Below are 144,179 nucleotides of genomic sequence, written 5' to 3'. Positions count from 1 at the left end.
GTATTCTTTAGAACGTAGAAGATTGCGAGGAGATTTGGTAGAGTTATACAAAACTATGAGGGTATAGATAGGGTAAATGCAAGCAGGCTTTTTCCATTAAAGTTGAGTGGGAGTACTGCCAGAGGTCATGGTTTAAAGGTGAAAGCTGAAAGGTGAGAAGTTTAATGGGGACATGAGAGGAAAGTTCTTAACTCAGAGGCTTGTGAACTGCCAGCACACGTGGTGCATACAAACTCAATTCAACATTTCAGAGAAAATTGGATAGGTTCATGGGTAGTAGGAATATGGATAATAGGAATTTCCAGCATCTCCAGAATTCCTCGTGTTTGCTTGAATAGGAATAGGGATATGGATTGTAGGGATGTCGGGTTGTTCCAGTTAAAGAAACCTCAATTGGAGTGAATGCTGTGTAATGCTGCCCATACTCAATTTGTCGGTGGACAAGAAATAACAGATCATACATCGTATAAAATTATAAAGAGAGTATCTTTACAAATTTCAGCTTTATCAAACAGTAGGAAAGAGAAAAGAAAACAATGAAAGGGCCCATTACAGTTAGGTGAGTCCAATATGCACATAAAGTTGGAGCTCATCCTGGAGTTGGCTTCACCTACCTGCTGGACCCATGGTCAGCGTGAAAGCACACGCCACATTCAGAATTTCACTCCAAGTCCATTTTGAGCAAACTGGCTCTCTCTCGGGAGTAGTGGCCCTTCCTCTTTGGAGCCATTCATCTGTACAGAGCACATTGTGGAATGGAGATTCTCCCTTACATGGCATTCTCCGGCATCTTCCCTCCTGTCCTCTCCGCAGTTCCTGCCAGAAAGACACTGAACCAGATTGCTGTCTGTCACAAATCTCTGTCCGCCCCTCTCTCTCTTGAACTTTCCCCCAATTCCACCATCCGGATTGGCTGGCACAATATTCCTAAGTTGAAGAGCAGGGCTTCTTATCTCTAGCTGAAAGCAAAACATTCTGCCAGCAGGACACACTGCTTTTGCAGAAACTGCTAAAATGAAATATCTACAGCATAACGGTCCCTTTCCATGACTAATAGAGCTATTGTATGGCCGCTGGTCTGGAAGTGCTTCCCCACTGTCATCTCAATCACTTGTCTTGCCAATTGCCCAAGAGAGGTTAAGCTTTGTCCTTTCTACAGTAAGTACTCTACATGTTACTCAAAGAAATATTCCTGAACACACATAACAAATTCCACATCAAAAATACTTACATTTATGTGGCAGCTTCTCTTTAGAATGCTGCAAAGCCAAGGAGGTTATTTAAAATCTCATTAAAACCTACCAAATATTGAAAGGCCTAGATAGAGTGTATGTGAGGAGGATGCTTCATATAGTGGGTGAGTCTAGGGCCAGAGGGCACCACCTCAGAATAGAGGGATGTCCGTTTAGGTCAGAGATGAGGAGGAATTTCTCTAGCTAGAAGATGGCAAATCTGCAGAATTCATTGCCACAAATGGCTGTGGAGGCCAAGTCAATGAGTATATTTAAAGTGGAGGTTGATCGGTTCTTGACTGGTCAGGGTGTCCAAGGAAGTGGGGAGAAGGCAGGAGAATAATAGGGTTGAGAGGGATGATTAATCGGCCATGATGGAATGGCAGAGCAGACTTGATGGGTTGAATGGCCTAATTCTGCTCCTATGTCTTATGATCTTGTGGAACATAACCATGCAGGAATTGCTATAACTTAGATAAGGGAGTAGGGAGAGAGAGAGAGAGAGAGAGAGAGAGATGAAAATCGTAATATCACTGGATTCCAAATGAGTGAAATTAGACTAATAAGCATATTTGCATGTAGAAGTCATAAAAAATAATTTACAAACTGGGTCCAGAGGGAAATGACTCTCAGAGACACGAAAGGGGAACAGTTCAATATCCTACATAAATGCAGAAGCAGAAGAAATAAAACACTGGAACACAAAAGCCTTGAAGACAACAGGAAATTATAAACACAGGAGATTCTGCAGATGCTGGAAATCCTGGAGGAGCTCATCAGGCCAGGCAGCATCTATGGAAATGAATGAACAGTTGACACTCTGGGCAGAGACCCTTCCTGGGGAAATGATAATGTCCAGGCAATAGAAGAAACAAATCAAAATCTTAAATGTGGAAATTAATTTTCCTCAATGCAAAGCGTTCAGTTGGATCTTGTTGCAGCCCCAGTTAACATTGTTCATGCCACAAGCTTTATGGGGGTTTGCTCTCTGATTGTTCTACACTTCCATTGGTGGTGACCCAGTGACACGCCTGGGGGAGTTGCTGCCTCACTATTCCAGCAGCTCGGGTTCAGCTCTAACCTCTGCTGATGTCTGAGTGGAGAACATGTTAAACGGCCTCAATGACTATTATCCAGTCACCCTCACATCCACTGTGATGAAGTTCCTTGAGAGGTTGGTGATGAAACATATCAACTCTTGCCAGAAGAGTGACTTGGATCCGCTCCAATGTGTATAAGCTGTCTTACGTATTTATTCTGTTTTTTTCTTTATTATTGTGTTCTTTATCTTATTGTGCTCCATTGGATCCGGCGTAATAATTATTTCATTTTCTTTACACTTGTGTACTGGAAATGACATTCAACAACCTTGAATCTTGAACAGCAACTTGGTACATAAGTTGGTTTGATGATAGTTAATAGCTGCACGTATACTTTGTCTTGCTGTATTCTATCCAGCAATATTCAGTTACATTTAAGCAACTGATAGTTCACCTGAATGCAGTGTCCCTATTGTAACTCAGTCTTCACAAAATTGGTATCACCAGCAATCTGTTCTGTAACATACGTTGCATCCCATAAATAACAGAAAATAGTAACAAGTACAGAACAAGGCTGTAAAACTAAATATCCTCTGTCCCGAAGAAGGGCCTCAGCATGAAATGTCGACTGTTTACTCTTTTCCATAGATGCTGCCTGACCTGCTGAGTTCCTCCAGCATTTTGTGTGTGTTGCACTGGTCCCTCAACACCAGCTCCATAGCAAAGAAAGCCCAGCAGCGTCTCTACTTTCTGTGAAGGCTGAGAAAAGTCCATCTCCCACCCCCCCATCCTCACCACATTCTACAGAGGTTGTATTGAGAGCATCCTGAGCAGCTGCGTCACTGCCTGGTTCGGAAATTGCACCATCTCAGATCGCAAGACCCTGCAGCGGATAGTGAGGTCAGCTGAGAAGTCTCTCTTCCCGCCATTACAGACATTTACAACACACGCTGCATCTGCGAAGCAAACAGCATTATGAAGGACCCCACGCACCCCTCATACAAACACTTCTCCCTCCTGCCAAAGGCACCGAAGCACTCGGGCTCTCATGACCAGACTATGTAACAGTTTCTTCCCCCAAGCCATCAGTCTCCTCAATACCCAGTGTCTGGACTGACACCACCCTACTGCCCTCTACAGTCCCTATTGTCTTGTTTATTACTTATTGTAATGTCTGCACTGTTTTGTGCACATTATGCAGTCCTGGGTAGGTCTGTAGTCTAGTGTAGTTTTTGTGTTGTTTTACGTAGTTCAGTGTAGTTTTTTTATTGTTTCATGTAGCACCATGGTCCTGAATAACGTTGTCTCCTTTTTACTGTTCTCTGTACCAGCAGTTATGGTCAAAATGACAATAAAAAGTGACTGACTGGACTTGACTTTGATTTCCAGCATCTGCAGATTTTCTCATCAGAATCTGAATTAGGTTTAATATCACTGGAATGTGTTGAGAAATTTATTCTTCTGTGACAGTACATTGAAATTCGTAATAAGAATAACTATAAATTACAGTAAGAAATATACTGTATATGAAAATTAAATTAAACAAGTCATGCAAAATGAGGGCAAAAAAATAGCAAGGTAGTGTACATGGGTCTGATATCCACTCAGAATCTGATGATGGTGGAGAAGAAGCTGTTCCTGAAACACTGAGTGTGTGTCTTTAGGCTCCCGTACCTCCTTGATGGTAGCAATGAGAAGAGAGCATGCACTGGGTGATGGGGGTCTTTAATGTGAGTCCTTAATGATGGATGCTCCCTTTCTGAGGGATCGCCATTTGAAGGTGTCCTCAGTGCTGGGGAGGCTGGCGCCCATAGTGGAGATAGCTGAGTTCACAACTTTCTGCAGTTTTTCTGATTCTGTGCAGTAGCCCTTCCATACCAGATGGCGACTCAACCAGTTATAATCATCTCCATTTTATCCAGTTATTTGATTGTTCCCATTTTTTCTGCGGGTCTGTGCTTTCACATATGTGTGTGTGTATATATATATATATATAGTCTCTGCTAAGCATAAAAAAATTCAATGCATCTATTATATTCTTTAGTCCTGTGAAATGCCATGTTTGCTTAATGACCTTTCCAGTACACAAGTGTAAAGAACACAATAATTGTTACATCCGGATCTGATGAAGCATTTTAAAAAATCTCAATAAGATAAAGCTTTTTTTGCACCAGAAGATGCTGTCCTCCCAAAAACTGTCCAAATATTAAAGATAGAAATGGAGCTGTTTCCAAAGATGCAAGCAAAGCAGTCGCTGTTTGGAGATGTCATCATCCTAAGCTCCACCCTCTGTTGAAAAAATTCAAAATTCAGGATTGTTTAATCACAAACAAGAGAAAATCTGCAGATGCTGGAAATCCAAGCGGTGAACACAAAATGCTGGAGGAACTCAGCAGGCCAGGCAGCATCTATGGAAAAGAGTACAGTCAATGTTTTGGGCCGAGATCCTTCAGCAGGAAGGATTTCGGCTCGAACTGTCAACTGTATTCTTTTCCATAGATGTTGCCTTGCTTGCTGAGTTCCTCCAGCATTTTGTATATGTTATCAGGATTGTTTAATGTAACTTCCAGTACACAAGCGTAAAGGAGAACAAAGTAATAGTTATTCCAGATCCAGTGCAGCACAAGATGAAGTACACAATCATTTACATATGTCCAGAAAGTGACACGAGGCACAGGAATTCTGTACATAAGGTGATTCCGACAGGAAATGATGGTTACATAAGAACATAAGAAATAGGAGCAGGAGTCGGCCATCTGGCCCATTGAGCTTGCTCCACCATTCAATAAGATCATGGTGAACAGTTGTGGGCCCAGCACCAACCCCTGTGGCACACTGCTCACCACTGATTGCCAACCAGAGTAACACCAATGTATTCCAACTCTCTGCTTTCTATTAGTTAACCAATCCTCTATCCATGCTAATACATCACCCCCAACTCTATGCATCCTTACCTTATGGATAAGTCTTTTATGTGGCACTTATCGAACGCCTTCTGGAAATCCAAGTAAGTAACATCCGTCTGTTCCCCTCTACCCACTGCGCTCATTATCTCCTCAAAGAACTCCAGTACGTTTGTCAAACAGGACCTGCCTTTGCTGAATCCATGCCACATCTGCCTGATGGATCCATTCCTTTCTAGGTGCCTCTCTATTTCTTCTTTAATAATAGCTTCAAACATTTTACCAGATAGAGATGTTAAACTAACTGGCCTATAGCTACCTGCCTTTTGCCTACATCCTTTTTTGAACAGTGGTGTGATATTCGCTGCCTTCTAATCTGCCGGGACCTGTCCAGAGACCAGAGAATTTTGGTAAGTTATCACCAAAGCCTCACCTAAAACTTCTGCCATTTCTTTCAGTACCCTGGGGTGTATTCCATCAGGACCAGGGGACTTAGCTATCTTCAGGCCCACAAGTTTGCTCAGCACTACCTCTTCAGTGATAGCTCATCTCCCATCGCATCCATAACATCTCTCTTTGGCTGTTAGATGTGTCCTCCACTGTGAAGATCAACACAAAATAGTCATTCAAAGTCTCTACCATTTCCTCATTACCCAATATCAACTCTCCTGTCTCGTCCTCTGAGGGACCTACATTCACTTTGGTCATCCTTTTCTGCTTTACATAATTATTGACACTTTCACTATCTGTTTTTGTATTTTGTGCTACCTTATTTTCATAATCTCCTTTCCCTTTCCTTATTGCTCGCCTAGTGGTTCTTTTTTGCTTTTTAAAGTGCTCTCAGTCTTCCAGTTTCCCACTACTCTTGGTGACTTTGTATGCATGAGCTTTTAGTTTGATGCCTTCTTTTATGTCACAAATCGATTGGACCACTGTAATGTGAAACAATCCTTTTTTAATCTCTTTTACCTGACCTGTGTGAAGCTATCTCTCTGTTTGAATCGATTTGTCCCCTGCTAATGCACCGAGCCCTGCAAACGCTCCTTTTTAAAACTCCTTTCCCAGACCTGTGCGAAGCTATCTCTCTCTTCGAATCGATTGAGCTGGCACTGACGCGCTGATCCCCGCAAAATGCTCCTTTTTAAACTCTTCTCCCTGACAAGTGCAAAGCTCTCCCTCTCTCTCTTTGAATCAATTTGTCTGCCACTAATGCCAGATTGGGGGTGTGGGAGGGGTGGGTTAGTGGGTAGAGGTTTTAATCAGCCTTATTGCTTGGGGAAAGTAACTGTTTTTAAGTCTGGTGGTCCTGGCATGGATGCTACATAGCCTCCTCCCTGATGAGAGAGGGACAAATAGACCATGAGTATGCTGGGTGGAATCCTTACTGGCCCTTTTCCAGCACCTTTCTGCAGAAGTACCCTTGATGGTGGCTAGGATAGTGCCGGTCATGCACTGGACAGTTTTGGCTTCCTCTCTGTTGCAATACAGTTTCTGCATCATGCAGTCATGCAGCATGTTAGTATGGTCTCTACTGCGTATCTGTAGAAATCTTTCGTTAATGTACAAGGCACCAAAGTATTTAGAAGCGTCTATAATAAATGCTAGGAGCCACCATAAGTGGCAATAGTCAATTGACAAATCTGTGGGTGTCCATTAATTTGTTCTTTAAACCCAACATGCTCTTTCCTTTCACCCTTTCCTGCCAGCCCCTCTACCTCTTTGGCACCTCAAATCATCTTTAAAGAACACAGAAACAAACGACCAAAGAAACAATTCTTATTACAAAATAAATCCAAGAACTCTTTACATGTAACTTTAAGATAATTGGGCCAACACAGACGGAACAAAATGTCAGTTTCATCATGTTTCATTGGTACATATTAGAAGCACAAAAGAACTCATGCATCAAATAATGTAGGAAATTTGCACTGGTGTCTCTGTGACGTGGGTGTCAGTACAATGATAGTTTCCATAACCTAACTTCTTTGAGTAAACATCTGGAGGAGCCTCAAAGTGGCAGTGTAAAACGCTGAGGTTTGATAATAACCATCTAATTGGAATCTTATTCTTATAAGAAGTGCTTATTTACATTAGACCATAAGACACGGGAGCAGAATTAGGCCATTCAGCCCATTGTGCCTACTCTGCCATTTCAACATGGCTGATCCGGCATCTCACTCAACCCCATACACCCTACCTTCTCACCACATCCCTTGCTCCCTGACACTGATGGTTCTCTTGCACACCACTAGAGTCTTCCACAGTAAAGAATGAAACAAACTCCTTATTATATTGATCTCTTATTTCTTAGTCCCCAATTACCTCCTCACCAGCATCATTTCCCAGTGGTCCAATATCAACTCACATCTCCCTTTTATTCATTATATACCTGAAAAAACTTCTAGTATCCTGCTTTACCTTATTGGTGTTTGCCTTTATATTTCATTTTTTTCCTTCATAATTTTTTTATTTGCCTTTTGTTGGATTTTAAAAGCTTCCCGTTCACTTTTGCTACCTTATGTGCCCTTTCCTCGGTTTTTATGCAGTCCTCAACTTCCCTTGTTAGCCACGGTTGCCAACCCCTGCCATGGGAGAACTTCTTCCTCTTTGGAGCATATCTATTCTGCGCCTTATGAACTATTCCCAGAAACTTCAGCCACCTCTGCTCTGCCGTCATTCCTGCCAGCATTCCCCTCCAATCCACCTGGCAATCTCTTCTCTCATGCCTCTGTAATTCCCTTTATTCCATTGAGGTACAGATGCATGTGAGTTAAGCTTCTCCCTCTCAAACTGCAGTGTGAATTCAATCATATTATGATCACTGCCTCTGAAGAGTTCCTTTACGTTAAGCTGACTAATAAAATCTGGGTTAATACACAACACTCAATCTAAGATAAACTTTCCCCTAGTAGGTTTGAGCACAAGCTATTCTATAAAGCCACCTCGTAGGCATTCAACAAACTCACTCTCTCGTGATCTGACACCAACCTGATTTTCCCAATCCCTCTGCACATCTTCATGAAAGGCCTCCAAGTCACGAATAAACTTACTTTATGAAAAGGCTCAGGATGGTGCATTTGGGACAAATATAGATGACCATAATTGCCGTGTCTGTACAATTACTTTCAATTAAATTGACACACACGCATGGAGATCTCATCTCACTAAGAACTCCGGAAACATCGGATTACCATGAGCTGGCCATCCTTGCATGGTGATGTCATAGATTTTTGACAAAAAATGTTTCCAATTTTATTACCAGCAGCTGGTCCACCAATGCTGTGTGGAACACCTCTGCTGGGTCACAGTGTGAAGAATTTTCTTCTTCAGTTGTCAACAGTGGAAGATGTGACAAGCCATCAGCATTGCTGTGTTGTTTGATACCCTGGAACTCTATGTAGCAAGAGTGGGCTCCTAGGAAAAGTGCCCAAAGTTGCAACCAGGTAGCAGACGTCACTGGGATTCCCTTCCTGGGGTTGAAAGTAGACACAAAGGACTGGTGGTCTGTCACTAGAGTACACTTATGTCCATCCCAGTACTGGTGGAAGTTCTTTATTCCCCATACTTGACTAAGGGCCTCTCTAGTTGTCTTCTGTGCCCATCAGTGACCTTGAAGCAAATGCAATCAAACATTCAGATCTATCTTTCATAGTGTGACAAAATTTCACCAATGCCAGAAGGACACTCAATGCATGCCAGTCTGATGGACAGAGATGGGTCATAATGGGTGAGCAGTTTATCTGAAGTTTGTTTTTTGTTTACTTGAATGCACTTTCACATCTTTCTGACCATTCCCACTTTGCTCCTGTCTGCAATGGTGCACTCAATGGGTGCAGGACTGTAGCAATGTTTAGGAGAAATCGGTGGTACTAGTTTACAAGGCCCAAGTATGACCTGAGTTGTGACACATTTTCCAGTTTGGGTGCCTGCAGCACTGCTTCAATCTTCTCTGACTTATGTAAGTCATGTTTGTCAATGACATGTCCGCAATATGAGATTTCATTCTTGTAAAATTCACATTTCTCTCTCTTTGCACACAGACCATACTCATTCAGCCTGGTAAGCACTTTACCAAGGCTCTGGAGGTGCTCTTCACCATTCTTCCCAGTCACGATGATGTCATTAGGGTAACACTGTGTTCCTGGGATATCCTGGAGCACTTGGTCCATTGCTCTTTGCCAAATTGCTCGAGCTGATGCGACACCAAAGACGAGACGGTGATACTGGAACAGACCCTTGTGAGTGTTGATTCTGAGGAACTTCCTGCTTGACTCCTCGATCTCCATTTGCCGATAGGCTTGTGACAAGTCAATCTTTGGAAACCTCTCTCCACCTGCCAAAGATGCAAAAATGTCTGCTATTCATGGCAAGGGATACTGCACAGTAGGCAGCACCGGGCTGACACTCACTTTGAAATCCCCACATATGTGAATGATACCGGCCTTTCCTTTCTTGATCATTGGGACAATGGGCGTGGCCCTATCGCTCCACTCAGTCTTGGAGAGAATGCCAGATGCCTCCAAGGTCTGTAGTTCAGCATCCACTGTAGGATGTATTGTGTAAGACACTGGAGGTGCTTTAAGGAATGCTGGTGTTACCACTTCATCCTGTCCAGTTCTGGCCTTCATACCTTTGAGTTTACCAATACCCTTCTCGGACACTTTCCCATTAGCATTGAGCAGCTGTGACAGTCTCTGGTTAGTGCTTCCATTTGGGCTGCATTTGCCTGTTGATGCCACAGAACTTTGAGTGAGTGGCAGTCTGGCAGGATTTTTCTCAACCATTCACCCCCAGACAGTGCTGGCCCTCTATTTTTCAATGCATAAAGCTCTAACTGCTGTGTTTTGCCTCCATACATCACATTCACTTGCAGGTTGCATTTGGGAGACATTTTTATTGCCGGCATAGGTCTTTAGCATCACCAAGGTCGTTTCTAAGGGTAGCTGAGATAACAGTCTGTTGTAGTCAGCCTCTGGAATTGTAGACAAAGCTGGCCCTGTATCCAGCTCCATTTTCAGTTTTACACCAGACTCATCTCTTGTGATCCATATGATTTAGCAATTTACTTTGGTAATGCTATGCATTTCTTGGCATGACAGCTCAACGTTGTCAGACTCAGTGTTGTCTGATTCCTTTTCACATTTGGTCACTATATGCATTGGCTTTGTTTTGTGTTTGAAACATTGCGCTCTGTGTGTCTTTTCTCTTTGGCAAGGCTTTTTGTCTGACTTACACACCTTTTGTGTGACCCTGTCTGTGACACTTCCTGAACACTTTTTCATTGAACTAACAGTCAGTTACATCAGGGAAGAATGGGCAAAATAGTGGCAGATGGATTACAGTGTTGGGAAATGTATGGTAATGCATTTCGGTGAAAGGAAAAATAGTGCGGACTATTATCTAAATGGGGAGAAGGTCCAAACATCCAAGGTACAGAGAAACTTAGGAGTCCTTGTGCAAGACTCCCAGAAGGTTAATTTACAGGTTGAGTCTGTGGTGAAGAAGGCAAATACAATGTTGACATTTATTTCAAGGGAAATAGAATATAAAAGCCAAGGGATAATGCTGTGCCTTTATAAGACACTAGTCAGGCCGTACTTAGAGTATTGTCAACAGTTTTGGGCCCCATATCTCAGAAAGGATGGGTTGTAAGACCATAAGATATAGGAGCAGAAGTAGGCCAATCGGCCCCTTAAGTCTGCTCCACCATTCAATCATGGGCTGATCCAATTCTTCCAGTCATCCCCACTCCCCTGCCTTCTCCCCATACCCTTTGATGCCCTGGCTAATCAAGAACCTATTTATTTCTGCCTTAAATACACCCAATGACTTGACATCCACAGTTGCTTGTGGCAACAAATTCCACAGATTTACCACCCTCTGACTAGAGTAATTCCTCTGGATCTCTGTTCTAAATGGATGTCCTTCAATCCTGAAGTTGAGCCCTCTAGTCCTAGACTCCTGTACCATGGGAAATAACTTCGCCATATCAAATCTGTTCAGGCCTTTTAACATTTAGAATGTTTCCATGAGATTCCCCCTCATTCTCCTGAACTCCAGGGAATACAGCCCAACAGCTGCCAGACATTCCTCATACGGTAACCCTTTCATTCCTGGAATCATTCTCATGAATCTTCTCTGAACCCTCTTCAATGTCAGTATATCCTTTCTAAAATCATCATCATCATCAGGTGCTATGCCCAGTTCGAGCTTTGACTGCCATGGCCCTTTCTCGGGTCAAGTGGATCAATTCATTGGTATTCACTTCCAGTTCTCTGGCTGCTGTCTCCATTATCATTTCTCTTTGTCTTCTTCTTGCTTTCTTTCCTTCAATCTTTCCCATAATTACCATGCATTCTAACCTCCTCTTTCCTAATCACATGTCCAATGAAGTTACGTTGCCTTTTCATGATCTCATACATTATTTCTCTTTTTGTGTTTGCTTTGTTCATGACATCCTCATTAGATATTTGTTTCGTCCATGATATTCTGTGCATCCTCCTCAAAAACCACATCTCTGCTGCTTCAATTCGATTGCTCATTTAACTAAATATTGTCCAACATTCTGAGCCATATAACATAACTGGATAAACGTAACATTTCAGTACTCTGAGGTGGGTTGTCATGCCTAGTTTAGTATTGGTCAGTACACTCTTCATTCTCGTAAAGGTGTCTTTTACCATCCCTATTCTTCTTTTGATGTCCAAGTCGCACCTGCCATCTGATGTCACCCAGCTCCCTATGTAGCAAAAGTTCTGTACTTGTTTTATGTCTTCCCCGTTTATTCTCAGCCTGTAGATAGGATTCTCCTTCTTTTTGGATACCACCATACATTCTGTCTTTTTGCAGTTGATAGATAGACCCATTTTTGCACTTTCTTAAACAATTATATCAATTCAGTTTTGTAGTTCTTCCTCCGTACTTGCAATTAACACAGTGTCAGCTGCATATCTGAAATTATTGATGTTTTCACCACCAACTTTGATTCCCAAGATGTCTCTTATTTTTTGTAATATTGCTTCACTGTACACATTAAATAAATCAGGGGAGAAAACACACCCTTGTCTAACGGCTCTCTTGATTCTCGTAAACTGACTCACTTCTCCATCTATTCTTACAGCGGCAGTTTGGTCCCAGTACAGATTTCTGATTAGGTGGAGGTCTTTCGAATCTAGATCTAGAGTTTTCTGTAATATTTCAAATAACTTATTGTGCTTCACTTTAGCAAATGCTTTTGTGTAGTTGATAAAACAAACAAACAGATCTTTTTGCACTTGAATAGCTTGTTCTGATAGTATCCTTACCATCAATAATGCATTTCTTGTACCTTTGTCTTTCACAAAACCATATTGTTCTTTACCTATTTCAGCTTGTATCTTACTTTTAGCTCTTGTCATCAAAATTCTTAGAAGTATCTTGGTGATATGACTCATTAAACTTATGGTCCCATGTAATTCACATTTTATTGATCCAGGTTTCTTAGGAAGAGTGATAAATACTTTTTTTTCATCTCTTCTGGTATTATTCCAGTCTCATATATGTCATTGATTAAATCAGTAAGTTTTTCAATTCCATAATCTTCAAGGGTGATAATTTGTTCTATTACTAATTCATCAGGACCTGCTTCCTTTCCTTTCTTCATCTTACTTATTGCATTATGAACTTCAGATTTTAAAATATTTTGACCTTCAATGCTTTTCTTAATTTCTGGTTTTTTGCCTCGATCGTCTTCAAACAATTCCTGAATATACTCAGTCCATCTGTTCATAATCTCATCTTTTTCCATGATAATGGTACCATCCTTTGCTTTCAAACATCCTCCTGAAGAACAGAGGAGCTTTTTACCAGTGATATTCCTGATTTGTTGATGTAACCTTTTTGGATCAGTAATAGGGATTCTTTCTGTTTGCTCACATTCCTGTTTAACCATTCTTCTTTGGCTTTTTGACATAAGCTTTTAACTTTTTTATCTAAGGACTTATATTCTATAGCATTTGCTTTCTTCTGTCTCCTTTCTTCCATTAGATTTTGGATTTCATCTGTCATCCATTTATTCTTTGTGCTTTTTTCTCTTTTAGGAATCACTGACTTTGCTGATTCTACCAAGGCATCCTTTAGAGTGTTAAATTTCATTTCTACATGATTGCTATCATCTTCAACAGATTCTATTTCTAGAATTTGAAATCTATTCCTTACTTCAATTGTAAATTTTTGTCTTAAGTTTTCTTCTTTAAGAGATTGTTCAGGTTTTTGCTTCTTTAGTTTTTTAAGTTTTGCTTTTACATGACATACTACTGGGTTATGGTCACTATTACTGTCTGCACCTGGATATGTTTTGCGTTGAATCACCGAGTTTCTAAATCTTTGGTTTATAGTAATAAAGTCAATTTGACTTCCAGTATTTCTAAAACAAGGAGCCCAAAACTGCACACAATACTCCAAGTATGGTCTCACGAGTGCCTTATAGAGCCTCAACATCACATCCCTGCTCTTATATTCTATACCTCTAGAAATGAATGCCAACATTGCATTCACCTTCTTCACCACTGAATTGACCGGGAGGTTAACCTTTAGGGTTTCCTGCACAAGGACTCCCAAGTCCCTTTGCATCTCTGCATTTCGAATTCTCTCCCCATCTAAGTAATAGTCTACCTGTTTATTTCTTACACCAAAGTGTATGACCATACACTTTCCAACATTGTATTTCATTTGCCATTTCTTTGCCCATTCCCCTAAACTATCTAAGTCTCTCTGCAGGCTGTCTATTTCCTCAACACTACCCACTCCTCCACCTATCTTTGTATCATTGGCAAATTTAGCCAGAAATGCATTAATCCCATAGTCCAAATCATTGACATACATCGTAAAAAGCAGCGGTCCCAACACTGACCCCTGTGGACTTCCACTGGTAATCGACAGCCAGCCAGAATAGAATCCTTTTATTCCCACTCTGTTTTCTGCTGATCAGCCAATGCTCCATCCATGCTAGTAACTCTCCTGTAATTCCATGGGCTCTTTTCTCGCTAAGCAGCCTCATATACAGCATCTTGTCAAAGGCCTTCTAAAGATCATTGGAGGAAGTCCAGAGGAGGTTCACGAGGACGTCTTGCTTGCTGGCTTTTCAGGGGTCACTAAGCTGTGTAAGAGACTGTACATATTAGCACTCGTTAAGCCAAGAAACGTTGATATTTCTTTTCCTCATCCACATCGTTCGCGTTACAACCCTCTTAATGTACAATTCCCAGTCCTCATTAGCACTATCAGATTTGTCAGCTTTCTCGACTAAAGTTGATTTTACTTTAGCCTTGCTGGTTGTGTGTACTGTGCATTATTACTCATGCATTGCCTTTGTTTGTGTCTGTGTTGGCTTTCTCTGTACAGATTCACTCTTTCCTCTCGTTGTCTCTCTTCACTCCTCCGAATTCTGTCGTCTCATAAATGTCGGCGCAGTTGATGATATCACTGACATTCAGGTTTGTACTCGTCACCAATTTGTTGTGCCTGTACAACTACATATCAATTAAATAAAGGCATGCCATGGAGATAGCTTTAACCATATGACCATAAGATAAAGGAGCAGAATTAACCAATTGGCCCATTGAGTTTGCTCCACCATTTCATCTTGGCTGTCCCAATTTCAGCCACAATTTCCTAATTTCTCCCCAGATCTGTTCATGCCCTGACCAATCAAGAACCAATCAACCTCTGCCTTAAATATGCATAAATTTTTGGCCTCTATAGCTGCCTGAGGCAAACAACTAGATTCCCCACTCTCTGGCTAAAGAAATACCTCCTTGTCTCCGTTCTAAAAGGACACCCCTCTATTCTGAGGCTGTGTCCTCTCATCTTAGACTCTTCCACCACAGGAAGCATCCTCTCCACATCCACTCTATCAAGGCTTTTCACCATTCAACAGGTTTCAATGGGGGCACCCCTCATTCTTCTGAATTCTAGTGAAATCAGGCCCAGAGCCTGACATCCTATTCAATCCTGGAAGCATTCCTTTAAACCCTCTCTGGTTGCAATACATTCTTTTTAAGATAAGGGGCCCAAAACTGCTCATAATACTCCAAGTGAGGCCTCACCAGCGCTTTATAAAGTCTCAACAATACATCCTTGTTTTTATATTCTCTTTCTTGGAGGTGACATACACTTTGGAAAGTTGTTGCCAGGTGCAGTTAGTGCTATGCTGTTACAGCACGGGTTGTGCTGGGTTTTGGAGTTCATTTCCAGTGCAGTCTGAATTTCCTCCCAGCACTGCAGTTTCATCCAAAGATATATTTGTTCAAAACTTCCAAGGTACATTTATTATCCAGGTGTGTATATTCTATACAACCCCGAGACTCGTCTTCCCCACAGACAGCTACGAAACAAAGAAAACCGTGGAACCCGTTCAAAGAATAAACATCAACTTCCCCATGTGCAAAAAAAACCAAATCACAAATGGTCACAAAAGAAAAACAAGTGAGCGAGAAACAGCATATAAAACACAAAATCAAATAAGTGTAGACATATTCAGTTCAGTCTGTCTTGTTATCTGCTGGTCTCCCCAACTCAAAATTGTTCCAAAATAGCAACAAAACAGGAGCAACCAGGAACTAGAAACATATCATAACGTGAACTACAGAGTCTAAACCACAAACCGAGTTTTAAGTAAATCTTGGCCAAGACCCAGGTCTCTGTTAGGTCATCCTCTGACAGCATCAAGAGAGGGAGGTACCATTTGAATGCAGAGAACTTCCTCCGAGAGCAGCAAGCAAGAGGGAGAGAGAGACCATCATATGCAGACACCTTCCTCTGGTAGCAGAGGGCAAGAGGCTGGTAGATGGCACTGAACACACGCTCACCATCTGCACTTGCTGCGATGATTCCAATCTTCATCGGCACTTTAATTGGTGAGAAATGGAGTCGATCATGGGTCATGCCCCATCTTCAGGATTCTTGGCCTCAAGGCTTCACGCTTGGAGACAGAAATGCTCCAGATCATTCAATCAGCCGGAAAAACACATCACCAAAATGTTGATCACAGGCTCCAACAGCATCAGAACCACTTCTGAAAGAAAAAGAAAATGTAAAAGAGGTGAAGGTGGTAGTTTCATGAACTGTCTGAAGGATGTCGCTCATGGTCGCGTTGTTCTCTGGCGCCATCTTCTTCCTATCATAATAGGTCATTTTAAATTGCCTGATGATTAGTTAGTTACTGCCTGTTATGTTGCTGGAGTTTTGGGCAGCAACCTAAGTCTTCCATCCCTGTTTGTCCTTGGCCATCTTGCCTTTTGTGTCCCTGGTGTGGTTCAGGGTCCTTGTTTCTCCCTCTACAGTATGGCGCCAAGTTGTCTTTGGTCTTCTGTGTTTCTGTCACCCTTCAGTGGCCCTGTGAAGTGCTGTCTCGATCATAGTTGGCTTCTCTTCTCATTACGTGCCCAATCCATCTCCAACATTTCCTTGTGAGATTGTGGCCAAGTCCTTGATGACACTGAAGGAGAGGGGCACTTTTGGAGATCTTTCTTGGCCAGAAAATACAGAGGATCTTCCGAAGGCTCATGGTGTGGAATAAAAACAGATTGGCAAGGTTGCTTTCTGTCACGTGCCAGCATTCTGACCCATACAAGACTGTGGACAGAACACAGTTCTGATACAACTTCACCTTGGTGTGGATGCTGTACTTGGTTGATCCCCATATACTGCTCACTGAGCTGAAGACATTCCTAACTTTGCTGAGTCTGCATTGGATGCCCTCCTTGGTCCCACCATCCGGCCAAATTATGCTGCTCAGGTAGGTGAATCTGCCGGTGCTGGGTAAGTTGACGTCATAAGCCTTGATGGGAAGAGGAGACTCTACATCGAGGGTCATGGTCCCAGTCTTTCTCCGGCTGGCTGTGAGTCCAACCTGTCCACCAAAGGTACGCAGGTGCTGGAACGTATGTGATAGTAAACTGAGGTCATCTGCAAAGTCAGGGTCCTCTGAAGTAGAGAATACAGTCCACCTAATGCCTCTCTGCTACCTTTTATTGTTTGCCTCATAACCCAGTCAATCAGCAGGTTAAATATGGTTAGGCTTATGATTAAGCTAGCGTTAAGTAGGTGGGTTGCTGGGTGGCGCTGTTAATTGGGCCGGTAGTGCCTGTTCCTTGCTGTATCTCTAGAAAAATAAAATTAAAAAAATAAATGAATAAAAATGAAAAGACAAAGACTGGAAGGATCTAGCACTATAAATAAACAGATCATCAAAGGAACAAGCAGGTTCAATGAGGCCATCAAAAATGTTAAAAATAATACCGAGGTTAATTTGAAGGGGTGCGAGGCTGGAAATTAATTTAAACTAGCAGTCAACCTTAGTTCCATCATAATTGGAGCTTCCACCCCTACAACAATAACTAGAAAAATGGTTCTGAAATAAAACGTAAAATTCAGGACATACTCAGAAGATCAGGCACTACATGTAGAGAGAGAAGGAAACAAAGCCAGTGTCTGATGATTTTCCATAAGAATTGGAACAAGGTTGGGATGCCTCAGTAGTGTGGTGGTTAGTGTGAGACTGTTACTGCTTGGGTTGTTGGAGCTTGGAGTTCAGTTCTGGTGTCCTTTCTGTGAAGTTTGTATGTTCTTCCTGTGAGTATTATTGTTTTGTTGTGTGCTCAGCTTTCCTCCCATAGGCCACAGACTTGCCAGTTAGTAAGTTAAAAAATAGATAAAGTATAAAGAATTATCTTTTTCAGATAATTGGAACCTCAAGGCCGTTTTAGATTGTGGGATAAATCACCACCTTATGAACTCATTACAGATACAATGATAAAATAGAGAGTAGGAAACTTTTTCCCTTGGTGGTAGGGCATTAGTTTAGAGTATGAGATGGGAGCTCAGAGGGGATCTAAAAAAGAACTTTTTCACCCAGGGAGTTGTTAGATTCTGGAACATGTTGCCAGAGGAGATCATGGAGGCAGATTCTCTCACAACACTTGTGAAGTCCTTACAGGCACGTATGAATCACCAAAACATAGAAAGCTAAAGTCCCAGAGCTGGTAAAGTGAATTAGGATAGATAGGCACTTGATGAGTGGTGTGGGCACGATGGGTTTAAGAGTCTGATCGTATGCTGTAGGACCTTAGGACCTTCATGGAAGAACGTTTTTAAACAAATCACCATCCCAGATATAGCAGAGAACTGAGTGGACAATTTACTTGCATCAAAAACTAACATCCAAGGAGAAAAGTTCTGCTTCATCTCTCCTTTCAGCAGCCAAGAACTGTCAGGAAGTACTTACCTACTTCCCCCAGATTATCCTCTGCAAAGCTATGTGCCATGCATCCTGAATACATATATATCTCAAGACATATTTTCACCTACTAACTTGGAGAAATGACCTTGAAAATTTAATCCATTCAAGTTACAACTTGTTTATACAGAAGCGAATGATCTGACTGTTTGAGTAGACTTTGTGGAAGAATAGAGGCCATTCCAACAAAGGTATTTGACAAGATAAGTTCATCAAAAGATTTGTGTTGCTCCAGAAAATAAGCAGTTTCATTCTTATAGTCGCTCCCCAAATACTTCTAAATATTTACTATCAGAATATTTTTCAGATCCTCTAGCTATCTTACATTGGAATGAAATGAGAGAGATCTTGTCAATCTCGATTTTATCTTTGAGGTTATTTAAATCACTTATGCTACAGTGGTGCTAGAAATTTTGTGAACTCTGTAGAACTTTCTTTATTTCTGCATTAATACAGTCTAAAACGTGATCAGATCTTCATGTAAGTCCTAAAACTAGATTAATAGAACACAATTAAATAAATAACACAAAAAAACATTATACTTGTTCATTTATTTATTGAGAAAAATGATTCAATAATACATGGATTTTTTGGAAAAAGTAAGTGAACCTTTGATTTCAGTAACTGGTGTAACTTCAGCCATACGTTTCCGGTAACCATTGATCAGTCCTGCACATCAGTTTGGTGGAAATTTAGGCCATTCCTCCTTAAAAAACTGCTTCAACTGTGGGATGTTGGTGGACCTTCTTGTACGAACTGCTTACTTCAGGCCCTTCTACAACATTTCTATAGGATTAAGACCAGGACTTTGACTCAGCCATTCCAAAACATGAATTTTCTTCTTTTTATACCATTCTATTGTTGATTTACTCTTGTCTTTCAGATCATTGTCTTGTTGCATTATCCAACTTCTATTAAACTTCAGTTGATGGACTACTACCCTGATATTCATCTGTAAAATGTCCTGATACAATTTTGAATTCATTGTTCCCTCTAATTGCAAACTATCCAGGCCCTGATGCAGCAAAGCAGCCCCAAACCACAATGTTCCTTCCACCATGCTCCAGAGTTGGGATGAGGTTTTGTGTTGATGTGCAGTGCCCTTTTTCCTCCAAACATAGCAATATGCATTTCTGCAAAACGTTCAACTTTTGTCTCATCTGTCCACAGAGCATTGTGCCAGAAGTGTTGTAGAACATCTAGCTGGTCTTTTACAAACTTGAAAAATGCAGCAATGTTTCTTTTGGAGAGCAGTGGTTTCCTCCGTGGTGTCCTTCCATGAACACCATTCTTGTTCAGTGTTTTTTTTATATAATGGATACATGAACAGAGACTTCAACAAGGTCTAGAGAATTCTGCAGGTCTTCTGCTGTTACCCTTGGGTTATTTTTCACCGCCTTCAGCATTGTACATTGTGCTTTTGTTGTAATCTTTGCAGGATGCCCACATATGCCCACACATAGGGAGAGTGGCAACAGTACTGAGTTTCCTCCATTTGTAGACAATTTATCTTACTGTGGACTGATGAACACTCAGGTCTTTGGAGATGCTTTAGTTGCCTTTTCCAGCTTCATGTATCTCGACAATTTTTCAAAGGTTCTCCGGAAGTTGTTTTGGTTGAGGCATGGTGCACATAAACAGATCTTTCTTGAGGAGAGCAGGCTCTGTCAGTAACCTGGCTTTGTGTGTCTTTTTTAATATAGGGCAGGGAACCTCTACAACCCACACCTCCAATCTCAACTCATTGATTGAAACACCTGACTCCAAATAGCTTTTGTAGAAGGTATTACCCCAGAGGTTCACATACTTTTTGCAACAAATACATGTAATGTTGGATCATTTTTCTCAATAAATAAAAGAATAGGTACATTGTTTTGTGTTATTTAATTGGGTTCTCGTGTGGGCACGTGGCCAAGTGGTTAAGGCATTGGACTAGCGACCTGAAGGTCGTGAGTTACAGCCCCAGCCGAGGGAACATGTTGTGTCCTTGAGCAAGGCACTTAATCACACATTGCTCTGTAACGACGCTGGTGCCAAGTTGTATGGGTCCTAATGCTCTTCCCTTGGACAACATCGGTGTCATGAAGAGGGGACACTTGCAGCATGGGCAATAGCTGGTCTTCCATACAACCTTGCCTGCACCCAGGAGAGTGAAGACTTTCCAGGCACAGATCCATGGTCTCACAAGACTAACGGATGCCTTTATATTTGGGTTCTCTTTATCTAGTTTTAGCACTTATATGAATATCTGATTATACTTTAGGTCATATTTATGCAGAAATAGAGAAAATTCTACAGGGTTCACAAAATTTCTAGCACCACTATGTCCCGAATACACAGATAATGAAATGCATTCATTATCGATAATAACTTATTTATGGAGCACTTTTCATACAGATGATGTTGTTCAAAGTGCTTTCAATAGGATAAAGTGCAAATGTAGCAATAAACCTTCAAGAGCGCCACAATTTTGTCATAGGGTTCAGAGCGTTGTGTGTCTCAATGACCCGGAGAGCTATGTTGACTGGAGTCAGGGCTTTATGCTAAGGGTAGAGGCCAGAATAAGAATGGTCCACCAGTCCTCTAGTTTTGGGGGTTCAGCTCAGGGCTAACAACCCTGACTGTGAAAATAAAATTGTTACAGAAACAGCACCGAAGAATCCTTATACATGTGTGTGTGACAGTATGGACAGACAGAGATAGAGGACTTCATTGCTGCCCTAAGCACCAGCGGTGGAGTAACAGGTAGTAAGTAAATATGGAAATAAAAGAAAAAAAGATTTTATTTAAAGATTTTGTTTTTTCTTCAACAAGCTGTGTTTATTTTTGTAGTTCAAATGCACAAGCATTTTAGGTTCGTAATAGCTTGTTGACCTATTTTGTTGTTAATTTGTCGTAGATGATGACAAATTGCACACAGGTTAATTTTCCTGCAAATTACACAATGCATACAGGTTGACTGTATTGAAATAGAGAGGATTTTTAATTTGCTAACTGACTATTTTCGATTGAGCAACTGGTTCAATTAATTCAGAACTTCCAGTGACTGGACAAAATGCTTACTTCACAAACCATTGCAAAGTCGATAAATACAATCAAATATTAACCAAAAACAACTGTACAACCGTCCAGAAGCAAATGTTCTGAGGAGGACGTTGTGTGAGGATTCAGGGAAGGAAATGCAGTACTGAGAATGATAGGACCAGGAACAAACTCAAGAAGTGTATATTGTTGCACAGAAGGGACAGGACTCAGCAAAACAGAAATCAGGTAGATTTTGAAGAAGATTAAATTTTGAAGACCTCTGAAGAGTAAAGCTAATGAACTTTGAGCATTTATGCTTTGAGGTCTATAGAGGTTAGTAAATTTCACCGTTGCAGGAGAAGAAATGAAATGCAAACAACAGTGATTACAAAAGCATACAACTTGAAAAGTCAACACTGAACAGGTCAGCTTCATCAAGCCGAGAGGTCGTGTTGGCACAAGTAAAAGTCTTGCAGTCAGGAGGGGAGAGACGACAGTCTGGCGAGCAGGCACCGGTGGGAAGCCAGCTAACTTGCAAGGGTTCTTACTCACCCTGCATTAACCTTAATTAGCAATTAGATGGCTGATTGGCGGTTCTGCATTTAGAAATGGAAGCAAGATGGGCGGATCAGAGAAAGAAACAAATCGAAATCTGCAAGCTTGCTTAAAGTGATTATTGTGTTTTAAATGAAGCTAATTTATGCACAATACTGTGCAAGTTTAGGCACATGTAAATCGCTGGGGTGCCTAAGACTTCTGCACAGTACTGTATATTATGTCTTTCCAGTTACCAAATAACACCTAGTTCTACTGAGCTAATACGTAGTTGAGTATTCCAATGGGGTGCCGCTTTGTTGAGCACCTCCACATCATCCATTAGAAGAGGAACTTCTGGTGGCCAAGCATATTAATTCCACTTCCCATTCCCTTTCTGATGTGTTGATCCATGGCCTCCTCGTACCAAGATGAGGCCACCCTCAGGGTGGAGGAGCAACACCTTATATTCCGTCCGATTGCCCACCAACCTGATGGCATGAATATTGATTTCTCCTTCCCGTGGAGATTATTCCCCACCTCCCACCATTTCCGCTATTCATCACTCTGACTTTTCACTTCTTCTCACCTGCCTAACACCTCCCCCTGAGTCACCTCCTCCTGTTGTCCACTCGCCTCCCCTATCAGATTACTTCTTCTCCAGCCCTTGACCTTTCCACACCCATCTGGCATCACCTTTCACCATCCAGCTAGCCTCTTTCTCCTCCCTCCACCTTTTGTATTCTGGTATCTCCCCTCTTCCTTCTCAGTCCTGAAGAAAGGTCTCGGCCCAAAACTGTAGGAAACATCCCTTCCACATCTACTTTACCTCGGCCTTACAACATTCAATAGGCTTCGTTGTGGCTGGTAGTTGGACTACATTGTGTAGAAGCAATGATCCTTATTGACACGACAGCTGGTCAGATTTGAACATTAGGCTAGTAAATCTTTACTAGCCGTGCCACCCAGTCGCACAGTACAGTTCTAACCACTCCAATGCATTGTAATTATGTCACAGATCTTTCAACAATGTTTCTGAACCACTCCCACTCCCACTAGCTCTCAGAACTCCTGACCTTAGGATCCCCGATGCCGTAGCCTGATCCCTGCCACGGAGATTTCTGACTCAGGGATAAATCTGATGCAAACTCTGTCAGCTGATGCGTCTATTCCCATGTCTATTCTCTAGATGGCAGTAGAGAGCATCTGAACAAGCTGCATCACTGCTTGGTACAGAAACTGCACTTGTCATGGTCCGGTCCGTGAACACCGCATTCCAGTCCATCAATCCTTATTCCAGGTTTTCCGGTTTTCCCCGCTTCTGTTGAGGCACCTGATTTTCGTTTCAGGCTGGCTCAAAATTATCTCTGCAAACCAGGGATTGAGCGCTGGACTGTTCCCTGTCTGATTCCCCATCTGATCCCCTGTCTGAAACCCCTTGCCTGCAACCTTCGTCAGTATCCCCGTCAACTTCAACCGCTGGAGTGAGACCGGCGCCTTGCCACACCAAGATAAGGAACTTCCTATCGTTGAGTTTGGAACTGTCTCTTTGTGTCCCCATGTTTAGTGTCCGTGTCAAAGAAGAGTCCCGGCCCTACGTCCTGTTCCCAAGGAGGGGTCCCGGCTCTGTGTTCTGTGTTCCTCTGCTCAAGTCCCAGGCTCTGTGTTCCTGTGCTCAGGACCCAGGCTCCATGTTCCTGTGTTCCACGTCCGGGTCCCATGTTTCTAGTCCAAGTCCTAGCCCAGGCCCAGAATCCTAGTCTCGTCCAGGGCCTGTGTCAATGTCCAGCGTCATTTCTTCCAGATTCCCTTGCTATCTCGATAAACCTAGCCCTGTGCCTAGTACTTCAGTGTCTGTGTCTTGCATTTGGGTCCGCCTTCAACGCCCCCTTATGACAGAACAGTCCAGTCAAATATGGACCCAGCAACACAGACACTGTCGTTTAACTCTCGCCATCCTGGGTTCCCTCCTGTTGAATGCACCCTCACCCGCCCGTGTCGTCCAGAGTCTGGGAAAGCCTTTTGTTCTTTCTTTTTCCAATATTTTTATTAAATTTCATATACACAAATACAGAATTCATAAGGATACTTATTATAAATCAAAATAAGGTAGAACATAATGCACTATATATAAATCACACTGATACAATCACGGTATTCCATATTCATGATCAATCAAATAAAATAAATTGAATTATGAAATACAATAATATGGTTAATTATATTATTAAAAAAATCTACACCCACTACCAAGACAAAGCTGGTTGGTAAAAAAAAACAAAAGGAAAAAAAGAGTACTTTACCATATAGTGTTTTATAATAATAGCCGAGATCTATATTTTAATATCAATAACAATTCAAAGATTTTCAAAATAGTTCAGAAAGGGTCCCCATACCGTTTAAAAATCTTGATTAGAATCACAAATTGAACAACGAATCTTCTCTAAATTTAAACATGACATAACATCGCATAACTATTGAGCATATGTAGCGGGGGGGCAACCTCCTTCCATTTAAGCAAGATCGCCCTCCTAGCCATAAGAGAAATAAAAGCCAGTACCCGCAAATAAGAAGGCTCCAAAATTAAAGCTCTTTCCTCAGCAATACCACATAAGGCAGTCAAAGGATTGGGCTTAAAATTATGTTTAAAAAGTACAGAATACAACTTTCCAGTATTTTTCAAGGCTCGAACATGACCAAAATATATGAATTAATGAAGCCTCTCCATTATTACATCTGTCACAATAAGGAGATATATCTGCAAAAAAATGAGAGAGCTTGTCTTTAGACATATAAGCCCTATGAGCCGCTTTAAATTGTAGGAGGGAATGACGAGCACATAATGATGAAGAATTAACCATTTTGAAAGTAGCCCTCCAGGTCTCATCAGATAATGAAGTCTGTAAATCCTTTTCCCAATCTTTTTTAATTTTGTCTAAAGGAGCCATTCTCAGTCCCAACAACAGACCATAAATATAAGATATTGAGCCATTATCAAAAGGTTTCAAATTAAAAATTACATCTATTGTGTTCTCATCTGGGCTGGTAGGAAATATATGTAGTTTAGATCTTAAAAAATCTCTAATCTGTAGATATTGAAAAAGGTGGGTATTTGATAAGTTATATTTCACTGAGAGCTGCTCAAAAGAAGAAAGATACCCTCTAACAAACAGATCCTGAAATTGTTTAATGCTTAATCTATCCCATTCTCTAAAAAACAGATTGGTTGTAGATAGTTTAAAAAAAAATTAGAAAAAATAGGACTAGAAAGAGAAAATCTCAATAAACGGAAATGTTCTCTAAACTGTAGCCAGATCCTCAAAGTGTGTTTAGCCAGCAAACTTGTCAGTTAATTTATTTAAAGATAAAGGAAGAGAAGATCCGAGAAGAGAAATAATAGAAAATTTCGTAACAGAGTTGGCTCCAAAAAGATCCATATTGGACAATCCTCATGATTAATATAATATAACCAGAACGTAAGATTTCATATGTTAATTGCCCAATAATATAACCTAAAATTGGGTAGAGCAAAGCCTCCATTCCTGACGAAGGGTCTCGGCCTGAAACGTCGACTGCACCTCTTCCTAGAGATGCTGCCTGGCCTGCTGCGTTCACCAGCAACTTTGATGTGTGTTGCTTGAATTTCCAGCATCTGCAGAATTCCTGTTGTTTGCCTCCATTCCTTTTAATTTTTTGAAGGTGGGCTTTATTTAATCAGGGTTTTCTGTTCTTCCATATATAGGAAGAAAGAATCGAATCTAAAGAATCAAAAAAAGACTTCGGAATAAAAACAGGTACGGCTTGAAAAAGGTATATAAATTTAGGTAAAATATTCATTTTAATAGAAATAATTCGACCAATCAATGATAAAGAGAGGGGCGACCAATTAGAAGGTGTCTTTTTCACATAATTCATTAAGGTTAGAAAATTTTCTTTGAATAGATCTTTATAATTCTTAGTGAGTATTACACCCAAATATGTAAATTGTTTTCTTACAATTTTAAAAGGAAGGTTAATATCGGTTGGTATCAAATTATTTAAGGGAAACAATTCACTCTTATGTAAATTCAATTTATATCCTGAAAACTGACTAAAATTAGTGAGTAAAAGAAACATAGAGGATAAAAAAGTTCTAACATTAGATATAAAAAGCAATAGGCCATCAGCATAAAGCGAAACTTTATGAATAGTACCTTTCCTTAAGATACCGGTGATATCTTTAGACTCTCGAAAGGCAATTGCTAAAGGTTCTGATACCAAATCAAAAAGCAAAGGGCTCAGTGGACATCCTTGTCTGGTTCCACGTTGGAGTTTAATTGGTTTAGAATTCTGAAAGTTAGTAAGGACCCGAGCGGAGGGAGATAAGTAAAATAATTTAATCCAAAGAATAAAATTGGGCCCAAAATTATGTTTTTCTAAGGTTTTAAATAGGCAATTCCATTCAGCTCAGTCAAAAGCCTTCTCCGCATCCAGAGAAATCACACATTCTGATATTTCCTTAGATGGAGAATGCATAACATTTAACAATCGCCGTATATTAAAATGGGAATATCGATTTTTAATAAATTCTGTCTGATCATCAGATATTATAGAAGGTATAATATTCTTGAGACTACGGACCAAAATTTTAGATAAGATTTTAGCATCAACATTGAGTAAAGAGATTGGTCTATATGACGAACATTCAGTGGGATTCTTATTCTTTTTAAGAGTAAACAAAATTGAAGCTTCATAAAAAGGCTGTGGCAACCTACCCACCTTGAAGGAATCAGCAAAGGTAGAACATAAATGAGGTATAAACAGTGAAGAAAAAGCCTTATAGAATTCTCCAGAGAATCCATCAGGTCATGGATATTTCCCAGAATGCAATGAACGTATAGCCTCAGTGATTTCTCCCTGAGAAATAAGTTGATCCAACTGCTTTCGATATCAACTGAAGGTCCAGAAATATTAAATTGGTCTAAAATATTTTTCATTGCAGTATTATCTTTAACAAAATCAGAACTATACAGTTTAGAATAAAATTCTCTAAAAGTGTCATTTATTTCAAAATGGTCAGTTGTCAAATCACCATTGGCTTTGCAAATTTCTTTAATTTGCCGTTTAGTTATAAAGATCTTCAATTGATTACCCAATAGTTTACCAGCTTTTTCCTCCATGTATATAGAATTGGCTTCTATCTTTTAAAAGTTGGCTTTCAATTGGATACGTTATAAGAAGATCATATTTAGTTTTAATTTCAATACTTCTTTTGTATAGTTCAGGGTCTGGTGCCAAAGCATATTTCTGGTTTAATTGAATAACTAAGTCAGTTCTCTCTTTATTAGCTTTTTTCTTAATATATGCAGTATAGGAGATAATTCGTCCTCTAACATATGCCTAAAAAGCATCCCAAATGATAAGATTAGAAGTCTCTTCCAACGCATTTTCTTCAAAAAAATGAGTAATTTGATTCTCCAGAAATTTTAGAAAGTCCTTATCAGATAACAAAGTTAAATTAAAATGCCAGGATCTGTTCATATGAGTGAAACCAGGAAGATTTAAAGATAGAAATGCAGTAGAATGGTTGGATACAGCTATTTCTTTATATTCAATGGATCAAACTAATGGAATCATTTGACTATCAATAAAAAAAATTCAATCCTGGTATAGGGATGATGGACATGAGAGAAGAATGAACACTTGGTTTCTGCCAGGTGAAAAAAAATGCCAGACATCAACAATATCAGATTTCATTAGAAAGGATTGAATAAATAAAGCTGATTTATTAGGTGTGGCTGATTTAGGAGAAGAATGATCTAATACTGGGTCTAGACAACAATTAAAATTTCCTCCTATCACTAAAGAATAAAGACTCAAAGCTGGCAGGAATGAAAAGAAACGCTCAAAAAATCCTGGGTCATCCACATGACAAATACACATTAGTAAATACAATTAATTTATTATCTAGTTTCCCTGACACTATACAAATCACCCGTTAGGGTCAGAGACAACTTTATGTTGAACAAAAGAAATTGTATTGTCTATAAAAATTGAGACCCCTTGAGATTTTGCTCTGAATAAAGAATGAAATTGTAAACCCCTCCACCAACTAAAAAGGTGTGCGTTGTCACAACTACGTACATGCGTTTCTTGTAGAAAAATAATGGGAGCCCTTAACTTTTTAATATAAGCAAAAATCTTATTCCGTTTCACAGGATGATTTAACCCTTTCACATTAAAACTAAGTAAATTAATATTTCGATCCATTTTAAATACTAGTTAATAGAAGAGTTAAAAGATCTGACCATAAATTATTAGAACCAGAGAAGGAAGCATAAAATAAGGTACTCAAACAGAAAATCTGGATGGTAATCCAACCCGGCTTCCAGAGAAAAAAGAAACCCCACCTCCCTCTCCCTCCCAAAGCCAAAAAACCCAGCCAAAGGACAGATGGCATGCTAAACCATAAAGACAACACTCTGAAAGAAATCCTGCTGCCCAAACTCCAATTATACAAGGTTATTATGTTCCAATAAGGAGAAAACAAACAAAATAAACTTAGATCAGAAATCCAAAACATAAGAGGATTCATTTTAACAATTTCAAAAAATATATATATAGAAAAACCTCAGAAAAAAGAGTAAAGCAATAAAAAATATCAAAGAGAATATCAAAAAGCAAGATATATAAATGGTCAAAACGTAAGTTGATTAAAACCTTATTCTATCCAACATTAAAACGATAATTGCTCTTGTAAGAGATATAACACAATTAATCTTTCTGGACTGCCAGGAGGTGCCCTTGGTTGGGGTGGGGGGGGGGTACTGTCATGGTCTGGTCCATGAAGTCCGCGTTCCGGTTCACAGTCCGGTCCATTGATCCTTATTCCAGGTTTTTCGGTTTTCCCTGGTTCTGTTGAGGCACCTGATTCTCATTTTGGCCTGGCTCATAAATACCTGTGCAAACCAGGGATTGGGCACTGGACTATTCTCTGTCTGATTCACCACCTGATCCCCTGTCTGAACCCCCATCTGAACCACCCCCCCTTGCCTGCAACCTTCGTCAGTACGGCAGATGCCATCTCTCTGGCCCTAAATTCCTCCTTAGAGCACCTGGAGAACAAAGATGCATACATAAGGCTCCTTTTCATTGACTACAGCTCTGCCTTTAACACCATCATTCCAAATAAACTGATTCCTAAGCTCCAGAATCTGGGCCTTAGAACTCAGATCTGCAGCTGGATCTTCAACTTCCTCACAGACAGGACCCAGGCTGTAAAAATAGGGGACAAGCTCTCCTCTACAATCACTCTGAGCACCGGTGCCCCACAAGGCTGTGTACTCAGCCCCCTGCTGTGCTCACTGTACACCCGTGATTGTGTAGTCAAGTTTCCATCAAACTCAATATATAAGTTTGCTGATGACACAAAAATTGTAGGCTGTATCTCGGGTACTGATGAGTTTGAGTACAGAGAGGAAATTAAGAACCTGGTGGTATGGTGAAAAGACAATAACCTATCCCTCAACGTCAGCAAAAACGAAGGAATTGATTGTTGACTTCAGAAGGAGTAGCGGACCACACGACCCAATTTTACATCGGTGGTGCGCAAGTGGAACAGGTCAAAGGCTTTAATTTCCTTGGGGTCAATATCACAAATGACCTGACTTGGTCCAACCAAGCAGAGTCCACAGCCAAGAAGGCCCACCAATGCCTTTACTTCCTGAGAAAATTAAAGAAATTTGGCCTGTCCCCTAAAACCCTCACTAATTTTTATAGATGCACCGTAGAAAGCATTCTTCTAGGGTGCATAGCAACCTGGTATGGAAGTTGTCCTGTTCAAGACTGAAAGAAGCTGCAGAAGATCGTGAACACAGCGCAGCACATCACACAAACCAACAAACCAATCTTCCATCCTTGGACTCACTTTACACCGCACGCTGTCGAGGCAGTGCTGCCAGGATAATCAAGGACACGACCCACCCAGCCAACACACTTTTCGTCCCTCTTCCCTCCGGGAGAAGGCTCAGGAGCTTGAAGACTCGTACGGCCAGATTTGGGAATAGCTTCTTTCCAACTGTGATAAGACTGCTGAATGGATCCTGACCCGGATCTGGTTCGCACCCTCCAAATATCCGGACCTGCCTCTTGGTTTTTTTGCACTACCTTACATTTTTCTATTTTCTATTTATGATTTATAATTTAAATTTTTAATATTTGCTATCGATTTGTAATCCAGGGAGCGGGAAGCGCAGAATCAAATATCGCTATGATGATTGTACATTCTAGTATCAATTGTTTGGCGACAATAAAGTATAAAGTATCCCCATCAAGTTCAACCGCCGGAGTGATACCGGAGCCTCGCCATGTCAAGATAAGGAACTATCTATCGTTAAGTTTGGAACTATCTCTTTGTGTCCCCACGTTCAGTGTCCGTGTCAAAAAAGAGTCCCGGCTCTAGGACCTGTTCCCAAGGAGGGGTCCTGGCTCTGTGTTCTGTGTTCCCATGCTCAAGTCCACGGCTCTGTGTTCCTATGTTCCAAGACCAAGTCCAGGCACCGTGTTCCAGCCCTGTCCAAGTCTGAGCTTCATGTCCTCATTCAGTTCTGGTCTCTCTTCCAGTCCGTGTTCCTCGCCCAGCTTGGTGCTAGAGGTTCCTGGTCCTGTGCTGGAGTATCTCGTCCTGTTCTGTAGCCACATTTTGTCCTCACCTAGATCCAGGCTCCGAGCCCGAGTCAAGACCCAGGTTCTGGGTCCCTGTCCGGTCTCTGGTTTGGAGTCCTAGCCCAGGCCCAGTATCCTTGTCTCGTCCAGGACCCGTGTCCATGTCCAGCATCATTTCTTCCTACTCCCCTTGCTTTCTTGAAAAACCTTGTCCTGTTCCTAGTACTTCAGTGTCTGTGTCTTACATTGGGTCCGCTCCCAACACCCCCTTATGACAGCGCTGCAGTGGACAGGAATGCTCTACAACTGACAGTCAAACCTGTGCAACACATCTCCGGGAGGCACCAGCCTACCACTTCCTCCCCATCAAGGACATATATACAGAAAGGTGCCAGTAACATCAGGAAGGATTCCACCCACCCTGCTCATGGATTGTCTGTCCCACTCCCATCAGGGAGGAGGCTACGTAGCATCCACGCCAGGACCACCAGACTTTAAAACAGTTACTTTCCCCAGGCAGTAAGGCTGATCAACACCTCCACCCACTAACCCACCCCTCTACACCCCACAACTGCCACTACTTTATCATTTTCCTGTCAGTCACCTTATATACAGATACTCCTTTGTCACTTTATGGACATACAATCAATCTATGTAAATAGCCTATCTCATGTATTTATATTTATTGTGTTTTTTTTTAAAAAAATGTGTCTATATCTTACTTTTTTTTGTGCTGCATCAGATCTGGAGTAACAATTATTTCATTCTCCTTTACACTTGTGTACTGGAAATGACATTAAACTATCTTGAAGATAGATGATCTTGAAGACTTGTGTTTCCAGAATGTTTGTGTTTAATCTGACAAAAATACAGAAACATAATAAATTTTCCATCAAAAATTATGTAATCAATTCTGGCTCCAGCTAAATCTAACTCAATTCCATTAAAGCTATTTGTAGTTCTTTCTGTATACACCCAAAACTGATGATTGGACATTTTGTAATATATTGATTAAATGTCAAATAACCTTGCTCCTTTAGTTAAACATTGAAGTAAAGTAATGAGGTCTGCATTTCTGACATTTTGTAGTGTGATTAACTCACATCAATAAAATCGTAGATAATGCGAAAAAAATCACAATAGGATGTGCTGTAACGATCATAGACAAGGTGCCACAGTGGTTAGCCTGATTCTATTGAAGCCTGAGGTGTCAGAATTTGGAGTTCAGTTCCAGCATCCTCTGTAAGTAAGTTTGTACATTCTTCCTCTGAGTGCGTGGGTTTCCTCTGGGTGCTCTGGTTTCCTCCCGCAGTCCAAATACAGTTAGTAGGTTAATAGATCATTGTAAATTGTCCTGCGATTATGCTATTGTTAAATAGGTGGGTTGCTGGATGATATGGTTTGTTGGGCCGGAAAAGCCTGTTCTGTGCTATCATCATCATGATCATTATTATGTGCCATGCCATATGACACCATCATTATGTGCCATATTGTATGATGTAGGCGATCATGGTCTTTCTGTGACTATGATTGTTTGTGCCAAATTTTGTCATTGCCTCCTTCTGGGCAGTGTCTTTACAAGATGGGTGACCCCAGCCATTACCAATACTCTTCAGAGGTTGTCGGCCTGGCGTCAGTTATCGCATAACCAGGACTTGTGATATGAACCAGCTACTCAAACGACCATCCACCACCTGCTCCCATGGCTTCACATGACCCTGATCAGGGGCTAAGTAGGTGCTACACCTTGCCCAAGTGTGACCTACAGGCTAGCAGAGGGAAGGAGTGTCTTTCACCACCTTGGTAGAGATGCATCTTCACCCTGCCACTCTATTCCTAAACAAGATAAAAATGTATCAGAATTTCTTTTCCTATATCGCCTGTCCACTTCTATGCAATGCACGAGGCGAATGGATATCCTGTCCCTGGGAACCACATTATCAGCACACCATGCAAAGCAAATGGATTTGAAAATTTGAATCACTCAGCAATTTTCAGTGAGTTTCTAAGCTAAGGATTTGGAATACATCATGCTGCCAGTCATAGGAAGATATTTTTAATAAAACCGGTGTCCCACAAAATCTAGTACAAATTCTTCGCCTAACTTCCATTAAAGAAACTAAATCTGTAAATATTAATTACAACTTACATGAAAGAGATTATCATTCGGAGAAAGATTCTTAGACTTTAAGATAATCTGCTTACACTTGGCAACATCTTCCATGAATGCAGAATTAACTGAAGCCAGTTAAGCCTGCCTCAGGGTTTGGAGACTTATTTGAAATTTTGGCAGTGTGATTGCACATGGAGTGCATATCAAGATACAACATGGTTTCTTAATTCAAAGTATTCATTAAATGCAAAGCTGATTAAAATATGTATAGCCAGAGAACGGGGTTTAAAAACAACAGTAGTTTGAAAGAACAATAAGATTTCCCAAAATATTTAAAAGTTCCCAATTCCACATAAACATTTCAACAATGATTCATACACAAAATGCTGGAGGAACTCAGCAGGACAGGGAGCATCAATGGAAAAGAATAAACAGTTGATGTTTTGGGCTGAGACCCTTCATCAGGTCGGTTGTTGTTTGTCACCTATAGCGACAATCTGGATGATAATGAGGTAAAGGCAGAGGCTGATAGGTTCTTGATTAGTCAGGGCATGAAGGGCTATAAGGAGAAAGCAGGAATTTGGGGCTGAGAGGGAAAATGGATCAGCCATGATGCAATGGCAGAGCAGACTTGATGGGCCAAATGGCCTAATTCTGCTCCTATACCTTATGGTCTTATGGTCTAAAATGGATCAGCAAATTTCTGGAAGACAGCAAGACTGGGAGTGTAATGAGCAGTGGGATCTGGACCAGATGTAAAAATAGGCTGGAAAATGGCAGATGGAATCTCATGCAGACAAGTGTGAGGTGTAGCACTTTCCACATATACTGCCTGACCTGCTGAGTTCCTCCAGCATTTTGTATGTGTTGCTCTGGACTTCCAACATCTGCAGAATCTCTTGTGGTAAACGAGAGTCTGATAATATTACCATCTAAAAACAACTTTACTAGGTGGTGTTAATTTCAAGAGCCGGATGACCACTTCAAAATAAAGCATCAGTTTGAAGTGCTCTTGAACTTGAGTCAGAAAGGTGTGGATACAATGTTTTGCACGAAGATTTAGGCTTCCCCGTAGTATGGCACAGGGCTGTGCTGTTCGAATTGAGGAGCATTCTTTCACTTGCAATCATAGGCTGATATCCTGTTTAGACTATTTTTAAAAAATTGAGAGTCTGACCAGTACTCTTCGCTTCATCAATATTATTACTGCAGTTTGCTTGGTGTTCATTGCGGAATGAGAATCAGATTTAATATCACCAGTGTATGCTGTGAAATTTGCTGTTCTGCGGCAGTACAAGGACCTGTACAAGGACCTATCAAGGAGGACATGAGTGAGCCTCCTGGTACCAAAGAGTGCAGACAGCTTGTAAGAAATGGAGTAACAATAAGCCCACTGGTCCTGATGAAATTCTAACAGAGATCCTCAAGGAAGTTGACACAGAACTTTTAAATCATATTTATGACCTGCTTGTCAAGATCTGGGACCAGGAGAAGATTCTGGCTGACTTCGGGGACACCTTGACTGTCACACTCTTCAAAAAGGGCGACAAAGCTGACTGTGGAAACTATAAAGGCATCTCCCTCCTCTCTACAACAGGAAAGGTACTGACCCGAATTTTATGTGACCAACCTTCACCTCTGGCAGAAGATCTCCTGCCTAAGTCTCAGTGTGACTTCTGTCCAGCCAGAGGAACATCTGACATGATTTTTGCAGCACATCAATTGCAGGAGAAAGCCCAGGAACATAATCTCCCACCTTACATGCCTTCACAGACCTTACAAAAGTATTTGGCTCTGTAAATCGTCCTGCCCTTTGGCAGGTACTGTCCAAAATCGAGTGCCTGGTGAAATAATTGATGATCCTGCAGCTTTTTCACAATGATATGAGTGAAACAGTCACCAGCAACAGTGGCTCTGAAACAGCACATTTCAGGGTTGAGATTGGGGTCAAGCAGGGTGCATTATTGCCCCAGGTTTCTTTGCTGTTTTCATTGCAACTATTCTTCACCTCACAGGCAAAGACCTCCCACAAGGACTCCAGGTTCTCTATAAGACAGATGTGGGAGTGGTGGTCTCTTTAACCTTAACAGGTTCATGGCAAAGAGCAAGCTGTCAACTACTTCCATCATGGAGCTCCAGTATGCAGAGGACAACACCATCGTAGCTCGCTCTGAGGAGGATCTGCAGTGTATATTGGATGCGTTTTCCAGAGCATACAAACTCCTGGTACTTGATCCAAACACCAAAAATTTCCAAGTCCTGCACCAACCGACTCCAGCTCAAGCTCTTAAACCTCCAACCATCCAAGGTAACAACATCCCTCTGGGGAACACTGATCATTTCCCATATCTTGGCAGCCTTCTTTCTTCAAGGGCCAACATTGACCTTGAAATTGATTGCAAAATAGGCTGTGCGAGCAGAGCTTTTACCAAGCTGAGAAAGAGGGTTTTTGAAGGTTGGGATATCAAGACCAACACTGAGCTTCTGGCATGTGCTAAAGTCCTCCCCTCCTTGCTAGATGGAGTGGACTCATGGAAAACATACAGCAGGCACAAAAAATTCCTAGAAACTTACTATCAAAGGTGCCTCTGAACGATTCTGACAGTGAGCTAGAAGTACAAATGCACTAACTCCAGCATCCTGGAGGAAACTAACATTAACTCCATAACCACAATTATGACTCAATGATGGGTCGGCCACGTTATCCGTGTGCTTGACATCCACCTCACTAAACAACGGCTGTTCCGCCAACTCAAGGGTGCAAGCGCACTCCTGGAGGGCAGATAAAACGGTTCAAGGACAATATCAAGACCCACCTGAGGAAGTGCCACATCAGCCTGAATGGATGGGAGAAATTAGCACAGGATAGGGAGAGCTGGAGAAGGACTGTCAATTGGGGTCTGCACAGCTCGAAGAATACCTCCACCGTGCCGCTGAGACTAAATGACTTCAACGTGAGGACAGACTGGGAAAGGCCCAACCAGCTACATCCAGCACCACCTGAATGACCTACACCTGCCTACACTGCAATAGGCCTGGTGGATCACGGATCGGCCTCTTCAGTCATTTCAAGACCCACAAATGACCAGATCAACCATCAGGAGAAGAATCATACTGGATTGGAATGATGATGACAGTGTAACACATAATAAAAAATATAAATTACAATATCTAGGTGTATGTATGAGTGTATGTATATAGTATATATAATGTAGTGTAAAAAGAGAACAACAAAGAATTAAAAAAAAATTAAACTAAATATTGAGATAGTATACCTGATAGTGTTCATTGTTAATTCGGAAATCTGATGGCGGAGGTGAAGAAATTGTTCCTGAAACATTGAGTGTGTGCCTTCAAGTCCAGATGGCAGCAATGAGAAGAGGGCATGTCCTGGGTGATGGGGGTCCTTAATGATGGATGTCGCCATTTTAAGGCATCTCCTTTTGAAGACATCCTGGATGCTGGGGAAGCTAGTGCCCGTGATGGAGCTGGCTGAGTTTACAATTTTCTGCAGTTGTTTTCCAATCCAATGCAGTGGCCTCTCCATACCAGTTAAAATGCTCTCTATGATACATCTGTAGGAACTTGCTAGAGTCTTTGGTGATATAGCAAGAACCCCTTAAAGTCCTATTGAAATATAGCCGCTGTTGTGCCTTCTTTGTAATTGCATCAAAGTGTTGGGCTCAGGATAGATCTAAAGAGATACTGACACCCAGAGTGAAGGAGGTCAAAACAAATCAATGCCCATGTTCTCTTCAAGGCCAAAAACCCCAGCATTGTGACTATGAGTTTATCATACTGGACAGGCCACATTGTTCACATATCTAACACTCGACTTCTGACATTGTCACCCATTTCAGAACTGCAACAAACACAGATTCCTGCAATCGAGGTATGGCCTCAATACGAGCTCTATAATGGTAATAAGAGACGCTTGTTCCTTTAATCTAAATGTCTCAGAGTGAAATTCAACATATCTACATATTTGTTTTCAGTGCCTGAGGGAAAGGATATCTAGCTCCACTGCCAGACACAATGATTAGATTACATTAGATTATGAAGACACACAGTCCTCTTTTATTGTCATTTAGTAATGCATGCATTAAGAAATGATACAATATTTCCTCCGGTGTGATATCACAAAACAAACCAATTGAATAGTGCAAGAAATTACTTAAGAAAGAAATCAGGAGGGCTAAAAGAAGACATGAGGTTGCCTTGGCAGTCAAAGTGAAGGATAATCCAAAGAGCTTTTACAGGTATATTAAGAGCAAAAGGATTGTAAGGGATAAAATTGGTCCTCTTGAAGATCAGAGTGGTCGGCTATGTGTGGAACCAAAGGAAATGGGGGAGATCTTAAATAAGGTTTTTGCGTCTGTATTTACTAAAGAAACTGGCATGAAGTCTATGGAATTAAGGGAAACAAGTAGTGAGATCATGGAAACTGTACAGATCGAAAAGGAGGAGGTCCTTGCTGTCTTGAGGAAAATTAAAGTGGATAAATCCCCGGGACCTGACAGGGTGTTCCCTCGGACCTTGAAGGAGACTAGTGTTGAAATTGCAGGGGCCCTGGCTGAAATATTTAAAATGTCGCTGTCTACAGGTGAGGTGCCGGAGGATTGGAGAGTGGCTCATGTTGTTCCGTTGTTTAAAAAAGGATCGAAAAGTAATCCGGGAAATTATAGGCCAGTAAGTTTAACGTCGGTAGTAGGTAAGTTATTGGAGGGAATACTAAGAGACAGAATCTACAAGCATTTGGATAGACAGGGACTTATTAGGGAGAGTCAACATGGCTTTGTGCGTGGTAGGTCATGTTTGACCAATCTATTGGAGTTTTTCGAGGAGGTTACCAGGAAAGTGGATGAAGGGAAGGCAGTGGATATTGTCTACATGGACTTCAGTAAGGCCTTTGACAAGGTCCCGCATGGGAGGTTAGTTAGGAAAATTCAGTCGCTAGGTATACATGGAGAGGTGGTAAATTGGATTAGACATTGGCTCAATGGAAGAAGCCAAAGTGTGGTAGTAGAGAATTGCTTCTCCGAGTGGAGGCCTGTGACTAGTGGTGTGCCACAGGGATCAGTGCTGGGTCCATTGTTATTTGTCATCTATATCAATGATCTGGATGATAATGTGGTAAATTGGATCAGCAAATTTGCTGATGATACAAAGATTGGAGGTGTAGTAGACAGCAAGGAAGGTTTTCAGAGCCTGCAGAGGGACTTGGACCAGCTGGAAAAATGGGCTGAAAAATGGCAGATGGAGTTTAATACAGACAAGTGTGAGGTATTGCATGTTGGAAGGACAAACCAAGGTAGAACATACAGGGTTAATGGTAAGGCACTGAGGAGTGCATTGGAACAGAGGGATCTGGGAATACAGATACAAAATTCCCTAAAAGTGGCGTCACAGGTAGATAGGGTCATAAAGAGAGCTTTTGGTACATTGGCCTTTATTAATCAAAGTATTGAGTATAAGAGCTGGAATGTTATGATGAGGTTGTATAAGGCATTGGTGAGGCCGAATCTGGAGTATTGTGTTCAGTTTTGGTCACCAAATTACAGGAAGGATATAAATAAGGTTGAAAGAGTGCAGAGAAGGTTTACAAGGATGTTGTCGGGACTTGAGAAACTCAGTTACAGAGAAAGGTTGAATAGGTTAGGACTTTATTCCCTGGAGCGTAGAAGAATGAGGGGAGATTTGATAGAGGTATATAAAATTATGATGGGCATAGATAGAGTGAATGCAAGCAGGCTTTTTCCACTGAGGCAAGGGGAGAAAAAAACCAGAGGACATGGGTTAAGGGTGAGGGGGGAAAAGTTTAAAGGGAACATTAGCGGGGGCTTCTTCACACAGAGAGTGGTGGGAGTATGGAATGAGCTGCCAGACGAGGTGGGAAATGCGGGTTTTTTTTAACATTTAAGAATAAATTGGACAGATACATGGATGGGAGGTGTATGAAGGGATATGGTCTGTGTGCAGGTCAGTGGGACTAGGCAGAAAATGGTTCGGCACAGCCAAGAAGGGCCAAAAGGCCTGTTTCTGTGCTGTAGTTTCTATGGTTCTATGGTTCTAATATTGAAAGGCTTGGATAGACTGGACATGGAGATGGTGTTTCCTTTAGTGGGGGAGTTTAGGGCCAGAGGACACAACCTCAGAACAGAAGGACTTGCATTTAGAATGGAAATGAGGAGGAATTTCTTTTGCCAGTGGATGGTGAATCTGTGGAATTCATTGCCATAGACAGTTGTGGAGGCCAAATCTTTGGGTATATTTAAAGCTGATGTTGATATGCTCTTGATTAGTCAGGACATCAAAGGTTACGGAGGGAAAACAGGAAAAAGGGGTTTTATTCTGACTTCTTCCCACTTTTCTCTCTGGTCTCAGCCCACAACGTTGACTGTTTATTCCTTCCCCTTGATGCTATCTGACCTGCTGAGTTCCTCCAGCATTTTGTGCGTGTTGCCCTGGATTTCCAACATCTGCAGAATCTCTCATGTTTGTCACCATGAAACACTTTATTATTATTATTCTCTTGAAAAATGCTTTGATAATATATGGGAGAATTAACATATAAAGTCTGATTTCCATTTCTCGAACATGTGAAAAGGAATATCGTCTTCGGAACGTTTGGTTACACTAATTAAAGCACATACTGGGAGAAGTACAGCATGGTAACAGGCCCTTTGGGCCTAACAAGCCTGCACCACCCTATAACATCCATGTGATCAATTAACCTGCTAAAAGGCAGGTCTTTAGAACATGGGATGAAACTGGAGCATCCGCAGGCAACCCGCACGGTCACGGGGAGAACGTACAAACTCCTTACAGGCAGCGGTGGAATTCAACCCAGGATTCTAGCGTTGTAAAGCATTACACTAACCATTATGTTACTGTGCTGTCCGCGAAAACATGTTATTTATTTATTTGGAGACAGAATGTAGAACAGGTTCCTCTGGTCCTTCGACCCAGGCTGTCCAGTAACCTACCTATTTAACCCTGGCAAATCACAGGACAATTTACAATGGTCAATTAACATAGTACTAACCAGTACGTCTTCCGACTGTGGGAGGAAACCGGAGCTCCCGGCGGAAGCCCACGCATTCATGGAGGGAACGAGCAAACTTATAAGAAATAGGAACAGGAGTCCGCCATCTAGCCCATCAAGCCTGCTCCCCCATTCAATAAGATCATGGCTGATCTGGCCATGGACTCATCTCCAGCCTAAATCCACTCTCCCTAATCTTGAGGCTATGTCCCCTAGTTCTAGTCTCACCTACCAGCAGAAACAACTTTCCTGCCTCTATCTTATCTATCCCTTTCATAAACTTGCTTACAAAGGATGCAAGAATTGAACTCGCAGTTCGACGCCCCAAGCGGTAATAGCGTTGTGCCTACTGCTATGGTACTTGGCACCACACGAAGGTAAGATGTTAAACGGAGAAGGAGAAACTTCCAATAAGAAAAAGACACATGCTCGTATTATTAATCAATGGCATTATTTCACAGAGCTTGACACGCCAAAGCACACCAGGCAGAGCAATACCACATGATCGATTCACAGACCAATCCCAGGGCTGAAATGGCTAACACGAGGGGACATAGTTTTATGGTGCTTGGAAATGGGTACAAGGGGGATATCAGAGGTAAGTTTTTCACACAGAGGGTGGTGGGTGTGTGGAATGCACTGCCAGCGAAGGTGGTGCAGGTGGATACAACAGGGTCTTTTAAGAGACTCTTAGAGACTGTTAAGAGACTCTTAGCACATGGAGCTTAAAAAAATAGAGGGCTATGCGTTAGGGAAATTCTAGGCAGTCTCTAAAGTGGGTTGCATGGTTGGCACAACATTGTGGGCCAAAGGGCCTGTAATGTGCTGTAAATTTCTATGTTACTGTGTTTCTATGACAAGGTGCCACACATGAGGCTGCTTCACAAGATAAAATCCTATGGTGTAACAGGAAAGATACTGGTGTGGAGGGAGGAATGGCTGACAGGCAGGAGGCAGTGAGTCGGAATAAAGGAGGCTTTTTCTGGTTGGCTGCCGGTGACTATTGGTGTTTCTCAGGGGTCAGTATTGGGACTGCTCTTTTCACATTGTTTGCCAATGATTTAGATAACGGAATTGATGGTTTTGTGGCAATGTTTGCAGAAGATACCAAGATATTTGATGGTTTTGTGGCAATGTTTGCAGAAGATACCAAGATATGCCAACTACTGGAATGGTGCTGCAGCAACAACCTGGCACTCAACGTCAGTAAGACGAAAGAGCTGATTGTGGACTTCAGGAAGGGTAAGGTGAAGGAACACACACCAATCCTCATAGAGGGATCAGAAGTGGAGAGAGTGAGCAGTTTCAAGTTCCTGGGTGTCAAGATCTCTGAGGATCTAACTGGTCCCAACGTATCGAGAGAGTCATAAAGAAGGCAAGACAGAGGCTGTACTTCATTCGGAACCTAAAGAGATTTTGCATGTCAACAAATACACTCAAAAACTTGTACAGATGTACCATGGAGAGCATTCTGACAGGCTGCATCACTGTCTGGTATGGGGGGCTACTGCACAGGACCTGCAAAGGGTTGTAAATTTAGTCGGCTCCATCTTGGGTACTAGCCTACAAAGTACACAGGGCATCTTCAGGGAGCGGTGTCTCAGAAAGGCAGCGTCCATTATTAAGGACCTCCAGCACCCAGGGCATGCCCTTTTCTCACTGTTACCATCAGGTAGGAGGTACAGAAGCCTGAAGGCACACACTCAGCGATTCAGGAACAGCTTCTTCCCCTCTGCCATCCTATTCCTAAATGAACATTGAACCCTTGGACACTACCTCACTTTTTAAACATATAAATTTAAATATATATATTATTTGTTTTTGCACGACTTTTAATCTATTCAATATAGGTATACTGTAATTGATACACTTGACAGCCCATAAGTAGATCAACAGAATGATCATCGTGGAACAGATCATCCTCGACCTTGAGGGATAGCCACGACTGTAATTGATTGATTGATTTATTTTTTTCTTCTTTATTATGTATTGCATTGAACTGCATGTGGTGGCTTCGCTCAGCAGCTCCAAGGCTGCGAGAATGGGGAGTCGACTGGGACACCCGGCTGAACACGATAGATACCGATCGCTGAAAACTCACCTTTCACAGGCTTTTGGACTATTGGAGCCTGAGCATGCCAAACAGTTGCTCTCCTTACCCGACGTTGGAGATGGTAAGCCTTCAAAGGTAATGGAGCACATGCTGTCTCTGTTGGGAAATCACCATCGTTGTAAAACACACAAAATGCTGGAGGAACTCAGCAGGCCAGGTAGCATCTATGGAAAAGAGTACAGTTGATGTTTTGGGCCAAGATTCTTCAGCAGGACATCAGCATCTGCAGATTTTCTTTTGTTTGAAATATCCATCCTTGTTTTATTTTTAAAGAACTCTTCATGCAGCAAATGCCTGATAAAGTTCGCATAGCCCTCGTTAATGCACCCATGAAGGAAAATAGGGAGCTTGCTAAAATGGCTGATAGTCTACACTCAGCTAGGCAGTGGTACATCATCCCTCCTTCAGTCTCTACTTTAATAAGCCTGGTCAGCAAAGCCCCCAACACAAGGACGCTCACGGCTGCGGAACAGACACCGCCAGGCCAGTGATTTACCATGTTCACTTTGGTATGGATGACAGGAAGGGCTGATTGTCTTGCAGCTTCAACAGAGCCAGCACATTGGGACATCAGAGGTCTGAGAACACCATGGGTTCCAGCTGCCAGGGTCATCTACTCTTTATTATGGACAGCCTTCCAGGGCAATGCTTCCTGTGTGACACCAGTGTTCAGGTGCGTGTGCATTGCCTATTGATGAGAAGGCAAAGGACAACAAAACCTCACTGGACTTGACTGGTCAGTGGACATGACCAGGGCATTTGATGATACCAAACACCATGCAACCCTACTGGCCCACCCACTGCCCAGCACACCCACAGACATTATTACTGATGCTGTGCACGAACAGTTGGTTGGAGGCAGCCACTCACCTTCTTCATCCGCCAGCTCCATCTCCCTGAAAGGAAGTACAGTACGTTTGACTGTGAGCTTCTCAGTCTCTATCTGGTTGTCTGCTGTTTTCATTTTTTCCTAGAAGGTCACCATTTCACAGCGTCCGTTGACCACAAACCCCTTGTGTACGCAATGGCCAAAATATAAGACCGTATTTTGTCTGTGCTTCAGTAATGCCACCTGGCCAACCTATCTGAGTTCACAATTGATGTACAACATATCAAGGGGAGAAATAATGCCATAGCTGATTGCCTGTCATGGCCAGCTGCTGACCCGGAGGCACAGGCTTACCGAACAGCAGTCCCGAGCTGCTGACCCGGAGGCGCAGGCTTACCGAACAGCAGTCCCGAGCTGCTGACCCGGAGTCGCAGGCTTACCGCACAGCAGTCCCGAGCTGCTGACCCGGAGGCGCAGGCTTACCGCACAGCAGTCCCGAGCTGCTGACCCGGAGGCCCAGGCTTACCGCACAGCAGTCCCGAGCTGCTGACCCGGAGGCCCAGGCTTACCGCACAGCAGTCCCGAGCTGCTGACCAAGAGTCGCAGGCTTACCGCACAGCAGTCCCGAGCTGCTGACCCGGAGTCGCAGGCTTACCGCACAGCAGTCCCGAGCTGCTGACCCGGAGGCCCAGGCTTACCGCACAGCAGTCCCGAGCTGCTGACCAAGAGTCGCAGGCTTACCGCACAGCAGTCCCGAGCTGCTGACCCGGAGGCGCAGGCTTACCGCACAGCAGTCCCGAGCTGCTGACCCGGAGGCCCAGGCTTACCGCACAGCAGTCCCGAGCTGCTGACCCGGAGGCCCAGGCTTACCGCACAGCAGTCCCGAGCTGCTGACCAAGAGTCGCAGGCTTACCGCACAGCAGTCCCGAGCTGCTGACCCGGAGGCCCAGGCTTACCGCACAGCAGTCCCGAGCTGCTGACCCGGAGGCCCAGGCTTACCGCACAGCAGTCCCGAGCTGCTGACCCAGAGGCCCAGGCTTACCGAACAGCAGTCCCGAGCTGCTGACCCGGAGTCGCAGGCTTACCGCACAGCAGTCCCGAGCTGCTGACCCGGAGGCGCAGGCTTACCGCACAGCAGTCCCGAGCTGCTGACCCGGAGGCCCAGGCTTACCGCACAGCAGTCCCGAGCTGCTGACCCGGAGTCGCAGGCTTACCGCACAGCAGTCCCGAGCTGCTGACCCGGAGTCGCAGGCTTACCGCACAACAGTCCCGAGCTGCTGACCCGGAGGCCCAGGCTTACCGCACAGCAGTCCCGAGCTGCTGACCCAGAGGCCCAGGCTTACCGAACAGCAGTCCCGAGCTGCTGACCCGGAGGCGCAGGCTTACCGCACAGCAGTCCCGAGCTGCTGACCCGGAGGCCCAGGCTTACCGCACAGCAGTCCCGAGCTGCTGACCCAGAGGCCCAGGCTTACCGAACAGCAGTCCCGAGCTGCTGACCAAGAGTCGCAGGCTTACCGCACAGCAGTCCCGAGCTGCTGACCCGGAAGCCCAGGCTTACCGCACAGCAGTCCCGAGCTGCTGACCCGGAGTCGCAGGCTTACCGCACAGCAGTCCCGAGCTGCTGACCCGGAGGCCCAGGCTTACCGCACAGCAGTCCCGAGCTGCTGACCCGGAGGCGCAGGCTTACCGCACAGCAGTCCCGAGCTGCTGACCCGGAGGCCCAGGCTTACCGCACAGCAGTCCCGAGCTGCTGACCCGGAGGCCCAGGCTTACCGAACAGCAGTCCCGAGCTGCTGACCAAGAGTCGCAGGCTTACCGCACAGCAGTCCCGAGCTGCTGACCCGGAGGCGCAGGCTTACCGCACAGCAGTCCCGAGCTGCTGACCCGGAGGCCCAGGCTTACCGCACAGCAGTCCCGAGCTGCTGACCCAGAGGCCCAGGCTTACCGAACAGCAGTCCCGAGCTGCTGACCCGGAGTCGCAGGCTTACCGAACAGCAGTCCCGAGCTGCTAACCCGGAGGCGCAGGCTTACCGCACAGCAGTCCCGAGCTGCTGACCCGGAGGCCCAGGCTTACCGCACAGCAGTCCCGAGCTGCTGACCCGGAGGCCCAGGCTTACCGCACAGCAGTCCCGAGCTGCTGACCCGGAGGCCCAGGCTTACAGCACAGCAGTCACAAGCTGCTGACCCGGAGTCGCAGGCTTACCGCACAGCAGTCCCGCGCTGCTGACCCGGAGGCCCAGGCTTACCGCACAGCAGTCCCGAGCTGCTGACCCGGAGGCCCAGGCTTACCGCACAGCAGTCCCGAGCTGCTGACCCGGAGGCCCAGGCTTACCGCACAGCAGTCCCGAGCTGCTGACCCGGAGTCGCAGGCTTACCGCACAGCAGTCCCGAGCTGCTGACCCGGAGGCCCAGGCTTACCGCACAGCAGTCCCGAGCTGCTGACCAAGAGTCGCAGGCTTACCGCACAGCAGTCCCGAGCTGCTGACCCGGAGGCCCAGGCTTACCGCACAGCAGTCCCGAGCTGCTGACCCGGAGGCCCAGGCTTACCGCACAGCAGTCCCGAGCTGCTGACCCGGAGTCGCAGGCTTACCGCACAGCAGTCCCGAGCTGCTGACCCGGAGGCCCAGGCTTACCGCACAGCAGTCCCGAGCTGCTGACCCGGAGGCCCAGGCTTACTGAACAGCAGTCCCGAGCTGCTGACCCGGAGTCGCAGGCTTACCGCACAGCAGTCCCGAGCTGCTGACCCGGAGGCGCAGGCTTACCGCACAGCAGTCCCGAGCTGCTGACCCGGAGGCCCAGGCTTACCGCACAGCAGTCCCGAGCTGCTGACCCGGAGTCGCAGGCTTACCGCACAGCAGTCCCGAGCTGCTGACCCGGAGTCGCAGGCTTACCGCACAGCAGTCCCGAGCTGCTGACCCGGAGGCCCAGGCTTACCGCACAGCAGTCCCGAGCTGCTGACCCGGAGGCCCAGGCTTACCGCACAGCAGTCCCGAGCTGCTGACCCGGAGTCGCAGGCTTACCGCACAGCAGTCCCGAGCTGCTGACCCGGAGGCCCAGGCTTACCGCACAGCAGTCCCGAGCTGCTGACCCGGAGGCCCAGGCTTACTGAACAGCAGTCCCGAGCTGCTGACCCGGAGTCGCAGGCTTACCGCACAGCAGTCCCGAGCTGCTGACCCGGAGGCGCAGGCTTACCGCACAGCAGTCCCGAGCTGCTGACCCGGAGGCCCAGGCTTACCGCACAGCAGTCCCGAGCTGCTGACCCGGAGTCGCAGGCTTACCGCACAGCAGTCCCGAGCTGCTGACCCGGAGTCGCAGGCTTACCGCACAGCAGTCCCGAGCTGCTGACCCGGAGGCCCAGGCTTACCGCACAGCAGTCCCGAGCTGCTGACCCAGAGGCCCAGGCTTACCGAACAGCAGTCCCGAGCTGCTGACCAAGAGTCGCAGGCTTACCGCACAGCAGTCCCGAGCTGCTGACCCGGAGGCGCAGGCTTACCGCACAGCAGTCCCGAGCTGCTGACCCGGAGGCCCAGGCTTACCGCACAGCAGTCCCGAGCTGCTGACCCAGAGGCCCAGGCTTACCGAACAGCAGTCCCGAGCTGCTGACCAAGAGTCGCAGGCTTACGCACAGCAGTCCCGAGCTGCTGACCCGGAGGCGCAGGCTTACCGCACAGCAGTCCCGAGCTGCTGACCCGGAGGCCCAGGCTTACCGCACAGCAGTCCCGAGCTGCTGACCCAGAGGCCCAGGCTTACCGAACAGCAGTCCCGAGCTGCTGACCAAGAGTCGCAGGCTTACCGCACAGCAGTCCCGAGCTGCTGACCCGGAGGCGCAGGCTTACCGCACAGCAGTCCCGAGCTGCTGACCCGGAGGCCCAGGCTTACCGCACAGCAGTCCCGAGCTGCTGACCCGGAGGCCCAGGCTTACCGAACAGCAGTCCCGAGCTGCTGACCAAGAGTCGCAGGCTTACCGCACTGCAGTCCCGAGCTGCTGACCCGGAGGCGCAGGCTTACCGCACAGCAGTCCCGAGCTGCTGACCCGGAGGCCCAGGTTTACCGCACAGCAGTCCCGAGCTGCTGACCCGGAGGCCCAGGCTTACCGCACAGCAGTCCCGAGCTGCTGACCCAGAGGCCCAGGCTTACCGAACAGCAGTCCCGAGCTGCTGACCCGGAGTCGCAGGCTTACCGAACAGCAGTCCCGAGCTGCTGACCCGGAGGCGCAGGCTTACCGCACAGCAGTCCCGAGCTGCTGACCCGGAGGCCCAGGCTTACCGCACAGCAGTCCCGAGCTGCTGACCCGGAGGCCCAGGCTTACCGCACAGCAGTCCCGAGCTGCTGACCCGGAGGCCCAGGCTTACCGCACAGCAGTCACAAGCTGCTGACCCGGAGGCCCAGGCTTACCGCACAGCAGTCACAAGCTGCTGACCCGGAGGCCCAGGCTTACCGCACAGCAGTCACAAGCCTGCGGTTGGCTGACATGAAGTTTGGAGCAGCTGGAGTTTCTCTCATGTGTGATATCTGAACCGGTTTCCCTCACCCCACAGCACCCTGGGGGCGGATGGTTTTTAACTCCATGCATGGCCATTCTAGGCCAGAAGGCTTCACAGAAACTGGTTGCACTTAGGGCTCTGTGGCATGGAGTTCGAGAGGACATGTGTGTGGTTGGACTGCAGCCTGTGTGGAGTGCCAACGGGCAAAAATTAACCATCATGTTCAGGTGCCATTGGCGCCTTTTCAGGTCCCTGAGCGATGATTTGACCATGTCAATATGCCCTTGTTGGTCCTCACACTCCCACACAGTTTCATACACCTCCATACCATGATGGACCATACAACCAGGTGGCCAGAGGTCATTCCCCTAGCGTGAGTGATGGCAGCTGACGTGGCTCGGGCATTCATCAGCCTGGGTTGCTTGGTTTGGCACCCCATCTGATATTTCCTCTGACTGCGGTCCCCAATTCATCTCAGACCTCTGGGCCGTGATGGCGCAGAACCTCGGCATCAGGCTACATCACACCATGGCGTATCACCCGCAGTCCAATGGCCTATGCAAGCAGTTTCACCACTCCTTAAAAGCTGCTCTGTCGGCTCACCTGACTGAGGAGTTTGGGCATGATCGTTCCCTGTGGGTCCTGCTGGGGCTCAGAACAGCTCCAAAAGAGGATCTGCAGTCATCCGCGACTGAGCTGATACACCGGCAGCCATCATGTATGCCAGGGGATTTTATTTCTGACACCATGACCGCCTGGTTGACCTCTCAATAAATTCCACCCTCCTCTGTAAATTCAATTACTTCTCACCTATTCCTTCCTCCCAACATGGCGAACAGCGCTCTTCGGTTCCTGCAGACCTACATTCCACCTCGTTCGTTTTCGTCCGCCGTGATGGACACCAACGTCGCCTTACTCCCCTTTACAATGGCCCATTCTGCATTTTGGAACGGGGAGAAAAGACTTTTATCGTAGATATGAGGGGTAAAGCTGAATGTATTTCAGCAGATTCCCTTAAACTGGCCCACCAAGATTTGGAGGATTTGCTACCATGTCCCTGCCATCATGACACGGGCATGTCAACACAGCTCTGGACAAGCTCGAGGCACCTGCTGTTCCTTCACCCATGGAACACAGGACCCGAGCTGCGTGGGTTGTCTGAGGTCCTGACAGGCTCACAGTGTCAGTTTTAGTGACTTCTGGTGGGGGTGGGGGTGCTGTGTGGGATAATGTAGTTGGTGGAAACGTACATAATTCAGTTGAGTTGGGGTTTACTTTAAGAGGCTGGTCTGACATGAAGATGTAATCACAGAAAGGGTTTTTAGTGCGCTTTGTGTTCAGGTTTTGAAGTTCAATAAAGCGTGTTGCATCTTTTTCTTCAATGCCTCACACGGTTTTATTTGCGAAAACCCCCAGTGCTCTGTGTAGATGTGCTCAGTAGTGGATTGAATGTATGATTATGTCAAACTCGTCACAATGAGGAGCAGGCCTGAAGATTTAAATCATCTTTCTATTTTCTATGTTTGATAGTGATCTCAAAATCAGACACGGTTCTCTCTTTCTGGAGTGATATAGTTATCGCTGTGGAGAGTTTTAAAAAATTGGGATCCACAAAAATAGTGGATATGGCCCAGTTTATCACAGGAACTCCCCCAACCCCCCCACCATTGAGCACATCTACGTGGAGTACTGTCACTGGAAAGCAGCATCCATCATCAAGGACCCCCACCATTTGGGCTATGCCTTCCTCTCGCTGCTGCCATCAGGCAGGAAGTGCAGGAACCTTAGGTTCAGGAACAGATATTACCCCCAAATATTGGTCTCTTGAACCAAAGGGGATAACTTCACTCACCTCAACAACGAATTCCCAACTGACTCACTTTCAAGGACTCCACACTCCTGTTCTCAGTTTTAGTTATTACATATTTATCTATTACTATCATTTTGATCTTTTCCTTACATATTTGCACAATATGTTGTCATTTGCACATGGCTGTTTGTCAGTCTTTATTTGTGTGTAGTCTTCACTGATTCTTTTATGTCTCTTTATACTTATTGTGAATACCCGCAAGAAAATGATCTCAGCATTGCATATAGTGACACAACAGAATACGTACTGTGACAATAAATTTACTTTGAATTGTTAAACTTTTTGTGGGAAGACCCTTGTTAGATCGCATGGAAACAAACCCTTCAGCCAAACAAGTCCTTTAAGAGCAAGGCGGTTGATAAGGTACCCTATGCAAGGCTTATTGAGAGAGTAAGGAGGCATGGGATCCAAGGGGACATTTCTTTGTGGATCCAGAACTGGCTTGCTCACAGAAGGCTGTGGTTGTAGATGGGTCATATTCTGCATGGAGGTTGGTCACCAGTGGAGTGCTTCAGGGATCTGTTCTGGGACCCCTTCTCTTCGTGATTTTTATAAATGACCTGGATGAGGAAGTGGAGGGATGGGTTAGTTAATCTGCTGATGACACAAAGGTTGGGGGTGTTGTGGATTGTGTGGAGGGCTGTCAGAGGTTATAGCAGAACATTGATAGGATGCAAAACTAGACTGAGAAGTGTCAGGTGGAGTTCAACCCAGATAAGTGTGAAGTGGTTCATTTTGGTAGATCAAATATGATGGCAGAATATAGTATTAATGGTAAAACTCTTGGCATTGTGGAGGATCAGAGGGATCTTGGGGTCTGAGTCCATAGGACGCTCAAAGCAGCTGCGCAGGTTGACTTTGTGGTTAAGAAGGCGTACGGTGTATTGGTCTTCATCAATCGTGGAATTGAATTTAAGAGCCGAGAGGTAGTGTTGCAGCTATATAGGACCGTGGTCAGACCCTACTTGGAGTACTGTGCTCAGTTCTGGTCGCCTCACTACAGGAAGGATGTGGGAGCCATAGAAAGGGTGCAGAGGAGATTTACAAGGATGTTGCCTGGATTGGGGAGCATGCCTTATGAAAACAGGTTGAGTGAACTCAGCCTTTTCTCCTTGCAGCGATGGAGGATGATAGGTGACCTGATAGAGGTGTACAAGATGATGAGAGGCATTGATCATGTGGATAGTCAGAGGCTTTTTCCCAGGGCTGAAATGGTTGCCACAAGAGGACACAGAGAGTGATGAGTGCGTGGAATGGGCTGCCGGCAATGGTGGTGGGGGCGGATACAATAGGGTCTTATAAGAGACTTTTGGATAGGTACACGGAGCTTAGAAAAATAGAGGGCTATATGTAAGCCTAGTAATTTCTAAGGTAGTGACATATTCGGGAAAACTTTGTGGGCCAAAGGGCCTGTATTGTGCTGTAGGTTTTCTATGTTTCTATGTTTTTCTAACGAAGGAGAATGAGGAGTGATCTTGTCAGGGGCTATAAAATCATGAGGGACTTTGATAGCCACAGTACTTTCTCCCAGAAGGAGAGTCTAAAAACAGAAGACATGGGGTTAAGACATAAAATTCTAGAGGAACAGACAATGTCTATGGAAGGGAATAAAAAGTCAATGATTCAAGCCAATGGAATGAGAAATTGGTTGACGTTTTAATGGTTGTAAAACAGTGCTCCCTGATAACAGGAGTGCAGAGTTACATTACCATGGACAATGTGTCAACATGATAAGATAGGCTGAAGTCAGCACGGTTACACAGAACATGGAACATGGAGGAGTACAGCACAGGGACAGGCTATTCAGCCCACAGCTAAAGAACAAATCAAAAACACCCAAGACTAATTCTTCTTACTTACACCACTTCCGTTTCCCTCCATCTTCTATTTCCTGAGGAGACTAAGGTCCTTTAATATCTGTCGGACGATGCTGAGGAGGTTCTACGAGTCTGTGGTGGCCACTGTGATCATGTTTGCTGTTGTGTGCTGGGACAGCAGGCTGAGGGTAGCAGACACCAACAGAATCAACAAACTCATTCGTAAGGCCAGTGATGTTGTGGGTACGGAACTGGACTCTTTGACGGTGGTGTCTGAAAAGAGGCTGCTGTCCAAGTTGCATGCCATCTTGGACAATGTCTCCCATCCACTACATAATGGACTGGTTGGGCACAGGAGTACATTCAGCCAGAGACTCATTCCACCGAGATGCGTCACAGGAAGTCATTCCTGCCTGTGGCCATCAAAGTTTACAACTCCTCCCTTGGAGGGTCAGACACCCTGAGCCAATAGGCTGGTCCTGGACTTATTTCCTGGCATAATTTACATATTACTATTTAATTATTTATGGTTTTATCACTATTTAATTATTTAAGGTGCAACTGTAATGAAAACCAATTTCCCTCGGGATCAATGAAGTATGACTATGACTATGACTATTAAGGGAAAATCTTGCCTGACCAATCTGTTAGAATTATTTGAAGAAATAATAAGCAGGATAGACAATGGAGAATTGGCTGATGTTGTGTGCTTGGATTTTCAGAAGGCCTTTGACAAGGTACCACACATGTATCTGTTTAACAAGCTACAAGCCCATGGTATTACAGGAAAGATTCTAGCGTAGATAAAGCAGTGACTGATTTGCAGGAGGCAAAGAGTGGGAATAAAAGGAGCCTTTTCTGGTTGGCTGCTGGTGAATAGTGGTGTTCCACGTGTATCTGTGTTGGGACAGATTTTTTTATGTTATATGTCAATGATTTGGATGATGGAATTGATGGCTTTGTTGCAAATTTTGCTGACAATATGAAGATGGTTGGTGGGGCAGGTAGTTTCGAGGAAATAGAAAGGCTACTGAAGGACTTGGACAGATGAGAAGAATGGGCAGAGAAGTGGAAGATGGAATACAGTGTCTGGAAGTGTATGGTTATTACTTTAGTAGAAGGTATAAAAGTGTAGACCATCTTCTAAATGGAGAGAAAATTCAAAAATCTGTGGTGCAAAGACATCTTGGGGTGTCCTCGTACAGGATTCGCTATATGTTAATTTGCAAATTGAGTCTGTGGTGAGGAAGGCAATTATGATGTTGGCATTCATTTGAAGAGGACTAGAATTTAAAAGCAAAGATGCAATGATGAGGCTTTATAAAGCACTGGGGAGGTCTCATTTGGAATATTCTGAGCAGTTTGAAGAAAAATACCTCCTTATGCAATTGGATCCTTGATTTTCTCACTTGCAGGCCCCAGTCAGTTTGGAGTGGCAAAAACATCTCCTCCACAATTTTCACCAGCACAGGTGCGCCACAAGGCAATGTGCTTAGCCCTCTGCTCTACTCACTTTACATTTACGACTGTATGGCTAGACATAACTCCAATGCCACATTTAAGGTTGCCTACAAGACCACTGTCATTGGCCAAGCTAAAGGTGGTGATGACTTGGTATATAGGAGGAAGATTGAAAACCTGGCTGAATGTTGCCGCAGCAACTGTCATAATGGGATGGCGTTGGTGGCGGACCCAAACGCAAGTCACAGACAGTGAAGTACTAGGAACGGGACTGGGTGTGTCAAGAAAGCAAGGGAAGTGGGGAAGGAATGATGCTGGACAAGACACAGGACCTGGATGAGACGAGGATACAGGGCCTGGGCTAGGACTAGACTAGGAAAGCAGGACCTGGACGAGGAACTAGGAACTTGGAACCTGGACAAGGACTCCAAGCCAGAGACTGGACAGGGACCCGGAACCTGGGTCTTGACTTGTGCTCAGACTCCAGATCTAGGCGAGGACAAGATGTGGCAATACAACAGGACTGCATGTGGGGGCAGGACGTGAGACTCCTGGGCAGGACATGGGACCAGAACTGGATGAGGACACAAAGCTCAGACTTGGTCTTGGGAGACAGGAAGGCAGAACACAGAGCTGGGACCCCTCTTTGGGAACAGGACGTAGGGCCAGGACTTATACACAGAACACAGAGAGACAGATTTCCCCTCAAGGTAGTGGCAAACGGTGGGACCTACCTAGCGAAGGTGTGGACACAGAAACAGTTCCCAACTCAAGGCAGCGGTAAATGGCCAGATCTGCCTAGCAAAGGCGTGGACACAGAGGCAGTTCCCAACTCAAGGCAGTGGCAAATGGCTGGACCTACCTAGCGAAGGCGAGGACACAAAGAGACAGTTCCAAACAATGAAAGACAGTTGCTTATCTAGATACAGCAAGGCCCCGATCTTACCCTGGTGGTTGAACCTGACGGCATTACAGGCGAGGCTTCAGAAGGAAGGGGAAGGGGAGGGAACAGTCCAACAACTGAAGCTGAACCCAGGAGCCGTTTATATAGCCAGCCCAAAATGAGAATCAGGTGCCTCAATTAAGGCACACAACAGGACAAGGAAAAACTGGAAATCCTGGAATAAGGAACAATGGACCAGACCGTGAACCAGAATGCTGAATTCATGGACCGGACCACGACAGCAACAAACTCTTACTCAACATCAGCAAGAACAAGGAGTTTATTACGCTGGACATTTTTTTTATAAAGTGCTGCTTACTCAAGATTTTTTTTGTGCTTATGATAGACTGCTTGAAACTGAAAACAAATATAATTTCAGACAACTTGCATTACGTGGAATTTGAAGAAACAAGAAATTAACATTCATTGAATATGATGCATTTAATTGCATATCACTGCTGATGCTTTGTAATAGTTCAACTAAGCTAAAAATGTTTTGTTGATGATTTTCATTTGAACTCGGTGTTTAAGCTTTCTTGCTTATGTGTCCAACAATAATCAGCCAGTATTGATGGATTCCTGCTGCCCAGATACCATTTCTCCATGACTTCAATATCTTGGTGAAACCTTTCACCATGCCCATCTCTGACAGTACCACGATTTGCAGTGAAGTCTAAACGGGAATGCAGAAAATTAATCTTTAGTGACATAATGCACTTCATTGTTTTGTATGCTTGAGACACGTTGCTAACCAGCTGCCCATAGTTTAGTGCTATGTAGTTTCCAAGAAAAATTTCAGCAACATCTTTGAATGTCTTCCATGCAATTTTCTCCATCCCACTAGAAGCACTTCGAATTGCCTGTCACTGTTGACGTGTTTGATTTGTGGACCAACAAAAATGGCGTCCATAAGCTGGGAATTATTCTGACCTGAATTATGAATTGAAATAAAAAGCATGGGCAAATAAAAAAAAATTCTGTGATCAGCAGTCCAAACTCCATCAAATACACCGGAAGGTATTCAGGAAGCAAAATCGTTGCTGTCCAGTGCTACTGACTTCAGAAGGAGGAAATTGGAGGTCTATGAGCCAGTCCTCTCATTGGGGGAGTCAGAGGTGGACAGGGTTAAAAATCCCACATATGTAATGAAATTTGTTTTTTTTGTGGCAGCTGTATAAAATCACTACAGTACTGTGCTAGTCTTAGGCATCCTAGCTAAATATACGTGCCTAAATTCCTTAGCATTATCATCGGAGAATCTGAGGCCAGCATGCAAGTGCCGTGACAACACCTCTACTTTCTTAGGAGTTTTCGAAGATTCTGCACGTCATCTAAAACTTTGACAAACTTCTATAGATGTGTGGTAGAGAGTATATTGACTGATTGCATCACAGCCTGGTATGGATGCACCAATACCCTTGAATGTAAAAACCTACAAAAGTTAATGGATATGGTCTGGTCCATCACAGGTAAAGCCCTCCCAACCATCGAGCACATCTTCATGAAACGCTGTCACAAGAAAGCAGCTCTTTCCAAGACCATGGTCTTTTCTCACTGCTGCCATCAGGAAGAAGGTACAGCAACCTCAGGACTCATGCCAGCAGGTTCAGGAACAGTTACTACCCTTCAGCCATTATGCCCTTGAACCAGTGGGGATAACTTCACTCGCCCCATTGTTGAAATGTTTCCACAACCTCTGGACTCATGTTCAAAAACTTTTCATCTTATGTTCTCAGTATTCATTTTTACTAATTTACTATTATTACTTCTTCTTTTGCATTTATTTATTTTTCCATTAACACAGTTTGTTGTCTTCTGCACTCTGGTTGATCTTTTGTTGATCCTTTTGTATTGACTTGCATACATATTTACTGTAAATGCCCACAGGAAAACGAATCTCAGGGTTTTACATAGTGACATATACCTATACTTTGATTATAAATTTACTTTGATAACTATCACTTTAAAGTTAGTGTGGATCAACATTGTATGGTCAAAAAATACTAACTACTTATGATGCTCATGGTCAGTTTGTCCCCCTCCCATAAGGGAGGAGGCTATGTAGCATCCACACCAAGACCACCAGACTCAAACACAGTTACTTTCCCAAAGCAGTAAGGCTGATCAACACCTCTACCGATTAACCCACCCCTCCACAACCCCCATCACTACTTTATCATTTCCTGTCAGACACTCCTGTGCCTAGCGTCACTTTATGGATATAACATCAATCTATGGATATAAGCTGCCTTATGTATTTATATTTATCGTGTTTTTTTATTATTATTCTGTTCTTTACCTTAGTATGTATTTTTTGTGCGGATCCAGAATAACAATTACTTCATTCTCCTTTACACTGATACATTGGAAGTGACATAAAACAATGTTGAATCTTGATCTCAGATTGAATTATTAACAATTCTACCCTTCCCTTCTGTCCAGTCAGCAGAAAGTCCAATCTTAACATCACAACCAAGGATAAAATATATAATCAGATAACCACCAAACCTACAACTTTTGTCACAGGAGTTAGATAAAATCATTTTTATTGACTCAAGAAATAAATACTTAAAAAATATTAGGAGAATTTTATTTATTTGGAGAATGGTAAGCTAATGCTTGCATTAGAAAAACAATGAATCCGGATTAGAGAAAGACTCAGATCAGAAAGATATCCAAAGATTATTCTGTAACATAAACAAGTCAACTAAATATTCCTGACTGGTTTCCTGTAACAATTCAGTAGAAGTAACAATAACAGCACAAATTAAATAATCAGTTAAAATACAAAAACAATTGTCAGTGCTTCATAAAATAATACCATACAGGGACACAAAAGATGTGAGTGAAATCTGAGTTAGAGGCAGCGTTTAAGAAGCGAAAAGGCTAAAAATCAGCAGAGCAGAGATATTTAGGGAAGGAGTTCCAGAGCTCTGGGATTGCAGGATTACAAGGCTGAGTAAGATTACAGAGAAGGGAAGGAATGAGGTCAAGCTCATCTCTAAACATGAAGTGAACTACCAGGCGTGATTGATAAGTTTGTGGCCCAAGGTAGGAGGAGTCAATTTTAGAAAACCTAGCACATTTATTTTTCCTACATTTGCACACTTAGTCCAGCAGTCGTGGAGGATACAGATCCCTTCTTTGTAGAAGTCAGCGTCTTGGACCTCCAGTAAGTGGTCCACAGCAGGGGTGATTGATCAGTTCGTAGCCTAAGGTAGAAAGAGATGAGGAGAAACTTCAAACTTTCTGCATTTTCACTCAAAGAGTTGAAATTCACGTGCATGTAACCAGCACTGTATAACTCATCTCCTTCTACACTAGGCCACGAACTTATCAATCACCCCTGCTGTGGACCACTTCTACAAAGAAGGGATCCGTATGCTCCACGACCGCTGGACTAAGTGTGTACATGTAGGAGGGGACTATGTTGAAAAATAAATGTGCTAGGTTTTCTAAAATTGTCTCCTTTTACCTTAGGCCACAAACTTATCAATCACCCCTCATAAGTTGTCTACAGTTTAATTTTTATGTTTTATTTATTTAGCGAACAGCATGGAACAGGCTCTTCCAGCCTAATGAGCTGCTTCACCCAGCAACACACCTATTTAGCCCTAGTCTAATTATAGGATATCCTACAATACTATGGTCTCCAACCTCCGGGCCACGGACTGATACATTGCCACGAAGAATGCAGTGGTGCAGCGGTAGTCAGAACGCACCCAGTACATCTTTTAAGAAAAAAGCTGAAGTAAACAAGTTAATTAATTAGGTGCTACCTGGCACGTAAATGTCAGCCCAGATCAGAGATGACACAATTGGCAATCGTCTCCGATCTGGGCCGACATTTACGTGCTGGGTGGCACCTAATTAATTAGTTTGTTTATTTCGGCATTTTTCTTAAAGATGTGCTGGGTGCGTCCCGACTACCGCTGCATTCTTCGTGGCCCGGAGGTTGGGGACCACTGCTACAACAGACAGTGAGAGGAAACGACAGCAACTGGAGGAAACCCACGTGTTCACAGGGAGGGTGTACACACTCCTTACAGATGGCATCGGCATTAAACTCTGAAATCCAATGTTACGAGGTGTAATAGTGTCACGCTAACCACTACGCTACCATGGTGCCCCCGATGTTTAGAGAAGGTAGAACATGTCAGGCAGCTGGGCGGAAGATTGGGTGCAGTAATCGATGGATGGTTAGTGAGTGTATGCATGGGGGCAGGACTGCAATTATGCAACATTACAAAGGGTAGAAAAAGAACCTTAGGAATGACATCAATACTGTATCTAGTCCAATGTTTATCAGAGGTTCAAATTTCATTGTAAGGTTTCAAACAGTCAGGGTCAGCCTCGGTCAGTTGTCGTGGAAACAGATGAGCTTCATGAGACCGATATCAGATGACGAATCACTATATAGGACGGAGAATGAAAATCTGGCCAATGGTGCCACAACGCTAACATCTTACTCAGTATCAGCAAGTCCAAAGAGCTGATCACTGGAACTGTTCCCATAACCTATGAATTCACTTTCAAGGATTCTTCATCTCATGCTCTTGATATTTAATATTTATTATTATTCCACTTATTTTCTTTCTTTTTGCATTTGCACAATTGGTTGTCTTTTACGCACTGGTTGTTTGCCTGTTGGTGCAGTCTTTCCATTATGGTTACTGGATTTATTGAGAGTGCCCACAATAAACTGAGTCTCATATGCACTATGTACTTTGGGAATAAATTTACTTTGAACTTTAAGTATTCTTGTTCAAAAAAAAAAGGATTAGTCAGAATGCTTTGGCCCTTCTGGTACATACAAACGTTTGTACTTTTCTTAAGGAAATTTCCTAATATTCAGTAGACATTGGTAAACAACCTGGCTATTGTAGTTAAGGAGACAGGTGGTTTACCTTCCTCATACTCACACAATACCTTTCACCTTGTTGTATTTCATTCTGGGTACAAGGGAAAAGAGGTGTGTGTGTTATATACTGAAATTAAAACATTTGCTTGAAATGCAATGTCATAAGTTGTTTCCGATTAGGCTGAAGCAGCAAGTCTTGTGTCTAGTACCACAGCAATGGCACTTGAAAGGAAATCAGAGGGTGAAGAAGAAGCTACCACCAGTGTCTAAATGCACAAAAGTGGGAAGATGTACTCTTATTCTTTCTGAGGCACTTTTGGACTGCAAACATAGCAATACACCATTGTGCTTGAGACACACGGGAATGGATTCACTTGAGTTTAACCAGCTTGTACGTGAAAATTATCAAACTGAGCCAATTCGAAGCTCCACGTTCCAATAGCAGCCCAGCCGTTGCGAGGTTGATCTATATAGACACCTTTCCACAGTGGGTAGCCATTCAAGAATCCACTTGCTAAGTCACCCTAAGTGGGAATGAAATTAAAATGAATAAATTGCTTCTTCAAAGTAGTTCACAGCAACCTAATTAACTATCAATAATATTTTGACTCTTCATAAAGCATATTAAAATCAATATGTATAGCAAATTTATAACCAGAGTGAAATGCCTCAAGTATTTATTTTTGTTTAATCTAGAAGGGGGAAGATGCCAGATTAAGGTGAGGGGAGGGGAAAGGGGACAAGCTAGAAGGTGATAGATGAAGCCAGATGGGTGGTGGATGAAGTAAGAAGCTAGGAGGTGATAGGTGGAAAAGGTAAAAGGCTGTAGAAGGAGGAGTCTGATAGGATAGGAGAGGAGAAGAGGTAAGAGGCCAGAGTGGGGAATGGGAGAAAAGTGAAGATGGAGGGAAAAAGATTACCGGAAGGAAAAACCAATGTTCATGCCAGCTACCCAGACTGAATATGAGGTGTTGCTCCTATAAACTGAAGGTGGCCTCATCCTGGCACAAGAGGAGGCTGTGGATTGACATGTCGGAACAGAATTGAGAATGGGAATTAAAATGGTTGGCCACTGAGTTCTGCTTTTGGTAGATGGAGATGAGGTGTTCAATGAAGTTGTCCCCCATTTTACGTCAAGTATCAAAACGTATCAGGAGCATTGGATCCAACAGATTTGGTGAAGTGTTGCCTCACCTGGAAGATGGAGGAAGTTGCTCAGAATAATGAGTTGGATACAGAGCCTCAGGGGGTGGTAGGCAAGGACAGGAGGAACTCTATCACTGTTAAGGCAGAAGGAAGGTGGTGTGAGTGCGGATGTCTGGGAAATGGAGGAGGTGCGGCTGAGGGCAGCAGCAATGGTAGAGGAAGGGAAACCCCGTTCTTTGCAGAGCCAGAGTTTGAAAAATTCTTGGAAGATGAACAATGGCTGTGATCTGAAGAGAATAACAAGGGGAAAGGCAGCAGCAAACACTCATTTCCACGAACAAACCCAAATAAAGATTTTAGATATACGTTATTAAAGGAAATTATATCACAAATAAAGGAAGATAAATTTATTTAACACTCCCTCTTTCACTTTCTGCAAATAAGGGAATCACCGACGATAAAAGTGCTGCAGAATTCAACAAGCCAGAAATGACACACAGGTGATAGGATTTATGGAAAACATGCACAATCATCGGCTGTTGAAAGTTAGTACGTTGGACAAGTGACTGCAAGTTAATTTGGCCCTGTGCAACATCCCTTATAATGCCCCTAATGGTGGAAATTTATCAGCCTTACAGGTGAGTCTACACCCACCCAGTTCATTGGTGATAATGTCCCTGATGGTGGAGATTTATCAGCCTCACAGTGAGTTATCTCTGAAGTGACCTAGAGAACAGCTCAGCTGTAGGCTGCCTGCCTCTACAAGGCCAAGAGTGCTGGCCTTGCCACTGATGCACAGTTCTGAAAAGTGATTACAATGATAACGACTTGACGTATCCTTTACACTATAACCCGGTACAATCATTGGGTATATTTAGAACATAGAAGAGTACAGCACAGGGAGCAGACCATTCAGCCTAACTGTGGCGAACCAGCCGAAAAGCAAATCAAAATCATCCAGACACTAATCCCTCCTACCTACGCCATGTCCACATCCCTCCATCTTCCTCAAACCTATATTTGGAGCAGATTCAATGGGCCAGACAGCTAAATTCCGCTGCTACGTCTTACGGTCTTGTGGTATCAGATCATACTATTTTAGTTAATAAGTAGAGAAGTAACTGTTAGAGCTTATCGTATCTATTGATTGAGATGCAAATCAGAAACTAGCATTCTAGGCTACCTCCTCCTCCGAGATCAGAATCCCAAGCACACTGCCGTCAGGTTACTGAAGGTCAGATTCTGCAGATATGATCGGGCATTTTTCCCATTCATTGTTTATTTTATTTTGTTTAGAGATGCAGTGTGGAATAGGCCCCTCCGGCCCAACAAGTCCTGCCGCCCATCAACCCACCTTTTTAACCCTACCCTAATCACCGGACAAGTTTACTGTGACCAGCTAACTTACTGACTGGTCTGGCTTTGGGCTGTGGGACAGAACAGGAGCACCTGGAGGAAACGCACACGCTCATGGGAAGGATGTACCAACTTTGTTACAGAAGACGCTGGAACAGAACTCCGAAGCCCTGAGCTGTAATGGTATTGTGTTAACTGCTACACTGCCACGGTGTCTTCACGAGTAGCTAAAAGAATTTTGTAAGTCATCAAAATACCAGTGAGACTAGACTCCGAGTATTCTCCTGGGTTCCCATTTAGCTTGAAAAACAATTAAAATTTTCAATTATGTAATTGACATAAAATAACAGAAAGGGCAAACCATTTGAACATCAAGGACGGGACGCATACCTGAATCCGGAGAGTGAGAGTGTGCCATTTTCCTGCCCGTGTTCCAGATTTGCCTGAATCCAACACAATGTTCCCAGCTGCAAGAGGAAAATCATTCATTCATGTCCAGCAATTATCAGCACCACATCTATTGCTGTGCTCTTCCGAGAAATCGGACTTCCAGTTTATATTAGAAAAAAAAACAATGCCCTCAGAAATATCTTGAGAATGGGGATGATATTCAAAATGGAGCGCCATTTTCCTTCTTCTAGACTCCTGTACTGCCTATCGATTATTGAAAAGCCGAGAGAGAATGGATGTGGAGAGGATGCTTCCTATAGTGAGGGAATCCAAGTCCGGAGGGCACAGGCTCACAATACAAGGAAGCCCATTTAGAACAGAGATGAGGAGGAATTTTTTATCCAGAGAATGGTAAATCTGTGGAATTCATCGCCATACGTGGCTGTGAAGGCCAAGTCAGAGTATACTTAAAGCAGCAGTTGATAGCTTCTTGATTAGATAGGCTGTCAAAGGTTACGGGGAGAAGGTAGAAGAATGGGGTTGAGAGGGATAATAAATCATGCATGGTTAATGGCAGACCAGACTTGATGGGCCAAATGGCCTAATTCTGCTCTTATATCTTATTCTTTTTTTGGCGTGTGCCTGCGTGCGTGCATCCATGATGATGTCTTTTTCACGACTTTTTTTTAACAAGACGCATAACGAGCGAGAGAGAGAGAGAGAGAGAGAGACAGACAGACAGTGGTGCGCCACTCCTCACACAGACATTTCACAGTAATGTCCCTTTATTTTACGAGGTCAAGTTGCGATCTCGACACTCAACCCGGCATGGATGGAAAACGTACTCAGGAGCGGCCCTGACTGGTTTCAAACCGGGAACCTCCGCTCCCGGGTCCGGTGCCGATGTCGTTACGCCACCAGCCGGCCATGTCTTACGGTCATATAGTATTCATGGCACGCCTTAAAGTAATTTTACAGCCATGAGTTTGTCAGTGAATTATTAATGATTATGTAATAATCATTATTAATTTTATGTAATAATTTGTAATTCAATACTTTGTTGCCATTAATTGGAGTGAGGGGAAATATGAAGCTATCAGGCAGGAACCTGGAAGCATAAATTGGGAACAGATGTTCTCAGAGAAACGTATGGAAGCAATGTGGCAAATGTTTAGGGGATATTTGCGTGGAGTTCTGTATAGGTACATTCCAATGAGACAGGGAAAGGATGATAGGGTACAGGAACCGTGGTGTACAAAGGCTGTTGTAAATCTAGTCAAGAAGAAAAGCTTACGAAAGGTTCAAAAAAACTCAGTAATGATAGAGATCTACAAGATTATAAAACTAGCAGTAAGGAGCTTAAGAATGAAATTAGGAGAGCCAGAAGGGGCATGAGAAGACGTTGGCAGACAGGGTTAAGGAAAACCCCAAGGCATTCTACAAGTATGTGAAGAGCAAGAGGATAAGATGTAAGAGAATGGTTGCTTCAGTATTCATTATGGAAAAGGATCTTGGCGATTATAGGGATGACTTGCAGCGGACTGAAAAGCTTGAGCATGTAGATATTAAGAAAGAAGATGTGCAAGAGTTTTTGGAAAGCATCAAGTTGGATAAGTCACCGGGACCGGATGAGCTATACCCCAGGCTACTGTGGAAGACGAGGGAGGAGATTGCTGAGCCTCTGGCAATGACCTTTGCATCATCAGTGGGGATGGGAGAGGTTCCAGGGCATTGGAGGGTTGTTGTTCTCTTATTCAAGAAAGGGAGTAGAGATAGCCCAGAAATTTATGGATTAGTGAGTCTTATGTCAGTGGTTGGTAAGTTGATGGAATAGATCCTGAGAGGCAGGATTTCTGAACATTTGGAGAGACATAATATGGTTAGGAAGAGTCAGCATGGCTTTGTCCAAGGCAGGTCGTGCCTTATGAGCCTGATTAAATTTTTTGAGAATGTGATCTGTTCTGGAATCTCTTCTCTTCGTGATTTTTATAAGTGACCTGAATGAGGAGGTGGTGGTATGGGTTAGTAAATTTGCTGATGACACAATAGTTGGAGGTGTTGTGGATAGTGTGGAGGGCTGTCAGAGGTTACAGCGGGACATTGATAGGCTGAGAAGAGGCAGATGAAGTTCAACACAGATAAGTGTGAAGTGGTTCATTTTGGTAGGTCAAATATGATTGCAGAATGTATCATTAATGGTAAGACTCTTGGCAGCTTGGAGGATCAGAGGGATCCTGGGGTCCGAGTCCATAGGACACTCAAAGCTGTTGCACAGGTTGACTCTGTGGTTAAGGTGGCAATGACATTCAATCATGGGATTGAGCTTAGGAGCCGAGAGGTAATGTTGCAGCTATATAAGACCCTGGTCAGACCCCACTTGGAGTACTGTGCTCAGTTCTGGTCGCCTCACTACAGGAAGGATGTGGAAACCATAGAAAGGGTGCAGAAGAGATTTACAAGGATGTTGCCTGGATTGGGGAGCATGCCTTATGAGAATAGGTTGATTGAACTCGGCCTTTTCTCCTTGGAGCGGTGGGGGCTGAGAGGTGACCTGATAGAAGTGTATAAGATGATGAGAAACATTGATCATGTGGATAGTCAGAGGTTTTTTCCCAGGGCTGAAATGGCTAGCACGACAGGGCACAATTTTAAGAGACTCCTGGATAGGTACATGGAGCTTAGAAAAATAGAGGGCTATGGGTAATCCTGGGTAATTTCTAAGGTAAGGGCATGTTCGGCACAGCTTTGTGGGCCAAAGGGCCTGTATTGTGCTGTAGGTTTTCAGAGTTCCATGTTTCTATCATCCGTCTGTATTGGCCAAAATGAAAATTTCACCACGCAAACAACAGGAAGTTGATAGTGGAGGAAGGGAAGCCCCTTTTTTAAAGAAAGGGGCTTCCCTTCCTCCACTATCAACTCTGCTCTCAAACGCATCTCCCCCATTTACACACATCTGCTCTCACTCCATCCTCCCGCCACCCCACTAGGAATAGGGTTCCCCTGGTCCTCACCTACCACCCCACCAGCCTCCGGGTCCAACATATTATTCTCTGTACTTCCGCCACCTCCAACGGGATCCCACCGCTAAGCACATCTTTCCTTACCCCCCATCTCTCTGCTTTCCGCAGGGATCGCTCCCTACGCGACTCCCTTATCCATTCGTCCCCCCCATCCCTCCCCACTGATCTCCCTCCTGGCACTTATCCTTGTAAGCGGAACAAGTGCTACACATGCCCTTACACTTCTTCCCTTACCACCATTCAGGGCCCCAGACAGTCCTTCCAGGTGAGGTGACACTTCACCTGTGAGTCGGCTGGGGTGATATACTGTGTCCGGTGCTCCCGATGTGGCCTTCTATATATTGGCGAGACCCGACGCAGACTGGGAGACCACTTTGCTGAACACCTACGCTCTGTCCGCCAGAGAAAGCAGGATCTCCCAGTGGCCACACATTTTAATTCCACATCCCATTCCCACTCTGACATGTCTATCCACGGCCTTCTCTACTGTAAAGATGATGCCACACTCAGGTTGGAGGAACAACACCTTATATTCCGTCTGGGTAGCCTCCAACCTGATGGCATGAACATCGACTTCTCTAACTTCCGCTAGTGCCCCACCTCCCCCCGTACCCCATCCGTTATTTATTTTTATACACACATTCTTTCTCTCTCTCTCCTTTTTCTCCCTCTGTTCCTCTGACTATACCCCTTGCCCATCCTCTGGGTTCCCCCCCCTTGTCTTTCTCCCTGGGCCTCCTGTCCCATGATCCTCTCATATCCCTTTTGTCTATCACCTGTCCAGCTCTTGGCTCCATCCCTCCCCCTCCTGTCTTCTCCTATCATTTTGGATCTCCCCCTCCCACTTTCAAATCTCTTACTAGCTCTTCTTTCAGTTAGTCCTGACGAAGGGTCTTGGCCCGAAACGTCGACTGTACCTCTTCCTACAGATGCTGTCTGGCCTGCTGCATTCACCAGCAACTTTGATGTGTGTTGCTTGAAAATTTCACCAACAGTCTTTGAAGTAAAGAAGTGCGGGGGGTTGTGGTGCAGGTCAGTGGGACTGGGTGATTTAACTGGTTTGGCACAGACAGGATGGGCTGAGGGCCTGTTTCTGTGCTATAGTTTGCAATGACTCTCTGACTGTTTCTCTTCTCACGGATACAGATCGATGTGTTGAATATTGCCGGCATTTCTGATCTTTATTGTCATTAAAGTTAACCAGTAGGACAAAGTTACAGATTTAGAAACATGTTTTTTCCTCCGGGATCAAGTTGCATTAATGAGGTTAAGTTTAAGTATTTTAAAGTAATTATGCAGGTTAACTGTTTGACTAGAAAAGGGCAAGTCCCTGAATAACCGAAGTATTAGGCCAGCAAATGGAATTGGTCATTAATATAATTGGAAAGTGTCCTTTTAAGTACATGAAAGCCAGCTTTTAATCGCTCCAAGTCTAGAGAGTGGTGGAACATGCTACTCGGGGTGGCGGAGGAAGATACATTAGGAACCTTTCAGAGATGTTTAGATAGGCAGATCAATGAAAACAAAATGGAGGCCTATGTGGGAGGGAAGGGTTAGAATGGCCTTAGAGGATGTTAAAATGCTGGCACAACATCATGGGCTGAAGGACCTTTACAGCACAGTACTGTTCTATACCTTATTGTAAGTCACTTGCTTGATGGGGCAGGAAGTCTGTACTAGAAGCTTCAGCTTCCATACTGACTGACTACTCAGAGCTGACCGCAACTGAGTCAAAATCATTTTGTGCTCAGAGATAGTGACCAAAAGTAGACTTTCTCCATCTTTGTTTGAGATTTATTTCTCGTATAACTTTAGTTCTTCAAACATAATCTTGTCCCACAACACCTCATTCGTCAAGAAGGCACTCCTGGCCCAATTTTAACGACTTTCTACAGGAGCACCATTCAGAGTATCCTGTCTGGCTGCATCATCGTGCGGTACAGAAGCTGCAAGGCATCGGTCCGCAAGCCCGTTACAGAGGACAGTAAAAACTGATGACATGATCACCAGGGTCTCCCTCCCCATCTATTTGTGATATTTACTTGCAAATGAAAGGTCTAAAGTATTATTGAGGATCCCTACCACCCATCCCACAATCTCTTTGACCTACTAACATCGGGAAGGTGGTACAGGAGCATCAGGACTAAGACTGTCAGACTGGGTAACAGCTTCTTCTCTCAGGCTGTGAAACTAATGAATACCCTGCCACCACCGAGGTCTCATCATTAGGAGAGCAAGCTGTTCTGTTTATCTGTGATGCACACTACATGCATTTTTAATTGTATTTTATCAACCTATTTGTGGAAATATTTTGTTTCAGGTACTATGTGTGATATATTTTGTGGGGACACCGTGGTCTGGAGGAACATTGTTTGCTTGATTGTATCTATGTACAGTCAGATGAATTTGACTTCTGAAAAACTACATCTTCTTGGAAATCACAAGAGATTTTCCATTTCAGAAAACAATCCGCTTTAAAACCTTAAGGCATTTCGCAAACACCTTGAGTGTATTTTTTCCTCAAAGATCTGGTTGACCAGCCAGACACAGAGGGTGACATACTAACTCCAACCTGATTGAAGATTGTACGTGACAGCTAAAGGGTACCAAGATCGGTGAAACAAAAACAGCATTTGCTAATTGCAAGGGGCCTAGATTTAGAAGCAGTAATTAACCTAAATAACCACTGAAATGACAATTCTCTTCAAAACAGGCAATGAAGTTGTAATAACTAACACTTACGCAAGTCATTAGTAACTTTGTACGTCCCATCGGCAAAGATCCAGTAGTATAATCCTTCTGCATGTCGAATAAGTTCCCCTCCTTTATTCACCCTTCCAGCAACGAACACACCTCCAGTATTGGGCGTCTCAATGAGTACATCACAAGTTATATTGAAATCTTGCCTGAGGAAAAAAAATTCGGTCTCAAAGTCTGACAGTAAGCAAGCAGAGATCACCTCATAATGTGTTGTCTCATTGGGTTATTTAGAGTCATAGAACACTACAGCACAGAAACAGCCCCTTCAGCCCATCTCACTTGTGCTGAGCTATAAACCTGCCAAGTCCCATGGACCATAGCCCTCCATACCCTTCCCATCCATATATCTGTCTAAATTTCTTTTAAATGTTGAAATCGACCCCGCATCCACCACTTTCACTGGTAGCTCATTCCACACTCTCACCGCCCTCTGAGTGAAGTAGTTCCTTCATGTTCCCTTTAAACTTTTCACCTTTCACCCTTAACACATGACCTCCAGCTGTAGTCCCACCCAACCTCAGCAGAAGAAGCCTACTTACATTTACCCAATCTTTACCCCTCATAATTTTGTATACTTCTATCAAATCTCCCCTCATCTCCTTTGCTCCAGGGAGTGAAGTCCTAAACTACTGAATCTTCCTCTATACCTCAGATCCTCATGTCCTGGCAACATCCTTGTTATATTCATACCATCCTGAGTGCTCGTTTGTCTACCCTGAGTTTTTATGAGCCACAAGTTCCAAGAGACATTTGGGATGTTGCATTCTTTCAGGAGAATATTGAGCATATCTTTGAATCTACTTCTCTAAATGCTCTAAATCCATAACCACGGGGTGCCACAGTAGCACCGCAGTTAGCACGAGCTTGGGGCTTCGGAGTTCAGAGTTCAATTTCAATGCCGTCTGGAAGGAGTTTGTACATTCTCCTTGAGAGTGAGTGGGCTTCCTCCAGGTACTCCTGTTTCCTGCCACAGTGCCGACATACCGATTAGTAGGTTAATTGGTCATTGTTCAATTGGTGGGTTGCTGGGGTGCTGTGACTCGTTGGGCTGGAATGGTGCACTCGTTGGTGCATCACTAAAATAAATGTATTGTTTAATGTAATTTCCAATACAAGAGTGTAAAGGGGAACAAAGTAATTAATACTTTGGATCCTTATATTATGTAGCCTCCCCCTCCAATGGGAGAGGGATAAACAGTCCATGAGCCAGGTGGGTGGGATCCTCCATGATGTTACGTGCCCTGTTCCAGCACCTTTCTGTATATACGTCCTTGATGGTGGGTAGGCTGGTGATGGTGATGTGTGAAGCCACTGGAGCAGGTAGTGAATGGTCGCATGGGCAGCTGGTGCATATCACAAGTCCTGGTTATGCGACCACTGTCTCCATGCAGACAATCTCTGAAGACTATTGATAATGACTAGGGTCACCTGTCTCATAAAGACACTACCTAGAAGAAGGCAATGACAAACTACTTCTTCAGAAAAATTTGCCAAGAATAATCATGGTCATGGAAAGATCATAATCGCCCACGTCATATGGCATGGCACATAATGAACGAACTAACACAATGGCAGGTGATCATAAAATGATAAAAAGTCTGAGGTTTTACTGACTGGGAAAAGTCAGCTGAGGCATTTTGTAAAGTGATAGAAATTCACTTCACATAATTGAAGTCCAGGCATTGGGTTCATGAGAAAGGAACTTAAGTTGTAGCTTTATAAAACTCTTAGTTAGGCCACTTCTGGAGTTTTGTATTCAATCTGTCACTCCCACTACAGGAATGATGCTTAGGCTTTGGAGAGGGAACAGCAGAGGTTTACCAGGATGCTGCCTGGATTAGAACGCAGTGCTATGACGAGAGGTTGGACAAACTAGGCTTGTCTTCTCTGGAGCGGTGGAGGTTGAGGGGAGATCTGATAGAGGTTTATAAATCTATGAGAGACAAAGATAGAGTAGACAGATAGTTTCTTTTTCCCAGGGCTGAAATGTTTAATATCAGAGGACATGCATTTAAAGTGAGAGGGGTTAATTTCAAAGGAGATGTGAGGGGTAAGTGTTTTTTGTTTTTCACAGAGAGTGGTCGGTGCCGGGAATGTGCTGCCTCGGGTGGTGGTAGAGGCAGATACATTAGGGACTTCAAGAGCCGTTTAGAGAGGCAGGTGAATGTGAGGAAAATGAAAGGGTATGGACATTGTGTAGGCAGAGGAGATTAGTTTGGTTGGTTATTTGATCACTAATATAATTGGCTCAGCACATCATTGTGGGCTGAATGGCCTTTTCCTGTGCTGTACTGTCTGTGTTCTAAATGCAATGAAAAGATCAAGTGGCAACATCAGTGAATTTACAAATCAAAAGATAGTGCACCCAAAGCAGGTTGTGTTTCTATTTTTTAAAATTAATAAACCAAATTCTTACCACATGTAATCACCAATAACACTAATTGTTTGGTCAGCATCACTTGCCCAGGTTATAGGTCGCTGTTTTACCACCTGTCGCAGAGTATACATATGTTCACCAGGATTGTAGTAGTTTATAAAATATTCAAACACTCCGGTCTGGTCAGCAAAATTAGGTGCCTCACTGAATGGTGGAGTCTCTAAGTCACAGAAAAAACAGACTGAATTAATTTATGAAATTCCAACCACATTAACAGCTATCAATCCAAAATCCATTAACACACACTGGTCCTAAAAGAATATTCCAAATGCTTCAAGAAGAGAAAAAACGGAATGACATTTTTCCGTAGTCATTACTGAGCATAAACTCCAGATATAACTTTTTCAGTAATCAAATAACTTTGAATATGTTCCCCCATTATCAATATGTCAACACCTATTTCAATGAGGAGCTCAACATCCATCTTGTTTGGTTCTAGGAATTCAGAACTTGCAGCTGGAAATTGGAAAATTTGTTGTTACATCCTAAAGTAAAAACTCTTCTTTAAAAAAAAGGCCTTTTTAAATAGTAATCTTCCTAATTCAAATCAGAATGCCATGTTTTCACACTTGAATAAGAAATGTCTACAGTGGTAAAATTTAGTGATAGATTCCAAGTCTACAGAATCTAAATCAATGAGCTTACTGATTAAATATTCTTGCTGTCATCAGGAAGGTGGTACTGGAGGCTCAGGACCCACACCACCAGGTGCAGGAACAGTCATTACCCCTCAACCATCAGACTCCTCAACAGAACTTCACTCTCCCCATCACTGAAATGTTCCCACTGTACTGGACTCATTTCCAAGAAGTCTTCATCTCATGTTCTCAATATTTATTGCTTATTTTTGTTTATTATTATTTCTTTTTTTCCTTTTTGTATTTGAACAGTTTTTTCTGCACATTAGTTGTTGTTCATCCTGTTGGGTCTGGTCTTTCAAAGATTCTATTCTGTTTCTTGCAGTTATTGAGTATGTCCCAAGAAAATGAATCTCAGGGTTGTATATGATGACACATACGTACTTCTATAATAAATTTCCTTGAAGATGCTTAAATACAAATAGGTACAATTGGTTGTTTGTTCATCTTTGTCTGCAGTTCTTCATTGATTCTGTTGTTCATTGGTTATCTACTGTGAATGCCCACAAGAAAACAAATCTCACTGTAGTATATTGTGACATATATATACTTTGATAAATTTATGTGGAACCTTGAGTTTCTACTTGCAATACTTAATTAAGCTTTCTTAACCTAGTTCCATGAAAATCCAATATTGGATTTGAATTGGTGGTGAGGAAGGCAAACGTAATGCTGAAGCTTTACGTATGGCGTAAAACACTTGGAGTAGTGTGAGCAGTTTTAGGCCCCTTATCTAAGAAAATAGAAAACTGGCATTGGAGAGTGTCCAGAGGAGGTTCATGAGCATGATCCCAGGAATGAAAGGGTTAACACGAGTTGTGTTTGATAGCTCTGACGCTGTACTCGCTGGAGTTCAGAAGAATGAGGAGGCACCTGACCAAAACTTACTGAATATTTAAAGGCCTAGATTATGCAGTTATGGAGAGGATGTTTCCTGTAGTGAGGGAGTCCAAGACTAGAGGGTATAGATCAGACTAGATGGATGTCCATTTGGAACAGAGATGAGTTAGAATTTCTTTAGCCAGAGAGTGGTGAATCTGTGGAATTCACTACCATGGATAACAGTAGAGGCCAAATCATTGGGTGTATTTAAAGCAGAGGTTGATGGGTTCTTGATTAGTCAGGGCATCAAAGGTTATGGGAGAAGGCAGGGGAATGGGGTTGAGAGAGATAATAGATCAGCCATAATGGAATGGTGGAGCAGACTTGATGGGCCGAGTCTGCTCCTATGACGTATGGCGTAAAACACTGCAAATGAAATATTATTTAAGAACCCACGCTTCAGAATTATACATCAGTTATATTCTATGCAAATCTATTATTACAATTCAAATCTAAATCTTACTTCTCAAACTTTAATATTGAATCATATATGTAAAATCTGAATATTTAACTCCATTACTGTATATGTTTGAGTACTGAATCTGTAGAAGTTGTGGGCAAATAAAAAATGTGTATCAATTAATCACGCACGGCTTCTTCATAAATGTTTCAGACCACTGGCATTTACAGTTGAAATATTAAAAGTGTACATTACTGTGTACATAAATCCCTGTCACTGGAGACGCCGCTGTAAATTCTGGCAATGAAAATTTCAATATCCTAACTTGTTGGGGAAAGTATTGTCGGGCGTAAAAGTTTCGCAGCTTCATGGGAAGTGCATGAATAAACATATGCCTTTATAACTTCTGTTTCCTTTGTATCAGCTAAATTATCCTTTATTCATAAAGTATTCAGAATACAAAATATAAAATTTTGCCACCTACATTTACAGTCAGTGCTCCCTTTATTCAGTACACCTGTCCATCTGCTGCATTTTTTATTTTCTTTTTGCACTGCTTATTTAACTTTTAAAATAGGTTTCTTATTGTAATTTATAGGTTTGTTATTAGTATTGCACTGTACTGCTGCCACAAAACAACATACACCAGTGCGATTAAACCTGATTCTGCTTCGGTGGCCACTTTATGGGGTACACATGTACGCTGCGATAATGCAAATATTTAATCAACCAATCATGAGGCAGACAAGAGCATGCATACACGTTCATGAGGTTCAGTTGTTGTTCAGACCGAATATCAGAATAGGGAAGAAACGTGATCTAAGTGACTTTGACTGTGGAATGATTGTTGTGCCTTACTGGGTAATTTGAGCATCTCCAAAAAATGCCGATCTTCTGGAATTTTCACTACAAGTTTCTAGAGTTTACAGAGAACGGTGTGAAAAACAAAAAGCAACATCCAGTGAGTGGCAGTTCTGTGGGCAAAAATGCCTCGTTAATGAGAGAGGTCAGAGAATGGCCGAACACAGTCAAGGTGACAGTAACTTAAATAACCATGCATAACCACTGGGGGGCTGAGAGACACCAAAACGTGAACCTTGAAGAGGACAGGTTACAGCATCAGAGACCACACTGTGTTCCACTCCGGTATGTAATTGGTCACTGAGTGCATCTTAGTACATCTTCTTGGGCATGATCGATGTAGTGGCCTAAGTTATTTTTAACGAGGAACTCAGCAGGTCGGGCAGCATCCATGGAAACGTCGACTCATCGTTTCCTCATAGTCACAGTCATACTTTATTGATCCCGGAGGAAACTGGTTTTCGTTACAGTTGCACCATAAGTAATAAATAGTAATAAAACCATAAATAGTTAAATAGTAATATGTAAATTATGCCAGGAAATAAGTCCAGGACCAGCCTATTGGCTCGGGGTGTCTGACCCTCCAAGGGAGGAGTTGTAAAGTTTGATGGCCACAGGCAGGAATGACTTCCTATGACGCTCTGTGCTGCATCTCGGTGGAATGAGTCTCTGGCTGAATGTACTCCTGTGCCCAACCAGTCCATTATGTAGTGACTGGGAGACATTGTCCAAGATGGCATGCAACTTGGACAGCATCGGACAGCATGGATTCCATGGATGCTGCCCGCCCTGCTGAGTTCCTCCAGCGTGTTGTGAGTGTTGCTTTGACCCCAGCACCTGCAGCTTATTTTGTGTTTATTTTTAATGAGTTACTTACTAATATTGAAATCATCCGTATAGTCCTTCGGAAACGCGCTAGAGGGAGGCGGCTCAGCAAAACTGCCATGTCTCCCTGTGCTAATGGTGGTCATGGTCCATATTTCATCTACCTCCAGGGGCATGGAGAATGATCCATTCACGAGCTGTAGAATTGAAATCAAATACACCTTCAATTTACAAGGCAGGACGAGGAAGCCTATCTCAGTATGTCACAGCTGTTTCCTGTCCCAACTTCTGTCAGCCAACTGTAAAACATTCTAATAAAATGAAATCCAGTGAAAACTTGAGCTTTCTTTTAAATACATGGATGCACAATAGTTCTAAAGATGTTTGATCTAATCCAACAAATTTGTTGTATCAGAATCCCATGCCCGCCAGATTACTTTTAGCTCAATTCACTGCACAGACTACAATATCTCTGCCGTTTACATAAAGGTAACCTTAAGGACCATCACACTTCTCTCATGCACCTTGACTCAAAACAAGTCACAGATATGTAATAATGTACAATTGTTCGGATTGCGTACTAGCAAGTCAAACTGTTGCTTACCACTTCCACATTTCATACTTCCGTTACCAGTAACCGCCGGTCATTACAAATATGAGAAACTATGTAGAGTCAAGTCATAGGAAACTACAGCACAGAAACAGGCCCTTCATCCCATCTAGTCGATTTAACCATATAAACTACCTACTCTCATCGACCTGCACCAGGATCATAGCCCTCCATACCCCTACCAGTCATGTACCTATCCAAACTTCTTTAAATATTGAAATCAGGTTCCCATGCACCACTTGCATTGGCAGCTGGTTCCACACTTTCACCACCCTCTGAGTGAACAAGTTTCCCCTCATCTTCTCGTTAAACATTTCACCTTTCACTCTTAACCTATTAACTCTAGTCGAATTCTCATCCAACCTCAGTGGAGAAAGCCTACTTGCATATACCTATCCATACCCCTTGTAATTTTATATATCAAATCTCCACTCATTCTTCGACGTTCTAAGGAACAAAATCCTAACCTATTTAATCATCCCTCATAAGTCATGTCCTCCAGACCCGGCAACATTCTTGTAAATTTTCTCTATGATCCTTCAAACTTGTTCACATTTTTCATAGTCATAGTCATACTTTATTGATCCCGGGGGAAATTGGTTTTCATTACAGTTGCACCATAAATAATAAATAGTAATAGAACCATAAATAGTTAAATAGTAATATGTAAATTATGCCAGGAAATTATGAAATAAGTCCAGGACCAGCCTATTGGCTCGGGGTGTCTGACCCTCCAAGGGAGGAGTTGTAAAGTTTGATGGCCACAGGCAGGAATGACTTCCTATGATGCTCTGTGCTGCATCTCGGTGGAGTGAGTCTCTAGCTGAATGTACTCCTGTGCCCACCCAGTACATTATGTAGTGGATGGGAGACATTGACCAAGATGGCATGCAACTTGGACAGCATCCTCTTTTCAGACACCACCGTCAAGAGAGTCCAGTAGGTAGGTGACAAAACTGCACACAATACTCCAAATTAGGCCTCACCAACATCTTATACAACTTCCACATAACATCCCATCTTCTGTACAATACGTTGATCTATAAAGGCCAATGTGCCAAAAGCTTTCTTTATGACCCTATGTGACGTCATTTTCAATGAATGATGGACCTGTATTCTCAGATCCCTTTGTTCTATCACACTCCTTAATGCCCTACTGCTCACTGTGTAAGACCTACCTTTGTTGGTCCAACTGAAGTGCAAAACCTCGCACTTATCTGCATTACGTTCCACCTGCCATTTTCTAGCTGATGCAGATCCCTCTGCAAGCCATGATAGCCTTCCTCACTTTTAACTACCCCCACCCCCAGTCTTGGCGTCGTCCCAAATTTATTGACCCAGTTAACCACATCATTGTAAATATGTATTGGAATGCCATGACCAAAATATTGAATCTTCATTGGTTAGAAGCAAACATCAGTGAGACACACAAGAGATTCTGCAGATGCTGGAGATCTAGAGCAACATGCCAAAAGGCTGGAGGAACTCAGTAGGCCACACTGCATCCGTGGAAATGAATAAAAAGTCAACGTTTTCGGGCTGAGACCTTTCTTCAGGACTGGAAAGGAAGGGGGAAGATGCCAGAATAAAAAAGTGGGGGAGGGGAAGGAGTACAAACTGGAAGGTGATAGGTGAAGCCAGGTGGGGGGAGGGGGATGAAGTTAAAAAACAGGGAGGTGATGGTGGAAAAGGCAAATGGCTGAAGAAGGAGGAATCTGACAGGAGAGGAGAGTAGACTATGGGAGAAAGGAAAGGAGGAGAGGCACCAGGGGGAGGTGATAGGCTGGTGAGAGGAGGTTAGAGTGGGCCAGAGTGAGAAATAGAAGAGCGAATGGGGATGGGAAAAACTACAGTACGTTGGAGAAATTGATTTTCATGCCATCAGGTTGGAGGCTTCCCAGATAGAATACAAGGTGTTTCTCATCCAACCTGAGAGTAGTCGAACAGGCCACATATCTCAATGAGATACCTGCTATGACTGACATTTCCACAATATGCATATTGTGTTAATTTAAATAGGGGTTTGCAATATTCTTATGGGCTTTGATAATGTTAATAAGGCAACCCCATCTTCATTGATGAGTGAGTCAAAGAACACAGATTTATCATAATTAGCAAAAGCACAGGGACCCATCACTCAGGACATGCCCCCTTCTCATTGCTACCATCAAGGAGGAAGTACAGGAGCCTGAAGACACACACTCAGTGTTTTAGGAACAGCTTCTTGGAACCTGTACATTTTGGTCAAATGTCCCAAGCATAATGTCCCAAATAAATGAAGGGAATCCTGGTTATTTTCCTGATTTGTTTTTGTTCTTTAAGAGTTGTTCTAAATAAACGGCTGTAGTGGAGAAAGATTCAACACTAATGTGCAGATTCTGACTGGAAATAGAGAAAAAAATCAGGAAGGAAGATTGAGAAAGAAAGATTGAGACCAACCATGAGACCATGATTGGACCCAACTGGATGGCCCATCTAAACAGGCATCTTTGAAATAAAATATGCTGCAAGTTTCTACAAGAGCATATAATTATTCTTCTATACTTTTTCTTGAGGTGTGGGCAACATTAATAACACAAACCTGAGGAATTCTGCAGATGCTGGAAATTCAAGCAACACACATCAAAGTTGCTGGTGAATGCAGCAGACCAGGCAGCATCTCTAGGAAGAGGTACAGTCGACATTTCAGGCCGAGACCCTTCATCAGGACTAACCTTCATTAGTCCTGATGAAAGGTCTCGGCCTGAAACATCGACTGTACCTTTTCCTAGAGATTAATAACGCAACACTTATTGATTTCTTCTTCTCCAGCCCTTTACCTTTTCCACATTTCATCTCCCAGCTTCTCACTTCATCCCCCCTCTCCGACCCACCTGGTTTCTAACGTGTCCTCATTCTCCTCTTACCACCTTCTTATCCTGCTGGCTTCCCCCTCCTTTCCAGTCCTGATGAAGGGTCTCAGCCTGAAATGTTGGCTGTTTACTCATTTCCATAGATGCTGCCTGACCTGCTGAGTTCCTCCAGCATTTTGTGTGTGGTGCTCTGGATTTCCAGCATCTGCAGAATCTCCTGTGTTCATAATTTATTGTACATCTTTGGATTTTGTGAGGGTACTGGGACCTTTCTGTAGCATACTGATCTAAAATCACAACCTCCATCCACAGCCTTTATTTTGGTGGTGTCAGCACATAAAATATCATAGTTCACTATCTTTCATTCCACTAGGTGCTATGGCGCAATGTTAACTCATGGATTGATGGTACAATATTCTAACTGCAGGTGTATCACACAAATCTTTCATTTTAAGCAAACTTATAAAGCTAATGCAATGTATTCTTCACATAATTCCAGAAATCATCAAAAATAGCAATAGTAAAGATTTGGGGACCGGTAATCTAGACTCGGATTAAGAGGGGAAAATAACAATGGCAAAAGCACTGGGCAACACAGCGATGTAGTGTTAGTGCAACGTTTTATTAATCTAGCAACGGGGGTTCAATTCCTGCTGCTGTCTTTAAGGAGTTTATATACTCTCCCCATGGGTTTCCTCTGGGTGCTCAGGTTTCCTCCCACATACCAAAGTCATACCGGCAAGTAGGATAATGGTCGCACGGGTGTAATTGGGCCACGTGGGCTCATTGGGTTGGGCAGAAATGGCGTATTATGGTGCTGTACCTCTTAAAAGAAACACTAACCAGAAAGCTAGAGGCATTTCTCTATGACTAACGACCTGTTCAGAATTGCACAGTGAGTCATAAAAACTGAACTGGGGTCAAAATCCACCTGTAGTTTAATGCATTTCCAGCAATCTTTCCAATCTGAAATATTCAAAGAACAGAAGTTAGAAGTTTAATCTTAACTGGACAAGAGAAAAAATTGTGGATTACCTTGATGTCCGAATGTTGAGTGAAAAATTTGGAGGAATTCTTGTAGAAGTCAAGTTTTGTATGCCATACCTTTAAGGTGTCAATCTTTTTCTAAAAAGAGAACAAACATTAAACCCTGTTTAACTGAAATACCTCACACAGAAGTTCAAGGACTGGAGGCATGTTTAAACATGGAAATATAGGCCCGATTACAAACATTCACAAACCTAGCATAACAGATATAGACTCATAGAACACTACAGCATAGAAATAGACCCTTCAGCCCATCTAGTCTGTGTCAGACTATTAATTTGCCAGTCCCCCTCGACCTGCATCCAGACCACAGCCTTCCATTCCCCTCTCATCCACGTACCTATCCGAATTTCTCTTAAACACTGAAATCAAACCCAAATCCACCACTTCCGCTGGCAGCTCATTCCACACTCTCACCATCCTCTGAGTGAAGGTCCTCATGTTTCCCTTAAACAGTTCACCATTCACCCTTAAACAACAATCTCTAGTTGTTATCTCACCGAACTTCAGTGGAAGAAGCCTGCTTGTATTTACCCATTTATACCCCTCATAATGGTGCCACATGGTGGCGTAGTGGTCAGCACAATCCCACTGCTGTCTATAAGGAGTCTGTATGACCCAAGACGGTGTGGGTTTCCTCCGGGTGTTCCAGTTTCCTCCCAAAGACATACCGGTTGATAGGGTAATTGATCGCTGTAAATTGTCCCACGAATAGGCTGGGATTAAACTGGGGGTTGCTAGGCAGTGCCACGCTATATTTCAGTAAATAAATTCAAAGAATTCTATACCTCTATCAAATCTCCCCTATGTTCACAGGGATTAAAGTCTTAACTCTAATCAAACTTTTGTTATAACTTAGTCTTTCACCCCCGGCAACATCCTTGTAAATTTTCTCTGTACTCTTTCAACCTTACCGACATCTTTCCTGTAGGTAGGTGACCAAAACTGCACACAATACTCCAAATTAGGCCTCACCAATGTCTTCTACAACTTCAACATAACATCTCAGCTTCTATACTCACTAGATTGATTTATGAAAGCCAACGTGCCAAAAGCTCTCTACGACGCTATCTGCTGTGACTCCGCTTTCAAGGAATTCAAACATCCTCTATTCAAACAATTGCTACGGATTGTGATACTTACAAATGATCCTCGGAGGTAAAAAGTTACAACTTGTGGGAAGACCTTGAAAGATGGCAGTGGAGGCCGTACACACATCGAATGATTATGAGTCTAAATTTAAGAGCAGCAGATTTAAAATGTTAGTCAGTATTCAAATATACAAGATGAAACACTATTTAATGGCAGATACACAGCAATTCTAAGGTTGCATCGGAATCAAGGAGTCCAAGTGGACGTTTTCAAATGGCCAAGTTCCAACAGCATGGAAACAAAGCAGTTAGCTGTCACTCTAATTACGGACAGAGAGGTGCAGAGGAGGTTTACTGGGATGCCATCTGGATTAGAGGGCACGTGCTATGAGAGGCTGGACAAACTTGGGTTGTTTTCTCTAGAGCGACGGAGGCCGAGGGGAGATCAGATAGAGGCTTACGACAAACTTTTGTAGATTATGAGAGGCATAGATAGAGTAGAGAGACAGTTGCTTTATCCCAGGGTTGAAATGTCTAATACCAGACAGCATGCATTGAAGGTAAGAGGGGATCATTTCAAAGGAGTTTTTTCCCTTTACACAGACAGTGGTGGGTGCCTGGAATGTGCCACCTGGGCTGGTGGTAGAAGGACTTTTGAGAGACGTTTAGATAGGCACATGAAAGCAAGGAAAATGGAGGGATATGGGCACTGTGTAGGCAGAAGAGTTTGGCTCAGCTGGCTATTAGATTACTAATTTACTCGGTTCAGCACAATATACCCATGATGGGGGAGGCTAGTACGAGAGGGCACGACTTAAGGATTGAAGGGCGCCCATTCAGAACAGAGATGCGAGGAAACTTTTTTAGCCAGGGGGTGGTGAAACTCTGGAATTTGTTGCCACGGGCAGCAGTGGAGGCCAAGTCATTGGGTGTATTTAAGGCAGAGATTGATAGGTATCTGAGTAGCCAGGGCATCAAAGGTTATGGTGAGAAGGCGGGGGAGTGGGACTAAATGGGAGAATGGATCAGCTCATAATAAAATGGCGGAGCAGACTCGATGGGCCGAACAGCTGACTTCTGCTCCTTTGTCTTATGGTCTTATATTGTGGGCCAAAGGGCCTGTTTCTGTGCTCGACTGTTGTATGTTCTGTGTATAGGTGTCCTTATCTAAATCATACCTCTTATCTATTGTACTATTTTGACCTCTCATTTATCTAAAATCTCCTTTAATAAATGACAAAAAGTTGCCCCATGTTGCGCACTCTAAACATTCCAGGAGCGCCAGTCAGTTGAATACTCTCTGGTAGATGTAAACCACTGCTCTAAGTCAATGTTTCTACGTCCTTTAAATTATCTGCAGGGCTGAAATGCTTACAATATTCTAAACAAGCCTCTTTACATTTAATAAAACCTCTTCCTTTCAATTCTTTTCTTTGGAAATAAATTCAATGCACTGCGTTTCTTAAAAATAATTGCATTACTAATCTAGTCATTATCTGCACAAACAGATTCTTTGGCTCTTGTGTTCTCTTTGGACTCTGAGGGGTAAAGGTCATTCAACCTGAGCACAACATGCTGAAGTGGCAACATGTCATCTTGCTTGAGGCCTATAGATGATGCAAACACTGAGACAGAGCTCAATGTCAGCACCTATAACCTTACTACTTTGCAAACAGCAGATGCCAAACTCTCGCTACCAGTGTAGTGCAGCCAAAAGTCACTCAGTGACCAACTGCAGTGGAAGCTCTGAGTTCTGCCGTTTGAGCCCAGACTCCCACCCTCCACCGTTGCATTGGTCTCGCGGGCCATCACTCCCTTGCCACCCAGTCACTGAGATCGTTGCTGCTTTCTCCATTGGGACGATTAGCACTTCTGTACAATAACAGCATTCACATACCTGCCCTGCTACTCAAGATGGTGCTATCTAACAACATGTTATATTGGTCCAGGGAGATCTCCATCCTTTCACAGACCCTGAACAGAGATTTTCATCTTTTCACTGACCCTGAACAGAGATCTTCATCATTACACTGACCCTGAACAGAGATCTCCATCCTTTCACTGAGGCCTGAACGGAGATCTCCATCATTACACTGACCCTGAACAGAGATCTCCATCATTACACTGACCCTGAACAGAGATCTCAATCCTTTCACTGAGGCCTGCATCAACATGTCCATCCTTCATGGCTAGCTGCTAGCTGTCATTACAAACAAACAACCACACATTAGCTTGGCTGTAGCCTATTGTGCAGAGATGTAGAACAGTTAGGAGAAGACAGGTACTAAAGGCATAGTGATTAATTAACTTACAGGGTAGTGGGATTAAAGATAATCCTGGTACTTTCAAGGCTTAGAAATGAAGCATAGGGCCATGGTTAGAGGGGATATCTCTTACATTTCCAAACCATCTATTAGATTACTATAGCAGGTGAATATGGCGGGTATAGCAGATTGCTTTAGAATAAGTATGCATTTACACTTCCTGTTTCAGGATGATCCTCCAGTAGTTACAGATCATTATATCACAGAATCAGCTCCTTCAGCCATCTGTTGTGCCCAGTACAATAGAATCTACGCTGCTCCCTAAAGTATTAATTTTCAAGTGACTGAGTATTAAGCAAATAAGAGAAAATCTGCAGAAGCTGGAAATCCGAGCAACGCACACAAAATGCTGGAGGAACCCAGCAGGCCAGGCAGCATCAATGGAAAAGAGTACAGTTGACATTTCATACCGAAACCCGTCGACAGGACTGGCAGGTATAGTGGATGTTTACCATGAAGAGCCAAAACAAGATAAGATGTGATATAATGAAAGCTAGATACCATGGTCTCTATGATAATGGTGAGATTTCCTTTCCCATCTGTCAGGGCCACATAGCTCCCACCCTTTTCCAAATGACCAGCAGTCTTCAGATAATGCCACCCCGGCTGAGTGAACTGTGTAGTGTGCGCTGGAAAAAGATAAAAGTTCATTTAAGCAAGCACGTATATGTTGTAACTCAGAAAAGATACAAATAAGTTTATATTGCTAACAAAATTACTGTTTGCAAAGTGCACATTATCTTTTGTATTACATACAAAATCCTAGCAGTACCAACTCATTTCATCTAATGTACTGCAATACAACTGAACAAATCATTTCAACCACCATTCACACATAATCAAATAATTTCAAGTCATCGTCTTGCCATTTTAAAATGAATTTCAAGCATTCAAGATTGTTTAATGTCATTTCCAGTACACAAGAGTAAAGGAGAACAAAATAATTGTTATTCCAGGTTACGATGCAGCATAGAAAAAACACAAAAAAAGATTTTAAAAAAGACAATAAATATATACTTAAGATAGCTTATACACATAGATTGATTGCATGCCCATACAGTGACGCTAAGCACAGGAGTGTCTGTACATAAGGTGTCTGACAGGAAATGAAGTAGTGATGGTGGGGGATGTGGAGGGGTGGGTTACTGGGTGGAGGAGTTGATCAGCTGTGCTGCTTGGGGAAAGAAAGTAGGCTGTTTTTGAGTCTGATGGTCCTGGTGTGGATGTTACATAGCCTCCTCCCTGATGGGAGTGGGACAAACAGTGCATGAACAGGGTGGCTGGGATCCTTCATGATGCTACTGGCTCTAATTTTTAAATAATTACTGTATTAAAATCATTGCTTATGTTTTTCACTCAATTGCTTGTAATCATATTATCCTGATAAAGGGCCTCAGCCCAAAACGTTGGCTGCTTATTCATTTCTATAGCTGCTGCCTGACCTGCTGCCTGACCTGCTGAGCTCTTCCAGCATTTTGTGTGTGGATGTGTGCTTTGCCCACTGCTCTTTTCCCTCTATACCAATGACTGTGTGGCCGGGCACAGCTCAAATGCCAGCTATAAATTTGCCAATGATACCATTATTGCTGGCAGATTTTCAGATGGTGTCAGGAAGGTGTACAGGACTGAGACAGATCAGCTGGTTGAGTGGTGTCACAGCAATAACCTTGCACTCAACATCAGTAAGACCAAAGAATTGCTGAGGACCAGATAGGGTAAGGTGACGGAACACATACCAGTCCTCATAGAGGGTTCAGAATTGGAAAGAGTGAGCAATTTCACATTCCTGAGGGTCAACATCTCTGAGGATCTTTCCTGGGCCCAACGTATCAATGCAGTTACAAAGGCGGCACAACAGTGGCTACATTTCCTTAGGATTTTGAGAAGATTTGATGCGTCAACACAGACACATGCAAATTTCTACACCTGTACCGTGGAGAGCATTCTAACCAGTTGCATCACCGTCTGGTATGGGGGGTGCAGTTCTATTGCACAAAGCTGCAGGAAGTTGTAAACTCAGTCAGCTCCATCACGGGCACGAGCCTCCGTAGTACCCAGGACATCTTCAAGGAGCGATGCCTCAAAAAGGCTGCATCTATAATTAAGGACCTTCACCACCCAACTCATGCCCTCTTCTCATTGCTACCATGAGGGAAGTGGTACAGAATCCTGAAGGCACACATTCTGAGCAAGAAGGCTGCGAGTGAACGGCTGATTTTCGGAGCCAAGGCAGTTTTTACCACTCAGGATAAAAGAGAGGCAAGACTGCACAGGCGCGTGACGTCAGCCAGTAGAGCGCGAAAGGTTTAAAAAGAAGACGGCCATATCCAGCGGGCAGCGTTTCGAACGGGCAGCAGTGATAGGGCTTTGGCTCAATGGGCTTAGGCAGTAATGGGACAAGGCGTTTACCTGTGTTATTTGCAGAAAGGAGAAAGTATGAGTGTGAGGCCAGTTTTCTGTGCTCAGTGTCAGATGTGGGAAGTCCTGGAGTCTCCCAGCCTCCCAGACGGCCATACCTGCGCCCGGTGTGTCGAGCTGCAGCCCCTGAGGGACCGAATTAGGGAACTGGAGATGCAGCTTGATGACCTTTGCCTGGTCAGGGAGACAGAGGAAGTGATAGAGAGGAGTTATAGGCAGGTGGTCACACCAGGGCCATGGGAGACAGACAAGTGGGTCACAGTCAGGAGAGGGAAGGGGAAAAGTCAGGTACTAGAGAGTACCCCTGTGGCTGTACCCCTTGACAATAAGTACTCCTGTTTGAGTACTGTTGGGAGGGGGAGACAGCCTACCTGGGGGAAGCAACAGTGGCCGTGCCTCTGGCACAGAGTCCAGCCCTGTGGCTTAGAGGATAGGGAAAGGAAGAGGAAGGCAGTAGTGATAGGGGTCTCTATAGTTAGGGGGTCAGACAGGCAATTCTGTGGATGCAGGAAAGACACTCGTATGGTTGTTTGCCTCCCAGGTGCCAGGGTCCAGGATGTTTCAGATCGCGTCCAAGATATCCTGCAGTGGGAAGGAGAACAGCCAGAGGTCGTGGTACATTTGGTACTAATGACATAGGTAGGAAAAGGGAAAAGGTCCTGAAAACAGAGTACAGGGAGTTAGGAAGGAAATTGAGAAGCAGGTCCACAAAGGTAGTAATCTTGGGATTACTGCTAGTGCCACACGACAGTGAGTATAGGAATAGGATGAGGTGGAGGATATGTACGTGGCTGAGAGATTGGAGCAGGGGGCAGTGATTCAGATTTCTGGATCATTGGGAACTCTTTTGTGGCAGGTGTGACCTGTACAAAAAGGACGGGTTGCACTTGAATCCAAGGAGGACCAATATCCTGGTGGGGAGGTTTGATAAGGCTACTGGGGAGAGCTTAAACTAGAATTGTTGGGGGGTGGAAACTGAACTGAAGAGACTGGGGAAGAGGAGGTTGGCACACAAACAGAGAAAGCTTGTAGACAGTGCGAGAGGGAAGATAGGCAGGTGATAGAGAAGGGACACGCTCAGACGGAAGGTTTGAGATACGTCTATTTTAACGCAAGGAGTGTTGTGAACAAAGCGGATGAGCTTAGAGCATGGATCAGGATGGAGGAGTTCAGAGACCGGGTGAGATCCTCGGAAATGTGGACATCAAGGAATTTGAAGCTTGATACATGCTCCACTACAGCTCCATTGATGTAGATGGGGACGTGAGTATAGCTCCTAGCATGCCAGAAGTTCACAATGATCTCCTTGGTCTTCTGGGTGTGAAGGGCCAGGTTGTTGTCAGCATACTGCGTGGCCAGGTGCTGGACCTCATCCCTGTAGGCAGTCTTGTTGTCCCCTCTGATCAGGCCAACCACCGTGGTGTCGTCTGTGAACTTGATTATGGAATTAGAACCATGTACAGGAACGTAGTCATAGGTGAAAAGGGAGTACAGAAGAGGGCTCAGCACACAGCCTTGAGGCACACCGGTGTTCAGGGTGAGAGTGGAGGAGGAGAGGTTGTATAACTTAACTGATTGGGGTCTGTTAGTCAGAAAGTCCAAGGTCCAATTGCAGAGGGATGAGCTGATACCAAACTGGCGAAGTTTGGCGATCAGCTTGGAGGGGATCACAGTATTGAATGCCGAACTAAAGTTAATGAACAGCATTCTCACGTAAGAGTTGGGGCTGTCCAGGTGGGTCAGGGCAGAGTGAAGTGCTGTGGAGATGGCATCCTCTGTTGACCTGTTGGGGGTCCAGTGCTGTGGCAGACAGGATTTCAGATGTAATAAAATTAGTCTCTTAAAGCACTTTGCAATGATGGGGGTGAGTGCAACTGGGCAGAAGTCATTCAGGCCCGATGGCTCAGGGGCAGGAATGGTTACTTCAAGTGCCGCGTTTTAGATGTTTCAGAAAGGACAGGAAGGGAGGCAAAAGAGGTGGGGGCGTGGCACTGCTGATCAGAGATAGTGTCACGGCTTCAGAAAAGGTGGACGCCATGGAGTGATTGTCTACGGAGTCTCTGTGGGTGGAGGTTAGGGACAGGAAGGGGTCAATAACTTTACTGGGTGTTTTTTATAGGCCGCCCAATAGTAACAGGGTTATCGAGGAGCAGATATGGAAGCAGATCCTGGAGAGGTGTAATAATAACAGAGTTGTTGTGATGGGAGATTTTAATGTCCCAAATATCGACTGGCATCTCCCTAGAGTGAGGGGTTTAAATGAGGCGGAGTTTGTTAGCTGTGTTCAGGAAGGTTTCTTGACACAATATGTAGATAAGCCTACAAGAGGAGAGGCTGTACTTAATTTGCTATTGGGAAATGAACCCGGTCAGGTGTCAGATCTCTCAGTGGGAGAGCATCTTGGAGATAGTGATCATAATTCTATCTCCTTTACAATAGCATTGGAGAGAGACAGGAACAGACAAGTTAGAAAAGCGTTTAATTGGAGTAAGGGGAATTACGAGGCTATCAGGCAGGAAATTGGAAGCTTAAATTGGACACAGATGTTCTCAGGGAAAAGTATGGAAGAAATGTGGCAAATGTTCAGGGGATACTCGTGTGGAGTCCTGCATAGGTACGTTCCAATAAGACAGGGATGTTATGGTAGGGTACAGGAACCGTGGTGTACAAAGGCTGTAGTAAATCTAGTCAAGAAGAAAAGACAAGCTTACAAAAGGTTCAGAGAGCTAGGTAATGTTAGAGATCTAGAAAATTATAAGGCTAATAGGAAGGAGCTTAAGCAGGAAATTAGGAGAGCCAGAAGGGGCCATGAGAAGGCCTTGGTGGGCAGGATTAAGGAAAACTCCAAGGCATTCCACAAGTATGTGAAGAGCAAGAGGATAAGACGTGAAAGAATAGGACCTATCAAGTGTGACAGTGGGAAAGTGTGTATGGAACCAGAGGAAATAGCAGAGGTACTTAATGAATACTTTACTTCAGTATTCACAATGGGAAAAGGATCTTGGTGATCGTAGTGATGACTTGCAGCAGACTGAAAAGCTTGAGCATGTAGGTATTAAGAAAGAGGATGTGCTGGAGGTTTTTGGAAAGCATCAAATTGAATAAGTTGCCAGGACCGGATGAGATGTACTCCAGGCTACTGTGGGAGGCGAGGGAAGAGATTGCTGAGCCTCTGGAGATGATCTTTGTATCACCAATGGGGACGGGAGAGGTTCCGGAGGATTGGAGGGTTGCGGATGTTGTTCCCTTATTCAAGAAAGGGAGTAGAGATAGCCCAGGAAATTATAGACCAGTGAGTCTTACCTCAGTGGTTGATAAGCTGACGGAGAAGATCCTGAGAGGCAGGATTTCTGAACATTTGGAGAGGTATAATATGATTAGTAATAGTCAGCATGGCTTTGTCAAGGGCAGGTCGTGCCTTACAAGCCTGATTAAATTTTTTGAGGACATGATTAAACACATTGAAGAAGGAATTAATGGTAAGACTCTTGGCAGTGTGGAGGATCAGAGGGATCTTGGGGTCTGAGTCCACAGGGCACCCAAAGCAGCTGCGCAGGTTGACTCTCTGGTTAAGAAGGCATATGGTGAACTGGCCTTCATCAATCGTGGAATTGAATTTAGGAGCCGAGAGGTAATGTTACAGCTATATAGGACCCTGGTCAGACCCCACGTGGGGTACTGTGCTCGGTTCTGGTCGCCTCACTACAGGAAGGATGTGGAAACCATAGAAATGGTGCCGAGGAGATTTACAAGGATGTTGCCTGAATTGGGGAGCATGCCTTATGAGAATAGGTTGAGTAAACTCAGCCTTTTCTCTTTGAAGCGATGGAGGATGAGAGGTGACCTGATAGAGGTGTACAAGATGATGAGAAGCATTGATCATGTGTATAGTCAGAGGCTTTTTCCCAGGGCTGAAATGGTTGCCACAAGAGGACACAGGTTTAAGGTGCTGGGGAGTAGGTACAGAAATGTCAGGGGTAAGTTTTTTTTACGCAGAGAGTGGTGAGTACGTGGAATGGGCTGCCGGCAACGATGATGGAGGTGGATACGATAGGGTCTTTTAAGAGACTTTTGGATAGGTACATGGAGCTTAGAAAAGTAGGGAGCTATAGGTAAGTCTAGTAATTTCTAAGGTAGGGACGTGTTTGGCACAGCTTTGTGGGCCGAGGGGTCTGTATTGTGCTGTAGGTTTTCTATGTTTCTATGACTCAGGAACAGCTTCTTCCCCTCTGCCATCCGATTTCTGAATGGACGTTGAACTCATGAAGACTACCTCCCTACTTTGTTTTTGCACTACTTATTTAATTTAACAAAAATATTTTGACTGTAATTCACAGTTTTAGTATTATATATTGCATTGTACTGCTGCCACAAAATGACAAATTTCACGACATATGCTGGTGATATTAAACCTGATTCTGATTCTTTTCTTCGATTAGAAAAAAATTCTACTTTCAGCGGGTTGCTTGAATTGTTTGGAGCATGAACAGAGAGGATGTCAGGAAAATTAAATAATATTGGCATCCACAACAGTAGAATTTTACTTTAATCAGTACCATGAAAACATCTTAGGCACAGTACTGAAGCCCTCTGTTAGTTGGGGTTGACCATGGAGGTTAGACTCTGGCTGTCATACCCATGCCAGGGCAGTACGATATGGAGAGCAAGCAGTTGCCCAGGCAGCAGGCTCCCCCTCTCCACACAGCTGATGAATCCATAGGAATGGCAGAGACCGATATGGTTCGGCACTATCAGCATCACAGGGGTTGCCAGTCAGCGTTGAACTCAATGTAGAACCGCCTTAGGGACGCCAGCTTCGGATTTTTCCTCAGGGTTTAATCCTGAAGCCTTCCCCATGAGTGGGTGTAGCCACAAGGCAGCAGAGGTTTGAGATCAGAGTTTTCCTTCTCCTTGATGAGCTGCCAACCAAGGCTGACGAACTCCATCAGCCAAAAGCGACTGGTTTTAAGGCACCAGTAACCCACCTTTGTCTCTTCTCCTGTCAGTAGAAATGGCTCCATTGGGCTGAGTAGATAAGTCACACGTGAAGGCCAGGAGCTAGATGATTTTTCTAATTCAGGTGCACACTATTTGGGGAATTTAATAGATTGTGGAAACTTATCCCCACTAACTCCCCACTCCCTGACTACAACAACATTAAGGAACCTGCACATGCGTAATCTTATTATTATTTGCTATCATGCCTGTTAACGCAGGGACCTAGCTGGGTAAATGTTTGTGCTCAGCCGGGACAAGGGGAAGCCAGCGGGCAGGCTGGAAAAGTTGAAGCCGGTGGAGAAGGAACCGATCTGGGTGCAGACCATGTTGTTGCCTGCTACTCGAAGACATCGGAGTTGGTGAGCGAAAGCCGCTTGCAGTGTAACCGTGACTGTCTTAGATGTTTCTCTCGCAATCTCAAGACCCTGTTGGACATTGGTGATGTGAGGTGCCTCAGGCCTGTTTCCCTTGTTCAGTGTTGAGACAGATGATGAGGCAGCATCGTGGCCTCATTGTAGCAAGGACTCGGCCTCAAGCGGGCTTGCCTGCTGCAGCAGTCCAGGTGAGACGACACTGGAGGTGGTTTAGCATGCAGTCTGTGCTCGGTTGGGAGCTGGCCTCTCCTGTCTGGGCTGCCCTCCAGTATTTGACAAGCAGAATGACAGGCTGGATTGCTGGGAGCTGCTCCATCAATTTGCATATCACTCAGGGACTTGGATTATATCGTTTTCTTGCAGAATGAGAGTGAGTGTGTGTGTGATTGTGTGAGTGTGTGAGTGTGTGTTTGTTTTGCACCTGGCCCCAGAGGAATCTGCCTCATTTAACTGTATCCATGTATGACCTGAATGAAAATTAAGCTTGATCTGATTTGATCTCATCTCATCTATCTTCACCTTTGATAACCCAAGCTACAGAACCAAGCATGTCAGCTGAAATCTGAGGTACCTAATTTTAATCATCTCCAATGTAATTTTTAACTCAACAACGTTGAGTCCTTGAAGAAGAGTTTTTACATAATACACAAAGCTACACCACCCAACCTCCCCATTTGATACGATGTTCTCCGAGTTAGAGTCAGGCCAATAAATGGTACTGAAGTAATTTCAATAAGAAAGCAAGAGTGATTTACTTTGAAAGTTTAACTTATTGTTCAACGTATCAATTCAAAATTCAAGTTTATTTATCACAGGTACACTGAAACATACAGCGAAATGCGCCATTTGCATTAACCAGCAGACCAGACGATGTGCTGGGGGCAGCCTGCAAGTAGTACCACAAATTCTGGCGCCATCATAGCATCCCCATAAACCTTGGCAAAGCAACACAGAACACAATGAACAACAAAACAAGCCCCATATTCCTCCCTCCCGCCCACACAGCCCTCCACCCCAGGTCAGACTGTCTTCAGCCCCGTGTAGAAAATGCACCGGGGTTGAAAATGATCTATGACAACTCACTTCAGATTAGCATGATGTGAGAAATGTGGAATTTTTAGATCCTATGATGATAGAAGTGTGCATTAATGTTCACCTGTAATCCAAATAGGCGACTGGACTTCATAGTGCCCACTCCATGGTTCCTCTGCTGTCATCAGCCCATCCAAACCAAACGGTAGCTCATTATAGTAACTTGCCAACAGATTCCATGCGATGGTACTAACACAGAAAAAGAAAAGCACTGAAATGTGATTTAACATCACAATAAACATCAAAAGCATTTTAACCTTGAGAGTCCTGATCTTTTCATTTTATGATTCAAGCATCTTCACAACCACGGTTAATGTTAGTGTGTCATGGTAGTGCAGGAATTGGCACGACACTATTACAGCTCAGGGCATTGAGAAGTTTGGAGTTCAATTCTGCCGCTGTCTCTAAGGAGCTTGTACATTCTCCACGTAACCATATAGCAGTGGTCCCCAACCACCGGGCTGCGGACTAGTACTGGGCCACAAAGCATGTGCTACCAGGCCGCGAGGAAACGATGATTTGGCGATATGGAACGATATGAGTCAGCTGTACCTTTCCTCATTCCCTGTCACACACTGTTGAACTTGAAATAACCTACCAAATGACACATAAAACCTAAAATAACACTAACATATAGTAAAAGCAGGAATGATATGATAAATACACGGCCTATATAAAGTAGAAATAATGTATGTACAGTGTACTTTCACTTAACAGAATTGGGAAGATTAAGCCAAAACCGATTTGTAGAAAAAAAAAAATTGGCACATCACGCATGCGCACACTGGTGCCCGCGCAAGGCTTCATGGTCATGGTAGTCTTTCTCGGGGTAAACACGTGTCCCGTATTTGACTGCTACTTTTGTCCCTTATTTGGGAGTGAGAAAGCTGGCAACCCTACTTGAACAACCACCTCCCACCCCCCACCCCGGGTCGGCCAGTCCACAAGATTAAGGGAGCTAGGGCTTTACTCTTTGGAGAGAAGGAGGATGAGAGGAGACATGATAGAGGTGTACAAGATAATAAGAGGAATAGATAGAGTGGATAGCCAGCGCACCACTGCTCAATACAAGAGGACATGGCTTTAAGGTAAGGGGTGGGAAGTTCAAGGGGGATATTAGAGGAAGGTTTTTTACTCAGAGAGTGGTTGGTGCGTGGAATGCACTGCCTGAGTCAGTGGTGGAGGCAGATACACTAGTGAAGTTTAAGAGACTACTAGACAGGTATATGGAGGAATCTAAGGTGGGGGCTTATATGGGAGGCAGGGTTTGAGGGTCGGCACAATATTGTGGGCCGAAAGGCCTATACTGTGCTGTACTATTCTATTGTCAATATTAAACCAGTCCGCAGTGCAAAAAAGGTTGGGGACACCCGCCATATAGGTTCTCTTTGGGTGCTCCGGTTTCCTCCCAGTTTAAAAACGTACCACTTACTAAGTTAATTGGTGGAAATAATTGGGAATACGTGTAGCTCAGCTGGTTGATGGTTCAGTTCAGTTGTTCTCCAATCTTGGCAATTTACTTACAAATGATTTTGTCACCATACAAGGAGACACCATCAGTGCGCTGTTGATTGTGGTGTGTCCTCCGAATGCTTGGCCTTTGTATACTTTTCAATCACTTGATCGGTTGCCATTTCAGAAACTATAGGTATATAAAGGCCAAGCATTCAGAGGACACACCACAACTAGCAATGCGCTGATGATGTCTCCTCATATGGTGATGAAACGTTTGCAAGTAAATTGCCAAGATTAGAGAGGAACTCAAGCCAACGAGATTAAATGGTCACCATAAATTGTCCTACAATTCAGTTAGTATTAAATAGGTGTGCTGCTGGGTGGTGAGACTCGTTGGCCCTGTTGCACACGGGGTACAGATAAGTAGTGGGTATCAAACAAATAGATCTCGTATGTATAAGGGATATAGGAGTACACTAAAGCAATAAATCAGGGAGGCAAGATGAGGGTGTGAGATAGCATTCACAGATAAGGTAAAGAGGAATCCTGGGAGATTCTGTAAGTACATGAAGATTAGTGTGGTTGTCTACTTGTAGGATGGGTCCCCATAAAGATCAGTGAGATTGTCTACTTATGGGATGGGTCCCCATAAAGATGTGATTGGTTGTCTACTTGTGGAGCCATGGGAGATGGGCTAACTCTTAAACGGGTACTACTTGTATGTATTTATTTGTGGAGCAGACCATTAAACATCACAAATTTAGGGTAAGACACATACTTAACTGCTTATTTGGGACAACTCTTAAAGAACATAAACTAATTGAGGAAATTGCTGTGATTTCCTTTGTTTATTTGGAACACTATAGCTTAATTGGGACAGGGTACTGTTGTTGAACAGTTTCTAACTAGCATCAGATGCGTGCATTTGTGTGGCCATTAGACACTACAGCATGCTTGCAGCCATCAGCTTTTTTAATAGTGTCAGTTGTGTGTACTTGTGCTCAAAAAGCAGTGATTTTTGTCTCTGATAGTTGGTGAGAAATAAGTAGTAAGACAATTCAGAACGGTTTTGCTCACTGCAGTTTCACTACATCAACAGGTTAGGAAGTGCCAAGAATTTGAAGGTATCGACAATCACCTTGAATGTTATAATGAAAATGAAGACTTGCAGGATGTAATTGTCCAAAACCTTTATAAAGGCACTCTATTATCTACACTAGGGGTCTGCGCTGATTTTGTTCTTTTACAATCAAAAGAACACGGCAGGAACACTGAATTAATACACCTGTCGATAACTATTAGAAACTAATACACAACTTTATAGTACTGTAGTAGTATTGATGGTGTTCCAATTTGTTCTGTATTTCATTTAAATACATAATTTGTTACTCAGTTATATGGTAGTTTATCTTTTTTATACCATTTTAACAATATCTAAGAAACTTTGCCTAATTGGGACAGCCACTTAATTAGACCAAAATGTATTGGTCCCCATGTGTCTTATCTATGTTTGTACTTACGACGTCATATTGCCATTAACGTAGTTCTGGTTAAGTATTCGAGCCCAACACCCTCCTCCTACGTTATTATTGACAGTACTGTAGTCCTCAGATGACCATAGCTTTTTGCCTGTCTTCCTAGCATTGCTGCTTGAAATAGTTCCGGGATAATGGGCTCTATGGAATGAAACAGGATGTTCATAATAAATACAAAATGCATTTCATTTTTTAAACAACGTGCATTTATATCATACATTTAATACAGCAAAAGATCACCAACTGATTAATAAACAGAAATAAAAAAATGCATATTTTGACATCAGGGAGGAGATACAGAAGCGAAAAGGCACAAGCTCAATGATTCAGGCAGAGAGACTGCAATATAATTTTATTTATTTATTTTAATTTTATTTTATTTAGAGATAAGAGTTAGAACAGGCCCTTTGAGCTGCTCTGCCAGCAACCCACCTATCTAACCCTAACCTAATCACAGGGTAATTTACAATGACCAATTAACCTACTAATTGGTACATCTTTGAACCGTGGGATGAAACCCAAGCACCCGGAGGAAACTGACATGTTGACAGAGATGACATACACACTGCTTACAAAAAACTTCTTCACTCAGAGGATCGTGAAAGTATGGGATGAGCTGCCCGCGCAAGTGTCACATTCAAGCTCAATTTCAATGTTTGTGAGATATTTGGGTAGGTACGTGAACGGTAGGGGTATGGAGGGCTATGGTCTGGGTGTAAGTTGATGAGAGGAGGCAGTTTAAATGGTTCAGAATTGACTCAATGGGCCAAAAAGCTGCTTCTGAGCTGCATTTTTCTATGACTCTATGATGTTAGAATTGAGCTCTGAACTCTGATGCCTCGAGCTGTAATGATGTCACACTAACCGCTATGCTAATGTGGCACCATTGAGACAATGATATCACAGTTGTGAGATTTAGTAATTTTACAGAAACGTCACTAAGTTACAGAAAAAGCTAGATGGTTGCAAATTGGAAACTGCAATAGCAAATAACAAGGAACGAGTGATATAGAGGAAGAAAGAGGAATATGCACAGATAATGCTACAAGGAAATTATATGAAAGTGGCAGTTATGACAGGTAGGGAGAGGCAAAGCAGGCACATAAACGAGACAAACAAGATGTTTGGGGTAATGATCCAGAAACACAAATCCATTCATGGAGACAGCAGCTAAACAATTCAAATTTGTGAATTACATACAGTGGATTCTGGTTAATTGGGCCAACAGTTATTCAGGGCAGCTGTTTGTTTGGGACCACTGTTAAAGAACAAAAACAAAATTGAGAAAAACAGATGGGATTCCCTTCATTTATTTGGGACACAATGCCACTCATTTAGGACAGGAGAGTTTCTGAACAGTTAGTCATACGCATTTGTGTGGACACCACAATGTGTTTGGAGCAATCAATTTTTTCCAATAGCGTCAGTTGCATGTGTTGGGCTCAAAAAGCAGTGATTTTTGTCACTGATAGCTGGTGAGAAATAAGCAGTAAGACAATTCAGAACTGTTTTGCTCATAACGGTTTAAAGCATCCAGGCTTGGAGATGTCAGAAATGGCTGGGAGTGAAAATGAAATGGCTTCATTACCTCAACAAGTTAGGAACTATGAAGGGATTGACAATAATCCTGAATGTTACAATGACAATGAATTTTGGAAGATGCAATCATCAAAAATATTGTATGAAGTTAGTCCATTATCTGCGCAAGGTGTCTGCGCTGATTTTGTTCATTTACAGACAAGCCGGGTAGCAGGGTGAAGATACATCTCTACCAAAGGAGGTTTAAGGCACTCCTTCCCTCCGCTAGTCTGCAGGTCACTCTTGGGCGAGGGGTCGCATCTGCTTACCCACACCCCCCCACCCCGATCAGGGTCATGTGAAGCCATGGGAGCAGCTGGTTCATATCATAAGCCCTGATTATGTGATCACTGACACCAGGCAGACAATCTCTGAAGAGTATTGATAATGGCTAGGGTCACCCGTCATGTAAAGACACTGCTCAGAAGAAGGCGATAGCAAACCACTTCTGTAGAAAAATTTGCCACGACCATTCATGGTCACGGAAAGGCCATGATCACCCATGTCATACGACTCTTCGACCACATCCTGACCCAGACCCGCTACCACAGCCACGTCTCCTTCCTAGGAACGTGTCACCTACCTGCCTTCTCCTTCCCACCCTCCCCCACTTTCTTTAGAGGTCCCCTGCCCCCTCACTCTTCAGTTCTGATGAAGGGTCTCAGCCCTAAACGTTGACTGATCGTTTCCATGGATGCTGCCCGACCTCCTGAGTTCCTCCAGCGTGTTGTGTGTGTTGCGTTCACAGGTTAGTTGACGTGTATATATTTCCAATTAATTAATTATTTCAAATCTCAACATTGAAACAGTTATTGCTATGCCTAGTCTTTCAGATGAAGATGATGTAGCCACTGTAACATACACAAAATGCTGAGGAACTCAGCAAGTCAGGCAGCATCTATGGAAAGAAATAAAGAGCCAACATTTTAGGATGAGAACCTTTCTCTTGGCTGAAATGTTGACTGTTTATTTCTTTCCATAGATCTTGCCTGATCTCCTGAGTTCCCCCAGCATTCTGTATGCATTACTCTGGATTTACAGTATCTGCAGAATCTCGTATGCTTAAGGTGTAGCCATTGCTGCTCTGGGATTCAATGGTGACACATCTTAAAAGAAAGCATCATTGGGGCAGCATGGTAGCACGGTGGTCAGCAATACCAGAGACCCAGGGTTCAATTCCCACTGTCTGTAAGGAGTTTGGATGCTCTTCCCGTGACCGTGTGGGTTTACACTGGGTGCTCTGCTTTCCTCCCGCAGTCCAACGATGGGCCTGTAGTCACTAGAATTCAGAAGACCAGGAGATTGGGGCTGAGCAGAAAATTGGATCAGCCATGATGAAATAGCCAAATGGCCTATTTCTGCTTTATGGCCTTATGGTTTTAACCTGAGCTTAATCACGGGATAACTTACAATGACCAATTAACTTACTAATTGGTGCATCTGAGTTGCAAAGCAAAAGGGAATAGTAATGGAACAAATGAAGAAGTAAAAGTTGGTGTTAAGTGACAAGTATGGGAATAACAGAATCATGCTATCATTTCTATTCTCCCCATCCCAATTTATCTGCATCAGTCCCTGGAATACACTGCCTGGGGTAGTGGTAGATGCAGATACATTCGGGACTTTTAAGAGACGTTTAGATAGGCAGGTGAATGTGAGGAAAATAGAGGGATATAGACATCGTGTAGGCAAAAGGGATTAGTTTACTTTGCCATTTGATTACTAATTTAATCTGTTCAGTACAACACTGTGAGCTGAAGAGCCTGTTCTGTGCGGTACTGTTCTATGTTCCTGAACAGACTTTCAAGCAGGGGCTACTGATCTTTTTTATGCCATGGAGCCTTACCTTCAACTGATGGTAAGGAATAAATTACAGGAGTACATTTCTGACCTTGCCATAAAACTGTTTGTACAATTCTAACTACAGTTCGTACATGTTGTTATTTCAACATGAGTACCTCTGATTGTTTTTACTTCTGTTTAGATAAAACCATCAATCAGCAGTATTTACATATTACACTAATGTCCTGATCTGCTGAATATCCCCTGCATTTGCTACGTTTTCAAAAAATTCTTAAATACTTGAATTCAATTTTATTTTTTAAATTAACTAAGGCCCCTCTGTAAAAATTACTTTCATCTCTGGAAAAAAAATGAACAATGCAAATTTTATGTTTTTCGATACTATCCAAGAGCAACTTTACTTACAGAACATTTTTCATTTAGATGAAGTAGTTCAAATAGCTTTACAATGGGATAAAAGTACAAATGTGAAAATAAAAATGTAAATAAAAGACAAAAAGAGTTAGTTAAAAGGTTAAATACAGTATCGTGTAAAAGTATTCAAACCCCAAACCATTCCCCCCGCCAAATGAGTCTTACAACCAGGAATTTTGGTCAATTTAACTGAGAATCTTTATTTGAGAATCACATGCTCTTCCCCACCAACACCACCACCAAGAGTAGAGCCAAAAAAAACAAGGAAAATTGTAAAGCATGAAAAACTAAAAATTCAAAACCTGAAACATCAGCAGTTTAAAAGTATTCATCCCCCTTTGCTCAGTACTTTGTTAAACCACCCTCACAGCTATTACAGCCAGTAGTCCTTTTGGACAAGTCTCTATCAGCTTTACACAATATGATGGAGCAAGATTTGCCCATTCCTCCTTGTAAAATTGCTGGAGTTGTGCCAGGTTAGTAGGAGAGCAGAGGTGGCCAACAATCTGAGGTCTTGCCAGAGACGTTCAATCAGATTAATGTCAGGACCCCGACTGGGCCACTCAAAGACATCACTTCTTCGTCATTTGAAGCCACTGAAGGACTGCTCTAGCAGCGTTCTCTCTGCTGAAAGACGATCTTCCTCCCCAGTTTAAGCTTTCAGCCAGAAGCGAGCAGGATTTTTATCCAGGATCTCTCTGTATTTAGCATCTTCCCATCAATCCTGACCAGATTTTCAGTCCCTGCTGCTAAACAGCATCACTATGGCCTGAGGTGGCTTCTGCCATACTTTACGGTAGTGATGGTGTAACTGAGCTGATGCAATGTTAGATTTACGCCACATTTACCACAAAAAAAAGCATATCCTTGCCCATAAAGACTTTGCAAAGCATAACTTAGAAGACACTGTAAAGATGTGGAAGGAGGAATTGTGATCAAATGAGACTAAAGTGGAACTTCTTGTCCTCAACACCAAGCGGTACGTGTGGTGTTTTTGGCAAAGCTAATAGATTCTTACCCAAAAGACTACTGATTTTAACAACTGTGAGAAGTGGGTCAACTAAGTACTGAGCTGTGCATATGCTTCACAGTTGAAAACTTTTGAACTGCTGACATTTCAGTTTTTTAGTTTTTCATGCTTTACAATTTTCCGTTTTCTTGGACTCCACAGTGAAAAAAGGAGCATGTGAGTAAATTTATTTCACAAATAAAAATTCTCAGTTAAATTGATCAAAATCTCTGGTTGTAATACTTATTTATGTGAACAAAGGGTTAGGGGCTGCATACTTTTACAAGGCGGTATAAATTGGTTTTGAGATGGTGTTTAAAAGCGTTAACTGAGTCTGCATCCCTTATAGTTTTAGGTATTGAGTTCCACAGTTTAGGAGCGTAGCTTCATAAAGCAGACCCGCCAGTTATCTTTCAATTTAAGAGAAGGGCAGAAGACGACCTGAGAGTTTGAGCAGGATTATAAAACAAAAATGATTCTGTGATGTACTCGGTCCCAGTTCATTGAGAGCTTTAAAATCAAGTAAAAGAACTTTAAAATCAATTCTGAAAGATACAGGAAGCCACATCAGAGTTGCTAGGATGGGAGTGATAGGTTCCCTCAACCTGGTCTGAGATAAGAGTCTAGCAGCGATGTTCTGAATGAGTTTGAGAATGAATGGCAGGAAGAAATGCCTACCCTATGATGTCGACCACATCACTGAGCTCAGTATGAAGCACATACCAAGATATCGGTTCCCAAAGATTATCGCTGGCTATGATTTTCACCTGCTCTAGACCCATTTTGTCCAGGGTATCTCTCAGCAGCTTGGCATAAAAAAATACAAAATTAGAGAAAATATTAGCATTTTAAACATCAATGTGCATTTGCAATTAAAGTTAAGAGTGAAGAAAATGTGTCACAAGGCCTATATAGAATGGACGTTGAAAGGATGCTTCCAATAGTGGGGGAGTCGAGGACCAGAGCAGACATCCTCAGAATGCAGGGGATGTCTATTCAGAACAGAGATGAGGAGGAATTTCCTCAGAGTAGAGGGGTGTCCATTGAGGACAGAGATGAGGAGGAATTTCCTCAGAGTAGAGGGGTGTCCATTGAGAACAGAGATGAGGAGGACTTTCCTCAGCCAGAGGGTGGGTAACCTGTGAAATTTGTTGCCATGGATGGCTGTGGAGGCCAAGTCATTGAGTACATTTTAAGTAGAGGCTAGTAGGTTCTTGATTAGTCAGTGTGTCAAAGGTTACAGGGAGAAGACAAGAGAAGACATAGTATTGTGGGCTGAAGGGCCTGTAGTTTTTCTATGTTCTAATGGGGTTGAGAGGAATAATAAATAACCATGTTGGGACAGCAGAGTACACCCGATGGGCCGAATGGTCTAATTTTCTCCCATGTCATATGGTCTCCAAGACAGAATTGAGGGTACCTGAAGACAATGTTTCAGATATTGGAAGCACTTTTAAAAATGTGACAAATAAAACTAAAGACTGCTTGGTGGTGTAAAAATTTTCTTCAGTGCATGGCACTCTGTAATCCATCCTGCATTGACATCTGGATTTCCTACTCCCAATTTCAAAGAAAATTGCTTGCTGATACATTTAATGGGAGAATGAGTACAGGTCAAGCCATGCTTTCATACAACAGAATACAGACGACAGAAAAAATAAATTGCTTCAAATAAATTGAGGTTTAAATGTGGGTGACAGTGAAGACAGTTCCTAATGATCAAGCGAAAAAAATTAGCAAGCTCACATTTCACGAGCGACCATTTCGCAACATCAACATGAAAACGAAAGGAAGAGAACGGACAAGTTTTCATTTACTGAAAAATAATTCCAAATGCAATGCCTTAGCAACAATTTATGGCATTAAAAGAACCTTCCTGTATATGGAGCAATACACACAAAATGCTGGAGGAACTCAGCAGGTCAAGCACCATCAATGGAAAAGAATAAACAGTCGACGTTTTGGGCCGAGACCCTTTTCTAAGATGTACCGGTTAGGTTAATTGGTGATTGTAAATTGTTTTGTGATTAGGCTAGGTGGGTTCCTGGGTTTTAGGCTCATTGGGCCAGAAAGGCATGCTCCGTGCTGTATCTCTAAAGAAAATAAATCATACCAAGAAATTGGTGCAAGTCTTGAATTTGGAGCTACTTGTCAAAAATGGTGATCACAGAACTATCTATCTTTACACATAAAAACACAAGATTCTGCAGATGCAGGAAATCCGGAACACATATAAAATGCTGGAGAAACTCAGCAGGTCAGGCAGCATCTATGGAAATGAGTTAACAGTCAACATTTCGGGCCAAGACCCTTCCTCAGGACTGGAATGGAAGGGGGAAGATACCAGATTAAGAAGGTGGGGGGGGGGGGGGAGGGAGAGGACAAGCTAGAAGGGGATAGCTGAAGCCAGGTGGGTGGGAGACGGAGAATGGGAATGAAGTAAGAAGCTGGGAGGTGATAGGTGGAATAGGCAAAGGACTGAAAAAGGAGGAATCTGGCAGGAGAAGAGAGTGGACCATGAAGGAAATGAAATGAGGAGGGGCACCAGGAGGAGGTGATAGGCAGGTGAGAGGCCAGAGTGGCCGCTGTAAGTGGAGTTGCCAAACTTAGTGGTTTATAACATTTGAGTTTAAACTGGACTAAACTTTGCTGAATGGAATTGGTGAAACAATTATAGTGTAGTACAGCATGGAAACATATGACTTAGCAAAAGGAATGGTCCCTTTGCCCCCACTCTGCATGTCAGAGCCATGTACAGTATTGTGTACTGTCCATTTATTATGGGGACGTCACTTGAGTGTGCGGGGGGGGGGGGTAAAAGCGAAGGGAATAAGTTACGTATTTACGCTTCTTTCAAGGCAGTTTGTAGCTTGGGGCCGGTGAAGGTCACATCTTTGCTGACAGCTGAGATAAGGTTCAATAACGCTCAGTTGTATGTTTGCTAATTGCAAATAAAGGATTGAATAAAGGGCTTGTCTTTTGGAGCAATCATTAGAGCTGGGGGTGAGTCAAGGGGTAACAACTCCATGTGGGGTTGCAGGCTGGTAGCAATGTGTTTGTTTTGATTTTGGTTCAGTTTTACTGCTACACTGCATTTAATAAGGTCATCATTTATCTGACTGTAACTTCAATTCCTCATTTCTGTCTACTTCAATAGATTAGATAAGATTCAACTTTATTGTCATTGTGCCGAGTACAGATGCAAAGCCAATGAAATGCAGTTCGCATCTGACCAGAAATACAAAGAATAGTGTTATTTACAAAATATCTGCGAATAAAAAGTGCTATAGCACACAAATATAAAAGTACTGAGACAGTACAATATGGGTGCAATACTGCTTAGTGCTGTGATGTGAGGTTCAGCAGCATCACAGCCTCAGGGAAGAAGCTCTTCCTGTGCCTGCTGGTGCGGGAGCGGAGGCTCCTGTAGCGTCTACCGGATGGGAGGAGAGTAAAAAGTCCATGGTTAGGGTAAGATGCATCCTTGATAATGCTTTTCGCCTTGCCTAGGCAGCATATATGGTAGATGTTCTCAATGGTGAGCAATTGGGTGTCGATAATCCGCTGGGCAGTTTTCACCACATGCTGGAGTGCTTCACGGTCTGATACGGGACAATTGCCATACCACACTGAGATGCAGTTGGTGAGTACGCTCTCAATGGTACAACGGGAAAAGTCCGTCAGTATCCTGGGACAGAGGTGAGCTTTCTTGATGCTCCGCAGGAAATAAAGGTGCTGTTGCGCCTTTTTGATCAGGATGGAAGAGTTCAGGGACCAGGTGAGATCCTCGGAAATGTGGATACCAAGGAATTTGAAGCTTGATACACGTTTCAGTACAGCTCCATTGATGTAGATGGGGACGCGAGTGTGGCTCCTAGCATGCCTGAAGTCCACAATAATCTCCTTGGTCTTCTGAGTGTTAAGGGCCAGGTTGTTGGCACACCACGCGGCCAGGTGCTGGACCTCGTCCCTGTCGGCCATCTCGTTGTCCCCTCTGATCAGGCCAACCACTGTGGTGTTGTCTGCGAACTTGATTATGGAGTTAGAACCATGCACAGGAACGCAGTCATAGGTGCAAAGGGAGTACAGATGAGGGCTCAGCACAGAGCCGTGAGGCACGCCGGTGTTCAGGGTGAGAGTGGAGGAGGAGAGGTTGTCTAACTTAACTGGGGTCTGTTAGTCAGAAAGTCCAAGGTCTAACTGCAGAGGGATGAGTTGATACCAAGCTGGCGAAGTTTGGTGATCAGCTTGATCACAGTATTGAATGCCGAACTAAAGTCAATGAACAGCATTCTGACGTAAGAGTTGGGGCTGTCCAGGTGGGTCAGGGCAGAGTGAAGTGCCGTGGAGATGGCGTCCTCTGTTGACCTGTTGGTGCGATAGGCAAATTGATGGGGGTCCAGGGTAGTGGGCAGATTGGTTCTATCACATCTGAAATCCTGTCTCTCAAAGCACTTTGCAATCATCCTTATTTACCAGGAGATCATTTATAGAGTACAGCACAGAAACATGCCCTTTTGCCCATCTAGTCTGTGCCAAACTATTAATCTGCCTACTCCCATCAACCTGCACTTGGTCCATACCCCTCCAATCCATGTACCTATTCAAATTTCCCTTACCTGGCCTGCTGAGTTCCTCCAGCATTTTGTGTGTGTTGCTTGGATTTCCAGCATCTGCAGATTTTCTCTCGTCTTTAACATATGTGATTGCTAACCTTTCCTTGTATTGATAACAGGGCATCGATCTGAGTCATTAACTCCGCTCTTCTCTCCACAGATGCTGCCTGACCTTATTCCAATTGGCAACCCTCTCATGTCAAATCCAAAATTACTGAGTTTACTGTCAGATGCAGAGGGTGACAGGTCACAGTTAAAATAGAAATCAGTTTTTATTTCTAAAGTTCAGTGCACAGAGGATTGCACGCAATAACAAAGTTCAAAGTACAAAGTACGTATACTATATACAGTCTGGAGATTCCGCTCCTTACAGGCAGCCATGAGACAAAGAAACTCAACAGAACCCATTAAAGGAGACTGTCAAACAACCAATGTACACAAAAAACAAATTGTGCAAATCACAAAAAAAAAGCAAATAACATTCAGAACTGAAGTTCATAAAAGAGAGTTCACAGCCACAAAGCCCGCCCAGGAGTCCATTAGTTGCAGGCCACCCACAGCCTCGGTTCACTGCAGAAATGAGCGTACACATCATCGGGCTGTGAGGTGAACACCCATCAACTCTATTCTCTGGCTCCTGAGCTTAAATCGGCCAAGCATCGGCTCCTTCCTCACTCTCGGGACCAGCCCCAGACTCTGCCTCACTTCTGATCGGCCACTTCAATTCAGCTTCCAAGCCAGCAATATTGTGTGACTGTCTGTTAACTGGCTGTGACTGTGACCACCCCAGTGATCATCCTCCAAATCCTACCCACCTTCAAAAAGCAGCCAGACCTAGTACCAGGCTCCTTCCAACGTATTCCCCCGTTTCCTCTCTGATCAGCTGGCTATATCTTTGTTCCTCCTCTGATCATTTTTACGCTCCATTCAAAGGTGAACCTGAGCTGGTGGATTCAGCAAAGTTTGACTGAACTTTGAAGGATGAACAAATATCAAACCGGCTAGTTCCTAATGGTTATCGATGGCAGAGTTCATCCAATGTATGCTGTGTCCTTTTGATTAAATTTAAATGAACAAAATCAGCGCAGACACCTAGTGCAGATATCAGACTGCCTTCACACAATATCTACACAATATAATGCCTCATATAGTGCTCTGGATGATTGCATCTTCCAATTCCTCATTTTCATTGTAACATTCAAGGTGATTCAATACCTTTAAACTTTTCATAGTTCCTAACTTCAAGTAGTGAAATTGTTTCATTTTCACTCCCATCCATTTTCTGCCACCTCCAAGCCTGAATGTTTGAAACCGCAGTGAGCAAAACAGTTCAGAATTGTCTTACTGCTTATTTCTCGCCAACTATCAGTGACAAAAATCACTGCTTTTTGAACACAAACACATGCAACTGATGCTGTTTAAAACTGTTGGCTCTAAGCAGAGTATAGCGTGAAACAGCTACACAAGCACACACGACTGACGCTAGTTTTAAGCAGTCTTTTGTCCCAATTAAGCGGCGTAGTATTCCAAATAAATGAAGCATCCCAAAGAAATAAATGGCAAGTCTCTCAATTAGTTTTTGTTCTTTTCATACATACACTACATGTTGAGAAGGAATTTAGCCTATAAATATAAATCAGCAACTATCTCTTTGGCCAAGTATCTTGTTTTGAATAGGAGCAACATATATATGATTCAGCTCAAATTGCAAGCCGTAATGTAGCCTCTGATATTTGTGCATCCACAGGCTGAAAGCTACACATTTTTGATGGACTAGGAAACTGAAGAAGCATGTCAGGACTAGTTAAGAAGGTTTATAGGTTGTTTCAAGGAAAGAGTAAAGGAAACAAAAGATTAAAGGAGAAGAGCAATTTACTTGACTTAATTATCTGTAAAACTGCGTTATACTTTGACAACCCAGCATTTAAAAATGTGACTTCTTTCTCATCTTCCAGGATCAGGCTTTTATACCACATTGGTTTTCATTTTATTTAGAGATACAGTGTGGCACAGTCCCTAATGAGCCACACCACCCAGCAACTCACCGATTTAACCCCAGCCTAATCACAGGACAATTTACAATACCCAATTAAACTACTAACCTGTACGTCTTTGAACTGTGGGAAGAAACTGGAGCTCCCAGAGGGAAAACATGCACTCCCGGAGAGGGAGTACAAACCTTTTACAGAGGGTGCCGGAACTGAACTCTGAACTCTGACACCACTAGCTGTAATAGCGTGGCGCCAACCGCTATGCTGCTGGGGACGTTCATGTGTGTTGCATCTAACCATTCTGTAGCCAGATCGCATTTCAGGAGTATTTCCAAGTGCAGGTTAAAAGGCACTACATTCACAGGCACATTCTAAACTTAAACTGGTCTGATGGCTATATTCAACTCAGTTCACTCTACACACCAAGCGTTTAACTAGATTGTCTATAGAGGGAGGTGAAAGGTTTTTTAATTCAAAGACACACCACTGAGACACTCACTATGATTGTTTTCTTTAACAATCAACATGATTTTTCAACTGTTCATCCATCAACATAGTCCCTCCTCTCCTCACAAAAATAAACGTAAATCTGAAATACTCCTCTCCACACAGCTGATAAACCCAAAGGAACAGCAGAGACTAACACAATTTGGCACCAGCAGTATCACAGGAGTTGCCAATCAGTGTGGAACTCAACACAGAACTGTTTTAGGGACTCCAGTTCTGGAATTTTCCTTGGGGTTTACTCCTGAAGCTTTCCCCATGCGTGGGTATAGTTACTAGGCAGGAGACACTTGGGATCAGAGTTTTCTTTCTCCAGATGAGCTGTCAACCATGGCTGACAGGCCCATTTGCTTGAAGCAACTGGTTATAAGGCACCAGTATCCTGTCTTTACCCCTTCTGTCAGCAGAAATAGTTGAGCTGGGCTTAATAGCCAAATCACTCATGAAAGCCAGGAACCGGACTTGGTTTTCAGAGGCTATCTGAGAGGGTTGAAAGGAGGCTCATGAAAATGATTCCAGGATTGAAAGGCTTGCCATATGAGGATCATTTGATAGCTCTGGGCCTCCATTCACTGGAATTCAGAAGAATGAGGGTTGACCTTATTGAAACCTATCAAATAGTGAAAGGCCTTGACAGAGTAGATGTGGAAAGGATGTTTCCTTTGGTAGGGGAGTCTAAGACTCAGAATAGAGGGGCATCCATTTAGAATGGAGATAAGGAGGAATTTCTTTAGCTAGAGAGTGGTATATCTGTGGAATTTGTTGCCATCGGTGGCTGTGGCAGCCAAGCTATTGGGTACCATTAAGGCAGAGGTATATAGATTCTTGACTGGTCAGGGGATGAAGGATATGAGTAGGAGGCTGGAATTGGGGCCGAGAGGAAAAATAGATCAGCCATGATGATCAATTGGCCAAACAGCCTAATTCTGCTCCTACATCTTATGGATGCACTTGGGAGCATTTCACAGATAATTGGAGCTTATCCTCACCTACCACCCCATGATAACATTTAGGAACCAGAAATACTTTTATAATAAAGGTAAAACATCATAATACAGAAAATGAAACCAAAATCAATCTGTGCAAGATTTTCAATAAAATAGCAAATACCCACAATACATAATAGTTCTTATTAAGATCCTTCATCATTTTGAAATCATTTTCTAATTAAAACTCTACTCCGGAAAGCAAGCAAAGAACTTTTAGGAAGAGAGCTGGATTCTATAGTGCAATTTAGCCCCAAAAACTTACCCTATAATTTCAACTGCATCACTTAAGTATGGGTCAACTATTAAATCATCTGCGATCCCCCAGTTTCCATCTGCAGCAATAATACCAACATCCTTTACACCAACTTTATCCAGTAACTGGCGCAGTACCTTGGCAATAGATAAAGACGAACATCACTCGACTAAAAATGGAATAGTAATGAAATAAAACCCCTGAAAGCTCTCTTTAATAAGGCCTGACACATGGACAGACAGTGGGAGGAGACAAAACTTCAAAACTTAGTTCAAGGCAAAGAGGATCATTGGGATCCCTTACACACAGAGATATTTATCAGCAGCACTGTGTAAACAGAGCCCTTAGCATTGTTATTCATTCCTCCCATCCATCAACAATCTACTTGACCCCCTACCGCCAGGCAGGAGGTACCGTAGCATTAGGACCAGAAGTGTTAGGATGGAAAACAACTTCTTCCCTCAGATCGTGAGACTACTGAACACCCTGCCACCACCCAGGTCTCATCACATATGAAGCACCAGTATTGTTACACTATTTACTTTTTGACTTGTGTTGTAAATATACCTCATTATTTGTTAATTTATTTGCAGTAATATTACTTATCTGTTGAGTGTCCAAGTGTCTGCCCGTCTATTTGTGAGTTTTAAATACTGTGTTGTGCACCTTGGTCCAGAGGAACATTGTTTCATTTGTCAGTATACATGTGTATGGTTCCAAGGTTGTCAAGCCGAGGAGTGGTAGTGGAGACAAGCTCCCACCGGCATGCGCCTCAAATAGCCTCTGACAACCAAGTCCAACTCCAGGCCTTCTCGTGTGGCTTAGCCTCTAAGCCCGGCGGAACTGTTTCTACTGACAGGAGAAGGGGCGAAAGCGGGTTCTGGTGCCTTAAAACCAGTGCTTCGGGTAGATGGAGCTCGTCAGCCTGAGAAGGCAGTCCATCTAAGAGAGGGAAACTCTGAATTCAAACCTCCGCTGCCTTGCGGCCATACCCACTCATGGGAGAGGCTTCAGGAGTAAACCCTGAGGACAAATCCGGAGCTGGAGTCCCTAAGGCAGTCCGATGTTGCCTTCAGCCTTGCTCTGGCAACTCCTGTGATGTCACTGGTGCCAAGCTGTATCAGACCTTGCCCCCGTCTCTTGGACAACATCGGTGGCATGGAGAGGGGAGACTTGCTGCTTGAGCAACTGCTGGTCTTCCATACAACGTTGCCCAGGCCTGCGCCCTGGAGAGACTGAAGCAAGACTTTCCAGGCGCAGATCCATGGTCTCGTGAGACTAATGGATACACGTGTACGATTGAGTGACAATAAACTTGAACTTGAAGGTAGATCACCACAGATAGAGGGCAAAGGAAAACCAGGGCTACTTGAGAAGAAGGAATTAAGTCACACAAGGTACCCTAAAAGGCTAAAGATTTTAATGATCATTTTTATCAATGCAATGGAGATGAAGGTAAACCAATACTTTAAAAACTTAGAAAAAACAAGGGCATTTCAGACCGAAGTTACCATAGCAAGTGTGGTAAGGGGAATTAAGGGTTATGGGGAAAAGGCAGGAGATGAGTCCATGGCCAGATCAGCCATAACCTTACTGAGTGGCAGAGCAGGCTCGACGGGTCAGATGGCTGACTCCTACTTCTTAAGCTCTTATGTTCTTATGGAGCTGTCCGATAAGAACTGCCACACTTTATCTGTTGCCATCCTATAACTTGGCAATTTGCCCAACATGCCCTGTGTTCTCAGCAGATGGTGGAAATCCAGAGCAACACATTTTTAAAGCAATTGGAATTTATAAGAGATATCAGTTTGTCTCCAGGGAGGGAGATGTCAGAAACGGACCAAGTGAATTCAATGGCAGGTTGGAAGGTGGAGACAAAGTTGATTAATTTGATGAGCTCAGCACAGGTGCAGGAAGTAGCACCAATGTAGCGGAGGAAAAGTACAATTTCCATCGATGCTGCCTGACCTGCTGAGATCCTCCAACATGTCCTGTTGCCTTCACAGGATGAATCCAATCCAGGTAATTACTCTTTGTTACCTCCACTCTCCCCCTCATCACTTGCTACTTTTCACATTGATTTAGCTGTCACATTGGTGATGGATTTGAGTCACTTACTGACCAGATTAGTTGGCCGTGACATCTTTCCTCTTCTGAAGGACATCAGTGCATGATTATCCTCATCTATTAGTTTCCTTCTTCAGCCCATTACCTCTTCGCCCTATCACCTCCCAGCTTCTTACTTCATCCCCTCTCCCCAACCTTCCCCCTCACCTGGTCTCAACTGTCCCCTCGTTTGCCTCACCCCTTCTTATTCTGGCTTCGTCCCCCGTCTTTTCCAGTACAGATGAAGGGTCTCAGCCCTTCCCCTCCATAGATGGTGCCCGAGTTCCTCCAACATCTTATGTGAGCTGCTAAAGACTTCCAGCATCTGCAGAATATCTTGTGTTAATTAAATACTTCTTTTTCTTTTTAAAGACCAGAATTCATTAGACCATAAGATGCAGGAACAGGGTTAGTCCATTCAGTCCATTGAGTCTGCACCAACATTTTCATTTTCATGCCTTCTCCCTGTAACCTTTGACACCCTGACTAAGCAAGGAACTATCAACCTCCGCTTTAAATATACTCAATGACTTGCCCTCCATAGCTGCCTGTGGCAATAAATTCCAGAGAGTCTCTACCTTCTGCCTAAAGAAACTCCTCCTCATCTCTGTTCTAAATGGACGTCTCTCTAGTTTGAAGCTGTGCCCTCTGGTCCTAAACTCCCCCAGCATGGGACACATCCTTTCCACATCTACTCTGCCTGGGTCTTTCAACATTCAAAAGGTTTCAAAAAGATCCCCCCTTCATTCTTCTAAATTCCAGCGAGTACAGACCCAGAGTCATCAAATGCTCCTCGTATGATAGCCCTTTCATTCCCAGAATCATCCTTGTGAAGCTCCTCTGAAACCTTTCCAATACCAGCACATCTTTTCTTAGATGAGCCCAAAACTGTTCACAATACTCAAGGTGAGGCCTCACCAATGCCTTATAAAGCCTCAGCATCACATTCCTGCTCTTGTATTCCAGATCTCTTGACGTGAGTGCTACATTGCATTTGCCTTCCTCACCAACTCTACCTGCAAGTTAACCTTTAGTGTGTTCTGCACAAGGACTCCCAAGTCCCTATGCATCTCAGATTTTTGGATTTTCTTCAAATCTGAAAATTTAATTCTACTATCAAAGTGCATGACAATGCATTTTCCAACATTGGATTTCATTTGCCATCCTCTTGCCCATTCTCCTAATCTGTCTAAGTCCTTCTGCAGCCTACCTGTTTCCCCAACACTACCCGCCCCTCCACCAATCTATCTCCCTGAACTCCCTATGCAGAACCTTGCCACACATCCTACCCATGTCACCGGTACCTACATTGACCACAACTTCTGGCCACTCATCTTCCTATTTAAAGTTGCTGAGGACTCGATCCGAAATATCCCGGACCCTGGCTCGCGGGAGGCAACATACCATCCGGGAATCTTGTTCTTGCCCACAGAACCTCCTGTCCATTCCTCTAACTAACAAGTATCCTATCTCCAGAGCCTCGTCTTCTGAGTCACAGAAACAGGCTCAGTGCCAGAGATCTGAACAGAGTGACTTTCCTCTGTTAGGTCATCCCACACCCCTCATCCCCCAGCAGTATCCAAAGTGATTTACCTGTTGTTGAGGAGGATGGCTACAGGGCTACTCTGCACTCAGCTCTAAGGCAATGTCGTTCTGTTCTGAGGCTGTGCCCTCTGGTCCTGGACTCTCTCATTATAGGAAACATCCTCTCCACATCCACTCTATCTAGGACTTCCAGCATTTGATAGGTTTCAATAAGATCCCCTCTCATTCTTCTAAACTCCAATGAGTACAGGCCCAGAGCCATCAAACACTCCTCATACATTAACCCTTTCATTCCCAGAATCATTCTCGTGGACCAACTCTGGATCTTGAATAACGTCAAATTATAGCAAATCAATGTATTCAGGTCAAAGAAAATCCACTTTTCTCGTTCTTCACACATAAAAGCATTGCTGACCATAAACTCAGCATTATTTGGTATTCTATGCCAAACTCTCTGTATTTCAGCTCTATGGAGAATGAACGCAGAGGCAAAGTACAACACAGGGATGTTATTATACGGACAGTTCACTGGGTTTGAAATTTCAGGCACACATCTTTCCAAATGAATGAAACTTCTTCTCATATAATTCAATGAGGCAAAAATTAACATTGGAATACATAATGCACACTTCTGTAATACCTGACTTCAACAAAAACCAGGGACACATGTTAAAGATGAAGTAGGAACAAAAGCATCAAGAGCTCTTATAATTTCCCAAAGGAAACTGAATGAAGATACACTCAGTAGCCACTTCATTAGGTATGCCTGCTCGTTAATGCAAATATCTAATTAGACAATCACGTGGCAGCAACTGAATGCATAAAAGCATTGAAGAGGTTCAGTTGTTGTTCAGAACAAACATCAGAATGGGGAAGAAAAGTGACTTTGACCGTGGAATGATTGCTGGTGCCAGACAGGGTGGTTTAAGTAGCTCAGAAACTCCTGATCTCCAGGGATTGATTGATTTATTTATTGCGTGCGCGCACACGCGCTCTCCCACACACACATAACAATCTGTATTGTTTATAGAGAATGGTGCGAGAAACAAAAAACATCCAGTGAGTGGCAGTTCTGTGGGCAAAGACACCTTGTTAATGAAAGAGGTCAGAGGAAAATAACCAGACTGGCTCAAGCCGACAGGAAGGTGACAGTAATTCAGATAATCACGTGTTACAACAGTGGTGTACAGGAGAATGTCTTTGAATGCACAACACGTTGAACCTTGAAGTTATGGGCAATTGCAAAAGAACATCATGAACACATGCTTTTGAAGACCACGTATGTAGACTCAGTGGTCACTTTCTTAAGTATAGGAGAAAGTGAGTATAGTGCTGGACAATTTTAATGTTATCACATTGTACTATCCTAAAATATAAAATTGGGTTATTGATTTCATATAATTAGTTTAAAGATGTTGCTTATTTAGAAACACTAGCATTTTAATGTTTTATCATACTGACGTTGATAAAAACCTTATGTTCTTGCCTCACCATATAATGAAATCATTCAAAACTGTTTACCATGTGAATTTAAATTTGTTTTTTTTAAAAAAATGTTACATATAAAAATTAAATTGGAAATATGTTCAAAATATTTTTCGGCAGAAGTTATTCTTGGAAGGCCCTCCCCAACTCTCCTTAGTGCTTTAATTTCTTCCCCATACACACAAGGTGCATTAGTAGTGTAGCTGATGGCATGGGAAGTCAAGGTGAGCTGCTGGATATGACGTTGCTTCCCATGGTGGGGGAGTCCAGGACCAGAGGACACAACCTCAGAATAGAGGGACGTCCATTTAGAACAGAGATGAGGAGGAATTTCTTTAGCCAGAGGGTGGTTAATTCATGGAATTCGTCGCTACATACGGCTGTAGAGGCCAAGTCATTGGGTATATCTAAAGCTGAGAGTGGTAGGTTCTTGATTAGTCAGGCAGTCAATGCTTAAGGAGAATAGGCAGGAGAACGGGGTTGAGAGAGGAATGGATCAGCCATGATAGAATAGCGGAGCAGCCAATAGATAGAATGGCCTAATTCTGCTCCCATGTCTTCTGTGGGAGAGAGCAGGTTACAAGACAATACGTGGGAAAACGGGACTGATAGGAGCACCCATAGCCAAATGACTCAATGGGCTGAACAGCCTTCTGTGTCATAAGAAAATAGGAGATAAAACTATGTGAAACATACCATGATGTACTTCTTGTCAAAGTGTCTTTCATTCCAAATCTTGGAGAGAAACATAAATTAATCCAATTAATTTATGAACATCATTTTGATTTTGCACAAAATATATATCTAAATAGAGATTAGTGCCAACTATACCAGCGACATTAATTTTGCTGCCAATTATTTACCATTAGAAACAAAACATATTTACAATTATGAACACTAAATTACTTTGCTTCCATGAGTAGGATTTGAGAAATGAAACACAAATCTGAATTATAGGGCTAATTAACAACAAAAAAAACCACATTTTAGCAGACTATTTATTCCAGATTATGGTACTTTCAGCACTGACACCAATATTCAACATAAATACCTAAACAAAAAGGCTAATTTATGGGCAAAATACCCATGAACACAACCTCACTATTTTCCCTCTCTTTTTAGATGACTTATTTTTCATATTTATGCACTTACTGTAATTTATAACTTTATTATGTATTGCAATGTACTTGTACAAGCCTGTATCTATTTTCCGTCTGTATTGTATTTCGTGTTGTATGTTTATTATGGGTAATTTTTCATGTGGGTTGGGCATGGTAGAAGTGAACAGTATGGTTACAAATGTGTGCTCTATCTTGGGTCAGTTTTGTCCAGGTAGAGCCAGAATGTAAGCCATGGGGGGGGCTGATTTTTTTTTTGGGTGACCATTTAAATAATCTTAAGAATGCTTAGTACCACTGACAACATTATTTTGTTATATTGCAAGTTTTACTTTAATTAGTTTTTTTAAAAAATCATAACAAGATCATTCATCTTTGCTGGATTCTTAATAAAGGGTCAAACATATTCTTTGAACTTTGGAACTTCATTAAATTTGAGTGCATCAAATCATACAGTGTCAACACCCCCACCCACCCCCATGCTTAGTCTTTGGTTTGTTTGCAGTACTGCCGCAAAACAACAAATTTCACAAATATGCTAGTGATATTAACCCTGATTCTGACCCGAGACTCAAACATCTGAATGGCCCATCCCTCCTGCTTCTTGTTTTGAAACTGCATGGTAGAGAAAAGAATCATTTGGTAAGTTTACTTGGGCTGACCCTGAAGAATCTGTGCACTTGTGACATGCACCCGAGATTTTCCTCAAACTCAGGAAATAAACTTCCTTTAAAATTTTCGTATCCAACTGCATTTTAAGTTCACATTGAAGTTGATTTCACAAACCTTTCTTGTGGTGTGTTCTGGATTACATATGAGCTTTGCAAAAATAAAAACTTAAAATCACCTTTCTAATGATTCTGCCAATTAACCAATGAATTTCAATACTGGCTCACTTGCCAGAGGAAGCTGTTTCTCACCAGCTCGGATGTAACTGTTAATAGGTTTAGTATACCAGCTCAAATTTGTGTTCATCTTCAGTCTCCTTAAGAACCACATTAATTGCCTTGTCAACTTGTCTGACCACCTTTAAGAATTAGTGTGCAAGGAAATTCCCTCAAAGGCTACTTCTCATTAAAATGTGTGATTTAGATTACATCAACTCCCTATGTTGCTTTGCTTGAATGGGCATAACTTTACAGAAAGCTACTCTTTGCTAACGTTTGCTAATATCTTGTTCAGTCTTTGCTTTGATTCTTAGTTCTGTATCATTCACAAACTTCAGGAGTTTAGAAGAATGAGGGGGATCTCATTGAAACGTATCGAATATTGAAAGGGCTAGATAGAGTGGATGTAGAGCAAATGTTTCCAACATTCCAGAATGTTTCTGGTCTAGGACCAGAAGGCACAACCTAAGAATAGTGGGACATCCATTTACAACAGAGAAGATGAGGAATTTCTTTAGCTAGAGGTTGGTGAATCTGTGGAATTCATTCCCACAAACAGCTGTGGAGGACAAGTGATTGAGTATATTTAAAGTGGAAGCTGACAGGTTCTCGATTAGTAAGGGTGTCAAAGGTTACAGGAGAAGGCAGGGGAATGGGGTTGAAAGGGCAATAAATCAGCCATGATGGAATGGCAGAGCAAAGTCAAAGGGCTGAATGGCCTAATCTGCTCCTTTTATCTTGTAGTCTTCAAAATTGTTCTTGCTGTACCCATCCATGTCATTTGTACTTAATCTGACAAACAACTGTCCTTGTATGAACCCCGGGAGATCTCACTGCCTAATTGTCTCTGAGGAGAGAGAGGACAAAGAACATGCATTCATCGCTGCTGTTCCACATTGCTTGGAATTGCTTGATGCAAAATACATTTCAAGTGCCCCTTCGCTGCCTTTTACTGACATTTTCTGAACAGTGGTATTTTATCAAGTGCGTTTGAAAGTCATGTAAAATGTTTACTAGACTGATTAATGTGAATAAAATACAAGTTCAAACGCCACTACATTTGCACTTGATTTGGCACTAAAATCTGTAGTCACTGATCTATTCCAAATCTCTTAGGTAATTGTTATGAATTTGAATGGACAGCTGAAAAAAAACAGCCTTAAGTTTATTTTCCTTTCATAAGATCAAAAGATATTGGAGTAGAATTAGGTCATTTGGCCTGGAGTCTGCTCCACCATTTCATCATTGCTGATCCATTTTCCCTTTCAGCCCCAATCTCCGGCCTTCTCCCTGTATCCCTTCACGCCCTGACTAATCAAGAATCTATCAACCTCTGTTTTATACATACATAAAGACTTAGACTCCACAGTTGCCTATGGCAATGAATTCCACAGATTCACCACTCTCTGGCTAATACCTTCTCAACTCCATTCTAAAAGGATGCCTCTCTATTCTGAGGCTGTGTCCTCTAGTCTTAGACTGTCCTACCATAGAAAACATCCTCTCCACATCCAATCTATCAAGGCCTTTCACTATTCATGAGGAAATCTGCAGATGCTGGAAATTCAAGCAACACACACAAAAAATGCTGGTGAACGCAGCAGGCCAGGCAGCATCGATAGAGGTACAGTCAAAGTTTCGGGCCGAAACCCTTCGTCAGGACCATTCAACAGGTTTCAATGAGATCTCCCCCACCCCATTGTACGTTCAATAACATATTCTCCTTAATTGCAAACTACATGCACAAGACAGAATAATTATTTAAGTTGCTACCTAATGATCGGTTTAAAGATAATTAAATATAGGTTTAACATGTTCTATCCTACATTCTGCTATTTTTTTACTTTGTATTTAGAGATACAGTGTGGAACAGGCCCTTCGGCCCAACGTGCTTGTGCCACCCAGCAAGCCACCTATTTTAACCTGAGCCTATTTGACAATATAACGTTGGTAATCCACTATCCAACTGAACGGGGAAATTCAATCTATTTAACATGGGGCAATTTACAATGACTAATTAATCTACCAACCAGACGTCTTTGGACCAAGGGAGGAAACCCACTTGGTTACAGGGAAAACATACAATCTCCTTACAGATGGAGCTGGAATTGAACTCCGCACTCCAGAGCACCCCGCACTGTAATAGCATCATGCTACACATGATACTGTCATGGCGCCTTGTAAAATTAGTTTAGTTATTCACATTCAACATCAGATATTAGTTACCATTCCACAATATTACCATAAGCAACAAGTATGTGTTATTTTACTAACCCCAACATAGTCAATATCAAGATTATGATAGAATTTAGCACCATGAATCCATGAAGAAATATAATAGGCTGTTCTGTGTGGGTAAGAGTAAGGCGACATCTCTCCATAACCAATCCAAGCAGGAAAGGCCCAGGGCAACCCTGAGAAATAAATAAAGGATTCTCTTAAAAAGCAAACTACAATTAGAACAATATTAAAATGGTTTCATGTTTAGAATTCAAGTCCATCACCACCAGGACATCACGTCATCTCCAAAGCTACACTCCAGTAGCTACCCAGCTCAACAGAACTCACTCAGCTGTGATACCCTGACTGTCCCCAAACAACATCCGTTAAATGGTCTTTTCTGCTCTCCTTGTTCTGTTGAGAACTATTAACTCTGTTCATATTGTTCACATTTAAGTTTGATTATTGATGTTTGCACATGTGACCGTTCTGCTAATTGTTGATTGCTCATGGCTCTTTGCACAATTGCCTTGTAAATTGTTGGTTGCTTTTGTGTTGTCTGTACGGTATTGTCCTGTGTTTGGCATCGAACCACAATCAATTCTGGTATGTTTCACATACTGGACTGGTAATAAATTGATTCTGATTCTCTTGAATTGTGGAGATGTTAAATTTCCAGGGAAATTTAGAAGGTTTTTAAGTACCTCCCTTCAGTATCATTCTCCTTGATAGAAACGACTTAGCTGTACACTAGCTTACGGTTAATATACACAATCAAACTATTAACCTAGCATGCTTGGGACTTGAGTGGAGCTGGACTATCAGAGTTCCAGACTCGAACACACTTTGTCATTTCTTATTTAGATGTGATAGAGTAGTCTCATAAATTTTCTAGTGAACTTAGTAGATTTAAGTGTAGCAAGGTCAGCTATGGCCTTGGTGTGTTAACGGGAGCACAGAAACAGCAACTAGCTTCAGGTCACCTATTGCAGCTGCCCAGGACAGGAGACGCTGGAGGAGGTGTGGGAGAAGGCAGAGGTCTCTGTGTGTGCACACTGGGTTGGGTGCTGCTGCTGCCCTCCAGTGTTTGCTCGGTGGGAGACAAGCTGGACCACGACAACATTCTACGCGCTATCAAGCTATAGGGCTATGCTATGCAAGGGGTATATTTATTTTTGTGATTGTATGTTGTTCTGTTATTGTATGAACTATGAGTACTGTGTGTTGCACCTTGGCCCCAGAAGAATCCCATTTCATTTAGCTGTATTCATGGGTATGGTTGGATGATCATTAAACTTGAACCTCAACTTAGTGAACCAAAGGTGGACGAACTCGTGGCACAATTAGAGATTGGTGGGTATGGCGTTGCGGGCATCACTGAGCCGTGGCTGAAAGAAGGCCATTGTTGAGAGCTTAACATCAAAGGATTTACTTTGTATCAAACGGACAGGCAGGAAGGCAGAGGCAGCGGTGTGGCTCTGTTGGTAAGAGATGGGATTACATCTTTAGAAAGAAGTGACATAGGGTCAGAGAACGTTGAATCTTTGTGGGTGGAGTTAAGAAACTGTATCAATAAAAAAACATTATGGGAATCATATACAGGCTTCCAAATAGTAGCCAAGATGTAGGGTTGAGATTGCAAAGGGAGCTGGAGAGGACAAGTAATAAGAGTAATGTCACAATTGTAATGGGGGACTTCAATATGCAAGGGGATTGGGAAAATCAGGTTGGTGTTGGATCGCAAGAGAGGGAATTTGTTTAATGCCTACAAGATGGCTTTTTAGAGCAGCTTGTGTTTGAGCCTACTCGGGGAAAGGCCGTCTTAGATTGGATGTTGTGTAATAATCCAGCTCTTATGAGGGAGCTTAACATAAAGGTATGCTTAGGAAACAATGATCATAATATGATTGAATTCATACTGCAATTTGAGAGGGAGAAGCATAACTCACGTGTACAGTGTTTATACTTGCTTACTATTGTTTGTACAGATGAACGTGGTACCTTCAGGTGTTTGGAAATTGCTCCCAAGGATGAACCAGACTTGACATCATTTTCTAACCTCAATCTGATAGAAAATTTGTGGGCAGAACTGAAAAAACGTGTGCGAGCAAGGAGGCCTACAAACCTGACTCAATTACACCAGTTCTGTCTGGAGGAATGGAACAAAATTCCAGCAACTTACTGTGAGAAGCTTGTGGAAGGCTACCCAAAATGTTTGACGCAAGTTAAACAATTTAAAGGCAACGCTACCAAATACTAACAAAGTGTATGTAAACTTCTGACCCACTGGGAAAGTGATGAAAGAAATAAAAGCTGAAATAAATCATTCTCTCTACTACTATTCTGACATTTCACATTCTTAAAATAAAGTAGTGATCCTAACTGACTTAAGACAGGGAATGTTTTCTACGATTAAATGTCAGGAATTGTGAAAAACTGAGTTTAAATGTATTTGGCCAAGGTGTATTGTTACATACCTCGTGGGTACCTCATGACTGTCTTATGACCATGATGTAATTGAGTACCTTGTGAGTATGATGTAATTGTCTTGTGACGCTGGGGTGATGTAATCTTCCCACCAGTGTGAGGTTACGTGATGACATGTTTTAAACAGGTATATAACAGGAAACCCCTGTAGTTACGCAATGGATTCGTTGTTTAGTTCGTCAGTTACTCCGTTATGCTGTGTATTTGTCTCCTGACGCAGTTTCGTTTTAACGTGGAGTTTTACTTTCTATTGTAAGGCAAGATCGTTGTGCCGGCAGTTTCGCCAATCGCTGCCAGTTTTGTTTGGTGTACTTTGATTTACCTTTACAGTCTAGTATTGGAGAGTGAGGACCTTAGTAAAGTACGGGAACCTGAAGGACTGAGTAAAGTTGGTGTCATTCGGCAGTTTAATACAGGATCAACCTGATTGATTCTTCGTTCGGAAATAGTAACCTGCATTTGAGATAACCCCTGTAATATCAGGAAGGTTTGTGCAGTGTTCATTCACCAGGAAAAGGTCAGTTCCTTTAAGCCGTTTTATTTCCTTCGTCGTGAATCCTTTGGAGAATCAGCAGTAACATCATGTCTTCAAAGAAATCCGTTTCCAGAGAAGTCTGTCCTTATTGACTGTGTAAATCACCTGGACTTCTGAATTTCCCATTTTAAGACTGCGTTTGAATTTACCACCTTAAGACTGTGTTCGAATTTACCACTTTAAGACTGTTCGATTACCACTTTAAGAACTGTTCCAGAGTTGCCGTATAGCAGGTAACTTCCGGTTAAGTTAGTCGTTTGAATACTTTTCACTATTGTTGAGCAGAGTTTAATAAATGTTTGTTTGTTTTAAAAACCTGACTCAATTCTATATTCATTGTTGCTGGTCACGTGACAGTATGTAAACTTCCAATTTCAATTGTATCAGTATCACAATGGAATAAGGAGAATTATAGAGGCATGGGAGAGGAGCTTGCCCAGGTGGGTTGGAGGAGGATACTGGCAGGGATGATGGCAGGGCAGAGATGGCTGAAGTTTCTGGGAATAATTCACAAGGCACAGGATAGATATGTCTTGCAGAGGAAGAAGTTCTCAAATGACAGTGGTAGGCAGCCATGGCCGACAAAGGAAGTTAGGGACTGCATAAAAGCCAAGGAATTGGCATATAAGGTAGAAAAAGTGAGTGGGAAGTTCGATGATTGGAAAGCTTTTAAATTCCAACAAAAGTCAACGAAGAAAGCTATAAGGAAAAAGATGAAATATGAGGGCAGACTAGCCAGTAATATAAAGCAGGATACCAAAAGTTTTTTCAGTTATATAAAGAGTAAAAGGGAGGCAAGAGTTGATTTTGAACCACTGGAAAATGATGCTGGTGAGGTAGTAATAGGGGATGAAGAAATGGCAGATGAACTTAATGGGAACTTTGCGTCTGTCTTCACCGTGAAAGACACTCGCAGTGTGCCAGAGGTCCGTGAGTGTCAGGGAGCAGGAGTGAGTGCCACTGAGTGGATGAAGTTTTGAGGTACTTGGAGACTAATAATAAAATAAGTCAAAAATCAGCATGGTTTCTGTCAAGGGAAATCTTGCCTGACAAATCTGTTAGAATTCCTCAAGGAAGTAACAAGTAGGATGGACAAAGGAGAGTCAGTGGATGTCATTTACTTGGATTTTCAGAAGGCGTTAATAAGGTGCTACATGAGGCTGCTTAACAAGATAAAATCCTATGGTGTTACAGGGATGGTACTGGTATGGATAGAGGAGTGGCTGACAGGCAGGAGGCAGCGAGTGGGAATAAAAGGGGCCTTTTCTGGCTGGCTGTCGGTGACTGGTGGTGTTCCTCAGGGGCCAGTATTTAGACTGCTACTTTTCACATTTTTTGTCAACGATTTGGTTAATGAAATTGATGGCCTTGTGGCAAAGTTTGTGGATAATATGAAGATAGGTAGAGGGGCAAGTAATGCTGAGGAAGCAATGCAATCGACAAATTGAAAGAATGGGCAAAAAAGTGGCAGATAGAGTACATGATTGGGAAATGTATGATAAATATACTTTGGTAAAAGGAACAATCGTGTAGACTATTATCTAAATGGGGAGAAGGTTCAAACATCAGAGGTGCAGAGGGACTTAGGATTCCTTGTGCAAGATTAATTTACAGGTTGAGTCTGTGATAAAGAGGGCGAATGCAAAATTGGCATTTAGAAGACTCTCGTCAGGCCGCACTTGGGAGCACTGCCAACAGTTTGAGGCCCAATATTTCAGAAAGGATGTGTTGTCATTGGACAGAGTCCAGAGGAGGTTCATGAAGATGATCCCAGGAATGAAGGGGTTAACATATGAGGAGCGTTTGGCAGCTTTGGGCACGTACTGAATGGAATTTAGAAGAACGTGGGGTGGGGATCTCATTGAAACCTATCAAATGTTGAAAGGACTAGGTAGGGTGGATGTGGAGAGGATGTTTCCAATGGTGGGGGTATCCAGAACTATAGCCTCAAAACTGAGGGCATGACCCTTTAGAAGAGGTACGGAGGAATTCTTTTAGGCAGAGAGTAGGAAATCTGTGGAATGCTCTGCCACAGACTGTGGTGGATGCTAAACACGTGGGTATATTCAAGGGGGAAGTTAATCACTTCATGATCAGTCAGGGCAAGAAAGTGTATGGGGTTGAGTGGGATCTGGGATCAGCCATGATAGAATGGCAAAGCAGACTCGGGCTGAGTGGCCTAATTCTGCTCCTGTATCTTAAGGTCTAAAGCTGAACCATCAAAATTCCCATTCAACTGGATAGTGAACTATTAAACATAGAAACAGATAAACCTACAGCACAATACAGGGCCTTCGGCCCACAAAGTTGTGCCAAACATGTCCGTACCTTAGAAATTACTAGACTTACCCATAGCCCTCTATTTTTCTAAGCTCCATGTACCTATCCAAAAGTCTCTTAAAAGACCCTATCGTATCCGCCTCCACCACCATTGCCGGCAGCCCATTCCACACAAGCACCACTCTGAATAAAAATCTTACCCCTGGTATCTCCTCTGTACCCACTTCCCAGCACCTTAAACTTGTGGCAACCATTTCAGCCCTGAGAAAAAGCCTGACTATCCACACAATCAATGCCTCTCATCTTATACACCTCTATCAGGCCACCTCTCATCCTCCAAGGAGAAAAGGCCGAGTTCACTTAACCTATTCTCATAAGGCATGCTCCCTAATCCTGGCAACATCCTTGTCAATCTCTCCTGCACCCTTTCTATGGCTTCCACATCCTTCCTGTAGTGAGGTGAACAGAACTGAGCACAGTACTCCAAGTGGGGTCTGACCAGGGTCCTATACAGCTGCAACATTACCTCTCGGCTCCTAAATTCAATTCCACGATTAATGAAGGCCAATGCACCATATGCCTTCTTAACCACAGAGTCAACAGATTCAACCTGCACAGCAGCTTTGAGTGTCCTATGGACTCAGACCCCAAGATCCCTCTGATCCTCCACACTGCCAAGAGTCTTATCATTTATACTATATTCTGCCATCATATTTGACCTACCAAAATGAACCACCTCACACTTATCTGGGTTGAACTCCATCTGCCACTTCTCAGCCCAGTTTTGCATCCTATCAATGTCCCGCTGTAACCTCTGACAGCCCTCCACACTATCTCCAACCTTTGTGTCATCAGCAAACTTACTAACCCCTCCCCCCACCTCCTCATCCAGGTCATTTATAAAAATCACGAAGAGTAGGGGTATCAGAACAGATCCCTGAGGCACATCACTGGTGACCGACCTCTATGCAGAATATGACCTGTCTACAACCACTCTTTGCCTTCTGTGGGCAAGCCAGTTCTGGATCCACAAAGCAATGTCCCCTTGGATCCCATGCCTCCTTACTTTCTCAATAAGCCTTGCATGGGGTACCTTTTTAAATGCCTTGCTGAAATCCATATACACTACATCTACTGCTCTTCCTTCATCAATGTGTTTAGTCACATCCTCAAAAAATTCAATCATGATTGTAAGGCACGACCTGCCCTTAACAAAGCCATACTGACTATTCCTAATCATATTATACCCCTCCAAATGTTCATAAATCCTGCCCCTCAGGATCCTCTCCATCAACTTACCAACTACTGAGGTAAGACTCACTGGTCTACAATTTCCTGGGCTATCTCTACTCCATTTCTTGAATAAAGGAACAACATCCGCAACCCTCTAATCCTCCGGAACCTCTCCCGTCCCCATTGATGACGTAAAGATCATCGCCAGAGTCTCAGCAATCTCCTCCCTCGCCTCCCACAGTACCCTGGGGTACATCTCATCCGGTCCCGGTGACTTATCCAACTGGATGCTTTCCAAAAGCTCCAGCACATCTTCTTTCTTAATATCTACATGCTCCAGCTTTTCAGTCTGCTGCAAGTCATCCCTACAATCTCCAAGATCCTTTTCCGTAGTGAATACTGAAGTATTCATTAAGTACCTCTGCTATTTCCTCTGGTTCCATACACACTTCCCCACTGTCATACTTGATAGGTCCTATTCTTTCACATCTTATCCTCTTGCTCTTCACATACTTGTAGAATGCCTTGGGGTTTGCCTTAATCCTGCCCACCAAGGCCTTCTCATAGCCCCTTCTGGCTCTCCTAATTTCCTTCTTAAGCTCCTTCCTATTAGCCTTATAATCTTCTAGATCTGGTTATATGGTTATCTCTAACATTATCCAGCTCTCTGAACCTTTTGTAAGCTTTTCTTTTCTTCTTGACTAGATTTATTACAGCCTTTGTACACCACAGTTGCTGTACCCTACCATAACTCCCCTGGCTCATTGGAACGTACTCCACACAAATATCCCCTGAACATTTGCCACATTTCTTCCGTACTTTTCCCTGAGAACAACTGTTACCAATCTAAGCTTCCAATTTCCTGCCTGATAGCCTCATGATTCTCCTTACTCCAATTAAACACTTTTCTAAATTGTCTGTTCCTATCTCTCTCCAATACTATTGTAAAGGAGATAGAATTATGCTCACTATCTCAAAAACACTCTCCCACTGAGAGATCTGACACCTGACCAGGTTCATTTCCCAATACCAAATCAAGTACAGCCTCTCCTCCACATATTGTGTCAAGAAACCTTCCTGAACACACCTAACAAACTCGACCCCATCTGAACCCCCTGCTCTAGTTATATCAACCTTCAGCAAACATTACTGAAGGGGTTTCAGGTTCACCACTTCAATTGCAATCACCTGTGCTTGTAGAAATGACAACTGAATTGTGATATTACAAGGGAAAATATAAAATTCTGTATTAAAAAGGCAGCACAGTAATGCTTCAGCAACAAGCACACAAAGTGGGAGGAACACAGCAGTCAGGTAGCATCTATGGAGGGGAATAGACAGCCAATGTTTCAAGCCGAGACCCTTCATCACGACTGGAAAGAGGGCAGAAACCAGAATAAGTTGGTGGGGGGGGGGAGAGAGAGGGGAAGGGGAGGAAGTACAAGCTGACAGGTGGTAGGGGAGGGGTTAGGTGGGTGGGTAGGGAATGGGGATGAAGGAAGAAGCTGGGAGGTGACAGGCAGAAGGGGGAATGGGCTGAAAGTGGAGTGAAATAAGAGAGGACCATGGACAGAATTAGGAGGGTATCCAGAAGGTAGGTGAAGGGCAGGTGGGAAGAGAAGTGGTGAGAGGGGAATGGACCATGATATTGTAGGTTGTGCTGTCTCAAAGCTCCAGTGGTTCAGGATTGGTTCTGAACTTTGGTGTTCCCTGGAGTGCAAATCTTCTCCTTGTGGATGTGAAGAATGCCCATGGGTCTTCCATTTTCCTCCCACAACCCATGGCTTGATGGTTGATCAGTGAATAGCTCACTATGAAACGCCTGCAGTGTATGTGAGTGATAGAAGTAGGGGCAGTTGGTGGGCATGTGAATGAATGTAATAAAGTAGATTGATCTGACCACAAGCAGAGACTTGAAAGGCCAAATGGATGTCTTTGCTCGAGGAAATAGGATTAACGATGGGGGTGGGGGTGGGGAGAGGCGTGTAATAGACCTTATGTTAAGAGAGTGAGTGTGGAGAATCTCAGTGAATGTCAAAAGGCCTGTATAGAATGGATGTGAAGAGGATGTTGCCTTTAGTGGGGAGTCTAGGACCAGAGGACACAGCATCAGAATGCAAGGATGTCCCTTTAGAACAAAGATGAGGAGGAATTTCTTTAGCCAGAGGGTGGTGAATCTGTGGAATTCATTGCTACACATGGCTGTGGTGGCCAAGTCATTGGGTATGTCAAAGCAGAGTTCCTGATTAAACAGCAGACACAAAACGCTGGAAGAACTCAGCAGTTCAGACAGCATCTTTAGAAAAAAAAGCAAACAGTCAACATTTCAGACCCTTCATCAGGACTGAAGAAAAAAAGATCAGAAATCAGAGTAAGAAGGTGGTGGTGTTGGGGGGTGGGGGAGGAAGGGAGAATTACAAGGTAGTAGGTGACAGGTGAAACCGGGAGAGGGGGAAGAGGTGAAGTAGAGAGCTGGGAAGTTGCTTGCTGAAAGGGATACAGGGCGGGAGAAGGGGGTATCTGATAGGAGAGGGCAAAAGGCATGGAAGAAAGGAGAGGAGGAGGAGCACCACCAGAGGGAGGTGATGGGAAGGTAAGGAGATAAGGTGGGAGAGGGAAATGGAAATGGGGAATAGTGAAGCAGCACCAGACACCATCCACCAGTGTTGATTCGTCAGGGTGTGAAAGCTTATTGAGAGGGATAGTAATCGACCATAATGGAATAGCAGAGCAGACACAAGAGGCCACTCCTACATCTGAGACTCAGTCAGAACACCACAGTATATAGAAAATGGCCCTTTGGCCCATTGAGTCTCTGCCAAATCAGTAATCTGCCTGGTCCCATCAACCTGCACCTGTACCATAGCCTTCCATAACCCTACTGTCCATGTTCCTATCCAAACTTCTCTTGGATGTTGAAATCCAGCTCGCATCCACCACTTGTGCTGGCAGCTCATTCCACTCTCGTGATCCACTGAGTGAAGAAGTTTCCCCTTAAACTTTACACCCTTAACCCATGACCTCTAGTTGTATTCCCACCCAACCTGCAGTTACCCTATCTATATCACTCATAATTTTGTATATCTCTCTCTCTCAAATCTCTGCTCAGTCTTCTCTGGTCCAAAGAATAAAGTCCTAACCTGCTCAATCTTTCCTTATTACTCAGGCCTTCAAGTCGTACAATATCCTCGTAAATTTTCTCTGAACTCTTCCAACGTTACTTACATTTTTCCTGTGAGTAGGTGACCAAAACTGCTCATTGTAGTCCAAATAAGACCTTAACAACATCTTATACAACTTCAACAAAACCTCTGAGTACTCAATACTTTGAATTATGAAGCCAATGTGCCAAAAGCTTTCCTTACAACCCTATCTACCTGTGACACCACTTGCAATGAATTAAGAACCTGTATTCCCAGATCCCTTTGCTCTACCACATTTCTCAGTGCCCTAATGTTCACTGTGTGAGACCTACCCTAGTGGATCTTCCCAAAGTGCAGCACCTCACACTCGTCTGCATTAAATTCCATCGGCCATTTTTTCAGCTGGTCCAGATCCCACTGCAACCCGAGTCTTCCTCACGGTCCACGACACCCCCAATCTTGGTGTCATCCGCAAATTTGCTGATCCAGCTCACCACATTATTATCCAGAGTATTGAAATGGATGACAAGCAACAACAGACCTAGCACTGATCCCTGAGGCACTCCGCTAGTCACAGAGGCAACCCTTTACTACCACTCTCTGGCTTCTCCAACAAAGCCAACGTCTCAACCAATTTACTACCTCATCTTAAATGCTGAGTGACTGAACCTTCTTGACCAGCCTCCCATGTGGGACCTTATCAAATGCCTTGCTACATCCACTGCCTTGCCTTCTCAACTTTTCTGGTAACTTCCTCAAAACACTCCATAAGATTGGTTAGGCATTACCTACCATACACAAAGCGATGGTGACCATCCCTGTCTATCCAAATACATAGGACACTCAAAGCTGCTGTGCAGGTTGACAGTGTTGTTAAGAAGGCATTTGCTGTGTTGGTCTTCCTTAACTGTGGGATTGAGTTCAAGAGCCATGAGGTAATGTTACCGCTATACAAGACGTTAGTTAGACCCCACTTGGAGTACTGTGCTCAGTTCTGGTCATCTCACTAGAGGAAGGATATGGATACTATAGAGAGAGTGCAGAGGAGATTTATAAGGCTGTTGCCTGAATTGGAGAGTGTGCCTTATGAGAATAGGTTGGGTGAACTTGACCTTTTCTCCTTGGTGTGATAGAGGATGAGAGGTGACCTGAAAGAGGTGTACAAGATGATGAGAGGCATTGATTGTGTGGATAGCCAGAGGCTTTTTCCCAGGGCTGAAATGGCTAACATGAGGGGGCATAGCTTTAAGGTGCTGGGAAGTAGGTACAAGGGGGAAGTCAGAGGTAAGTTTTTCCCCCACAGAGTGGTGGGCGCATGGAATGCCCTGCCAGTGGTGGAGGCGGATACAATAGGGTCTTTTAAGATAGGCACATGGAGCTTAGAAAAATATAGGGCTATATGATAGGGAAATTCTAGGAAGTTTCTAGAGTAGGTTACATGGTTGCCATAACATTGCGGGCCAAAGGCCTGTAATGTGGTGCAGATTTCTATGTTCTATGTAATAAGAGGGGATAATTTCAAAGGCGATGTGAGGGGCAAGGTGTGTTTTTTTCTTCTTCTTCAAACAGAAAAAGGTCAGTGCCTGGAATGTGCTTCCTGGAGTGGTGATAGTGGCAGATACATTAGACATTTAGATAGGCACATGAATGTGAGGAGAATGGAAGGATACGGGCATCATGCATTGTAGTCCTGTGTTCTATGTATGTTCTAGAAATAAACATAGATGTTCATAAAGTTTGCTATCACAAATGTGCCAGGAGTTGTATAAATAAAGTATTAATCACTTGAAAGAAACTTGGCTTCATATAAACTTCAACGTTCCAACTAAATTATCATTAATGTGCTGAGATGGACCAGATCCCAAGATCAATTCCTAGTTACGTCCTATGTCTTTCTGACGCACTTGCACGCGGTTATCATATATACCTATTAATTTAATATTAGGATTCCTCTTCTTTGCTTCTTTCATCAGCCACCACTCATATCCTCGGAAATAATTCTTATCATCTTCATAGTGCATATGTGAAGGTTCTGTCCCATCTACAATGAAAAGAAACCTCTCTCATTATCACTTCTCAATTGATTTATAAATGGATCAAGTTTGCTGTCATTCAACCATACGCATGTCCCACTAAATGAAACGTTCCTCTGCACAGTGCATATAACTTACACACACAAAACAACAAATATTACCACAAATTATAAGATGCACTGATCACACAAGTTTAGTAAACAGTATAGCACTGCTGGTGCTTCACACGTGATGAGACCTGGGTGGCAACAGGGAGTTAGGTCATTTCATGGCCTGGGGGAAGAAACTGTTTCCAATCCTAACAGTTTTTGTCCCAAGATGCAACTATCCATCTATCAGTTGTCCCAAGCTGTGAGAGGTATAAGCACCCACTGATGACAAACTGCAGCAGAAAGAATTAAAACAACTGAATACCAGTTAAATCTTGCTAACAGACCCCGGCAAAAACCATGAGCAAACATGCTGAACTTGAGTAAAACAGATAATAATGGAACACTCTTCCATTCACTCTTAGCGGGAGGGATTAAAGGAGGAGGGGTGGCAGTACTAGTCAGGGAAAGTGTCACGGCAGTGCTCCATCAGGACAGACTGGAGAACTCAACCAGTGAGGAGTTATAGGTGGAACTGAGAAACAAGAAAGCTATGACCACGTTGGTGGAGCTATATTACAGATCACCCAACAGTCCTAGGGATTGAGAGGAACAAATTTGTAAAAAGATCGCAGACTGTTGCAGGAAACATAAGGTTGTTTGAGTCGGTGAGTTTAACTTTCCACCAATCAACTGAGAATCCCAAACTGTTAAAGCACCAGATGGATTACAGTTTGTCATATGTGTTCAGGAAAGCTTCCTTTAGCTTGGTTCTTCAATGGAGATCGAGACCCTTGTTAAGAGGGAAAAAAGGGGTACATAGGAGGTATAGACAACTAGGAACAAATGAGGTGCTTATGGAGAACAAGAAATGCAAGGGAACACTTAAGAAAATCAGGAAGGCTAAAAGAAGGCATGAAGTTGCTCTAGCAGACAAGGTGAAGGAGAATCCAAAGGGAGTCTATAGATATTTTAAGAGCAAAAGGATTGCAAGGGACAAAATTGGCCCTCTGGAAGATCAGAATGGTAATCCATGTGAGCCAAAATAGATGTGGAAGGTCTTAAACAAATTCTTTGCATCTGTATTTACTTGGGAAATGGATACAGGGTCTACAGAAGTGAGGCAAATCGATACAGTGTCTATAGAAGCGAGGCAAAGCGACATCAACCTCATGGACCCTGTACAGATTAGAGGAGGAGGCGTTTTCTACCCTGAGTCAAATCAGGGTGGGTAAATCCCCAGGGCCTAACAAGGTGTTCCCTCTGACCCAATGGGAGGCAAGTGCAGGAATTGGCAGGGGCCTAACAGAGATATTTAAAACATTCTTAGTGATGGGAGAAGTACCAGAGGATTTGAGGATAGCCAATGTGGTTCCGCTGTTTAAAAAAGGCTCTAAACAGAAACCAAGAAATTATAGGCTGGTGAGTCTGACATCAGTTGTGGGAAAGCTACTGGAAGGTATTCTAAGGGACCGGATATATGAGAATTCCAAAAGACATGGACTGATTAAGGATAGTCAGTATGGTGTTGTGCATGGTAGATCATGTCTAACCAATCTTATTGAGTTTTTTTTTCCAAGGAAGTTTGAAGGCAAGGCAGTGGATGCTGTCCACATGGACTTTAGTAAGGCATTTGACAAGGTCGCATGGGAGGCTGATCAAGAAGGTTCTTTTCTTTATTAATCTGTTTATTGATTTAAAAGGAGCATAAATACAATCAAGAGGAGAATTATCTCAAATTTTATATTTAACAGTATGATTTTGATAATGTTTGTCTTAATCTCGGTTTAAATTGTTATTGTTTTATATATATACAATTTAAAGTGAGATTAAGACAAACATTGTCAAAATCATATTGTTAAATATAAAATATATAATAAAATAGGAAAATAGCAATTCTCCTCTTATCAGTTTATAAAGAGAGATGAAAAAACATTGAGTTTAAAATGGAGAAAAAACCCACTACATTATACGGAAAAAAACCAAAAAGAGGTAAAAAGGGACTGGGCAGTCCATTTGAGGATATGACCAAAAAAAAAGGTTCAGTCGCTCTGCATTCAGGATGAGGTTGTAAACTGGTTTAGAAATTGGCTTTGTGGGAGAAGCCAGAGACTGGCAGTAGAGGGTTGCCTCTCTGACTGGAGGCCTGTGACTAGTGACGTGCCTCGGGGATCGGTGCTGGGTCCGTTGTTGTTTGTCATCTATATCAGTGATCTGGATGATAATGTGGTTAACCGGATCAGCAAATTTGCGGGTGACACCAAGACTGGTGGTGTAGTGGACAGTGAGGAAGTTTATCATGGCTTGCAGAGGGATCTGCATCAGCTGGAATAATGGGCTGAAAAATGGCAGATGGAATTTAATGCAAACAACCAACATGCAACAGACGACAAACTCAGCAAATACAAAAAGAAAAAAAATGTAACTTTAATTTCTGATTGAAAGAAATTTTACAGAAAAGTTGGAAGCACCACTTCTTGGCAACTCTTTCACGCAATTGGGAAAACACAGACACAAGGGTAGCCAGAATATCAACTTAATCAGCGAAGATCAGCATTCTGTAGCTGGACTTTAAAAGAAAGAATTCTTACCTGTTGTTTGGGCATCACCTCCAATCTCAACTTTCAAGATATGCAAAGAAGCACCAAAATTTGGCTGACAATAGATAATAAATAATAATTATCAGGTCAACATGATTAGGTTATAAATGCCTATAACAGTATTTGCATTCACCATGCCATAGTCTACTTAATTGTTGGATGTTGAACACAAACAATTTATGTAAAAAATATTGAAATTACAGTGTGGCATCTGCAAAGAGATAAGCAAAGTTAAACAGTCAAATAAACATTTATCTAAACATAGAATCGTACAGCACAAGAACAGGCCCTAGGGCCCACAATGTTGTGTTCAACTAATTAAATTAGTAATCAAATGGCCAACTAATTTCTTCTGCCCACATAATATCCATATCAAGCAACACACATCAAAGTTGCTGGTGAACGCAGCAGGCCAGGCAGCATCTCTAGGAAGCGGTACAGTCGACGTTTCAGGCCGAGACCCTTCATCAGGCCTGAAACGTCGACTGTACCTCTTCCTAGAGATGCTGCCTGGCCTGCTGCGTTCACCAGCAACTTTGATGTGTGTTGCTTGAATTTCCAGCATCTGCAGGATTCCTGTTGTTTACATTTTAAAATATCCATATCACTTAGTTTAGGGGAACAGGATGCCACAGCATGGGACAAAATAAGCTGCAGCAAGTTGTAAGCTCAGCCAGCTCCATCATGAGCGTGAGCACGAGCCTCCCCAGCACCCAGAGCACCTTCAAGACGCGATGCCTCAAAAAGGTGGCATCCATCATGGGAGGGAGGTGGGGAAGAGAGAGGATTTATTTAAAATTACATAAGTAGCACATCAATAGAAATTTTAATAAGTGGGTTCAATGTCCATCTAGGAATAGATTGGCAGAGAGAAAAAGCTGTTCCTGAATTGCCGAGTGTGTGCCTCCAGGCTTCTGTATCTCCACTGTAGTGCGAAGAGGGCATGGCCTGGGTGGTGGGGGTCCGTAATGATGGGCACTGCCTTTCTGAGGCACTGTTCCTTGATGATGTTTTGGATACTATGGAGGCTAGTATCCAAGATAGAGCTGACTAATTTTACCGCTGTCTGCAGTGCACTTCAGTCCTGTGCAGTCGGCACACCCCCCACCCTTCCCCATACCAGACTGTGATGCAGCCAGTCTGAATGCTCTCCATGGTACATCTGTAGAAGTTTGTATTTTAGGTGAAATTCCAATTCTCTTCAAACTCCTGATGAAGTATAGCCAATGTCTTGCCTTCTTTATAACTATATGGATATACTGAGACCAAGTTAGATCCTCAGAGATCTTGACACCCAGGAACATGAAACTGCTCACTCTCTCCACTTCTGATCTCTCTATGAGGATTGGTATGTGTTCCTTTATCTTACCCTTCCTGAAGTCCACAATCAGCTCTTTCGTCTTACAGATATTGAGTGCCAGGTTGGTGCTATGACACCACTCCACTTGGCATATCTCACTCCTGTATACCCTCTCGTCACCATCTGAGATTCTGCAGGCAATGCATCATCAACAAATCTGTAGACGGTATTTGAGCTATGCCTAGCCACAGAGTCATGGGTATAGAGAGAGTAGAGCAGTGGGCTAAGCCCACACCCCTGAGGTGCACCAGTGAAGACTGCCAGGGAGGTGGAGACGTTATCACCAATTCGCACAGACTGTGGTCTACCATAAGGAAGTCAAGAATCCAGTGCTGCCACAAAACGAAAAATTTCACAACATATGCCAATGATATTAAAACTGATTCTGATTCTGACCTGGAACAAAGGCTTAGTTAATGAGGAAATGGAATCGGTCAAAACATGTCTATTTGCTTATTCAGAAACAAAATAAAGGAAATAATTTTATTTACTCTTGCAAATTAACCACATTAGGGAAAAATACACTACAGAATCTGCAAACACGAATTAATATCAAAACACTCAACAGGTCAGGCAGCATCTGTTAACTAAATGTTTTACTGATAAAAATTTGTTACAAAAATAACAGATATTTATATAAGATTCACAACCAAGGTATCACTGCTTTTTCTATAGAACATTGAAACAAATCAAGAAAGGCAATTCCTAAAACAAGAACAAAAAATGTCACACAGTTACACACAAAGCTGCATCTATTCAGTTCACAAAATAATCAGTGAATATCAATGTAGAACAATGGTTATAATCAAGTGCACTGGAATACATTTCAAACTTTAACTTTATAATCCTGCTTGAGCTCTCTGGTCTTCCGCTGGTCCACTGAATTTAAACAACTTCCCTCAAAAGGTAATGCACTGGCAGGTCATCTTTTTTGAGCTACGCTCTTAAACTGTAGAACTCAATACCTGAAACTATAAGGGATGTAGACTCAGATGACACTTTTAAACACCAGCTCAAAACCTATTTATTTAACCTTGCTTTTAACCAACATCTTTTTGTCTTTTATTTTCATGTTTGCACTTTATCCCATTGTAAAGCATTGTCTATATGGGATGTGCTCTGTAAATAAATCATTGAGATTATTACCAACACGAGAAAATGTGCAGATACTGGAAATCCAGAACAACACACAAAATGCTGGAGGAACTCAGCAGGTCAGGCAGCATCTATGGAAAACAGTGTAGTCAACATTTCGAGTCGAGACCCTTCATCAGGTCTTGGCTTAAAACGTCAACTGTTTATTCTTTTCTGTCATTTTGTGTATTATGGTTATTAAGTGCTTTCCCAGCCAAAATTGCAAGCAATTCAAAATTGCGAGCTCACCAAGGCAAACAACAAAGCAAATTTTATTTTAATTTTTAAATTTCTAATACAAGGATAGTCAGAGGCTTTTTCCCCAGGGCTGAAGTGGCTGCCACGTTTAAACTGCTTGGGAGTAGGTACAGAGGAGATATCAGGGGTAAGTTTTTTTTTGAAAAAACGCAGAGAGTGGTGAGAGCGTGGAATGGGCTGCCAGCGATGGTGGTGGAGGCGGATACAATAGGGTCTTTTAAGAAACTTTTGAACAGGTACATGGAGCTTAGAAAAATAGAGGGCTATGGGTAACCCTAGTAATTTCTAAGGTAGGGACATGTTCAGCACAACTTTGTGGGCTGAAGGGCCTGTATTGTGCTGTAAATTTTCTATGTTTCTATAATGCACCTCATTTCTACACCTTAGTTTCCCCCTGTACAATTAACACAATAGTTGCTATTTTAATACCAGATGCAAGTGTCTTAATGCTCAATCATTGATCAGGAAATTTTAGGCAATGAAAATGTAAAGAACAATATTACCGTGCAGTGTTCAGCATTAAACTAATGTCGATGGCTGCCACAATATTAACTTCAATCAGGCAGTACCATGTTTAATAAGAATGCAAGAAGTTAGGTTAGACAAAAGGCCCCTTGTGTCTGCTCCATTATCCAGTAATATCAAAGTTACTTGACTAACTCAGGTCCAATTTCCCAGTTTCTGAGTAGCAAAAAGGTTATTAATTTCAGGTTTAAATGTACCAAATAATCAGGCACCATTGATTCATAGAACAGACAATTCTAAAGTTTCACAATTCTTTGCAGAAAGAAGTTTCTTCTAAACTATTTCCTGAGCAGTAGGGACTTGATCTTTTTATTATTGATTATTCTTATTATTACAGCATGGAATCACCCCTTCCAGCCCGCATAGCAATTCCCCTACGCAAATCACAGGACAATTTACAATGACCAATTAACCTACCAACCGGTACATTTTTGGACAGTGCGAGGAAATGCACACAGTTACGGGCGGCATTCGACTGGCAAATAAGCCACACCCTCACACTGCACGAGGAGAGCATACAGACTCCTTACAGTCGACAGCAGGAATTGAACTTGTGTCGCCTGTCCTGTAAAGCGTCGTGCTAACCACTATGCTACCTTGAAACAATGGTAATAGTTTTATAATATCCAATGAGATAAAATGGCTTCTTAGCAATTCCACCATCAAATCCTCCCACAATCTCACTTAGTTTAATGAAATCGTCTCTCATCCTTCTATTCTCTATTTACTTTGGCCAATAGGACGCAACAGCTTGTCATACAATAGCACATTTTGTTAAATAAGGAGAATTCAAATGCAGAGAACTACAGGCATGAACTCACAGAAATCTCAAAATGCACGCTGGGTTATTTTATACTTCAAGCATCTTGCAACAGAGAACTCCTTGCGCTACAATTTTATGTTTTTGTGAACTAGTAAACAATGATTCTCTACATAGCAGTTTGTCAATGTGTTCCTCAAGGAATTCACACACAAAATTTTAAACTCATTGCTCTTAGCCAATAGAGATATCCGTGCATGCGTCAACCCACAAGTGCAAGGTTCCCAATGGTTATATTGACGGGTTGATAGGGTGGTTAAGAAGGCATGTGACATGCTTGTCTTTATTAGTCAAGGCACTGAGTCCAAAAGTCAGGAAGCTATGTTGCAGCTTTATAAACTCTAGTGAGGTCACATCTGGAGTACTGCATGCAGTTCTGATTACCCCATTATAGGACGGATGTTGAGGCTTTGGAGAGAGTGCAGAGCAGGTTTACCAGGATGCTGCCTGGGTTAGAGAGCATGTCCTATAATGAGAGGGCTGCTTATTCTGACGTGCTGGAGGCTGAGGGGAGATCTGATAGAGGTTTATAAGATTATGAGTGGCATAGATAGAGTAGACAGGGAGTATCTTTTTCCCCACAGTTGAAATGTCTGACACCAGATGGCATGCATTTAAGGTGAGCTGTGGTAAGTTCAAAGGAGATATAAGGGGCAAGTTGCTTTTTTGTTTTCACACCGAGTGGTGGATGCCTGGAATGTGCTGCCTGGGGTGGTGGTAGAGGCAGATAAATTGGGGACTTTTAAGAGATGTTTAGATAGGCACATAAATGTGCGGAAAAGGGAAGGATATGGGCGTTGTGTAGGCATAAGGGATTAGTTTAGTTGGTTATTTGATTACTAATTTATTTGGTTCAACACTACATTGTGGGCTGAAGGATCTGTTGCTGTGTTGTACTCTTCCATGTTCAATGTTCGAGATGAAGTCTTTTCTCTGCTGGGAAGCAACATCAGATCTGAAAGCACATTCACAACGGAATACAACAAATGAGAGCTGAGAGCTGGCACATTGCCACTTTGGTGCCAGTCTGCCACAGCAATTTATGATTAGAAGACGATCTAGGCTCCAGTTTCTGAACATTGTGCAGGTAGAAGAGACGAGTTTAGCTGGCCATTTGATTACTAATGCAACTGGTTTAGCACAACACAGTGGGCCAAAGGGCACGTTCCTGTGCTGTACTGTTCTGTAACTCGTCTATTTAATTTGACACCAAATCAGAACATAATTACACCCTTATTGTACACAAACAAAAAAGGTTATCCGCAGCATTACCATCTTTTCAGATAGTCCGATATTGCAAATTTCCCCATATCCTCAGTATCAATCATAAAGTGCCCTACTGTATTGACTTGAATATCAACCCTACCTTGAACAAGTAGTCCAAGATCTGGCTGCGATACGGCTCTTGGTAGTTGACAAGAAGTCGGGAAGTTGCCTACAACAAAATTATTATGCATTTCTTAGTCATTAACTGAAATGGAAACGGCAATGATTTGCTTGGTAGATCACTTAATTTCCAACTGATTGCAATTAGACCATCATTGATCAATACAACTGTCTAAATTGGAAGGTGCCAGAAAAAGACCAGAAGTTTCATGAAGGATCCCACCCACCCTGCTCATGGAGTGCCCTCCCACCAGAGAGGAGGCTATGTAGCATCCACTCCAGGACCACCAGAATCAAAAACAGTTCCTTGCCCCAAGCAGTAAGGCTGATCAACACCTCCGCCCACTAACCCATCTCTCCACACCCCTAACCACCACTACTTTATCATTTCCTGTCAGAGTCGACTCATGCACAGACACCCCTGTGCCAAGTGTCAGTTTGTGGACAGACAATCAAAGTATATAAGCTACCTTATATATTTATATTTATTGTGTATTTTTATCATTGTGTTCTTTATCTTATTGTGCTTTTTTGCTGCTACAGCAGATCCGGAGTAACAATTACTTTGTTCTCTTTTACTCTTGTGTACTGGAAATTACATTAAACAATCTCAAATCTTGGAGCATATTGCTATTTGTGAATGAGAATTCCATTAATTTTATATTATTTATTTTAAATACACCTTCCAGACCCATGACCACTACCATCTGGAAAGAGAACAGAAGATACCTGTGAACACCACCAATTGGAACTCCCGCTCCAAGTCACTCACCATCCTGAACATAGAATAGTATAGCACAGTACAGGCCCTTTGGCCCACAATGTTGTGCCGGCCCTCAAACCCTGCCTCCTATATAACCCCCCACCTTAAATTCCTGCATATACCTCTCTAGTAATCTCTGAAACTTCACTAGTGTATCTGCCTCCACCACTGACTCAGGCAGTGCATTCCACGCACCAACCACTCTGAGTAAAAAAACCTTCCTCTAATATCCCCCTTGAACTTCCCACCCCTTACCTTAAAGCCATGTCCTCTTGTATTGAGCAGTGGCGCCTTGGGGAAGAGGCGCTGGCTATCCACTATCTATTCCTCTTATTATCTTGGAAATATATCACCATTCCCATCGTCACTGGGTTAAAATCATGGAATCCCCTCCCTAACAGCACTGTGGGTGTACCTACACCTCAGGGACTGCAGCGGTTCAAGAAGGCAGCTCATCGCCACCTTCTCAAGGGCAACTAGGGATGGGAAATAAATGCTGGCGATTCCCACATTCCATAAACAAATACATTAAAAAATCATGTAGCATTCTCCTTAATCATCTCAAAATGACTCAATTTAACACGCAACGATTCAGAAACAGTTTTTTCCCCTTCGCCATCTGATTTCTGAATGGACATTGAACCCATCTATACTACCTCACTAGGTAAGGTAGTAATGCTGTTCAGGAAGCAGAGGCGAGGCTGCGTCACAGGAGGCTGGTGGGAGCGGTCACATGAGGCCGAGCTGGGCTAGGATCCTTTCCAGCTCCCCAAATGGACACCAGAGGGAAGGAAAGGCGTCGTCTAGTTCAGGAGGAGGTGAGAGCAGTAGTGGAGGAGATGAGAGCCTGCAAGGCGGTGGGAACGAAGCAACAGGGAGCTTGGACAAGATGGGAGAATGTGGTTGAGAGGAAAGTGACCTGGGATGAGCTTTGGAAAGCCGAACCACACCGCATCCAATTTCTCATCCAGGCAGTGTACGATGTACTTCCAAGCCCATCAAACCTGCACACATGGGGCAAGGCAGAGTCATCTGCGTGACGACTGTGCTCCAAGCGAGGAACCCTGGAGCACATCCTCAACGGCTGTGCAAGGGCACTTGGTGAGGGACGGTACAGGTGGAAGCATGATCAGGTCCTGAAGACCATCGCTGAAGCCGTCAGTGCAGGAGTTAAGTGGGCGAAGCAGTCCCGACCCTCCAAGCAGACCATTGTCTTTGTCAGAGCTGGGGAGCAGCCAATACCCGCCGAAAGAACATCTGCAGGCATTCTGACCTCTGCAAGGGACTGGCAGCTGTTGGTGGATCTCGAAGGGCAGCTGAAGTTCCCCAACCATATCGCAGCCACCACCCTGCGACCAGACATTGTCCTAGTGTCTGAGTCTACTAAGCAAGTGATGCTGCTGGAGCTGACAGTCCCATTGGAAGACAGCTTGGAGGAGGCCTTTGAAAGGAAGCTCTCCAAGTACGCAGGACTGGTCAGCAACTGTCAGCAGGCTGGATGGAGAGCGAGGTGTCTCCCAGTGGAGGGTGGTTGTAGGGGATTCGTAGCCCGTTCCTTAGTTAGAGCCTTCAGCATTTTGGGCATCGAGGGAGAGAGGAAGAGGAGAGCCATCCGCAGTACCACCGATGCGGCAGAGAGGGCCTCAAGATGGCTGTGGCTCAAAAGAGGGGAGCCATGGAGTCATAAGTAGCTGGCCATCTGGACACAAGCTGGGGTCTGATCAGCCCCGGCTGGGTCACCTGGAGGAGGATGTATGATGTTGAAAGACCCGAAACACCCGATGATTCCAGGAACATCACTGAAGATGTGTCCAGAGGCATCAGTAGATGTATGTACATAACTACTTTCCCGCTCTTTTGAAGAACTTCAACTTAAATTTTACATATAATTTCTTCTTATTGCAATTTATAATTTCACTTGCAGTGTACTGCTTCCGCAAAACAGTTAATTTCACGACACACGCCAATGATATTAAACTTGATTCTGATAGATTTGCAGCAACTGCGTAATAGACATTCTCACCAAAACTGTACTTATGCACCTTGAAAACTTTGCAGCAAGTTAACCCTCCCAGTACGACTCACCCCTCCGCCGCTCAGGCCGCCGATGCCGTCAAACTCCGGGCCGAGACCTGCCTGATCGTCCAGCACGTAGCCGGCAGCCCCCGGCATCGGCAGCAGCAACACGGCGCAACACAGGAGGGCGAGCCCGGCAGCTGAGATCCGGGCCGGCCCGGCCATTGTCACCGTCCCAAAGGGAGCAGGCTCGGCTCAGCTGACCCGAACAGAACCGTCCCAAAAGGGGCAGGCTCGGTTCATTCGAACCGTAGGGACAAGCCGCGCTCAGCTGACCCGAACAGAGCCGTCACAAGGGAGGGAGCGGCGGCGTCACCAACTTCCCGAAGCAGCACTTCCGCATGTCATAGGCAGACCAACGGGAGGTGTAGTTTCTTTTTCCTTTCTTCCACGCCCTTCTGTCTCTTTCACCAATCAACTTCCCAGCTCTGAGCTTCATCCCGCCCCTCCAGGTTTCACATACTGTATCTCCCTGAGCTTCTCTCTCCTCTCCCACTCCCCGTCTAAACCTACTCGTCAGCCTTTTTTCCCCCCAGTCCTGCTGAAGGGTCTGCGCCTGAAACGTCCACTGCACTTATTTCCATAGACGCTGCCTGGCCTGCTGAGTTCCTCCAGCTTTTTGTGTGTTACTGCTGCCTATCGAGATGGAGCGTGGAGCAAAGATACACCCGCTCCCCTCAAAAATATTAAAAATCATATTAAACAGTCTAATGCTTTACAGGAAGTCATATACACACCTTTATACAATATGCTGGCAGTGATATCTTAAACTTTTCACGTTAAATTGTGCCTGTCCCAAAGATCTCTCGGAACTACATTTAAACAATACATGTAGGTTTCTCATTGAAACCTACCGAATGTTGACAGGTGTAGATAAATTGATTGTGGGGAGGATGTTTCCTATGGTGGGTGTTTCCAGAACTAGAGGGCAGTGCCTCAATTTTGAGGGGCGACCTTTCAGAACACAGGTAAGGAGGGATTTTTTTTAGCCAGAGAGTAGTGAATCTGAGGAATGCTCTGTCACAGACTGCGGTGAAAGCCAAGTCCATGGGTATATTTAAAGCAGAAGTTGATAGTCTTCTGAGCAATCAGGGCATCAAGAAACCGATGTATGGGGTGGAGTGGGATTTGGGATCAGCCATGATGGAATGGTGGAGCAGACTCAATGAGCCGAATGGCCTAATTCTGCTCCTATGTCTTATAGTCAGTCTTATGCTTTTCCATTTCTTGACAAGTGCACTCCCTACAAGTGCCGTATCAAGCATATTAATTCTGAACAAGGAATTATTCAACCTGGTCCGTCCAGTATGTAAACATATTAAGTGTGGCTTCTACCCTCCTTTTCAACATTCCCTCTAATTATTTCACAGCTACACAGACCAACCATTTCTGAGCGGGGCATTTTTACATGGCCTAAAAACTGTATAACACTGCATTTTTTTAAAATATGTGTATTATGAATTTATAGAATGAAAATTTAAAAATCACATACTTTTGATTTTATTTAATTGATGGGTATAATGAAACACAGTAAAATGAAGAGAATCTTTTACATTTCATAAATTTTTAAAATAAGACAGCATCAGCTCCCAGGGCTAACAACTTATTAACAGTGAGCTAATGACATCCATTCTGAGTTTATTGTTACAATTTGTAACAGTGTTGTAAATTGAAGCACTGACAATGTAAATATGTTGAAACACTAAAATATTACAAAGCAAAGGTAGTAGTACCATAACATAAGCGATCAGAAAAGAATTAGGCTTTCAACCCATCAAGTCTGCTCAAGCATTTCAACACAGCTGATCCATGTTCCCTCACAACCCAATTCTCCTGCCTTCTTCCTGTAGCCTATCACACCCTGACTGATCAAGAACCTATCAATGTCAGCCTTAAATACACTCAACGACTTGGCCTCCACAGCCATTTGTGGCAACAAAATTCACAGATTCACTACCCTCTGGCTAAAGAAATTCCTCCTCATCTCCATTATAAATGGAGAGCTTTCTATTTTGAGGTTGTGCCCTATGGTCCAAACTTCCCCACCATAGGAATCATCTTCTCCACATCCACTCTATCTAGGCCTTTCAATGTTTGGTAGATTTAGATCATAACCAGAAGACCACAGACATAGGAGCAGAATTAGGCCATTTAAATGAGATCACCCCTCATTCTTTTGAATTCTAGTGAGTACAGGACCACAGCCATCAAACACTCCTCATACAACAAGCCTTTCATTCCTGGAATCATTCACGTGAACCTCCTCTGAACCCTCTCCAATGTCAGCACTTCCTTTCTTAGATAAGGGCCCATAAGTGCTCATAATCCTCCAAGTGCAGTCTGACTGATGCCTTATAAAGGCTTAGTATTACATCCTGACTTTTTAGTCTACTCCTCTCGAAATTAATGCTAGATTGCATTTGCTTTCCTTACCACGGACTCAACCTGCAGGTTAACCTTTAGGGAATCCTGCACAAGGACTCCAAAGTCAATTTGCACTTCATATTTTTGAGTTTTCTCCCCACTTAGAAAATAGTCTATGTTTCTGTTCCTTCCACCAAAATGCATGACCATACATTTCCTGACACTATATTCCATCTACCACTTCTTTGCCCATTCTCCTCATCTGAAGTCCTTCTGCAGACACCTTGCTTCCTCCCCCTATCTTTGTATCATTTGCAAACTTAGCCACAAAGCTATCAATTCCATTATCCAAGTCGTGACATACAACATTAAAGAAGTGTCCCAACACCATTCTCAGCAAAACCCACTAGTCACCGGCAGCCAACCAGAGGATGCTCCATTTATTCACACTCTTTGCCTCCTGCCAATCAGCCAATCTTCTATCCATTCTACTATCTTTCTTGTAATACCGTGGCCTCTTATTTTGTCTAGCAGTCTCATATGTGGCACCTTGTCAGAGGCCTTCTGAAAATCTGGATTAACATCCACTGATTCTCCTTTGTCCATCCTGTCTGTTATTTCCTCAAAGAATTCCAAGAGATTTAGAAACATAGAAAAACTACAGCACAATACAGGCCCTTTGGCCCACAGTGCTGTGCCAAACATGTGCCTACTTTAGAAATTACCCAGGGTTACCCATCACCCTCTATTTTTCTAAGCTCCATGTACATCAATCATCAAGAATCCCCATCACCCAGAACATATTCCCTTCTCACCACACAGGGGCCTCAGGACTCACACTACCAGGTTCAGGAACAGTTAGTTCCCCTCAACCATCAGGGTCTTCAACCAGAGGGGATAACTTCACTCAACTTCACTTGGCCCTATCACTGAAGTGTTCCCACAGCCTATGGAATCACTTTCAAAGACTCTACATCTCACGTTCTCACTATTTATGCTTTCTTATTTCTACTTCTTATTCTTCCTCTTTGTATTTGCAGTTTGTTGTCTTTTGTACACTGATTGTCCACCCATGATTTTGCAGTCTTTCCTTGATTCTATTGTGGTTCTTGGATTTATGAATCTCAGCGTTGTCAGGCAGGCTCCTAAATCCTGAGGAGACTGAGGTCCTTTAACATCTGCCGGACAATGCTGAGGATGATCTACGAGTCTGTGGTGGCCAGTGTTATCATGTTTGCTGTTGTGTGCTGGGGCAGCAGGCTGAGGGTAGCAGACACCAACAGAATCAACAAACTCATTCGTAAGGCCAGTGATGTTGTGGGGATGGAACTGGACTCTCTCATGGTGGTGTCTGAAAAGAGGATGCTGTCTAAATTGCATGCCATCTTGGACAATGTCTCCCATCCACTACATAATGTACTGGTTGGGCACAGTAGTACCTTCAGCCAGAGTCTCATTCCACCAAGATGCAACACAGAGCGTCATAGGAAGTCATTCCTGCCTGTGGCCATCAAACTTTACAACTCCTCCCTTGGAGGGTCAGACACTCTGAGCCAATAGGCTGGTCCTGGACTTATTTCCATCTGGCATAATTTACATATTATTATTTAATTATTTATGGTTTTATATTGCTATATTTATACTCTATTCTTGGTTGGTGCAACTGTAACAAAACCCAATTTCCCTCGGGATCAGTAAAGTATGACTGACTAACTGGTGCATCCTGAGGACCTACACTGGTGTCCTCCAACTTTAGTTCCAGTGTTTTTGAATAACTCTGATAATCAGACATTAACAAGGATAATACTGATTAACATACATAAAATATTAAAGTTACTAAAATGAAAAAAGCTTGATTAAAAGGAAATCTTTGGTTAATTTCAAACATAATTGCACATCAAAACAAAGACAAATATCTTCAACTGGATGGTGAATTGGGCTGAAATGGCAGATGGAATTTAATTCACTAGGATAATACACGGTAGTGTAACCCTTGGTAATTAAACCCAAAGGTGTAATGTTAGAAAGTTCCACCTGTGGGGGGATGAAAATGAGGTTTACTGCATTAAAAAAAAAGAGAACTTGGAAAAAAAATGTAATGCGAGAATGAGTCGTGGCTGACGCAGGCATGGACAAGCCACAGAAATGCAGCAAGCTATAGAAATTAGCAAAAGATATAAACCGTTAAAAGTGGAATTAGTAGTTCGTATCTCTATCCTACTTATTGGAAATGCTCAGGGGGAAACCCCTGGAGCAGAGACGATATCGATAAAAGATTATTGAAGCCACTGCTATAACGAGCACCAGCTATAATGAGACAATATCAGCAGAGACTGGGGTCCAAGATTTCTGTCGTATAACCAGGAATTAACTCTTAAATTATACCAAGGGATTTGGTCAATTTTTTTTGTGTAGGTATTGTGAATCAACTTTCCGTGGATGACCTACCATTTCATTCAACGAACCAAGAGACAAGATGCTGAGCCACCCAAGATCGAAGAACCAAGTGGGAACAGAATGTTTCAAGATGTAGGGGATTTAGTACGGTTGGATGTACAAGTTTATTTCTCATTCAAAGAATATGAATCTGATTATCTGGAAGAACTGATTATTTTTGCAAAGCTTTTTGATAAGTGACCGAATGAGATTTACTTTGTTTAAAAGTTGTGATGTTGGAGAATTTGTTGTGAAAGGAGTTAAGCTGTTTATATATTTTGTGTTGAATTTGAATTTGTAAATATACTGACCTGAGACCGAAAGTGGTGTTAACCATTATACTTAACAGCAGGAATTCAGTAAGTTCCTAACTAACTAGGGATAAGTAAAGGCAAATGTTAGTCTGTAAAACTTAAGTAAGGAATAACACTGGATCTAATTAGTTAGAGAAATTGGAGTAATAAAGATGATTCTAATGATTGTAACTAAAAAGGAATTTGGTTTTCATTTGAAATTTGAGATTTGGAACCTAAAACAGAGTGCTTGAGTTTTGAGTTGTTCTTACTTAAGTAAATATTTTGTACATATTGCTATTTTTATAAAGAAATCTTACCTCCAGAAGGTCCTGACGAAGGGTCTCAGCCTGAAACGTCGACCGTACCTCTTCCTATAGATGCTGCCTGGCCAGCTGTGTTCACCAGCAATTTTTGTGTGTCTTACCTCCAGAAGTGTGTTTTTTTTTTATTTACTGCCTCCTTTTGATATCTAGAGCCCACTAGCAACTAGTGTAGTACTATGTACGTAGATTTTCTCATAAAGTGCAGCCACTAGTCACCCAAGACCAGACCAGTGCTACACAGGTGTTACATAAAACCTGGTGAGCCAGCCAGTTGGCAGTTTATTAAATACACATTAACACTCCGACTGGTATACAAAGCACTAAAAGAATCTTATTGTTCAAACTCACTTTTATTCAATTAAAACCTGCAGTAAAAGAAAACAGAAGTCATAGAGGAAAAGGGTGTCAAAATCCCAAATGCTGTTTTTTAGTCAGTGGCATAACAGAAACAGGAAAAATGAGGAAATACTGGACTTCCTAAAAGAATATGGCTCAGTTGCCAGAGTTATTCCTGTAACTGGCCCCAGTGCAGAGTCTCCTAAGTCCTTCATATTAGAGTACAATTTTGGCTCTGCAGTGCAAGATCTTCAGCTCTTTCTACTGCACACTCAACAGGCAAGCGGTGACCAATAAGTTTCCTACCATGTTGTTACTTTAGCCAGTGTTTATGCTCAGAAGGTTGGAAAAGCCTCCACTCAAGCTCACCTGGGCAAGTTGAGAACCTTCGCGAAGTTCAGCGGGAAAAATTATGTATGAAATCCTGAAAGAGTCGTTAACATGAATCAGTGAAACCCTTACTATCCAGAGTAGGGAAACAGTCA

General features: G+C 43.2%; 1 protein-coding gene across 4 annotated transcripts; it reads right to left on the bottom strand.

Moving 5' to 3' along the window:
• Positions 1-55,878: 55,878 nt before the first annotated feature.
• Positions 55,879-138,269, bottom strand: galca (galactosylceramidase a). 4 transcript variants are annotated; one of them, XM_072274530.1, is made up of 17 exons: positions 137,949-138,269; positions 135,081-135,149; positions 129,609-129,672; positions 126,823-126,936; positions 115,272-115,411; positions 111,689-111,727; positions 105,866-105,993; positions 92,685-92,840; positions 89,774-89,898; positions 81,329-81,456; positions 78,556-78,645; positions 77,401-77,490; positions 72,956-73,100; positions 69,277-69,457; positions 66,843-67,006; positions 61,081-61,157; positions 55,879-56,539 (listed from the first exon to the last, which is right to left on the bottom strand). In XM_072274530.1, the coding sequence occupies exons 1-17, from the start codon at positions 138,102-138,104 to the stop codon at positions 56,528-56,530; spliced, it is 1,878 nt and encodes a 625-aa protein (XP_072130631.1). In that variant the 5' UTR covers positions 138,105-138,269; the 3' UTR covers positions 55,879-56,527. The 4 variants fall into 4 exon arrangements, with proteins under 4 accessions (XP_072130631.1, XP_072130612.1, XP_072130621.1 ...); XM_072274511.1 differs by lacking the exon at positions 55,879-56,539 and adding an exon at positions 57,222-58,712; XM_072274520.1 differs by lacking the exons at positions 55,879-56,539; positions 105,866-105,993 and adding exons at positions 57,222-58,712; positions 98,182-98,309.
• Between the last annotated feature and the right edge of the window lie 5,910 nt (positions 138,270-144,179).

Source organism: Mobula birostris, chromosome 1 (genome assembly GCF_030028105.1).
Source record: "Mobula birostris isolate sMobBir1 chromosome 1, sMobBir1.hap1, whole genome shotgun sequence".
Lineage (NCBI taxonomy): Eukaryota > Metazoa > Chordata > Chondrichthyes > Myliobatiformes > Myliobatidae > Mobula > Mobula birostris.
This window is presented reverse-complemented; position numbering and strand designations above follow the sequence as displayed.

Coding starts and splice junctions, on each gene's coding strand:
- galca (XM_072274511.1), bottom strand. CDS start 138,104: ATGGCCGGGCCGGCCCGGATCTCAGCTGCCGGGCTCGCCCTCCTGTGT. Junction 81,457..89,773: donor GTCGCCTATTTGGATTACAG/GTGAACATTAAT, acceptor ATCTTTTTCCAG/CGCACACTACACAGTTCACT. Junction 73,101..77,400: donor CTCAACATTCGGACATCAAG/GTAATCCACAAT, acceptor TCAATTCTACAG/CTCGTGAATGGATCATTCTC.